The 124,045-nt window shown below is 41.9% G+C and overlaps 1 protein-coding gene across 1 annotated transcript; it reads right to left on the bottom strand.

The window, feature by feature from the left end:
- Window positions 1-10,748: 10,748 nt before the first annotated feature.
- gabrb2 (gamma-aminobutyric acid type A receptor subunit beta2) lies at window positions 10,749-109,550 on the bottom strand. The gene is made up of 9 exons (XM_033029239.1): window positions 108,761-109,550; window positions 108,546-108,637; window positions 107,181-107,248; window positions 45,216-45,436; window positions 23,398-23,480; window positions 18,027-18,164; window positions 16,203-16,355; window positions 14,700-14,941; window positions 10,749-12,658 (listed from the first exon to the last, which is right to left on the bottom strand). The coding sequence occupies exons 1-9, from the start codon at window positions 108,826-108,828 to the stop codon at window positions 12,311-12,313; spliced, it is 1,413 nt and encodes a 470-aa protein (XP_032885130.1). The 5' UTR covers window positions 108,829-109,550; the 3' UTR covers window positions 10,749-12,310.
- Window positions 109,551-124,045: the final 14,495 nt, after the last annotated feature.

The raw sequence follows: 124,045 nt of genomic DNA, 5'->3' as shown, positions 1-124,045 counted from the left end.
GGTCTATCTATGCTTCCTCCTCATGTTGTTAGATAAATGTTAAACTTAATACTCTACTCAAAATCATTGGCGCTGACCCCCTGAGCACAAACTTGAGAAGTCGTTCCTAGATGCCGATTTACTTCCAGTTCCAGTAGTGAATCTCTGGAAATCTCTGCCACAAAGGCTGCTGATCATTATATATATATATATATATATATTTACAGTGGAGATGGAGAAGTCGAGGGATGGAGCAACTGGCACAGAAGAGGAATTGAGGCTGCCTATTAACCATCTTTTTTAAGTGATGACCATGAGGATTGACAATGAGTGTGTAAGAAGGAACTGCAGATGCTGGTTTACACCAAAGAAAGACACAAAATGCTGGAGTAACTCGGCGGGCCAGTTACTCCAGCATTATGTGTCGAGGATGACAACAGCTCAGGTATAGACACTGTCCACCTGGACTTTATCAAGACCTTTGACAAAGTCCTGCATCATAGGCTGACACATGGTATCCAGGGTAAACTAGCCAACAGGATACATCACTCCAGATTTTGTTCTAAACTGTGCTGGGATATTTCAGAATCGATTAGGTGTAATGATTGCAATTTCCTTTTAAATACCCAACCAAAACAGATACATATTTTGCATTGCACTCAATTTACCTGGTTAGTTAAGACACCTGGACATATTATATCAGTGGAGCGGTTGTGTTAAATTCATGGAGGTAAATAGGGTGCCAAAAGATAGATCAGCCATGATTGAATGGCGGAGTAGATGTGATGGGCTGAATGGCCGAATTCTGTTTTTATAACATGAACTTCCCCTTGACAGCTTACTTTATTCCTCCAATGCATTGGGAGCATAATATTCAAATCACAGAGAACTATTAAGAGGACTGAAGGAAATTGATAAGTGGAATGCATTAAAAAAAGCTCAGATATGTTCAAAGTTGTGAACACAACCAAGAGTTCACAGGTTGTCTAAAAATATGATAGATTTTCCACAGGGTTAAAAAAAGATATACAAGACTTTTTGATCATGGCATAATCTAAACAGATAGACACAAAAAGCTGGAGTAATTCAGCGGGACAGGCAGCATCTCTGGATAGAAGGAATGGGTGACGTTTCGGGTCAACACCCTTCTCCAGAAGAAGTTACTCCAGCATTTTGTGTCTATCTTCAATGTAAACCAGCATCTGCAGTTCCTTCCTACACCATCCTGGCCACACACTCATCTCCCTGCTACCTTCAGGTAGAAGGTACAGGAGCCTGAAGACTGCAACAACCAGGTTCAGGAATAGCTACTTCCCCTCAGCCATCAGGCTATTAAACCTGGCTCGGACAAAACTCTTGATTATTAGCAACCACTTTCTGTTATTTGCACTACCAGTTTATTTATTCATGTGTGTATATATTTATATCATGGTATATGGACACATTTATCTGTTTTGTAGTAAATGCCTACTATTTTCTGTGTGCTTAAGCAAAGCAAGAATTTCATTATCCTATACAGGGACACATGACAATAAACTCACTTGAACTTGAACTTGAACCTAAACTGTACTGTTTTGATCAGAAAGTGGAAACTAAGGGCATAATGAGAATAATTCTGAATTTTGGTTACCACTGCAGAAAAGTGGGTCAGTCTACACAGATTTAATATTTATAATTAATATATATTTAGCAGCTGCGTACAAAAGCAATGCTTGGCAACATACTTAAAGGGGGACAGGCCCTTAGAGACTTTGGCTGGATCTCATTACGAAGAATGATTTTTGAAATATCGCTGGAAACATGGGCAAATATAGTTCAAGTCAGGCAAGATATTTGCAATGGAAAACTGAAAAATCTTTTGAATATTTCCCATTCTTTTACCCTTTCAAGGCAGTATCTGGGTAACATTGTCAATGATGGAACATGGATTTTAGCAGCCTGTTAATAGTAGTTGTCTTCAGGGAATTACTTGCCTCTTAGGGAGTTAGATGTGGCCCTTGTGGCTAAAGGGATCAGGGGGTATGGAGAGAAGGCAGGTACAGGATACTGAGTTGGATGATCAGCCATGATCATATTGAATGGTGGTGCAAGCTCGAAGGGCCGAATGGCCTACTCCTGCACCTATTTTCTATGTTTCTATGTTTTGTTTCATTTTGGTGTAGAAATGGTAGGTTAAGATGTAGACAGTACACATACTTTAGTAGTTACAATAAAATAAAGATTTTATTTGTAAAGCGGTTTTGGATAGCCTGAAATTTCATCTGTTTAATCTCGACAGATGTTAAAATACATAACTCATCTATATGTAGATCAATAATCAGTTAGCAACCTAAATATACGTTTCTTGATTTCTCCAGATATAAAAGCCATTATACCTGTGAATCAGGGAAATTTACTAACATTGGCAAATGGTCTGCATAAATAAAGCAAGTTTTAAATCACACCAGGTCCCTCAGTGAAGATAATTAAAACATTAATGGGAAGATTCACTGTAGATAACATGCTCTTCTTCAGGTACTAGTTTACTTTTTCTTTCAACGCTTCTGATTAAAAAAATAACAAGAATTAGTCTTAATGTGAAATGTATCGATTTTTTTCCATTGATAAATATAATTACCCAAGGTTCCAACTAATATTGAAGCTTGCTTTCAATGAGTTAAACATTTGATTATTGTCAACACAACTTAAAATCTTGCACCTCTGCATTATTCTATTTATTTTAAATAATATATTTAATACCTATATATTCATTAATATAGGTATCAAATTTAAGAAAAATACCACATTGTGTAAATTATTCTTCCTCATTCCTTTGTCAAGCATTGCTTATAGTATTTAGTTAATGGAAAATGTTTTTCATTGTTTAACAAAACCTATGATCATGCACAACTATCAAATGTCCCTTTAATCTCATTCCTAAAATCATAAGTGATCGAAGAAGTAGGCTATTCAGCCCATCAAGTCTACTCGACCATTCAATCATGGCTGATCCAGCTCTCCCTCCTAACACCATTCTCCTGCCATAACTCCGGACACTCGTACTAATCAGAATCTATCGATCTCTGCCTTAAAAACATCCATTGACGACCTCCATTTGTCCCAGTTAGAATCGTCTCAGGTTCCCAAATATATAAATGATCAAAGCTATACAAAGGTTGAACATACCTCTCTGCCTCGGTACTCAGTATCTATATTTATGAAGCTCATCATCTCACATGCTTTGAAAATCAACATCTCCATACATCCTGGCACTTTTAAAGATTTATACACACAAATTCCTCTGGTTTCTCTGTTGGTGTACTCTTGAAAACTCTGTAATAAATCTTCCTAATCCTACTAACAAACCACAAATTCTCACACTTCTCTGTAAACTCCTCCTTTACTTAATCTAAATCTGCATGTTGGCAGACACAGTAACATTTCATGTGAAACATGTGGGGCAGAAAGCTTTCAAATATCCTGTTTTCATATATTCGCTGCATTACCAACAGAAGTAATACTATCAGTTTGCGAGAGCACAATCATAAATGTTAATTCCTTCTTGATTACAGCAACAAAATATCCTTAATTTTTACTTTAATCAGCCTATTTGTCCTTAAGATTAGAGCTATATGCATTTACCCACCCACACATCTTAGAGATTTATATGTACTTTCTGCTTAATTTTTTATTATTTGCATCTATTAATTTTGGCGCAAAAAAATGTCCACCTTGTATCAAAATGTTTTTTCCATGAATTGCAATCTGAGCCAGAAGGGTATTAAGAGTCTGTCAGAGAGCATGGAATCAGACCCCCTCGGCTCAGCTTTCCCACGCTGACCAATATGGTCCATCTACACTTGTCCCATCTGCCTGTGTTTTGCCTATATCTCTCTAAACCTATCTTATCCATGTACCTGTCCAAACGTCCAAATTTGCAATAACTATTTTCTAAAACAAATCTTACCTATCAATAATTTTAACCTGTGTTCTATTGCCACATTTTTAGTATGGTTTTATCTTTTATGGTGACTTACCATTTTTACGAGAAACTTCTAAATTCTCAATAAGTACTTTCAGTAAGCACTCTCACTAACTTAACTTGACAATTCTATATTCATATGTTCTTGTTTCATGATCTTTGGCTAGTATATTTATTTGAATTTGAATGTGTGGTGCATGGCATTAAACAAATACCCATATTGTGTTGCCTTTCCTCCATTGAATACGTTCAATTATCTGATGGTGTTGCTAACTTATTGTTTGCTCTCTAGAATAAATCCACAACCACAATAAATTATATTGAATGAAGAAACCTTCCAGAATAAGTATAGAATCCATATTTTGTCCTTTTAAAATTTTCTTTATTTATATTGCATTAATTCTGCTGTGAAGAATTACACACTAGTCAACAGTTGTTAATATTTACATGCAGAAATTTGCTGCAGAAAAATTTTGTCATGAAAATATTCCTTATGGCCCAAATCATTTATAATTAATATATCAACATCCCTCAATTAGTTTTTCTTATTCAAACATTAATAATCTTCAAAATAGTGGTCATGAAATATTGATATGATGGTGTCCACTCATCCTATGGAAAATGTGCATATTGCAAAGACAGAAAAGGCTTTTCTTTTTCAACTTATAGTAAGGCTGATGTAAACTACTGCAAGAAATAAAATACTCCCCATCCCACCCAGAAAAAAAAGTCTATTAATAGCTATCTTAGTAATTGTTCTAACGTAATAAAACAAAAGTTATTCTCCCATCAAGTGTGAATTGTATACTTCTGTTAATATTTACATAATTATTTAAACACTTTAGCTTTACCATGAAGCTGATTTAGCATTCGCATTACATTAAAATACAAATTAGAAGTTAAAAATGTTTTAAGAAATCTACTTATATTTACAAGAGTTCATCCTCAAGTGATGATCAGTGACAAGATTAATACTATATACATTCGGTGAAGTGTCATAAAATATGAAATCCTAAGCTGTAAAAATGTAGCGATCATAACCTTTAAGAATTTCTGCAAGTCACCTTTTGCTGTAAAGTAATGCCAGAAGATGCTATCTCTTCCATAGATGTTAGCAATTTTAAATTATATTAATTACAAGAACTTTGAATGTTGATATATGTTAGAGGAAAGCATATGGATTATGTCCATTGGCTTTCACGAAGTAAGTACAGTTGATCTATTTTGCAAACAAATTTGAAGTCACACAAAGCAAGTCCTTATGAGGTTTTGCTTTCTGCAGAGAACAAGGTAAAACGTCGCAATTTCAATTCCTGCGATTTGACACCAACTACAAAATGTGATCCCCAAAGATGGACAGTGTTTGCTATAGGCAGAATTTGCATTTCATGAAATTCAACCTACAGTGCCCCAGAAAGGAGATCTTCAACTGCTGATTATTTTTCAGCTGAAAACAGTTGCTGACAATGAACACAATTGAACACTTTGGGGGTGGAGCGGTGACAAGTATTTTATGATTAAAGAACTTCTCCTACAAGAATATCCTTCCTTGAATTCATTCCTGCCTTGTAATTTGTAACCTTTCTTCATATAATTGGCCAGTTTTGATATGTTTGCAATGATTTGTAAACAAAATCTTTGATTCCAAAGATACACATTAAAAGAAATAAAATGTTGTAAGAGATCCAGCTAAAGCTTTTGAAATAAGTTGTGTTTTTAGATAGAACAAAGTGTTGGATGGTCTGATTATCATAATCTGAATACTTTCAACCAGTGTAATCTAGTTATAATCTCTGTTAAAATAATGTGATTTTATATTTGGGCACTGAAGAATATGATTCAAAATCAATATTTGTGCAGTTTCTGATACTCAGAGCGGAAAGAAATGCTCATCCCAGCAGTAAATGAGACTGCAAGTATGGTAAGTTTGATATTGAGAATGGTAGGACAATGAAACTGAATGGAAAACATCAATGTAGATGCATAGATGCTAATGGTAGCAAAACAATTGCTTTGAAACCACATATTTGACGAATTCTATGATAATCCCTCCATACATGTAATATCTTGACTTTAGTCATTTGTCATATCTCTATTAAAACTAGTAAACTATTTTATGATTTCAAAAAGGTTTAGTCACTATGACCTAGTAATGGGAGTGGAGAAGGGTTCTTCTAAATGTGACACAAATTAAGTATTAGTTAAATTATTAGTCTTGAAGGAACAGGGAAGAGATCCAAAGTCAAATCCCATGATGGCAGTTGTGGAATTTAAATTTGGATAAGAACATGGAATTAAAAAGAAAAAAAGAGTCATTTGTAATCTTCACCATTAAAAAAGCCAACCAGTTCAAAATGTCCTTTGGGGAGAAAATATACCAGCCCGACCTGATGGCTAGAATTAGGATTGTACTAACAGTTTATTTAAATGCTCTTTGAAATGATGTAACAAAGAGTGTACAACCAGATGTTCTCAGGCACTGAATGTTACAATGTTGCTCATAGAACCGTTGACTTTGCAAAACAAACAGCTGGAGACGAGTGTCTAAATTTGGGGAGCTGTCAAGCACATCTTAACTTGGTCAGACAAACTATGCAACACTCCCCCATTACAATCTATGGCCATGTCCTGTCACATTGATCCACCAGAGGGAGCAGTACAGTGACATCCATGTACCAAAGGCACCTGAGCAAGATAACTACTTGATTAATATGTATTGCACACTTTCACCTTACGAATCTGCCATGTTTTGTGCTGCCTTCCCTCGCTCCCAGATTTCTCCCCCTACCCACCCTACAATCAGTCTGAAGAAAGCTCCCAACCTGAAACGTCACCTATCCATGTTCTCCAGAGATGCTGCCTGACCCACTGAGTTAATCCAATACTTTGTGTACTTATTCAGCTAATGAATCATGGCTCCTCTGTGTTCCCAATCTATGTGCTTCCTTGTTATAGAGTCATAGAACGATACAGTGTAGAAACAGACCCTTCGGCCCAACTTGCACACACTGGCCAACATGTCCTAGCTACACTAGTCCCACCTGCCCACGTTTGGCTCATATCCCTCCAAACCTGTCCTATACATGTATCTAATTGTTTCTTAAACGTTGGGATAGTCCCTGCCTCAACTCTGGCAGCTTGTGAACGACCTATCAAATAGTAGCAGAAATGTACATTACAATCTGTTGTCCCACAAATCATGAAAATCTCTCACTTCACTCATGCTAACTGATCAGGGGATCAGTCCTGATTCCATAATTGTAGAATTATGCTGGAAGCAGTACCAGGTGATGGAATCTGGTAAAGATGAACACAGGACTACTCATGCTAAACAGAACAAAGATTATTCAACAGACGGAGCACATCTTCATCCAAAGCCTTTCCACTATCCACTTGCCTGCTTGAGAGCATTTTCTATGACACTCAAGAAGCTCAACACTATCCAAGACAAAGCAGTCTACTTAATTGGTACCTCATCCTGTACGCTACATGTCCATTCCCTGCTCCACTAGAGGGCACAGCAGTTGCAAAGTGTACCATCTGCAAACTGCCAATACTCACCTTACTCCAACAACACCTCCCAAAGCCCTGCCTTCGACCACATGGAGAGCAAAGCATTCAGGAACACATGAACACCACCACTTGTTACTCCATCCTGACATGGAAACATATTCCTTCAGCAACACTGAAATCATCATCAAATCCTGAACTCTGCTTCCAGAAGGTCTGCAGCAGTTCAAGGCAGTGCCTTCTCACCATTTTCTCAACGACAATTTTGAAGGGGCAATAACTTCCGGATTTGATGTTGATAATCCAAACAAATGAAGGGATTCAAAATTAGGGTGTATATTTCCGATAGAATAGGATTTTAATTATTTAATATTATACATGTAAAATCAGGGTGAGCTGTCTTTTAGCACTATGCACCACAGAAGGTATTGAATTAATGGACCTGCCACTGAACATTAGGTCTTATAGAACAACTGTATATGTAATAGCCAGATGTACAGTCATCTGTTGAACCAGTTCAGTTAGGAAGAAATTTGATTTGGAAGAAACTCAATTCAGTGTGTTTCTCCTAACATTGGGGGTACAGTTTTGATGTTGTGAAACTGAAGTTGAGATTTCTGGGGAAAGAATTTCTGAGGGTAAAGGATGAAAGGACTGTTGAATAATGTAGATTTCTACCAACGTTCAAGTATATAAAAAGGTTCTTTAAAAAAACCTATAAGTACAATCCATAGAGCACTATATTGACATTATTTTCACACTTCTTGATCTATGGGTTCTGAAAAAAGGCGCTACTTCACTTTAGATAAAAACTGTCCTGGAATTGTAGTTATTTTGTTATTTGATAGTAAATCATGATTGGGGTTAAGAATACATTCTGGCTAACCATATTTAGCCACATTCAATTTAAAAAAAATTAGTATACCATGTGTTACATAAGTAATCAAATCAATTCTCAACTATACATTTGCCAATTAATATTAAAGGAAACAAAATATCCACTGCATTAGTAAAAAAAAGTTAAGTAGCAAATATCTAATTCATTTAAATTTTTTTTAATTATCATAAAAAAAATTTTTGCTGCTACTTACCATTTTCTTAATGCTAGATCTATTCATTCAGAACTGTTTATTTGATGAAAACATATTCAAGGTCATGATGAACTTGTTTAAGGGTGATGATGGATTAGAATTTTTACTAGATGCCTGTAAAATTATGTAAGAGAAGTGAGCCATCCGGTTCCATTCTTTAGAGAATGTAGATACCTCAAACGAGGTCCAGGCCCATGACACCTGTTTTCTTCTTTCTACCTAAGTTATATCATCATCCAGAGACCAGCACAATAAGTCGTCAGAACTATGGCATCTGTGATACTGCATTGTTCCAACAATATTTTGTTGGTGAAAATGTGTTCAGATTATTGTTGTTGACAATCTCTATGATGCCTAACTCCAGCTGTGCTGGCTTGTGGACAATGTCGAAATGCATAATATTCACACACAATATGGAAAAAAAAATCAATTATATCAATTATAAGAAGGACATTTTCTACTTTTAACTTTAAGCGATGTGAGTTCAGTAGATTTGTCTCACGAAAGAAAATCTAAACAAAACTGTAGATGGTGGAAATCTGAAATAAAAACAAAACACTGTAAACAATCAACAAGTCAAGCAGCTTCTATGGAAAGCAAAACAGTTAGTGTTTCATGTTGAACGACTAAACGAAGAGTCTTCTGAACTGAAATATTAATGTCTGTTTCCCTTTCTGCAGGCGTGGACTGATTTGCTGAGTATTACCAACATTCTTTGTCTTGCTGATTTCATTATCTCAGTCAATTATTTAGTACATTCACTCCTTCCAACAACATTGCAAATTAACTATGTGCAAACTGATGGTGTAACTGCATTTGGCAGTTTCTAACACCAGGAACAAAACCTACCAATCTGTTAATACTATGAAGATAAATATCACAAATCAGACAATCTATCTGTATAATCAAAGTGACCTTCTAGAAATGCAAAAAAAGTGCTAGCAACTGTTGGTGTTAAATTGCCAAACTATTCTTCAGTCTTCTTTAGTTTTCCTTTTGTTAACCAAAACTGCAACATGGAACATTTTGGTATATTGTGTATCGGGAGAGATTGATTAGTTTGTGAAATGTTTGTAGAGAATTGATGCTTTCATTTGTTTACAAATAGACTGAGGTTATGTTAAGTAATGCATGGAATCCATAAAAATCTTTTACATTGGTACTTGCTCGAAGCATTTTTGCTGCTCAATTTTGGGTGAACAACTTTAGGTGCTGAAGTTTCCTTCATTTTCTATCCAAGATCTAAGGTTATGTGGGTGCAAGAATCAGATCCGAGTTGCATGAACAACTCTTCGGAACACAGTTCAAGAACATATTGGCATGCACTCTAAATCCCTGGCTCTGTCAATGTACCCAAATGTTTCATCTTTATTTTGTGCCTACAATTATCTTCATATGCTTGAAGAGATTTTAAGAGTTACCCATTTCCAATCTATTTATAATTCTGAAGAAAAACACAGAGCGTTGCTTATGTAAACATTTGTAAAGCATTGAAACTAAATTAAAATAATGGATGAATAACTAGAAAATATACTCCCTGTCCACAAATTATTAATATTTACAGATAGCTGTGAATCACATTACAATTGGTGTAATTATATTAATGTGTTTTCAAGCTCTTAAAACACATAACGCCTGAATAGCTGGCTCCATGTGAAAAAAGGAGGCTGATGCGAATGCAAAATTAATGCAGTCAGAAAGAGTGTCTGCTTTATGGATTTGGACGAGTAAGGAATTTGATAGACTAATGCTTGTGAAAGATCACTAAAACTTGTCTCTCAGCAAAAGGACTTGATTTTTTCCACCACACTAAAGCTACACTCACTTACCAAAAGGCATACTGTAGAATGTGCTTAGCTACACCATTCAGATGACCCTGAAATTCAGATATAGTTATCTTTAAAGTCACTGGATTCTAATTCAGATAATGAGAGAATAATGTGAACATTCTGGTCCCCACAACAGCACAGCTTTTCATTCTCTACTTATCTACACTGGATCTTAACTCAGGCGTAGATGATCCTTGAGTGTACAAAATAATCTTAACTATAAAAATAGTTTCTGCACTTGGTAATGCCTCCTTGAATATCAATTACCTGCCTAATTTACATTACCGATGTTACACCTATATAACAATGGACTAATTACATTCTGTTTGCTGGTTAACAGATTAATATGGTTTACAGACGTGACGTTTTGACACATTACAAAATCAACACATTCTTTTATAAAAGCTTACATGAAACTTATTTTTACAATACATGAAACTGAACTGAAAATCCTCTATAAATGTTCCGTGATGATAGATTTATATGAACTTAAGTAGAATGCATTTAACTCTAAGCAATTTAAAGTCATTTCACGCTGACCTTAGTCATAAATGTATTTTCTGCAAGGCCATAATTTCTTCTGTAATTATATTTGACACATTACATGGGACTATGTAGAAGGAAAATAGAATTGGTGGATTAGAAACCACCTACAGTTCATTAAAATAAAAATATATGTTCTAATAAATTATGGAACATTATTATGCTGCGGTATATTAAAAATATTAAAACACAAGGTTGATATTATTTTATGAGTGCATTGTTTCTGGCAGCGGTAGAGAAAAGTGTTGGACCATCATTGACTCTCACTGGTAAATATTCCATTACAAAGTCAAAATGTGCTTTTTTATTTCCGATTATGATGGGCACCCACAGATCAACCTATTTTCAACAAATCTCACAAATAGATGGATGAAACAGTTCCTCCCTCGGATTTCCCTAGCTAAAGATCAGTGAAAGATTTCACCTTCCTTTCTACATTGAGCAAAGAACAGGCCAGCTATTAATTATCAAGACCTAGATTTCTTTGTGGTGGGTTAGCAAATTATCACTTAGTCGTAATAAGTCTGCAACCTTTATAACTTAACGACTGACCATCTTTTGTAACTTGGGAATTTACTATTGAATTGGACCTTCAGTGTACATGAGGTGTTTATTATGTTTTCACCTTTTCAATAGTCAATGGGGTCAATTATTTCCATATTAACTTGAATGTATTAATGACAATAATTTTAAAAAAAAAGCAATGTACACATTATTTGACACGATCAACATTTTCAGTTGAAATGCTTTGTAGTGTGTATACAAATGAGATCTTTTCAGGATTTGGATTAAATGTAATTTCATAATTCTGTAAAAGGCAGACTCGAGTTCTAACATTATTTTGAAGGTCCACTCTAAACTTTGTGTCCTAATGTCTTCAGTTTGAACAGTTATTTTGTTTTCATTTAAATGAATAGCAGCTCTTAGTCACCTTGCATGCATCGTTGTCTCTCAGCCTTTAACAAGGCTGCTTTGACAAACTAGCACTGTGTTGAACGTGCTTAAATGATAGAAAACGTTGTTAAAGTTACTGCTTAATCATAACTAAAAATTCAGAGAGAGGTTCTTGCTCGTAAATGAAAAATTATAGCTATGTTATCGTTTTTAAATAAACACATTTTGATGTGATAGGTATATGGACTGATCTGAGGCAGATATATTATTAAAAAAAGGAAAATATTACTCTATAACTTAATTGTGATAAGTAGAATCACAGACACAGCTAAATGTTTCAATTCTCAGAACTTAATCAATGAAGAGTTCGATAGAGCCAGCCATTTAGGAGTTAAAGTGCATGCAAATTTTGTTCTGAACAACCTCATATTCAAAACGATGGTTCCACCTTGTTGCAAAACAAATAAAATGTGGAAAGATACTGTCTGTGCACATTCTTCATCTTAATTCACATAATACAGCCAGTAGACTACATTGAAAAATCCAAAAACAAGGGGAAATATCACCCGTGACCACTTGTCAATGGCATTCACATCAGTCAAATCCGGGATATTAATTTTCAACTGAGAAGCACGTCTCCGTAGCCTGCTCTTCTTTTGGGCTACGTGTCTTTCCAAGGCGCTCCTTCCAAAATTGTGCCTGGACAATCCTGCCTTCCTGTATTGAATACCAGAGGTGTCATATGGCATCATGGTACTTCTGGGATCACCGATGCACATTGTGATCTCAGCAGCACTCATTTCATTCTTAATCTCAAGTGTGCTTAGGAGAATATTTTCATGTGGATCCATCTGAAGGTTAAAAAAACCCCAATATTAGATAAAGAAACACTTTTCATCAAATTATTTTCCTGAAAATTCAAATGACTGGACATATTACGGTTTCAACAAGATCACAAATAACGTCATGTTATTAGAAAACCCCTCATTTAGATCATTTAGGACCTTGAATTTTTCCCTTGGGTTATTAACATACATCTATTTCTCTCCTTAACCTAGCAATCAGATGATTTCCACCAATAGCTGATCAGATATTCTTTGTCCTAGCCATTCCTCACTCCCTCAAACTTGCTACAATTGAAAATCTCTGATCCCAATTCTAATATTGTCTTCAAACTAAAGCATTGATTTTCATTTTGTTCCCACATATGTTATTTGACCTGCCGAGTGTTTCAAGCATTGTCTGATTTTATTTTTAGGCTGGGATAGATAAGTATTTAAAGATATATTCGGTAATTTCTGCCTTGTGGGTGCCAATGATGGGGCAGATGATTATAAACTATTGTACTGGTTTTAAATATATATCTTTGCTATCTTCAGGCACAAAGAACTGCAGATGCTGGAAACTTGAGACAAGCACAACATGCTGGAAAACTCAGCTGGTCAGGCAGCATCTTAGCAGGGAATGGATGGGTGATGTTGAGTTTTGCTGGGATATATAAGCAGTTCATACATTCACTGGCTCAACAACTGATGGTAGTGGAAATAAAACTATCATATTTCCCACTTTTTCCTTACAACAACAAAAAAAATAACGCTGGGCCTTTACAGTAGAGCTTCTTAATAATTTTCTGCCAGAGCCAAAAGCAATGGTTCATTGACTTTACAAGCCCCATCCGATATTTCACAATGCGATGGCTTCCTATTCCTGGTAAGCCAATAGATTTATAGTTAGTTGTTCACAGTTTACTTGTTCCAGTTATATGATTAATTATTACTATTTAGCTACTTTCAACATTTTAATTACTGGTGCTAATTCCACTGAAGATTAAATGTTAAATGTCAGAAGTCCATCTGCATGAAAACCTACAGGTGTAGCCGATGAGAAAGAAGACTGGGTAACCGTCGATTATGAAAATATAGAAAACAAATGTTAGACTGGGAGATCTCTGGTCTCAGGGTGATGTTACACATATTTCTGTGTGCGTTCACACTGTGACCACACCCTCTTCCACAGCATCCCCTTCTCTAACCCTCTCGTCTTGGGAGTGGCACAGTAGTGGAGCTGCTGCCTTACAATGTCAGAGACCTGGGTTCAATCCTAATTACGGGTGCTGCTGTGCAGTTTGTATGTTCTCCCTGTGACTGCGTGGGTTTTCTCCGGGTGCTCCGGTTTCCTCCCACATTCCAAGAAGTACAGGTTTGTAGGTTAATTGGCTTTGGTAAAATGATGTGTAGGATAATGCTAGTGTTTGGGGTGATCGCTGTTCGGCGTGGACTCAGTGGGCCGAAAGGCCTGTTTCCGCGCTGTATCTCTAAAGACTGTTATCCATTCCTATAACCCTGTCCATCCATCAGTCCCCCTTCCCCAAACCCTGCCCTCAGACGCACTCCTCTTTCCCATTTCAACTTGTGCTCTCCCATTCCTCCAAATTTTTCATCACTCTCTAGCCACCCACACTCACCTGGTCTGAGTCATTCCCTGACTGCCACTTGCTCTCACTCTAGTCCCAGCAACTGTACCACCCAATGTCTGAAATTGAGTGTGAACTCATTTCCGCCTCCCTCACGTTTCCCCACATAAAGAGCTTCTGGGACCTCTGGCTGCTCGCCGAGTGTCACCTGGTTTGGAATGGCACTTTCATTTAATGCATTGCAAACATGGTAAGAAACAATGATCAAGATGGCAGCAGCTGGTGAGGTAAGTGGTGCACGCAGAATGAGTCTATCCCCATCTGTTCGAATAGACTGCTACCCATCAAAGGGTGCTTGTGATATTAGTCGCTGAGATCCATTGATTTAAGGACTATTCATTTTAAGCATTCACATCCAATAGCATTAATTATATGCACCCTTGAAATGCTTCAATCTGACTCTCCCCACTAGATAATACCTTGTCTCCTGATCTTATCTTCTCATTGTTGGCTTTAGCTGCTTTCTCTGCAATCTTCTTTTGCCGTTGTGGTCCTCTTCCGAAAAAGATGTAGTTAACCAGTGCATACTCCAAAAGGGCCAAAAAAACAAACACAAAGCAGCACATCAGGTACATATCAATAGCTTTTACATAGGGGATCTTTGGAAGGGTTTCCCGGAGATGGGTGTTGATTGTAGTCATAGTAAGTACCGTGGTAATACCTGTAAAGTATTACGTAATAATCCTGAATGTATAGTTATCAACATTTAAACTTGCTTTCTCCTATCAGATAGCACTACACATCATACTGAAAAACAAATTAAATCACTGAAGCAGTCTTAGAAAACAGACTCAAAACATTATAAACAATATATGTTTGGAAAGAGTGAAAAGAAGTTTGCTCATGCATAAATAATTTAATAAACAAAAATATTTCTATGGCATTCATTCCACTACAAATTGTTCTAAACAGTGCAATTTTTTCCAATGGGTTACTGAACCAACGAAACTCTTCATTATGTTAGTACTTTTCAAATACATTTCACATGGATATATCAAGATCCAATAAAAATGTGTATGACAAATTCTTGGAAAAACAGTACCTTTCTACCCCATGTGCAAAATAGTTAATTAACTAGATTTTAAAAAAGGTTAAATGTTCTGAATGCATGAACATAATTAAAAAATTAAAATGCTCCACTGACAGGTTGTTATTACTGAATTTGGTTCTAGAGATCTAGCTGAGGCAATGATTTTACAAAAAGGTCTGGCCTCCAGGTGCACATGGTGAAACATTGCAAATGCTCATCAGTTCATGTTTTAGGAGCAGGATTAGGCCATTCAGCCCATCAAGTCTACTCCACATTCTATTATGGCTGATCTATCTTTCCCTCTCAACCCCATTCTCCTGCTGTCTCCTAAAACCCCTTGGCACCCTCACTAGGGGATGCTGTATTGCTTTGATAGAAGTATATTACATTATGAGGAGCATAGATGGAATAGACAATCAGAACTTTTGAGGGGGCAGCACGGTGGCGCAGCGGTAGAGTTGCTGCATTACAGAGCCAGAGACCCACGTTCCATCCAGACTACGGGTGCTTGTCTCTGAGTTCAAGGAGTTTGTACGTTCTCCCCGTGACCTGCGTTGGTTTTCTCCGGGATTTCCTTCCACACTCCAAAGACCTACAGGATTGTAGATTGATTGGCTTGGTATAATTGTAAATTGTCCCTAGTTTGTGTAGGACAGCGTTAGTGCACGGGGATCGCTGGTCGTCGCGGACCTGGTGGGCTGAAGGGCCTGTTTCCGCGCTGTATTCCTAAACTAAATTAATCAAGTCATTTGTGTGATGAGGGAGCTTAATGATTGCTTTTCAAAACTATTTTCTAAATGAATTCCTCGTACTAATTCAGCATTCAGTAATGCAGGAAGAAAGGAATAAATAACAGTAGCTGTTCTAAACTGCAAGTACTTAAACAACATACCTAAAGCAACTCGTGCAGCAGACGCATCATAATTAATCCAGAAAGACACCCAAGAAAGGATGGTGATCAAGATGGAGGGCATATATGTTTGCAGAATGAAGTAACCAATGTTTCTTTTCAGCTTGAAACTGAGGGAAAGCCTGGGGTAAGCACCTGAAAAATATATAAATACTTACAACTTTGACCATGACCAAAATATTAAATCTGTATTAAGTATAGGTAATTTTATTTCCCAACAAGCAAACCAAAGAAAACCCATTAAATCCCATTTGTCATCATCTATTCCTAAAGTTATGGAAAAAGGTGAAATGAAAAACAAATAAGCCATTGTTATTTCATACGAATGTTCTCTGCCTTTCAGAGCTCATTGTTGATTGAGACCAAATGTTATTAATCCACCTTTACCTCGTATCCCTTACTATCTTTGGTTAATAAAAATATATCTGCCTCAGATTAAATATCAATAATTATTCCACTACCAACTAAATGTATAAAATTACTATCAATTTTGTATTCAGAATTATTCTCTCAATATCACTCCTGAAAGGCTTATCTCTAGTTTGTAGATTAAGCCTCCCTGTGTTAAATTCTTCCACCAATTTAAAATTTCTCTGTATCTATGTTAATATAAACATAATCAAATCATGCATTAACTCTCTGGATTCCAGTGAACATAACTCAACTTATTATAATTTCTCCAAGTAAGTTAACCCCTGTATTCCATGTGTTTTTCTGATCAATCTACCCCTAAGGTTCCTAAGCAATGATGCCAGGAACTGGTTACAGTACTTCAAGTATAATCTAACTAGTACATTTTAATTTAGCTGCTAACTACTTGTATCAGAATTCCCTTAATCATATTGGTTATCTTCGGTACTTCTCCATGACATTTTAATGACCTACCGGTATATTGTATATAAAACTGCTCAAATCACTTTATATCTTTACTGCTTCATGCATTTCACAATTTAGAAAGCCACTCTGTTTTATCCTTATAAGGACACACATTTTTTGATAGGAAAGGAAATACATTTATTTGGTGGATTCAACATTGACGTAGGGTGCTTTTCAGAAGCATTATCACACCAAATTCTCACCAAGTCGTGCAAGGAGATGTTAGGACATTTGATGAAAAGCTTGGACATAAGCTAGCTTTTAAGGAGCATATTAAAGGAGGAGAAAGAATGTTCAGGGAAGAAATTCCACTGAATTCAGCCATGTAAGTTGATTAAACCATTGGTTCAGCAAATACAATCCACAAATAAACAAGAGCCCAGATGGAGAGGCATAGTTATCCTTATGGGATGTTGTTTGGCAGAGATTAGAGTGGGAAGGAGAGATACATTTACAAAACTATGATCAAGAATTTTTTTATTAAATTGAGAGTTCAGATATGAAGGGTAAACAGAACTTGTTTGAATTAAGATATTGGAAACAGCTTTTTTATGAATTTAAGTTTGCATTTGATGAAAATTGTAGTGGAAGGCATTGAGATGGTAACATCTAGGATGAAGAAGGCACAGATGAGGGTTTCAAAAATCGTTCATATAATATATCAAACATATTCCTTCAAAAATTCTGGAAACAAAGGAAAATGTGCAAACAGCACACAGACAGCATCCAAGGTCAGGACTGAATCTGCTGAAATGTACTTCAGGTTTGGTTGCCTGCTTGTGATATGGTAGTTTTGCATACATTTATTAGCACTCATACAGAACGAGCTTTTCTTTTACACCATGTATTAACTTGGTCTGATAGCTTCTATTTACATTTTCTAAAATAATTCCATTGCTCACATATTTATGGGTATTCAGTGTAAAATACCTGTAGAGAAAACAACGTTCTTGGAAAGTAGATTATAATCGACAATAGAAAACTGTGGTAACTCAATCTTTTCCACTCCGGTCACAGCTCTCTCACCTCCACGCCAATAGAATTCAATGTCATCCGTAGTGTACCCATCTGAAATGAAAATAACCCAAGGTCAAGCATCATCACAACTGATCTATGTTTAGCAAATTGTGCTGTTTACCCCTTTGCAGACAGCAAGGACCTACCATTGTCTGAAGGCAATTCTGCATCTCACAAGATATTACCTTCTATTTTTATTTTAACTAAATGTTCACATATTTGCTCTTGCCTGACTAGTCAGAACTAGTGCTGTCTGAAGAAGGGTTCTGACCCAAAACATTGCCTATCCATGTCCTCCAGGGTTGCCTGACCCACTGAGTTACTCCAGCATTTTGTCTATCTTTAGTCTGAACTAGTGTTTTAATAATATTTTGTTTTTAGACTCATGCAATTAATTCACATTGCAAAACAATAAAAATTAGAACCAATCACTACTGTACTACTTTCAAGGAATTCCACATATACAATTAAATCTGTAGGAATAAATTTTAGAAGTTCCCACAGCACATTGCCACGACCACCCTGAGGCCAGATATCCTCCTCAGAGGCGACCAAAAACATCGTCTTGTTGGAACTGACAGTGCCGTGGGAGGACCGTCTGGAGGAGGCCCACGAGAGGAAGATGGCCAAATATGAAGAACTGGTCATAGACTGCCGCAAGCAGGGCTGGAAGGCAAGGTGTATGCCCATCTAGGTTGGCTGCAGAGGTTTTGCAGGGCGGTCGCTCTACAAAGCCTTGAGTGCACTGGGCATCAACGGAGTGGCAAGGAGAAGGGCCATCGAGAACACCACAGAGGCAGCGGAGAAGGCCTCGAGATGGCTCTGGATCAGGAGAGGAGGTCCATGGGGAGGAGCGAATGCCACCTGAACACAAGTCGTGGTCTGATCAACCACAGCTGGGTCGCCTGGGTGAGGGTGTCTGATGTTGAAAGACCCGAAACACCCAATGACCCCAGGTTACATCACTGATGATGTGTTCAGGAGCATCTATCGATGTATTTGTATCAATCTATTAAATAGTGATGACCTTGGTGAAATATTTAATCTGTCAATTTGGAGAAATTTGAAAGTGTGAGAAATTTATTTAATTGGGTATCTTAATCCTAAATTGTGTCAATAACGAACTATAAATATGGTTTAATTGTCATAATCTTTGACACATGCTTTCCCTCAAATAAACCTCTCATTTACCTCTCTCTTCCACATAATTAATTGACCCCCTCCCGACGGCTCTGTCCCCAATCCCCACAATTCCCCTTCTATTCAGTGCTTCAGCACTCTGCAGTAATTACTCGCCTCCAGCTACAGCTTTGTAATGTAGCTTGTAATGTAGCTAAAGTAATGCAGCTTTGTAACAGAGATGTAATGCTGAGGCTCTATAAGGCACATTTGGAGCACTATGAGCAGATTTGGGCCCCATATCTGAGGAAGGATGTGTTGGCTCTGGAGAGGGTCCAGAGGAGGTTTACAAGAATAATTCCAGGAATGAATGGGTAAGCATATGATGAGCGTTTGACAGCACTGGGCCTCTACTCGCTGGAGTTTAGAAGGTTGAGGGGGGACCTCATTGAAACTTACAGAATAATGAAAAGCATAGAGTGAATGTGGAAATTATGTTTCCACTGGTGGGAGAGTCTAGGACCAGAGGTCATTGCCTCAGAATTAAAGGGCTCTCTTTTAGAAAGGAGGTGAGGAGTAACCTGTTAAGTCAGAGGGTAGTTAATCTACGGAACTCATTGCCACATAGGGCTTTGGAAGCCAAGTCAGTGGATATTTTTAAGGCTGAGATAGACCCATTCTTGATTAGAACAAGTCTCAAAGGTTATGGGAAGAAGGCAAGAAAATGGGTTTGGGAGGCCAAGATCAGCCATGATCAGGCAGAGTGGACTCGATGGGCCAAATGGCCTAATTCTACTCCTATAACTTGTGAACTTGTGCAGCTTTGCAGCACAAGCTTTTCATCAAACAATAACCAATCTTCAATCTCATTGAATTAACCTGCTTATGAAAACTTGTTTGCATTAATAAATGCAGCATGTTACCCCAACATAAAGCCAAACATTATTTTAATTAGTTTATTAAATTGATGCACAGCATAGCAATGTCCCTAAATAAAGAATATTTTAACATCACCTAGTGGGCAACTGGAAAATCCTCAGTGTGACTGAGGGACTAAACTCCTGGCATCTTCTCAGTCAAGAATGGAGCAGTTTGTGTCACTGAATCACAGAATTAATCTTACTCATTGAAAATACAGATAACCACATTTTTATTTTTTCGCAAGATCGTTGCAACCTATTTGTAGTTGTGCTTTCAAAATGTATTTAGATATGTTAAAAAAAAACATTTCTATCCTGTCCATTTTGATGCAAACATCCTGATTTAAAAAAGGCTTAATGACAAAATGGGTATTAAAATGTTATAGATTATATATAAATTATTGTTCTAATTAATCTATAATGATAAATTAAACAATTGATCCTGCTGGGAACTATATAATTATAACATAATACAGCACAGGAACAGGCCCTTTGGCCCACAATTGATGCCAAGACCATCTCTTATCCACCTGTACATAATCAATATCCCTCCATTGCCTGCATATCCATATGCCTCTCCAAATTGTATTCATGAAGTACACATTTAAAACAAAAATGTATATCACATAATAACTGAAGATTCAATTTTACTAACAATCATTTAATACTTATTTAACATTGATCTTGAGAATTGTAAATAATTGATGCTCTATGGATTCCAATTGGATTATAAATAAGGTGATTTGTTCTTAGTAACTATCAGAAAATGAATGTGATGGTACCACATAGTCATGGCACCACTGAGATGAGAACCACTGGATTTCATTTTGCTTAACAATTGGAGAGTTGGAGCATCACTTTCCAGAACAGATGAATCCACATGACAATCTGGAACTACCAGATGGTCAGATCGTGCAACAGAAAGACAGTTTTAAACCATGCAGATGGGATAAGTAATTGGAAGGCATTCAACTTATTACAAAAAAACCACAAATGATGTTTCATGTTGCCATTCAAAAAGCTAAGATATTCCACTTCAGTATTAATGCTATGAACACAACTGCTTGATCTTGATTCATTTTATTCATTTTCCATTACAGAAATAGAAGCTGACCCACCATTAAAATACATAGAAATTTAACTGCTGAGGGTGTAATGTTGATATGTGAAAGTGTTGTTATAAAACTGATGACACATATGTTAACATACATTAAGATATGTTAATTTGTGTCCAGAAGTTCAAGATATTGTTTAAAATGTTTTGTGAATGGAGCAAGAATGGAGCATACTTTCTCAACACACATACACAGATGTATATGTCTGTGTGTGCATATATAAATGTTGCATGATGCTCCCAGCACAGGTATATGTGTCCAGTGGCATCAAACAGTGTGTACTGAACATCTGACTGCTTGAACAACTGTCCACTATTCACACAGAACCAAGTCTTCTCCACAAACGAGGCTTACTTTGGTAATGGTGAAGGGGAATTTGCCCAAGCAGTTCCCATCTAGCACTGAGAGGTAAATGTGTTGACACCCGATAAATTAAAATCCTACCTCTCACTGTAAATTGCCCTACGCTTTTCATCAAATCCCCACTCGATCACTGCACCAACTGTCCCATTGTGATTCAAACAACAACCCTCTGCCCACTCACAACTATACACAGGTGATTACAGTACTTTTCATGCCCCATCGGATTTCAAGATTCAGATTACCCTTGACAGATTCAGATTACCTTTAAATTCCTTAATCCCATCATCCAAATTCTCTACCATAACTTTTTTCCACACTGACTTGTACTACTTATTCTTCTATGAGCACAGGAAAGACGTTAGTGCCTATTAACCTTGCATAGTCTATTCTATTGCATATGAAACATTGGACTTTTTGCACAACAGAATTTTGTAGCAGAAAATCTCAGCATAAATGTGTTTACTGCAGCACATATGTTTATCATGGCTTTCTTGACACAAAGATTTCTCAACGTAACTATTCAATAGTTACAAACCAACAGTAGAGACGTCTTGTTTTAGTTAGATCTAATTGTCAGGGTTACTCAGGATTGAACCAGGGTCTCTGGAGCTGTGAGGCAGCAGCTCTACTGCTGCACCACTGTGCCACAGCAGTACAGACAGTTGTAACTACAGAGTGGGAGAGTCTGCAATCAAAAAATTAAGCCAAGTAAGAAACAAAAAAAGCAGCTGCACTGTTGATGCTTTACAAAAGCACCATCAGAAGGAGATAGAGAAGAAAATATTAGACAGTAATGATTGTCAATTTAAGCTATCCTAATATGACCGGGACAGTATAATTAGTAAGTCCGAAAGCTGGTGATTTTTCACTTTGGATTCAAAACTACCTTTTAAATTAATATGTAATAAGCTCAACAAAGAGGAACGTTCTGGATATGGTTTTCGGAGGTGGAAAGGGTATGAGTGGAAGAACCATTATGTGATCAAAGTTCTATGAGATTTATAAAGTAAGATTTATAAAGGTGACTAAATGTTGTCAGCTGAGCCAAGGTATTTTTATGAGGTTTGAATATGATTTAACAAAAGTGAACTGCAAACAACTAATTGAAGATAAATCAGGGTCAGAACAGTTTTGTCTGGAATACCCAGTATCTTCATTGCATTTATTGCTCAACTTTAGCTGTTTAGTAAATAAATGAATGGATTTCTACAGACACAATGGCTTCTTAAATAAATGCTCTGTTTTGAGCAATCTCGGGCATTTCACAATGAATCCAAAGATCCTGCTACGTTCACAGTTGTTAAACATTGCTTGGCTTTCCTTCTGGAAAAGTAAACAATAAATTTCCTACAGTGAAATACAATTATGTTTATCACACAAAGGATTGCTTGTGCATTTGCACTACTTTGACCTTCTGTCAGCATGGTGCTATTCATTGTTTGAAGCATTACAGTTTGCAGTTTGTTCTGGTGTCTGGTCTATTTTGAGCAGTTTAACAGCAACCTTGGGAAGGCAAGGAAGGTGACAGTTTTTTGTACATGTTTGTATGTTGAAGAAATTCAGCTACTTTAGTAGCGATAATTCAGGAATATATAATTCCAATTGGTGCTGTCAATCCTGTTTCTTATATTTTGTTTAAATATATTCTATTTCTTTTGGCTCCATTCTAGAAATATATATCTGAACACCTGGAAACATAGAGGTAATTGTCATAAAATTATAGCAATTCTAGCACATTTAAATGATATTAATGACCCAAATACTTACAGCTCTCTATTTCAAGAGTACAGTTCTGCTCATCAAGTGGGTATCTTCTCAAATCCATCATGCAAGCAGCTGTTGTGGTAATTCTGTGAAGAAAATGATGACTCAATAAGCAGTTGTACCATAAATGTTTCATTGGAAATTCTTAAGAATTGTTAAATATTTTAAGATTTTTTTTAGTGGGCAATAAATTCGTAAAGCTTTTTTTGTTCTTAGACCTTTATATTCAGTTACGTGAACAAATTATCAAAGCAGTGGGGCATCATTTTTCAGTTTAAATATCCACTGGTAAAGATGATTATTTTTTCATTGAATCTGTACGATTACCTAATATTGTTCATTTGCAGAGCTACTCAATTTTGAATTAGAAGACATTAACTTCAAGATTCAAGAGAGTTTATTGTCATGTGTCCCAGATAGGACAATGAAATTCTTGCTTTGCTTTAGAAAAACAGAATATAGTAGGCATAAATAAATACAGAATAGATCAGTGTGACCATATACTATTGAATATATATACACACACACATAAATAATCAGCTAAAATGTGCAATGGGGTATTAATGTTCAGAGTTTTGTTTGAGTTGAATTTAATAGCCTGATGGCTGTGGGGAAGCAGCTGTTCCTGAACTTGGATGTTGCAGATTTCAGGTTCCTGTACCTTCTACCTGAAGGTAGCGGGGAGATGAGTGAGTGGCCAGGATGGTGCGGATCCTTGATGATGCTGGCAGCCTTTTTGAGGCAGTGACTGCGATAGATCCCCTCGATGGTAGGGAGGTCAGAGCTGATGATGGACTGGGCAGTGTTTACAACTTTTTGCAGTCTTTTCCGCTCCAGGGCGCTCAAGTTGCCGAACCAAGCCACGATGCAACCGGTCAGGATGCTCTCTACTGTGCACCTGTAGAAGTTCGAGAGAGTCCTCCTTGACATACCGACTCTCCGTAATCCTCTCAGGAAGTAGAGGCGCTGATGTGCTTTCTTTATAATTGCATCAGTGTTCTCGGACCAGGAGAGATCTTCAGAGATATGCACGCCCAGGTATTGGAAGCTCTTGATCCTCTCCACCATCGACCCAATTATATATAAAGGGGACTATGGGTCCCCATCCTACCCCTTCCAAAGTCCACAATCAGTTCCTTGGTTTTGCTGCTGTTGAGAGCCAGGTTATTGTGCTGGCACCATTTGGTCAAACAGTCGATCTCACTTCTATACTCTGACTAGTCTCCATCTGTGATACGTCCCACAAGTGGTGTCGTCAGCAAACTTGTTGATGGAGTTCGCATTATGACCGGCTTCGCAGTCATAAGCATAGAGTGAGTACAGCAGGGGGCTGAGCATGCCTTGAGGTGCTCCCGTGCTAATTGTTATCGAGGCTGACACATTTCCACCAATACGGACAGACTGTGGTCTGTGAATGAGGAAGTCGAGTATCCAATTGCAGAGGAATGCGCAGAGACCCAGTTCTGAGAGTTTGGTAACCAGCTTGGAGGGGATGATTGGATTAAATGCCGAGCTATAGTCAATGAATAACAGCCTGACATATGAGTTTTTGTTGTCTAAGTGGTCCAGAGCAGAGTGCAGAGCCAGCGAGATCGCATCCACCGTTGATCTGTTGCGGCGGTAAACGAACTGCAGTGGGTCCAAGTTTTTGGCGAGGTAGGAGTTGATTTGCACCATGATCAACCTCTCAATGCACTTCATCACCACCGACGTTAGTGCCACTGATCGATAGTAATTGAGGCACGTCACCTTGCTCTTCTTGGGCACTGGTATAATTGATGCCCTTTTAAAGCAGATGGGAACCTCAGACCTCAGAAGTGAGAGGTTGAAAATGTCCGTAAAATACTCCAGCCAGTTGGTCCGCACAGGTTTTTAGAACACGACCGGGTATGCCATCAGGTCCAGGTGCTTTCCGAGGGTTCACCCCTCTGAAGGATTTTCTGATGTCGACCTCTGTGACCATGACCGAAATACCATCACAGCGAATGGGGGCTCGAGAAGGCACATCAGTGTTCTCCCTATCAAAGCGTGCGTAAAACGCATTGAGTTCGTCAGGGAGTGATGTTTTGCTGACGTGTGCTGCCTCCTGATTTCGCCTTGTACGAGGTGTTGCATTCAGGCCCCGCCACAGCTGCCGAACATCCGTCTCATCCTCCTGCTTGGAGCAGAGCTTATACTTCTAAGTATAATTCCTGACTTCTAAGTATAAACACCATTTAGAATTGCCCTCTTGAAGTACAACTCTTGAAGTTTGAATTTCCCCAGCACAATTCATGAACAATCGGGGACATTTGTTTCATGTTCTAGCTAACTATTGTTCTTCATTTCATTGCCTTGCTGTGCTGTCCAGAGAATTTGACTGCAATGTTTCCTGAAGCAGTAACGACACTTCAAGATTGGAAGGTTCTGGTGTCATGAAAGGCATTATTTATTTCTTCTTGGCACAATGGAAAACTTGCAAAACAAGGAGGCCAATCACTTCTTTGCATAGACTGGTGATCATACTCAACACTAATGGCGATTCACCAATTCATGCTACTCCTTCTCAGTTACCTGCTGGAAGCTTAATAACAGACATTTATGAGCAACACACAGATTAACTCAGGCAGCATCTGTGAAGCGAGTGTACAGGCGTGTTTTGGGTCAGGACCCTTCATCAGTCGGATTGCACTAGGAAGAAGAAGCTGGAAAGAAGAGAGTTGGGGGAAGGACGAAGTCTGGCAAGTGATAGGTGGGTAAACCCCTCCTCACCTATATCCACCTGTCACTTGCGAATCCTGAAGGTTGTCTGCCTGCCTGGGACCAGAGTTAAGGACCAGAGTCTTTTCTGGGCTGGGGAAAGAGAGTGGGAGAGGGAGGATCCAGTCGGCATTGAGAGTAACAGTAATAGTTGGACCAGAAATAAGGTGCTGTTGAGGGATTGTGAGCAGTTAGGGGGATTATTACCTGAAGTGCACACTTATTAGCAGAGGACAAATATATTTAGAAATGAAAAAGTATCACACCTTTTCAGGTGAGAAGATTGGTATGGGCGAAATGGGTTCCAATTCATGGGCACCGGCACGAGTACAGGGGAAGAAGGTTGGTTTCTTCTTGACTGTGCTGAAGTCAGTGTTGTGGAAAATTGTATAAATAGGTTGCAGACAGTGCTTTAGAATTATTGAGGGGAGATGGAGGGAGAGAGTTCTGTGAATGGAAGTTCAATAAATCAAAAGGAAAAGAGAGAAGTGGTATAGGATAGTGAGGAGGGGTGAAAATCAAGATATGAAAGAAAGGTGAAGAAAACATAAGCAAAATGTGCAGTAGAAAATGAATCCAAGGTAAATAAAAATTGTTAAATGTCAAAGCTTAAGCCTCTTTTTCTGAATTCATGTGACATTTGCTACTAGACACGCTGACAGGACAAATAGTGTCATAACTATAATCTAATAGCTTTTACAAAGATGCGGTTACAGGTTGACCAGAATTGATAATTCAATATCTCATATTATTCAATGCCTAAAAGATCAAGCAAAAGAGATAAATTACATATAGCAGTGTGGTCCATCAGGGCAGGCATCAGAGCAGTGTTGACATGTGATATAGATGCAGTGGATAATTATGTGGATTCAGTTTCACATAATAATTACTGGGGAAAGAATACACTAGAGGGAGATATCAAAAGGTATACTTGATGGCATATTGATTGATCAAACTAAAATGGCAAGGTGACCAGAGAAGAGGAATTTGTGGAGTGCGTCAGTGTTTTTTTTAGAATAATATGTTGCAGAAACACAGAGAAACAGGTTAGTTTACATTTGATTATGTGTAATAAGTTGGGAGTTTTAGAGATCTTGTAGTGAACTATCCCCTAGGAAATAGTAACCAATCTGTTCACAACAGTTTGAGGATGAACATTGTGGGTCTAAAAACCAGTAATTTCAGCTTAAATAAGGATGATTACAAATGTATGGAGATACTGTTGTCTAACTGAACTAGGTCGGCAAATGAGCAATGTCATATATACAAACAGTTTCATAATGCTCAGCAGAAATTCATCCAAAATAGACTTTGGTAAATATATCAAAGGCAGCTGCAAATAGCATGGAGGGACTTGTAACAAGCCTGATTACAAACAACAAAGTATTAGAACAAATATTGGGGCTAAAGGAAGACAAATCAGCAGGACCCTGTGATCTGCACCCAAATGTTTTAAAGGAAGGCACTGTGGAGATAGTGGAACCTCTTGTTGGAATACTTCAAAAAGCATCAAACTCCAAGAGGGAGGCATTAGAAACCATGGGATTGTTGAAAATTGAACACATCGGTTTCCAAATACTGTCCAGGAAAGAACACTGCTTCTTATCTGCCTTCTAACCCACCAATTTAGTTGATTCTAATGTTTCAATTCTGGCACAATATAGGGAAGTATAATGAATGCTGGCAATGCCAATGTCTTTCGTAACTCATAATAGTAATAAAAAAGTCACCTGATTAAATTATTGCCACGCAGTATCTGACAGTAAATCATCTATTTGATAAATTTTATGAGTGGTTAAATAGGAAATTCAAATTCTAATATTATGTCCACGATCCTGATTCCAAAATTATAAACACAAATTAAGAGATAGCTCATTTGAAAGGTATCATGCAACCTAACCAGTGATACTTTAAAGTTACCACTGTAGAGTGCACAAACAAAAACAAAATATGTGGGATACTACTTAAGATGCAGATATTCCCTCTGACTGTGTCCCAAATGAAATTTTGGCATCTTCTTAGCAAATGTGCTTTCCAAATCAATTAATTTTGGGATCTAGTTAAATCAGAGACGAACAGCAGCTTTTATAACAGCATGCTATTTCAGAGCAAAACACTTGTCACCTAGCTTACTATTCAGAATCTGTTTTTGCAGAAGGCTCCGCATTTACCTCTTACTCATCTGATGGACTGTAGAAAATAAACGTATATGATGCATACACCAAATCTGGCACGGCAATACTCATGAAGAAAAATATTATAGCACGAGATATCACCCCAGCCAAGATCTGATCATTATAAAACCACACAACACTACCATATCTGTACAATTTTTATCAGTTCAATAAGCCACAGTTGGCAAAACATCATACAAAAATCAATTAAGTTAACAAATAAAACTGCTAATCCTGAACACAAAGGTTTCTGTCCATCCGGCTTGTGTCCTCTGTTCTCTTCTTGATGACTGTGAATTGATTTGAATTGAATACTTTATTGTCACAGTGAAATTCTTTGCTTGCATACCCAAGGTATGCAAATAGTCGCCACGTAAAGGGCTCTTACAAAGTTACTATGTATCCCGTGCCAGGTCCTCCTTTGTTCTCCCCCCTCCACCCCTTATGGCGGTCCCCCCCACCCCAGGTCCTCCTTTGTTCCCGGCGGCACGTCCTCCGGCTCCCACGTAGCCCGTCTTCGACCGGCAGCACCCTCATCGACCGCCGCTCCAACCTCCTCCACGATCGCTGCCAGGTCCCCTCCTGACGCATCTGCAGCGCTGACCCAGGCCCCAGCTGCGGGGCTCCGTCAACCCAGGCTCTTTCGGCCATGGGCTTAGTCGATCGGCGAGGCTCTGGCCCGTGAGGCTTGGGCACCGACTCGCAGACCAAACTGTTTCCACTTTAAATAACTCAACCCTAAATGTTGCTTATTCGGGAAATTCAGTATCTTTCTATGGGAAATTCAGTATCTTTTACACCATCACTCTAGAGAAGAAGAAGCCACCTTAAGCCGGCTGCAGTAACTGCAGAATGCTACCAGAGAGCCCAGAGTACAGATTCCTGAAATGCCAGGAAGCATAAAAGATATGCTACATCTGCTGTGTCTAGGGCTTTGGAATAGCAGAAGGGATGCAAAAGCATTGTCTGTCTTATTTTCTGGAATGATTGAGTCTCGATCTCTGTCTCAACCCGAAATACTCCTATCTGAGTGGCGTCAAGGGCAATTAAAGACTCAGTTATTTGCTGTTACCTGCATCATCCAAATGAATACTATAAACAATTTGTTCCAGTTATTAATTGTACAATAACAAAAAAAAGTGAACATATTGATTGGACCATAATCATATTATAATAAATTAGTGTTTTGCAACATTGTGCTACACAGTCCATCATTTCCCCTATTACTACCGCTCAGCTTGTGCATGGTGTCCATAAGGCAGTGTTTTCAAGAGAAACTCCAGACAGTACGATGTCCCTGATAGCACTCCAGAAATAGACTTCTCTTCTACCAGCAAATATCGCTCTATCTACTATCTCAATTTCTCCTTCCAGGTGAAAGCCCACAGGCATAGGTAGGCCCTGCAGTTAGTGAAGTTGTGGAGCATGGAGCTAATGAAGAAATTGTATTTAATCCTCTGAGTAAGGTAATAGTGGTTGACCCTGGAACAGTGCAGATATAGGTCCTCCTCAGGTTATGGCACTGTTGTGTTTGTAACACACTGGTCTGCCAAATGCTCCTTCGTACGTACGAGCTGTACCTAAGTAGAATATTCAATATTAGGAAGGACCTGCATGTGCCTGTGGATATTTGGCAATCAAATAGCATGCTCCAACAAGTGTCAAATCATTTGCAATATTATAAAAGCATTCTGCTGCATTAGCTCAAGTAGGAAGAGGTCAAATACCATGGGGGTGATAACTCACAGCAAGCAAAGTTAAATGTAGAGTTTATGTGGTGAAGTAATCAAAACACTGTCATTTACACAAGCTATCAAATAATATAAAATCCTTGAGCTCCCCAAATGTTTGGCAATGAGCGACTGGATTTCTCTCTCATTGTAATAAGCCAGTTAGACATTCACAGTGTAAACCTCTCCCTGGTCCCGTCCGGTTGAAGGTATAGAAGCTTGAAAGCGCAAAGCGCCTAACTCAGGAACAGCATCCATAGATGCTGCTGCACCCGCTGAGTTTCCCCAGCAATTTTGTGTACCTTCGATATTCCAGCATCTGCAGTTCCCTTTTGAACACAACAGCTTCTTTCTCCCTGTTATCAGGGTTCTGAACGGCCCTTGCATAAGTTAGGGTACTTCTAATTCCTGCTATCAAGATTCTGAACAATCCTTCCATAAGTTAGGTTACTATCCGATTCACCTAAGACATTGGACTTTGTCTATGTAAATGATGCATTGCAATGCTGAGAACTATATTCTCAATGGCAAATAGCAAATAACAATGGCAAAGATTTAAAGATCACATGGATGAACTCCAAAAGATGTTCATCTCTGTCTGGCGATAAAATATAACGGGGAAGGCGGCTCAACCGTGGCTAACGAGGGAAATTAAGGATAGTGTTAAATCCAAGCAAGAGGCATATAAATTGGCCAGAGGAAGCAGCAAACTGGAGGACTGGGAGAAATTTAGAATTCAACAGAGGAGGATAAAGGGGTTAATTAAGAGGGGAAAAAAGAGCATGAAAGAAGGCTTGCAGGGAATATAAAAACTGACTGTAAAAGTTTCTTTAGATATGTAAAAAGGAAAAGATTAATGAAGACAAATGTAGGTCCCTTACAATCAGAGACAGGTGAATTTCTAATGGGAAACAAGGAAATGACAGAACAGTTAAACAAGTACTTTAGTTCTGTATTCACTAAGGAACACACAAACAATCTCCCAGAAATACTAGGGGACCGAGGATCTAGTGGGAGGGAGGAACTGAAGGGAATCCACATTAGTCAGGAAATGCTGTTCGGTAAACTGTTGGAACTGAACGCAGATAAATCCCTAGGGCCTGATGGTCTGCATCCCAGAGTACTCAAGAAGATGGCCCTAGAAATCGTGGATGCATTGGTGATAAATTTCCAATATTCTATAAAATCTGAATCAGTTCCTGTGGACTGGAGGGTAGCTAATGTAACTACACTTTTTAAGAGAAGGAGAGAGAAAACGGGGAATTATAGACCAGTTATCCTTACTTCGGTAGTGTGGAAGATGCTTGAGTCGATTATTAAAGATGTCATAGCAGCGCATTTGGAAAGCAGTGACAGGATCAGTCAAAGTCAACATGGATTTATGAAGGGGAAATCATGCTTGACTAATCTTCGTAATTTTTTGAGGATGTAACAAGTAGAATGGATAAGGGAGAGCCAGTGGATTGTAGTGTATCTGGACTTTTAAAAAATCTTTGACAAGGTCCCACACAAGAAATTAGTGTGCAAAATTTGAACGCATGGTATTGGCGGTAGAGTATCAACATGGATAGAGAACTGGTTGGCAGACAGGAAGCAAAGAGTAGGAATTTGCGGGTTCTTTTCAGAATGGCAGGCAGTGACTAGAGGGGTGCCGCAAGGCTCGGTGCCGGGACCCCAGTTATTTACAATATATATTAACGATTTAGACGAGGGAATTAAACATAACATCTCCAAGTTTGCAGATGACACAAAGCTGGGTGGCAGTGTGAGCTGTGAGGAGGATGCTATGAGGCTGCAGGGTGACTTGGATAGGTTGGGTCAGTGGGCTGATGCATGGCAGATGCAGTTTAATGTGGATAAATGTGAGGTTATCCACTTTAGTGGCAAGAACAGGAAGGCAGATTATTATCTGAATGGTGTCAGGTTAGGAAAAGGGGAGGTACAACGAGACCTGGGTGTGCTTGTACATCAGTCACTGAAAGTAAGCAAGCAGGTACAGCAGGCAGTGAAAGGTAATGGCATGTTGGCCTTCATTGCGAGATGATTTGAGTTCAGGAGCAAGAGGGTCCTACTGCAGTTGTACGGGGCCCTTTTGAGTCCGCATCTTGTGTGCAATTTTGGTCTCCTAATTTAAGGACTTTATTGCTATTGATGAAGTGCAGCGTAGGTTCACCAGGTTAATTCGCAGGATGGCGGGACTGACATATGATCAAAGATGGGTCAACTGGGTTTGTATTCACTGGAATTTAGAAGGATGAGAGGGAATCTTATAGAAACAAATATAACTCTTCAATGATTGGACAGGCTAGATGCACGAAAAATATTCCCGATGTTGGGTGAGTCCAGAACCAGGAGTTACAGTTTAAGAATAAGGGGTAAGCCATTTAGGACTGAGATGAGGAAAAACATTTTCACCCAGAGAGTTGTGAATCTGTGGAATTATCTGTCACAGAAGGCAGTGGAGGCCAATTCACTGGATGTTTTCAAGAGAGTTAGATTTAGCTGTTGGGGCTAAAGGGATCAAAGGATGTGGGGAAAAAGCAGGAACGGGGTACTGATTTTAGATGATCAGCCATGGTTATGGTGAATGGCGGTGCTGGCTCGAAGGGCCGAATGGCCTACTCCTGCACCTATTTTTCTATGTTTCTATTCTGCACTCTGTATCTTCCCCCTTTGCTCTACCTATTGTACTCGAGTTTGACTTGATTGTATTCATATATAGTATATCTGATATGACCTAAAGTGGATGAATGTGACCTAATTCCAGCTACTAACTCTCCAAATGGGAATTGCCAAAAAGCATCTGTGCTCATTCTTTGTCTAATATCATACTATATCCAGGTCATTTTATTTAAAAAATGGGCAATTTATGCAAAATGGCACATATTACATCTAAAATTCAATTCTAGCTGTAAAATCACAGCAATACATGACTCGATTACCTGCCTATACTTTTTTTGAGTCACTAGTGGTTCCCATGACAACTGCTTAAAGCCAGGATGAGTATCTTGTGTGCACGTTGTCCTCTAATTGAACAACTGTAGTGGCTGGGTAGAATTTAAATAATGATTGACATGAAGTGCTCCTCACTCCCTAGAATAAATCATGTAAACAGGTAAGTTATAAGATCAAAAAAAATCACAGGTGAGGTAAAGAAACAAATGTTGCCAGCTACAAAGACCAAGATGTTTTGTACCACCGTGTCTGATCTGAGGCTGGTAAACCATTTCACCCCTCAAACGTCACATGTCCATCCTGTTTAATTACAATAAACAACTTGTTTCCCTTCAGTTTTATAAAGAATTGGAGACCCATAACATTGTTGAATGTAGACTACAAGATCCTGTCTAAGGCCATCGCCAACCGGGTCAAGTCTGCTCTGGGACGGGTGATCCACCCGGACCAAACCTGTGCTGTACCTGGCAGGAAAATCTCAGACAGCCTAGCGCTGCTGAGAGATACCATCGCCTACGTGCAGGACAGACGGGTGGATGCCTGCCTAGTCAGCTTGGACCAGGAGAAGGCCTTCGACAGGATATCGCACACGTACATGAGGGACGTGCTCTCCAAAATGGGTTTTGGGGAGGGAATCCGAAATTGGATCAAACTGCTCTACACCAATATCCGTAGTGCAGTCCAAATCAATGGGTGGGAATCAGACAGTTTCCCTGTAAGGTCTGGAGTCAGGCAGGGTTGCCCTCTTTCTCCTGTCTTGTTTGTCTGCTGTATTGAACCTTTTGCCGAGTCCATCAGGAAGGATGCGAGCATAAGAGGAGTGACATTGCCAGGCAGTGGGGGCATTCAGGTCAAGACCTCCCTGTACATGGACGATGTCGCCGTCTTCTGCTCGGATCCAAGGTCGGTCCGCAGATTGATCAGCATCTGTGACCAGTTTGAGTCGGCCACGGGAGCCAGGGTGAACCGCAGGAAGAGCGAGGCCATGCTCTTTGGCAACTGGCCCGACCGATCTTCCATCCCCTTCACCATCAAGCCTGACTTCTTGAAGGTGCTGGGGATCTGGTTCGGGGGGGCTGAGTCGAGTAACAAAAATTGGCTGGAGCGGATAGCCAAGGTGGGGAGGAAGCTGGAGCTGTGGAAGCAACGCTCCCTCTCCATAACCGGGAAAAATTTGGTCATCAGGTGTGAGGTGCTCTCGGGTCTGCTGTACTTGGCACAAGTGTGGCCTGTCCCTCCCTCCTACGCCACGGGGATCACCCGGGCCGTCTTCCAGTTCATCTGGGGGTCGAGGATGGACCGGGTACGACGGGTCACCATGTACAAGTCGGCAGACAACGGGGGTAAAAGCGTGCCCAACGTCGCCCTCATCCTGATGGCCACCTTTGTGTGTGGCTGCATCAGGCGGAGTGTAGAGCCAAGGCACGTGGGCACTAAGTGCCACTACCTGCTGAGGTTCTACCTGTCCCCGGTGTTGCGAAGGATGGGCCTGGCGCAGATGCCACGCAATGTACCAGTCAGCTGGACATTGCCGCCCCATCTGACGTCTGTTGACAGGTTCTTCCGGACCAACACCTTTGACCACAAGTCCATCGGGCAGTGGTCAGCACGGAATGTCCTGCAGGCACTGCAGGGAAAGGACTCGATGGATCCGGTGGCGTGGTTCCCAGAGCAGACTGCCCAGCTTGTCTGGCAAAATGCCTCATCGCCAGAACTGACCAACAAGCACCAAGACCTGGCTTGGCTGGCGGTGAGGGGAGCCCTCTCAGTTAGATCCTTCCTGCACCGTCGGAACCTCACTACCAGCACACGCTGCCCCCGGGACGGTTGCTATGGAGAGGAGACGGTTGCCCACCTCTTTGCAGAGTGTGGATTTGCAAAACGAGTCTGGAGAGGTATGAAAGGGTCCCTGGAACGATTTATCCCGAACAGCTCCGTCACAGAGGACTCTGTGATTTACGGACTGTTCCCAGGGACACATTCAGAGACTGACATCGAGTGCTGCTGGAGGGTCATCAACTCGGTGAAAGACGCTCTTTGGTCTGCCCGAGCGTTGCTCACCACCCAGCAGAGCGAGATGTCCGTCAGGGAATGTTGCCGACTGGCCCACTGCAGACTGCAAGAGTACGTGCTAAGGGACTCGCTGAAGCTTGGTGCAGCCAACGCCAAGGCTCGGTGGGGGAGGGCCACAGTCTAGGGTCCTTCCGCTGCTGGACATGGGGGGCACAGTATGGTGGAGACGCCCCTCAAATTAAATTAAGGGAAGGTATCCCACACCAGAGGGCCACATGAGTGGCACGGGTGGGGGACATTTTTTGTGGAACTTGAAATGTCAGATGGAAATTTTCGCACTGTGTACACATTGTATATATTTATTACTTGAACAGGGGCCACAGAGTGGCACTGGTGGGGGACTGTTTGGTGAAATTTGACAAATGTAAAAAAATTGTACTGGAAAAAGTTTGTATAGTCTCCGAAAATGTCGGATGAATTTTGTTTGAATGGTTCAGAAATTGTATATATTTACCAATTGAATAAAGTATATTTTGAAATTTAAAAAAAAAAAAAAAAAAAAAAAAAAAAAAAAATTTTTTTGTTATTCCATGATCTTTGAAAAATATTAAAATCTTATATGTGAATAGACTAAGTGAAGATAGACACAAAAAGCTGGGGTAACGGGTCAGGCAGCATCTCTGGAGGAAAGGGACAAGTGATGTTTTGGGTCGAGAAATGTCACCTATTCCTTTTCTCCAGAGATGCTGCCTGATCTGCTGAATTACTCCAGCTTTTGTGTCTATCTTCGGTTTAAATCAGCATCTCCAGTTTCTTCCTGTACAAACTAAGTCCTTGTTATCAGACGACGACTTCCTTTCTACAGACTTGTACTTGCAAGGACACCCATCTACTAGTGTGGTGTTTGGCAAATCTCATTTGTCATGGGAAAGATTATACTTGATGTCTTGTGTTGACAGGTCGTGAAATATTAATTGCAGTGCACAGTCGGAGCTGGGATCCACAGTTCTTGTCTGCTTCAGCTTGTTGCAGCTATAAAAAAGTTGACTGGTTTATGTCATTACAGCCTCAGTCGCATTGTCAGAACACCTAGTGGTAGGTGGACTTTTTGTTATCCATGGGAATTATATCCCACATCAATTATAAGGTCTTAGCATACTGCAAATATTACTCAAGGTCAAGTTAGTATTGTGTAGTATAATATCTTTAACCTATACAGCTCTATGTGGTTACCCCTTTCTCTCCCATTTAGATGTCAAAGACCTGGAATTATTCATTTTAAAAAGTATATATTTTGGACTTATAATGAACATACTGTATCAATTGACATATATCCCATGGAATAGGTCATTTCTACATAGTTTGTATGATAGTGGGACTCACGAGCTAGTTAGCCAATACTGCTGGCTATTTGTTATCTTGTACCAAAATGAAAAGCAACAATGCTGAAGTTCTCAAATCCCATGATTTAATTTCTTTGCATCCCAAAATGATGATATTATTATTAGCAGATATCTCTTACCAGTATCAATAGAGATAGGCATAGCAACCTTAAAGACTTAAAAAAAGACAAGGAAATGCAGATGTTGGAATCTTGAGCAAAGCACAAAGTGCTGGAGTACTCAGTACAAAGTATTCAGGCAGCATCTCTGGAGGGAATGGATAGGCGGTGTTTCAAGTCAGGACACTTCTTCAGACAAAAGGTCCCAACCTGAAGTGCTGACTTTAAATAAACACTGCCAGAGTTAAAACAATAGACAATAGACAATAGGTGCAGGAGTAGGCCATTCGGCCCTTCGAGCCAGCATCGCCATTCAATGTGATCATGGCTGATCATCCCCAATCAGTACTCCGTTCCTGCCTTCTCCCCATATCCCTTGACTCTGCTATCTTTAAGAGCCCTATCTAGCTCTCTCTTGAAAGTATCCAGAGAACCGGCCTCCACCGCCCTCTGAGGCAGAGAATTCCACAGACTCACAACTTTCTGTGAGAAAAAGTGTTTCCTCGTCTCCGTTCTAAATGGCTTACCCCTTATTCTTAAACTGTGGCCCCTGGTTCTGGACTCCTCCAAATGTATTTTTTTGGCTTTCCAAAGGTTTGGCATACATGAGAGCAGTAAGACTGTGGGAATATTGTTGCTCAAACTGAGTTTTTGATGACTATATGAGGAGTTAATCAAAGATGTTTGAAATTTTATTATGAGATTGACAGCAATACAGGAGAAACACGTATAAATGTGATGCACTTAAAACAATGTTACATGTTCAAAGAATGATGTCAGAAAACTCTCAGTCAGAATGTGCTTCAGCAAGGTAAAATTAGGGGTATTGTGGCAGCTACTGTGATCAAGAATATCAGAGTGGACAGCTTTGCCTGAGGCTCTGAAAATTATCACCATACTTATCTTTTATTCTGCAGGTTTCAATTTCATGCATTTACAGAGGACCTGTTAAATATTACACAAGGTGCTGTCTGAGCATGAATTCATCAGGTATTTGATACTTTTCAGCAGAGGAAGATCATTTAAATTGGCACCACATCAAAGCAGCATGGCAAAAGCGCAAACCAGTTTTATCACATTGCCGAGCTTCTGAAACAGAAACAGTTTCTACCACCACCTCATTTATTAATGGGGCTCTGTATCTAATTATACACAATTTTAACTTTCAAAGTCTTTCGATGAATTAAATAAAGATTCTGTAGCCTAGTCTCATCCACATAAACTAATGATGGGTAATTAAATAACAGGATGGCATCCTCTTTGAAAATCCCAGTTTTCATTGGCAACAGAGCCTAAACTGTGAGTGTAAAAGCATTTTTCCGTCAAAGTGCAGCCAGTCCCACCTCAAACTGCTCCTGAGGTCACCAAACATCAGAAAATTCAGTTTTCGGATAATTCTATGCACTGCACATGATATCATGAAAACTGACTGCACTGATTAAGATAAAACTTGTGGCCCCTTATAATATAGCAGTGCTGAACAGCCATGCTCCATAACGAACAACACCTCATGCTAAATAATCTTAGCATATAAGCACCAAACAATATGGAAAAAGACACAGGTAAACCTGTCTATAAAAATATCTAATACCACCAATCAATTTCCAATTTGCAAATTGATGGGAAATGTTTACAGTAGTTCACATGGGCATTTTAACCAATGCAAATCAAAGCAGAAGCTGGAAATGTAAATGGGACTTACTTTGCTCTGGATACTCCTTCCAGCGGAAACATATTAACAATGTCAATGTTGTGAAATCCTCTCAGAATCTTGTATTTCAGTAAGACCAACTCTTATTCTTATGCACTCATGGGTATATAGATTCAATTACCATAACATTTCCTCAAGGGACAACCCTTTTCTTCCAAAAACAAATCTAAAGAACCTTCTCTATAATAGTTCCACAGTAAGCATCTCCTTCCCAATTATGGAAGACCAAAACTGTACTATGACCTTGACTCAAAACTGCCAAGTGGACCGACCATCTGTTTCCTCTTGAGATTTCCATCATCACATGCATCATCACATTCACTCTTCATATCTAGAGACGGGGTGGAGAACTGGATTTCACAAAGATGAAGAGATTAGAAAACATCTTAAGAGTCAATCCGAAGACGACTTCCGGCTGGGTTGCACCTCAAACCAGGTCATTCTATTCCGACACAATAACAATGGAATGTTCTCAGCATACAGACAAATTGTCCAGGTATGATCTGGCCACATAACAGATAAATGTCATCTGGCTAATTTCCATCTCAATCTCAATCATCAGTATTGTCAACTTAGATATTAAGCTAGACGTACCTGTCAATAAGATGATCACATTGCCCAGTGATTATTAAGGAGCACCAAGGGTGAAACCACTCGAATGGATGGAGTCACAAGTTGTATGAAAAAGTTAATTAAGTTTGATGGTTGTTGGAGGTTAATCACCTCAGTCCTCGACATCAAAGCAGGGGGATCTTCAAGACAGAGTCCTAACCTAAAACGTCCACATCAATTGCAACAAAAATCTTCCTACCAAGGTCAGAAGAGTTGAGAGTTTCATTTGCAATTCCTCAGAAAAGTACATAGCCAGTGCCTCCATTCAGAAAAATCAGGAAGACATTAAGGTATTCTCTGATAATTTACAACAAACATTCATGCCACAAAAACAATGATCATCACCAACATGAGTTTCTAATGACCTACCCTTGACATTCAATGGTATCACTGAACCATCACCATCAACATTCCTGGGAACACCTCTGATCTGAAACACAACTGGTTGAGCAGCTACATAAAAAGTGTGGGTACAAGAGCAGGGCAGAGGCTGGGAATGCTGCAACGAGTGGCTCACTTCCTGACATCTGAAAGCCTTTCCACTATCTACATGACACAAAGTAAGAAGATGATGAAACACTCTCCACTTGCCTGGATAGTTGCAGCTCTTTGAGCATGCATGAAGCTCGGTACTATCCAGAACTAATGAGCTAATGTGATTTGAACCCCATCCAGCACTCCAAAGATTAATTCCTGTTACTCACTACAAACTGGCACTGGTTCAATGCATGCGTGTACCTTGTACAAAATGCACTGAGGTTACTTCCCTCAGCTACTCTGAGAACATTATCTTATTAATTCAAGGGATGTGGGTTTTGCAGGCTGAGCCAGCATTTAATTGCCCTCTGAAGAAGGGCCCCAACCTATCCATCGCCTATCCATGTCCTCTGGAGATATTACCTGACCCACTGAGTTAATTAATCAATTAATCAATCAGATTTATTCATCACATACACAATAAAGTGCAGTGAAATTACTTGCCAGCAGCGGTACAATAAAAAAGAACACACAATATACAATAAAAGATTTACCACAGACATCCACCATTCTTCACTGTGGTGGAGGGCACAAAGTACAGTCAGTCCTCCTCCGTTGTTCCCCCTTGGTCGGGGCCATAAACCTCCGCAGTCGCCGCTGCGGGCGGCCAGATGTACAGGCCCTCTCGTCGGGACGGTAAGTCCCGAATCGGTGCTTCCCTACCGTGGACTGCGTCTTCAGGATGATGTAGGCTGCAGGCCAGCGGTCAGAGCTCTTATCCAGGGATCCCCGGCGAGGGATCCTGCTCCAGATGGTAAGTCCCCGCTGCGCCCGCGGCTAGAAGCTCCGCAGACCGTGGCTTCAAGATGATGTAGGCAGCGGGCCGGCGGTCGGAGCTCTTCTCCTCCGGGGATTCCCAACGATGGATCCCAGGCTCCGGACGCCATGCCTGCTGCTAGAAGCTCCGCAGACCGCGGCTTCAGGCTGTAACAGTCCGCGGGCCAGCAGGGCTACCTTCTGGCGACTCCGGCAAGGGTCTGCTCGCTCCGTGATGAAAAAAGTTCACCCTGTGCCCGCTGCTGAAGCTCTGGGCTCAACTCCGTGGAGGAGACGACCGAAAGCGGTTCCCCCCTTACCCCCCTTCACCACTCCCCACACAAGACATACCGAGAGACACTAAAACAAACATTTGGACATACTAAAATACCCCCCAAAAAGTAGAAATGACTAACACGCTGCTGGAGGGCAGCCTTCTTGCAGCGCCCCCCACCGACCCTTTACTCCGGCACTTTGTATTTTGCTCAAGATTCCAGCATCAACTGTTCCTTGCGTCTCCATTTAATTGCTCATCCCTAATTAGCCTTGAGAAAGTGGTGATGAGCAGACTTCCTTGAATGATGTGCTACCTCTGATGAGCCACCCAGGAATAAGTTAAGAACATTTGAAAAGGGATCTGCATGTCTAATAGATATATGAATTACATTGCATGATAAGATTTATAATTTAGGCAATTTAGATGTGAACATATGCAGTGGTCTCATTTGCTTTTGTCTCACAAAGTCTTAAAATTGTTCCTTGGGAGAAGGGCTTGTCACGGGATAATTGAATCACTGTAAAATCATGATCTAGAAAATCAATGCAATAAATGCCATTTTTGATTTTTTACAGAACTAGGTCATTTTGCATGACTTCTGTAATTCCACGCAGTACTTCCAGTCATGGGTCACTCTTGTGCCTTGGACATCATTTCAATGTCAGGTGCACAGAATGAAATTATTCTCTAGGCAATACTCATTTTGGAACATTGTAGGGGAACTTAGAACTTTTTGTAAGACCCATATTAAAACTCCCATGACAATGGAAAACTCAATTGAACCTTAAAGAATTGTACATGGTACAATGTACAATCTTTTTATGTACATTGAAGTGTAATATAGATCATGGATTAAAAATCTATCCGATCAATAATTAAGTTAAAACATCGTGGAATCAAATTCATTCATGAAAATAGCCCTATATTTTATAATACATTGTGGTTTATGCTCACCAACAATTTCAGTGCTAGAAAGTAGAACAAGTTCTACATGTAGTCAACACAGAGTAAACCAAGAGGAACACGGAATGAATTAAAAAGTAATAAAAAAATAATTATGGTTCATTACTTTAAAATTCCTTCACTGTCAGAAATTACAGAAATTAGATAATATAGTGTTCCCTGTGAACTAAAAATTAAATCAAAATGTATGTACATCTGGCTTCTTTTGTCATTATCCCAAAATAAAAAGCAGTGCAATCTGGATATAATTAGTTCTTATATTTGATTATGCTTGGTTAGCTAGAATTGCCTTTTTTTCCGTAATGATATGCCAAGTTGGGTCTCCCCAAAGAGGTTGTGATATTGACTGCAAATGAGTGTGCAACAGTTCTAATGTGGTTTCCACCACAAACAATTGTATTAAATTACTACATGTGCTCCCCAAGGGAAGAGTAATGAATTCTGCTGCTGTCAGTTTAACTGCACAACAATCACAACCCTTAAAGGCAGGCTTCTGATGGCAACATTGGGAGGATGGAGAGACTGCAAGGTAGAGAGAGAAAAACTAATACATAAACATAAAACATAAACATAATGACAAGAGATAGCCTACGAGGACCACCATACGAGAGAAAGCTGCCTTCCTGGATTGACTTCTAAGTACAATGGAGTATTGCCACATCATGTATAGCCATTAAAAAGACTGCAGTCATAGTATCATAGAGAATGGAAATAGGCCACTCTGCCCACTAGATCCACACTTTACAGTTCCAGTTTTATCTTCCAATTTGAAGGACGTGGAGAACAAAATAAAACCAGCATTTACATAAATTCAATTTTTTTATTTCTCCCATAATTCCATTCAAGTTCTTTCTCATTCCACCATCACCAGGGACGATTTATTACAGCCAATTAACCTACCAAGCTGCACATCTTTGGGATGTGAGAGCCTCCTGAGAAACCCACAAGTTTATAGAAGATCCTTCATTACAGTGTTTGACTTTTCACTTCTCTGACATGATGCTGTTCTGCAGTTGAGCACTCAGCTCCATGACTCCGAACCAAAACCTTTCAAGCAACATATGTTTGCCATGGATGTAATAGCAAACCGGAGCTTCCTCGTGCCACAGCAACGACCTTGTTTTTCTTCCCATCTTTACTATATGAATGAACTGCTTATTGATTATGTACTACTAGTTATCCTATATTGGTGTTACATTATCACCAGTTACAGTCATAGAATCATGGAGTCATACAGCGTGGAAGCAGGCCCTTCGGCCCAACTTGCCCACACTGACCAACATGTCCCATCTTCACTAGTCCCACCTGCCTGCGTTTGGCCCAAATACCTCTAAACCTGTCCTATCCATGTGCCAGTCCAATTGTTTCTTAAACGATGCGATAGTCCCTGCTTCAACTATCTCTTCTGACAGTTCTATACTATTTTAAACATTAGAGTTTATAGACTTTAAACACATCACTCACAAAATAGCTGATGTCTTTCCCCAACTCCCTGCACTCTGCTGACAACTGCATTCATCTTCATTGATTGCTTATTAAATTGAAATTTGTCAGCAAAATAGTCTCCAATCAGTAACCTGACTTGCACTAACATCACACTTTCAAACTGATGACAATGTTGAGCTTTTCCTACAGCCATCCTCTTATTTACCAAAACCCACAACTCTAAAAGACACATTATCCATGTTTTATGATCCTCTTGATTTAAACACCCCAGCTAAATCAACTGCAAGATGATTTCGTTTTCATGAAGTAGTCTTCAACTGACTACTATCCAAGAATAAAAGGCTTCCCCAATTACAGTAAGGAGATCCCTCTCACTTGCTTGTTTACCACTTCCACTCTTATCTACAGGAAAACATTTTAACAAAACACACACTGCTTGAGTAACTCAGCAAGTCAGGCAGCATGTATGTGACATTACACTAATTTAAATTATTTAAAATAATATTAATATATTCAGCAAAGCATGACTAAACACAAATGACACTGGACTAACAGTAGATACATCAATTGGCAAATAACACAGTTCAGATCACTGCTGCAACATTAGACCTAGAGACACAGCAAATAAACTGTTTGGCAATGAATGGAAAAGCAGGCCCTAGTGGAAGGAATTATATTTGCTTGATCATAAGGTAAAGCAACAAAAAATAACTGCATTGTTGGTCTGGTGTCCAGTGCAGAAGATAATACAGGATTTAACTTCAACATACTGATGGACCAGATTTCACAGTACTTTTGTAGATGTGGTGTACATTTTACAGGAGATGACTCTGAGTGCTTTGAACTTCACCCTAAGTGCCTACCTCTGTTGACACTGCAATGTCAGAAAAAGCTAGCTACCTGCTCCTGTATCTATTCCAGCGTTCTCCACATTGGTCACAGTCACCCCAATATATCCAGCACCAACTCTGAGGGAAAGTCACAATCTTAACACCTCAGGTGAATAAGCTTTTGCTTCAATGCTAAATGCCCACAAATCTTGCATGCATAAAAGCACACTGTGTCCATGGATGAAAGTGGCAGAGCCTCATGCAGCACCAGTTTTATACGTACAGTTCTCGCTGAGAAAACTGTAGCATAGTAGGGTCAGAAAACCAATCTTGACTCCATTTCAGTGACTACTGATCATAAAGAAAATCTTATCTCGCCTTAATTTATTCCATAATTAATCAATTGTTGAGTAAAATAATCCTAGACTAAATTATCGACACGGTAAAATTACCATGTACCATCAATATAATGTCACTAGAAGAGTAGCAGAGGATCCCAAAATTGCAGCAACCTGCAGTATACTTTTGACTTCACTGTGGTGCACGGATGGCCTGTTTGATTGGTTTCAAATATGGTCTGAGGTTACGGATGCTAAGTTTCAGTCAGGCATAATAACTTCCAAAGAGACTAAGAACATTTCCAATGAGCTACTTGATGTCGTTAATATTGCATCATTGGATTGTTTGCATGATTTCACAGTAAGATAACTAATCAGTCTGTTGATTAACCAAAAAGTATAACTAACTTTCTTGAATTTTGGAAAAAGTAAAAATTATCATAGCTAAAAATTGAATAATACATGGCACTGTGAATCAATGTCAAACATTCCTAATCTAGATATCGTTGAGTTAGGCATATATTAAAAGACCTTGTTACTCATTTCTACCTAAATGGTAGTTATATTCCCATTCAAATAAACAGGAAAAAAAGACATGCGAGCTTCAATAATAGTGATGCTCCCTTCACAATGTCATAAGGTGGTATGACTTAAAATCTCAGAAACTTCACTGTACTCCGTTGCCATTTTAATCATCCTTATGATGAGACAAGGATTGACAATTTAATGCTGACTCGTTCCAAACTATGAGCAGTTTTAATTTATGGACTCATCATTAAGAATTTGAATGTGATGAGTTTCCTTCGGGCACTTTTTTATCAGCAAACTAAAATGAATTCCAGCTTCAGGTAACAGATGAAATTAGTGCTTTGAATTAAGCAATCCCGTAGGGATTTGAATTATCAGAGCTGAATTGCATTGAATAAATTGATAATATTCCACAAAAATGAATATGAAAATGATTAGAGAATACCATGCCCCACAACAGAAGTATCATGGCATATTATCCTTTCTGGGGAACTTAGTGTACATTGATATCTGTAGATGAAAACCATAGCTATATTTATTGGCTTAAAATCTGATATTCAGGACATAGAGGTGCCATATCATCAAGCAATCCAATATTGACAGTCTTAAAATATGTATCCAGCAGGCTCTTTAATATCATTACTGCAATTGAAACAAGGAATATAATCCCAATTCTGTTTAGTTCCATAAATTGGAAAAACTGGTACTAACCTGAGACCATATAAAACCGTGCCATCTGGGTGCAAACGTATCATTCGATTCTTTACAGTGACACCATGCACAAAAGACTTTTTATCATTTAGAAAATATGTGTCAGGAACCCAGAGTTGATCAGCCACTCTGTTGTCCAACGTGAGATTCAAGGGTATTTCTGAATAGGAAAGTCGCTTGTCCCGCCAAGCCTGTTGGAAGTACATCGTCAAAGTATAATCCTAAAAAAATGAAAAATGGAAATTATGGTTGGTTAGAAGTACAAAAATCCTTTTTATTGGACTTGAAAATCTATTCCAAAATATCAAAAAGTTATCTGTTATTTGATTGATCAGAAAGTGCTGCTGCATATTTTTTTAAATATATTTTGATTAAAATAAGAATGCTGCAGAGAAAGTCCACTATGTGGAAAACGATATCAGCAACTAAGCAAAAACATTTAGACATGCAATGGCACATCAGTAATTCTTTTTCATTAATAGTTGATTGTCTTCCATGAAATAAATAATGTATTTAACTCTTTTGTTTGCTATCATTGTATTTGACATTTTAAAATGTGTTTTAATATCATGTTGCAACAACCTGAATTTTTTACTTTCACACAATTGTTTGACGTGTAAGATGAGCGATCAGGCACAGGAAATAGTTCGAAGCTCATCATTATCTAAGCTTGTGATGAAGGGAAATCAAAATTCCATCATAAAATCCAAAGAGATTGTGATAATTATTTCATCAACGTAGATGTAATGATCTGCACTTTTGAAATTTGGATGTCCAAGATGTTCTAAAGATGAACAGTCCATCAGTAATATTATAGCAGATGAGAAAATGGGGATAAGAGTAGGCCATTTGAACCGTTGAGGCTGTTTTGTCATTCTATAATATTTTTGAATACTTTGATCTCCAATCCATTTTCTCGGCCAATATAGATTCAAAGGGGCAGTAAATGATCTTGCAAACACAAAGTAGTGAATTGAATCAAGAATTATTATACCCAGTTTGATATGGTCTTTTTTGCTGATATCTAGATTCTCGGTCTTTAGGTTAGTGCTTTTATTCCAGCATTACAATTGGAATCAAATAATTTACCAGCAGGAATTCCTCTGTGAATGTTTGGAAGAAGATAAACAACCCTCACTTTGGCAGATAATAAGCAAGTACATATTTTTAATTATTGATACGGTGGATTGAATGAGAACATGAAGATTTCAAAATACTTTCAAAATCATATTGCTGGCTATATTTCAATCACAGTGCATCATGTATGAAAAGAATTGTTTTGAGGATGTAACTAGGAAAATGGATAAGGGAGACCCAGTGGATGTAGTGTATCTGGACTTTCAGAAAGCCTTGGATAAGGTCCCACATAGGAGATGAGTGGGCAAAATTAGAGCACATGGTATTGGGGGTAGGGTACTAACATGGACAGAAAATTGGTTGGCAGACAGGAATCAAAGAGTAGGAATTAACGGGTTTCTTTCAGAATGGCAGGCAGTGACTAGTGGGGTAACGCAAGGCTCGGTGCTGGGACCTCAGCTATTTGCAATATACATTAATGATTAAAATGAAGGGATTAAAAGTAACTTTAGCAAATTTGCAGATGACAAAGCTGGGTGGCAGTGTGAACTGTGAGAAGGATGCTAGGATGCTATGAGGATGCAGGGTGATTTGGACAGGTTGCGAGAGTGGGCAGATGCATGGCAGGTGCAGTTTAATGTGGATAAATGTGAGTTTATCTACTTAGATGGCAAGAACAGGAAGGCAGATTATTATCTGAATGGTGTCAAGTTAGGAAAAGGGGAAGTACAACGAGTTCTGGGTGTCCTTGTACATTAGTCACTGAAAGTAAGCATGTAGGTACAGCAGGCAGTGAAGAAAGCTAATGGCATGTTGGCCTTCATAACAAGAGGAGGTGAGTATAGGGGCAAAGAGGACCTTCTGCAGTTGTACAGGGCTCTGGTGCGAACACACATGGAGTATTGTGTGCAGTTTTGATCTCCAAATTTGAGGAAGGACATTCTTGCTATTGAAGGAGTGCAGTGTAGGTTCACGAGATTAATTCCCAGGATGGCGGGACTGTCATATGTTGAAAGAATGGAGCGATTGCGGTTGTATACACTGGAATTTAGAAGGAAGAAGGGGATCTTATTGAAACATATAAAATTATTAAGAGATTGGAGACGCCAGAGGCAGGAAACATATTCCCGATGTTGGAGGAGTCCAGAACCAGGACACAGTTTAAGAATAAGGGGTAGGCCATTTAGGTCGGAGATGAGGAAATACTTTTTCACCCAGAGAGTAGTGAATCTGCGGAATTCTCTGCCTCAGAAGACAGTGGAGGCCGATTCTCTGAATGCTTTCAAGAGAGAGTTAGATAGAGCTCTTAAAGATAGCAGAGTCATGGGATATGGGGAGAAGGCAGGAACGGTGTACTGATTGTGGATGATCAGCCATGAATACAGTGAATGGCGGTGCTGGCTCGAAGGGCCGAATGGTCAGCTCCTACACCTATTGTCCATTGAAAAACAACAAGTGATTAATAGCAGTGATTGACTGATAGATTTTGGCCACCAAATTGTGATCAAAAATACCTCCAGACCCCTTTGACTTAGCCTTCTTCAAAAAAGACAATTACTGGCTTGTCAGGTGCTGCATATTTAATATGCTTTTCTGGAACTTAAAGAATTTGCAAGCCATGTATAACTGGCTTTACGGGGACCACGTTCTCAGTTCTTCCAATACAATTATTATATCTGTTATAAGGTCATCACAAAGTCTTAAGTAACAAATCCAATGACAACTGTATCCTGAACGTACATTTACCATCCGGCATTGTGCTGGTGAGCTGTACCCACTTCACAAGGATTTCTTGTAGCGTATCCGACAATATGTTAGCCTCTAAATGGATGATGAGTTACCCTACACTCTATTTCTTCATCTGACTTAACTCTTTTTTCAGATGGTAGTTAGTTAATCTTATCCACTTCCTCTTTACCCTTGATAAAAAGGTATTAATATCTTAACTTTATTAAATACTCGTTAAATTGCAGATTACTTTCTCTGAAATGCTTTAATTTTCATGTCTCACTATGTGCAATCTCTGCATAAAATTTGTGACTGAAACTATTTTTATGATAATGGCTTGCAAACAACTTGTTTGAATCTATCTGTAATTCACCCAATGGCATTTATTTTAAATATGTTCCAGTAACAAAACCTAAACTGATGAATGCATGATTTTGTCTATTTTAAAGAACCAAGTCAGGTTATGTGCATATGCAAAAGGGGAAGAAAACAATGTCATACAGTAAATCGCCCAGATGATGCGTGCTTTTTAATGAACACCTCACAATGACATTGTCAAAAATTCACAACTGGTGCCTTTCTTCTTTGTTATGGGGTCGTATCTAAGACATTCTTAATCCATAATGGAGGAAATAATTGACATAATTGGAGGTTGAAAATTACATTTCAGAATAACCACAACCTATGCAGATGTGAAAAGTAAATTTAAAGTTATTTAGTCCGTCAAATGAATAAAATGTTCACACTAAGATATTAATAAAAATATTCATCAGTTATATGTGTGCATTATTGATTGTAACAGCACAATTTTTGAAATGTGAAAAGTCCTATCTTCTTTACAAAAGAAATATATAACCACGTTTCACAATGGATGTATTAGTGTCATTTTCTCTTAAAGTAAATGAATAGGAAAGTATAACTACATACATAATATTAATTGAAACAAAATTGATATTAATTCTGTAGTCAAGGTCATATCTAGGCTGCTTCTTATACTTACGGCTGCACACTAAGACATGCAGAGCGTTAAACTGGATAATGTCCAAAACAGCCACAGTGATTTCCATGATGCAGTCAGTACATCAAATTAACGCTCCTGGTGTTTTGAGTGATTGCCGAATGTAGTCAGCATTTCCCACGCTGTTCACTGACATCATATAACAGAACGAGTTCAGTATACTATTCTTAAAAGCAGCCTGCATCTGTTTTCTCATATGCTGCATGACCTGCTGAGAGTTTCCAGCATTTTGTCTTAATTTAGATTTCCAGCATCTGAAAGCTTTTATTTTTTAAGCATTGTTCAATTCATAATACATCCTTCAATTATCGGCCATCAACGAAACCAGATCTCTACCATGCTACTTATTTGTTTTCACCTCATCATCACCTATTACTGTTGCCAGCTTCACACCCATAACTCACAGCTTGCACACACTGGCAGTAATTCATCTATCACAACCACAGCCTACATATTTCTTGCAAAGGTAAGTGGCACAAAACGGAACACAATAAAAAATACCTGGAGCATATCTGTGTGTTGGAACCTCCATGGAAGAACCAACACTGAATATTGTGTAAAGGAACATTGTTAAGGCAGCTGCCTTTACCACCACTTAATATAGGTATTCCTCTTTCTCATTCTTCAATTCCCTCTGAGTAGCTGTAGAAGGTAAGAAAAAACACTTCATATTTTTTTCTACCTTCACACCTCAAAACCCCAAATCACTTTTTTAGCAGAGGAAAGTGAATACATTAAGAAAGGTAAATACACCTTATCACTGAAATTGAACTTTTCATTTAACTGCACATCCCGTATGTGTATGTGACGAATAAACTTGACTTGACTTGAAATGTAGATTGAACTGTAGATGTTGTATTTTAGAGGATTCAAAAATAAAAGGGAATTACATTTGGTAAAACACCAGGTATAAATTACAGAAGTGGAAAGAAAGCATACGTGTCAGCTCACTGAACAGCAAGATCACACACTACATTTGAGGACTCTGGTGAGAACCTTGAGCAAAACTAATGGGGGTGCAGACCTAAGTAACAGAAGCACTGGAAAACATTGAATATGAAAAGATTCAGCATTAGCTTGACAAGGAACTGTGGATATAGCTTGAAATTCCTTCTTTCCGATAAGGAATGGATATTTGATATTCCACAGCAAATGACAGACAATGTCTCATCTCCTATTCTAGCACAAGTAGGTTCTAAATCTAAAGGTTCAAGTGCTGCAGTGGAGGCACAGGCTCCAACTATGCAATATGAAATAGACATCATCATGACTCTAGGTATTAGCGTTCAAAGTGCTTCAGGGCATCAAAGTGGTCCATCAATCTGTTCACCAAATGGCTGCTGTATTTACTGAGTTTAAGTTACAGTGCATGGGGAAGAACACTATATAATCTGTGACCTCGGGAATGTTTGCCAGCCAATGCAGATTCCTGCAACCCAGGCCAGAATGCTGCAACATGAAGGTGGGACATCTGGGCCCAAAGTCACCTTCACAGTCCATTTGTAATCTCCTTGATTGAAAATCAGCAGCCTTCCACCCCTCATGTTACAGCAATCAGGAAAGCATTCCATAACAAAAGCAGAAAAGCAGACAGCTGATTTTAAATGTATTTGATTTAAAAATATGGAGTGAACATAGAATAATACAGCACAGGAACAGGCTCTTCAGCCCACAATGTCTGCGCCAAACATGATACCAAGCTCAACTAATCTGCTCTGACTGCACATGATCCATATCCCTCCATTCTCTGCATTGCCATATGCCAATCCAAAAGCTTCTTAAATGCCACTATCGCATCCAAATTGGTCCAACCTCTCCTTAACCTCACCCTCAAGCAACACATCCGCCATCTGGACAGCAGTAGAGGACTCTTGCAGATTTATGATAAAATGATGCATGATACACTATCTAATTGCTAAGACCAATACCACAGTTTGTATGTCATTCTGGACCAGATGGAAGATGGAGACCAACTGTGTTACAACCTGCTGCAAAATGTATGGGGATGCTTATCTTTTCAACAGTGTGGAAGGAGGATAGACAAAAATTAACAGCTACAATCATCTCGACTGCCCCAGGCAACACAATTGTTACCATGTATAAGGTTTGTAGTTGTGATTGCAGCAGTTGGCTGATTTCACAAATGATCATTTTATTGAAGCAAAGCCATTTCAAGCACTAGCTGTCACTGGAGATGAGAAAATTGTTCCCCAAAAAGCCTTTGCAGAAATAACCACTTATCATGGCCCATTTAATCACATTCCTGGCCTCTTGTTCATCTCTGCCTGCCTTCTGTCCCTTTTCACAGTCATGGTTAGTTCCATGCCCAGCCACCAAAGTACTTCAACACCTTAAATTAAACAAAACAAGGAACAGGAATATTCCTAGGCTGTAGAACTGTCAGTTGAAATAATCTAGGAACCAATCTACAAAATAATTAAGCAATGTTGGCTATTAGTGTTTAGCTGCACATGAGGCATAAATGTTTAGAAATGCTAATATCAGTATCAAAACAGTATATAACGCAGAATAAAGTCATAATTTGCCAAACACCCGTCTATTCAGGGGCAGAGGTGACCCATACAAGGACATGTCGCACTGGAACTGGAGGGGGACCAATATCCTGGTGGGCAGATTGCTAGTCCTTCTCAGGAAGGTTTAAACTAGATTTGGCAAGGGTGCGGGATCCAAGGCACCAGTGAAGGAGTTGAGAGGCTGGAAATTGATACTGAGGTCAACTACAGGGAGTTCAGTTGATAAGCAGGCAGGGCTGTTACGTCTATGAGCTACCAGAGGAAGTGGTTGAGGTAAGTAAAATGCCAATGATTAAAAGACATTTTGGACAGGTACACGGATAGGAAGCATTTGGAAGAACAAAAAAAGGAACTGTAGATGCTAGTTTACCTAGGAAAGAAACAAAATGCTGGCGTAACTCAGCAGCATCACTGGAGAACATGGATAGGTTATGTTTCGGGTCGGGGCCCTTTCTCACACTGGCTTTCCAAGGTTTAGAAGGATATGGGTGAAACACAGGCAAATGATGGGCGTCTTGATTGACATGGATGAGGTACTAAAAGTCTGTTCCTGTATGATGATTCTATGACCCAAAGGGGTTTTGCCTGACTTTGTGCATGTATTATGGTCAAAATGCATCTGTGAACAGGATCGCATATTCTGGCATCTGATACGTGGATTTCCGCAGTTTAACTTTTATTTTCTTCTGAGTTTTTATTGTCAATAATACTGCAGTTGCGCAAAATCTGAAGTAAGGGCAGAAAAAAGTTATTTCTTGACGAAACAAATTAACTTTGGCTCTGGCTCCATGGATAATGTTTCAGTTTGAATACTTCATCAGAATTAGGAAATGTTATTAGAGGTTTTAAGATGGAGGGAAAAGCAGGGACAATAAAGAAAGGGCTGTCAAAGGCTGGAAGACAGGATACATTAACAATGAGAAATGGAACGATAATGCATGGTGATAAAAGCCTGGAGGAGGCAAAAATACAAGAATATTACCAAATTACTTAAGAAATTTGGAAGACATGCTAGAAAGCTGGAATAAAAATCAAGAGAAATTGTTCAATTCAATATCAAGTCAAAAGGCTTGTAATGTGCTTTGTCAGAAGGTAAGATGCAATGCCTTAAATTCAGTGAGTTTCATTGGAATAGTGTAGGAGGATGACAACAGAGATTAGAGTGGATAGAAAATTATTCAGCTAGATTCTGGTGGGCCACATTTGCCGATTGGCAGATTTTCCAAAAACTGTTATTCAATATTCACTTAATTTCTTCATGGCAGAATCTACATTGGAAACAGATAATACAAGATATTAATTTGTACAATATAAATCAGTGCTTCAAATAGTATAGATAGGCACTTGATGTCTGGCATGGGCAAAGTGAACTGTGCGCCTTTGACTTTAAGGAAGACTGTTTGGGGTCCTCAACAATGGGAAAGGAACAGATAACAAACCAGGTGGCATTACATCTATGGCTGTACAGGAAAGTGTAATGGAAAGAGGAGTTACTGTTGGTAGAAATAGATGTAGGAAATGGAGTATCCCAAAGAAGTAGACTTCAAACCACCCCTTCCCACACACTAACCACCCCACACACACACACACTAACCACCCCCCTTGATATTATATTAATATTATTCATTGGCTCCTTTTACCCCATCCCTGCCCTATCTCGAGGGGCAGAGAGAGTGGGTGAGAGAAAGAGAGAGGGGGGGAGAAAGAGAGAGAGGGAGAGGGGGGGAGCGGGGATGAGAGGGGGTGAAGAGGAGGGGGGGGGAGAGGAGGGGGGAGAGGAGAGGGGGAGAGGAGAGGGGGAGAGGAGACGAGAGGGGGAGAGGAGAGGGGAGAGGGGGAGGAAGAGAGGAGGGAGGGAGAGGGGAGAGAGGGGGGAGGGCGAGGGTGGAGAGGGGGGAGAGAGAGTGGAGGGGGTGCTGGAGGGGGAAGAGGGGGGAAGGGGGAGGGAGAGACGGCAGGAGGGAGAGACAGGAGGAGGGAGAGACGGGAGGAGGGAGAGAGGGGAGGAGGGAGAGAGGGGGGAGAGAGGAGGGGGGAGTGGGGGAGAGGAGGGGGGGAGGAGGGGGAAAGGAGGGGGGGAGGGGGGAGTGAGGGAGGAGAGGAGGGGGAGGGGGGGAGAGAGAGGGAGAAGGTGGGCTTGAACTCGGCGAGCGGACGGGGCCGACTGCGAGCGGACGACAGGCCTCGGCAGCTTTCGGGATCTCTGCTGGGCTGCGGGCGGTGCGGGGCAGTGAAGAATGTTCTGGAAATTAAAGCTCTCTCTTTGCGATGTCATCACTCGGGTGCTCCTCGGCATCCCTAGGGTTCTCTTGGGAGACCCGAGCCGAGGCGCGAGCGTACTGCATTTTCAGTGGCTTCAATCCAGAGCCCTGGGGTCGGAGGGCTGCTGGGCGGCTGGGCTGTGGGCGAGGCGGTGCGCTACTCTGCGGACGGCCTGCCGAGTGCGAGTCGACTGTGAGTCGGGAGGCGACAAAATGTCTGTGAGTCGGGGAGGGGGGGTTGTTAACATAACTCGTTATCAGCTTCAATCCAGAGCCCGGGGGGAGGGGGGGCGGGGGGGAGGGCGGCTGGGCCTCTGGCGGAGCGGAGCGCTGCAGACGCCCGGCCGGTCGACTGTGATCGAGAGAAGCCATGTGATGTCATCAGCTCGTTAGATTTTAGAAATAATCAAATTTTCAGATGAGGCGATTTTTGACATCATGAGGTAAATTATACCGGAATATGTAAAAATGTCACCGTTAGCGCGTCGGGTTTTCGAGGAGACGTGAATCAAAGAAAAAGAGAATCAAACACAAAGGCAAATTAACAAGCAAACAAACAAATACATAAACATCCAAGATCAGAGTTTTATAATAATACTAGACTAAGTGGGACCCGTTGGATCCTATGTTCACACGGGAGGGGGGAGAGAGGGGGAGGGAGGAGAGGAGGGGGAGGGAGGGGGGAGAGAGGAGGGGGGGAGAGAGGGGGAGCGGAGGAGAGAGAGGGGGAGCGGTGAGAGAGGGGGAGGAGAGGGGAGAGGGGGGGGGGGGAGAGGAGGAGGGGGAGGAATGGAGGAGGAGGGGAGCAGGACGGACGAACGGGCTGCGGGGCCCACAGCGAGCGGGTGGCGGAGACTCGAGGGAGGCAGCGGGGCGGACGCGATCTGAGGACGGTCAAAAGCAGCGGCTTCAATCCAGAGCCCTGGGGGGGAGAGGGCTGCTGGGCAGCGGGCGGGACGGGGCGGGGAGGGGCGCTACGGCTGGCCGCACTCGGGGGCACCTCGGCATCTCTCGGGTTTCTCGGGAAACCCGAGCCGAAGCACGAGCGTACTGTGTTTTTTCAGCGGCTTCAATCCAGAGCCCTGGGGGCGGAGGGCTGCTGGGCTGTGGGCGGGGCTGGGCACTGCGGACGGCCGAGTGCTTGTCGACTGGGAGTCAGGAAGCGACAAAATGACTGTGAGTCGGTGGGGGGGGGGGGAGTTAATGTAACTCGTCATAGGCTTCAATCCAGAGCCCTTGGGGGGGGGGGGGGAGGGGCAGCTGGGCCTCGGGCGGGGCGGAGCACTGCGGACAGCAGGCCGGTCGACTGTGAGCGAGAGGAGCCATTGTGACGTCATCGGCTCGTTAGTTTTTTAAAAAATCTCAGATTGGTGAAGAATTTGAAGAAATAACTCGGGAAATAATGAATCAAATTTTCAGATGAGGCAATTTTTGACATCATGAGGTAAATCTCTACCGGAATATGTAAAAATCAAAGAAAAATACACGGAAAAAGACACAAGTAAACAAACAAACAAATAAATAAGTAAAATCCAAGATCAGAGTTTTATAATATAACTATACCAAGTGCAGACCCGTTGGGTCTGTTCCCCCAACGCGCGGTTGCGCGGGGAAGCGGCGGTCTGCGGCGTCACACACACACTAACCAACCTCTCACACACACACACTAACCCCCCCATCACACACACACACCACCCCCATTGATATTATATTAATATTATTAATTCACTCCTTTTACCCCATGCCCCGCCCTATCCACTCACACATAGCCCCCAATTCACAGACACGGAGGGGTAGATGGAGGCACAGAGAGGGAGACGGAGGCACAGAGAGGGACATGGAGGCAAAGAGAGGGACATGGAGGCACAGAGAGGGACACGGAGGAACAGAGAGGGAGACGGAGGCACAGAGAGGGAGACGGAAGCACAGAGAGGAAGACAGAGGCACAGAGAGGGACATGGAGGAACAGAGAGGGAAATGCGGAGGCACAGAGAGAGACACGGAGGCACCGAGAGGGACACGGAGGCACAGAGAGGGACACGGAGGCACAGAGAGGGACACATAGAAACATAGAAAATAGGTGCAGGAGTAGGCCATTCGGCCCTTCGAGCCTGCACCGCCATTCAATATGATCATGGCTGATCATCCAACTCAGTATCCTGTACCTGCCTTCTCTCCATACCCCCTGATCCCTTTAGGCACAAGGGCCACATCTAACTCCCTCTTAAATATAGCCAACGAACTGGCCTCAACTACCTTCTGTGGCAGAGAATTCCAGAGATGTGTGAAAAAAAGTTTCCTCATCTCGGTCCTAAAAGATTTCCTCCTTATCCTTAAACTGTGACCCCTTGTTCTGGACTTCCCCAACATCGGAAACAATCTTCCTGCATCTAGCCTGTCCAACCCCTTAAGAATTTTGTAAGTTTCTATAAGATCCCCCATCAATCTCCTAAATTCTAGCGAGTACAAACCGAGTCTATCCAGTCTTTCTTCATATGAAAGTCCTGACATCCCAGCAATCAGTCTGGTGAACCTTCTCTGTACTCCCTCTATGGCAGGAAGACAGAGGCACAGAGAGGGACACGGAGGAACAGAGAGGGAGATACGGAGGCACAGAGAGGGACACGGAGGCACCGAGAGGGACACGGAGGCACAGAGAGGGACACGGAGGCACAGAGAGGGACACGGAGGCACAGAGAGGGAGACACGGAGGCACAGAGAGGGACACGGAGGCACAGAGAGGGAGATACGGAGGCACAGAGAGGGACACGGAGGCACAGAGAGGGACACGGAGGCACAGAGAGGGAGATACGGAGGCACAGAGAGGGACACGGAGGCACAGAGAGCGACACGGAGGCACAGAGAGCGACACGGAGGCACAGAGAGGGAGATACGGAGGCACAGAGAGGGAGATACGGAGGCACAGAGAGGGAGACACGGAGGCACAGAGAGGGAGATACGGAGGCACAGAGAGGGAGATACGGAGGCACAGAGAGGGAGACACGGAGGCACAGAGAGGGAGACACGGAGGCACAGAGAGGGAGACACGGAGGTACAGAGAGGGAGATATGGAGGCACAGAGAGGGAGACGGAGGCAGAGAGGGACACGGAGGCACAGAGAGGGAGATATGGAGGCACAGAGAGAGACACGGAGGCACAGAGAGGGACACGGAGGCACAGAGAGGGACACGGAGGCACAGAGAGGGACACGGAGGCACAGAGAGGGACACGGAGGCACAGAGAGGGACACGGAGGCACAGAGAGGGAGACACGGAGGCACAGAGAGGGACACGGAGGCACAGAGAGTGAGATACGGAGGCACAGAGAGGGAGACACGGAGGCACAGAGAGGGACACGGAGGCACAGAGAGGGACACGGAGGCACAGAGAGGGACACGGAGGCACAGAGAGTGAGATACGGAGGCACAGAGAGGGAGACACGGAGGCACAGAGAGAGACACGGAGGCACAGAGAGGGAGACACGGAGGCACAGAGAGGAAGACGGAGGCACACAGAGAGGGAGACACGGGGAGCCATTGTGACGTCATCCAGCTCGCTTCAGCAGTTAGATTTTTTAAATATGTCAGATTGGTGAACAATTTTAGTAAAAAACTCGGGAAATAATGAATCAAATTTACAGATGAGGGACTTTTCGAAATCATGAGGTAAATCTCTACCGGAATATATAAAAATTTCACCGTTACCGCGTCAGCTTTTCGAGGAGATGTGAATCACATTTGAAAAGACACCCACACACACACAATCAAGATCAGAGTTTTATAAGTTACTAGACCAAGTGCAGACCCGTTGGGTCTGTTCCTCCAACGCGTGGTTGCGGGGGGGGGGGGGGCTGGAAGGGGGGCGGCATGCGGTGTCACATACACTAACCACCCCCACACACACACTAACTACCGCCCCCCCCCCGTACGCAGGTTAACTACCCCCCTTGATATTATATTTATATTATTAATTTGCTCTTTTTACCCCATAACCGCCCTATCCACTGACGCATAGCCCCCAACTCTCAGGCGCGTCTAGAGAGGGGGGGGGGGGGTAGAGAGTGAGGGCAGAGAGAGAATGGGGAGACAGAGAGAGAGGGGCAGAGACAGAAGGAGAGGGGAGTATAGGGAGGAGGAGAGGGGGGGTGGGTGAGGAGGGGAGAGAGAGAGATGGGAGGAGAGAGAGGGGAGGAGAGAGAGGGGAGGAGAGAGCGGGAGAGGGGGGCTGAGAGGGGGGGAAGGGGATAGGGGCGGGGTGCAGGGGAGAAGGGGGTTTAGGAGAGGGAGGGCATGGGGGTGATGGAGAGAGAGGGGGAGAGAGAGAGAGAGAGGAGAGAGAGAGGGGAAGAGAGAGAGAGAGAGAGGGGCGAGAGAGGGGGGAGAGAGAGAGAGGGGGAGAGAGAGGGAAGAGAGAGAGGATAGAGAGAGAGAGAGGGAGAGAGAGAGGGGGGAGAGAGAGAGGGAGAGGAGGGAGAGAGAGAGGGAGAGGGGGGAGAGAGAGAGAGAGAGAGAGTGAGAGAGAGAAAGAGGAGTGGGGCGGGGCGGCAGGTCGTGGATGCCCCGAACGAACCCGGAGCGATCCGAGGACCAAAGATCCTATAGCGAGCTACAGGCTCTTTGCTGAGGACTGCCAAAAGCTTCCGCCAGCGTTACAGAGGATCAGGCCGCGGACACTGTCGTGGAGAGGTCGTCCCCTGTGACGGGTAGAGAGGAGAGGGGGGAGAGGGAGGGAGTAGGTGAGAAGGGGGGGGGAATGGGGAGCCGGGCGAGTGAGTGGGCTGCGAACAGCGTAGAGAAACAGCACCGGCTTGACTCTCTTGAAACCGGCAGCTGAGTGAGCGGGCGGGCAGGATTTCACGAGCTGCGCCGACAATGAGGAGAAGCTTCTTCAGCGAGCGTGAGTGATCTGCAGATCAAAGATCCAATAGCGGAGCAGAGCTGTAGGGTCTTTGCAGCAGAACTTTCTCGATCTTTCTCTGCCTTTTGAAGAACGGGGGGGTGAGTGGGCTAACGTACCTCGTTGAAAACTGCACATGCGCGTTGACAGCAGCTACATTAATCCAGAGCGGCGGGGGGGGGGAGGGGGCACGAGGAAAGGCATTGTGAGGTCAACAGCTGAGCAACCTTCATATTTTTTTAAAATCTCAGTTTGGTTATATATTTTGGTAAATATCTTGGGAAATAATTGACCAAATTTAGAGAGAACTGGATTTTTGAAATCATAAGGAAAATTTCTCCCAGAAGATGTTAAAATTTCACTGTAATTGTAACGTCAGCAGCTGGGCAGCGGTTAGATTTAAAAAAAAGATCAGATTGGTCAACAAATTTAATAAAAAAGTCAGGAAAATGTGCCAAGTGTACAGAGGATTTGTAAAATCACAAGTAAAATCTCTACTGAAATATGTTAAAATTTCCCCTTCGACGTCTGGTTTTCGAAGAGATAATTCGCAGGCAAAAACACAAACACACATAGAAACATATAGAAACATAGAAAATAGGTGCAGGAGTAGGCCATTCGGCCCTTCGAGCCTGCACCGCCATTCAATATGATCATGGCTGATCATCCAACTCAGTATCCTGTACCTGCCTTCTCTCCATACCCCCTGATCCCTTTAGCCACAAGGGCCACATCTAACTCCCTCTTAAATATAGCCAATGAACTGGCCTCAACTACCTTCTGTGGCAGAGAATTCCAGAGATTCACCACTCTCTGTGTGAAAAATGATTTTCTCATCTCGGTTCTAAAAGACTTCCCCCTTATCCTTAAACTGTGACCCCTTGTTTTGGACTTCCCCAACATCGGGAACACACACAACACACACACAAACAGTTTTAATGTATACTAGACCAAGTGCAGACCCTTTGGGTCTGTTCCCCCAACGTGCGGTTGCGGGGGGGGGGGGGGGGGGGAGCATGTGGCGTCACACACACTAACTACCATCCCGCACACACGCTAACTACCCCCCTTGATATTATATTAATATTATTAATTTGCTCCTTTTACCCCATAACCGCCCTATCCACTGACGCATAGCCCCCAACTCGCAGGCGCGTCTGGGGGGGGGGGGGGGGGAGATAGTGAGGGCAGAGAGAGAATGTGGAGAGACAGAGATAGGGGCAGAGACAGAAGAGCAAGAGACCCGAGAATAAAGGGAGAGGAGGGGGGAGGGGAGGAGGGGGGAGGGGAGGAGGAGAGGATGGGTGGGTGAGGGTGGGGGAGGAAGGGAGAGGGCGATGGGGAGAGAGTGGGGAGGGGGAGATGGGGAGAGAGTGGGGAGGAGAGGAGAGGGGGGGAGGGAGAGAGAGGGGGATGAGGATGGGGGGAGAGGAGGAGAGCGGGGGGGGTGAACGGGGAGACAGGGGAAGGGGGTGGGGAGGGGGGGGAACGGTGGTTGTGGGGGGTAGAGAGGGGTGGGGGAAGGGGAGGGGAGAGGAGAGGGGAAGAGGGTGATGTGAGAGGAGAGGGAACGGGCGGGAGTCGAGCTGCCGGAAGCGTGGCGCGAGCGTACTTGGCATGAGAAGTGACTTTTGACTCTGTAAACCACCAGCTGGAATGAGCGTGCAAGGCTTCACGAGCTGCGCCAACAGTGATGATAAGATTCAGCGCGTGAGGAGTCACTGCCCCGAGATGTGTAGAACAAAGAAGCTACAGCGGAACGGAGCTGTAGAATGTTCTGCAGAAGTTTCTCGATCTCTCTGCGCCTGTAATCCACAGCGGCGGGGGGGCGGGGCCTGGAGGCAGGTGGGCCTGGATTGGTCGGCATGTGGCATTGTGACGTCAGCAGCTCGTGTGTCCTGTTTAGATTTTAAAATGAGTGAGTGGGGGGGGGGGGAGGATTTTATTAAAAAATGTGTACATAAAAATGTCTTAATGTAATGAGGAGTGGATTAGCGAATGTAAAAGTGAAATCGCTAGCGAGATGGAAAAAATCTCAGAGTTTCTGCGTATGGTTTTGGCGGACCAAGGAATCAAAGGCCAAAAATCTAATCTGAAAAAATATCTGAAAATCGAATCTGACATACACCCACAAACACACACACACACACACACACAGTTTAGATAGATAGATAGATAGATAGATAGATAGATAGATAGATAGATAGATAGATAGATAGATAGATAGATAGATAGATATGATTCTTTGACATCGTCTGGAATTACATTCCGTCTCAGTTGTCAATATATGCAACTGGACACCTCCAGAGTGTAGGGCTCTTAAGAAGGCCTGGTTGTGAAGCATGCAGCGCACAAAGTTATCCATGGGCTGCATATGGGCTCTCATTCCGAATACCAAGATAACATCCTATCCTAGTCTCTTGATCGTTTAATGGCTCTATGTTGGTGCTCACCTGCACTATTTGGAGCATGGAGAGAGACAAGGAGAAAGGAAGGGTCAATGTGTACCGTATTGCGACAATCGAAAGGTACAGAAAACCATCGACTACTCCAGAATCAATTGGTCACACCAGCTCCCAAGAAACAGAAGGATTCAGCACGAGAAATTTTATTTCAGATCACAGACCAACTAGACATTCAGAAAATGATAAATGTTGAAAATTCAATCTCAGTGGTACAATCCATCATGCCCTGATCCTTCAGGATTTAGTAATCCTAATAAAGCTATGTGCATATATGACTAACGAGATGCAGTTTCGTGTTCTGAAAAATGGCAATGAAAATCAGCAGCCTGCCACATACTATGATATTTTAAATAAATAAGCCATTCCTGTTACCTGCCATGATGCAGTTTTGGTGACTGACCTTTATGTCTATAGATGGAGCAGTCTAACTAATGATGGGTGTCTGAACGTTTTCTTACATTTGAAAAGTCTCTGGATATATTGCTCCACAGAAAGCAGAAGCATGGATCGCTAACTATCTTGACCTGTCCTGACCCAGCACATAGATATACCTTGTTATTTGTTGAACTGTGCTTTAGATTACTATACCACGCTAGAAATCCTTTATAAAATGAACTTCTATCATACATGAAGTAAATTATAATATAAATGGCTATGGTTTCAAACACAACCCTTTTAAATGTCAATTACTGAGAAGACATTGGGTACTGGATTAATGCAAGCATCTCTAAACTAAACTAAACTAAATCCCACTTTTATTCTCTGGTCTTTATTTAATTCACCACTCGGAATTGTATCCAAGTCAGTAAATTATTAATTCAGGAAAACTCCACATGATCGATCTTAATCAAAAGCTACTTGCATTTATATAACAAATGTAATAACATGTCCCAGGGCATCTTTTAGAGCATTAATAAATACAAAATTTTCACCAAGCTACCTAAGGGAACGAGGACTGATGAGGTGTCCAGAAGCTTGGTCAATGAAAGATTTTAAGCGGCATCTCAAAGGAGACATGGAATTTAAGGATTCAGCAGTCAAATACATCATAATCATTAACACTATGAGGTGGCACAGCAGTAGAGCCACTGCCTTACAGTGCCAGACACCCGAGATCGATCCTGACAACAGGTGCTGTCCGTACGGTTTACACATTCTCTCTGTCTCCCTGTGACCATGTGGGTTTTTTCCCGGTTTCTATGTTAATTGGCTTCTGTAAATTGTCTCTAGTGTGTAGGAAAGAACTGGTAGGAAAGTATTTCTAAACTAAACTAAAACTGGGTCTCGACCCGAAAAATCACCTATTCCTTCGCTCCATAGATGCTGCCTCACCCGCTGCAAGAATACATGTAAAACCTGATGGAGAATAAATTGGATCAGTGTGAAAAATTAATATTGATATGCTATTAACCAATGATTGCTCAAACTGGGTATAAAACTTGTACTGCCTGATTATCTTAATTATTTTAGCATTCAGCCAGCATGAAGAATTGATTGCCTTAGAATCGTTTTAAATCAACTGATATGATAAAGCCAGCCGGCAACTCCTGAGAAGAAGAAACATTATGATTACAGCAGATGGTGTAAGTAACTGTAGCCTTCTCTCTAGTCTCTAATGTCAAATGGGCATCGCTGGGCCCGTACATAAAAAAACATGAAAAAGATGGATGAGGCATTAGCTGAATGGGTTCATCAAACCTAATGCTACTGACCCTTCTATCTTACATTGAGAATGGAATACATCTGCATACTTGCATATTTTTAACTGCCACTAATTTCACGGTGTTTGGTTGTGTGGTGGTGTTTATTTCACCGACCAGGAGAAAGCAGTCTGCTTGACTGACTCGCCATCAACTAAGCCGATTCATTCTCTTCACCTCCAGTACACAATGGCAGTAGTGTGTATTATCTGCAAAATGCCCTGCCATTATTCCTCTGCAACTATTCCGACAGCACCTCCTAAACCTGAGAAATCTACCACCAAAATAGACAAGGCCAATAGAGCATGGGAACAATTAGAAATAATACTCTGCCCTACCTAGATAGCAATCCTTTTTCATCCAGCCTTATATCATCAGTCATTGATCACCCCTCGGTATAAATTCTGGAACTCCCTACCCAGCTGTCCTATGTGAGTACTTTCATCAGAAGGAATGCAGCTGTTCAAAGTGATGGCAAACCACCACCTTCCTTGCCAACCTCGCTTAAATCAAGAAACCCAGCTATGCCTGCCTCTTTGTAGGGTAAGTCGAACAATCCTTGTTCGAGGCGTACCGTGGCCCTATCCCCGAACTCTACCTTGGCTACAACGATGACTGCATTGGTGCTACCTCCTGCACCCATACAGAAGTCACTGACTTCCATCCATTTCACCACTAACTTCCATCCGGCATTCAAATTCACCTGGACCATTTCCGACATCTCCTTACTGTTTCTAGACCTCACTATCTCCATCGCAGGTAACAGACTACTGACCGACATCTACTATAAACCCACTGACTCCCATGGCTATCTGGACTACACTTCTTCCCACCCTTCTTCCTGTAAGGACTTCATCCCCTACTCCAATTCCTCCGTTTACGCCGCATCTGCACCCAGGATGACGTGTTCCAAACCAGGCAGGGCTCGAAATTAACAGTTGCCCGGTAGCCAATGGCCACCTAAAGTCCCACCGGGCAACCTAAAAGCCGTGTCATTTTGACCAGCTTGGCAAGCGAAGGCACTTGGCTGATGTGGACAGCAGATGGCCTGATGCAAACTGTGTCAGAGAGCTCCTGCTTTATCCTTGTTCCCTGCCTTGCCCTGTGGAGTTGCTGCTTGTTTGTGAACCAGCGGCTCAGGCAGCGGATTGGCGCTCGACACCGCTGCACATTATTGTTGCTGTTGTTCCCTTAAAGGGCCTGTCCCACTTTGCAATTTTTTCAACGACTGCGGAGCGTCAGTGACTGACGCCGTTTAAAACCGTCAAGTTGCACGACATACACTCTGACGTATGCTCTCCTGCAAGTGACGCCCGGTTAGAGGTTTGATAGGGTTAGGGTTAGGGACCACAGATGGGCTGTAAAATATTCTTCCTTCAATGCCATGATTTTAAACATTAAGATATTAAAATTAATACAATAAAATCAATTGTGCAAATGAAAAGATGTCTGAGTCGTTCAGTTTTACAGATGTATTGGTCCGCTTCCAGATCCAATCACCGTCTCTAACTTTTCACAGGGATGGATTCAGTGAATGTAGACTCCACTCTCCCCTCCACCCCCCTCCTGCCCCCATCCCTCCTTCTCCACCCCCCCACCCTTCTCCCCTCCCCTCTCCCCCCTTCTTCCCTTCCCCCCTCTTCCTCCCTTCGCCCCGCTCCACTCTTCTTCCTCTTCTCCACTCACCCTCCCCCTCCCCTCACATCCCCTTCACCCCCTCTCCCTCCCATCTCCAACCCCCCCCCCCTTTCCCCGACGCCCCCCATTTGTGGATCCAGTCTGCGACCAGCGATCCCCCGCACACTATCCCACACACTAGGGACAATTTATATAAACCTGTGCGTCTTTGGAGTGCGGGAGATAACCCTAACCCTAACTCTAGGTCGATAGGCTTGGTTTTTAAGTATAAATTGTCCCTAGCGTGTGTGGGATAGTGTGCTAGTCGGTGAGGACTTGGTGGGCATACGTCAGCGGGCTTTTCATCTGGGTACAGGCAATGTTGTCAATGTAGCAGTGCCACCCACCTGCTCCGGCCACTGTCTAAATACCCACCACCCATTTTGAAGCAAGGCGAGGGGGCGGAGGGGGGTGTTTCAAAAGTCTGCATTTATCCCATAGTCAATGTTACTAAAACAGATGATGTGGAGTAGACTTTGTGCAGTACTATTAGTGGGATCTAGCTGTCACAGGCTGGGTCAACAAATGGGGGGCGTCGGGAAAAGTGGGAGGGAGGGGAGGTTGGAAAATGGGAGTAGGGAGGGGAAAAGGGGATGTGAGGGGAGCGGGGGGAGGAGTGGAGAAGGGGAAGATGAGTGGAGCGGAGAGGAGGAAGAGAGGGGAAGGGAGAAAGGTAGGGGGAGGAGTGGAGAAAGAGGGATGGGGGCGGGAGGGGGTAAGAAGGGGGTGGAGGGGAGAGGGGTGTTCAGTCTACACTCACTGAATCCATCCCTGTGAAAAGTTAGAGACGGTGATTGGATCTGGAAGTGGACCAATACAAAATAAAACTGAACGATTCAGACATTTTTTCATTTGCACAATTGATTTTATTGTATTAATTTTAATATATTAATGTTTAAAATCCATGCATTGAAGGAAGAATATTTTATAACCCATCTGTGGTCCCTAACCCCAAGCCTAACCCTAACCGGGAGTCACGCGCAGGACAGCAGAGCCGGCCTTAAGCCGATTTGACCGATTGCTCCCAATTGGGCCCCACGCCTAAGCGGGGCCCCGCACTAATGTTCCGTATTTCGTATGGAAATACGAATTCTCTTTGTTAAATAAAGATTTTTTTTAATTCGCCATCCGGATTTTTTTTAAACGAACATGTATAACAACCGCTGCATGGCCATCAGACACAAACGATTTGTTAACTAGTACTGTTAGCACTTCTTAACAAGCAAGTAGTTAACACTTTGTTATGCAATGTCATCAATCTGCATCCATCCGCATTCCTCAGTAAATGTTATTGTGTTTTGAACAAGTATTAATGACGCCGTGTTCCTTTGAATAAAATTCACGCGGCGTCATTAATACTTGTTTAAAACACAATTACATTTACTGAGGAATGTAGATCGATGACACGTTGAGAATATCATTAAACTCACCATCATGAGTGAGGGCCCCGGACCGTGAGAAGGGGCTTCTTCCTGGTGTGCAGGTTAGTCATTCACCTACCGACCCACGTTGTGTCTCTCTGTCTTTTGCTCTCTCCCTCCCTCCCTCTTTCTCTCGCGCGCTCTCTCCCGCTCCCCATCTCATCTCTCTCTAGCTCTCCCACTCCCTCTCTATCACCTCAACATTCCCGGAATCATTGACGTTTTGCGGTAGACAAAAATGCTGGAGACACCCAGCGGGTGAGGCAGCCGCCTGGCCCGCTGAGTTCCTCCAGCACTCTGTGTTTTTTGTTTGGCTCTGAAGTTGAAGGTGGCTCAGCGGGACGGGCAGCGGCTCTGGGGAGAGGGTTGCGTTTCTGGTCGAGACCCTTCTTCAGACAATCACAAGTACTCTCACCGACGCGAGTTCAGTTCAGTCTGAAGAAGTCTGAAGAAGGGTCTTCTCTCCAGAGTCGCTGCGCTGCCTGTCCTGCTGAGTTACTCCAGCTTTATGTCTATCTTCAATTTCAGAGAATTACAATTTCTCACGGGGGACTTATAACATCTCTAAACCCCTCTGGGACCCCCTGAACACCTCTAAACCCCCCTCTAGCCCCCCTATTCCCCTCTATTCCCCTCTAAACACACCTGAACCCATCTGAAGGTACACAAAATTGCTGGAGGAACTCAGCGGGTGCAGCAGCATCTATGGAGCGAAGGAAATAGGCGACGTTTCGGGCCGAAACGTCTGAAGAAGGGTTTCGGCCCGAAACGTCGCCTATTTCCTTCGCTCCATAGATGCTGCTGCACCCGCTGAGTTCCTCCAGCAATTTTGTGTACCTTCGATATTCCAGCATCTGCAGTTCCCTTTTGAACCCATCTGAAGCCCTCTAAACATCTCTAAACCGTTTAAACCCCTCTAAACTAGGACGCTGCAAGGGGACTTAGATAGGCTAGGTGAGTGGGCAAATGCATAGCAGATGTGGATAAATGTGAGGTTATCCACTTTGGTGGCAAAAACAGGAAAGTAGACTATTATCTGAATTGTGGCCGATTAGGAAAAGGGGAGATGCAACGAGACCTGGGTGTCATGGTTCACCAGTCATTGAAAGTAGGCACGCAGGTGCAGCAGGCAGTGAAGAATGCGAATGGTATGTTAGCATTCATAGCAAAAGGATTTGAGTATAGGAGCAGGGAGGTTCTACTGCAGTTGTACAGGGTCTTGGTGAGACCACACCTGGAGTATTGGTACAGTATTGGGCTCCTAATCTTGCCATAGAGGGAGTACAGAGAAGGTTCACCAGACTGATTCCTGGGATGTCAGGACTTTCATATGAAGACTGGATAGACTCGGCTTGTACTCGCTAGAATTTAGAAGATTGAGGGGGGATCTTATAGAAACTTACAAAATTCTTAAGGGGTTGGACAGGCTAGATGCAGGAAGATTGGTCCCGATGTTGGGGAAGTCCAGAACAAGGGGTCACAGTTTAAGGATAAAGGGGAAATCTTTTAGGACTGAGATGAGAAAAACGCTTTTTACACAGAGAGCGGTGAATCTGTGGAATTCTCTGCCACAGAAGGTAGTTGAGGCCAGTTCATTGGCTATATTTAAGAGGGAGTTGGATGTGGCCCTTGTGGCTAAAGGGATCAGGGGGTATGAAGAGAAGGCAGGTACAGGATACTGAGTTGGATGATCAGCCATGATCATATTGAATGGCTGTGCAAGCTCGAAGGGCCGAATGGCCTCTACTCCCGCACCTATTGTCTATGGTTCTATGACTGCGTCCAACTGCTGTCTGGTTCGTTGATCGGTTTGCTAGATATGAACTGTTTTGGGCGAGAAAAATGCTCACGGCAGACCAAATGTGTTAAACAGAAATTGGTCAGATATTGAGCTTTACACGGTGAGAAATCATGCGAAATAATCACTGAATTTAATTTTAAATGACTGCACCTGCATGTTATACTGTTTAGTTTGGAGATACAACCAGATAGTCCATTGAGTTCGCACCGGCCAGCGATTTTTGTTACAGATTTGACAATTTTATTTGGCGGCCAATCAAACGCTGTCTCTAAGGGGGTTGCATCCAATCACCAACCAACTTGCCTTAAAAATCCCGTCCAATCAACAAATAGGTCTCCTCCCGTCCAATCAGCCGCTGTCTCCAAGGACATTGTGTCCAATCACATAATTAGCAGCTACGGTAAAGGTTGCAAGCCAGCGGAGCTACTGACAGGCAAACGGGAGGGAGCAGGACAGATTCACACAGTGTATAATCCATAGCACCTAGTGTACAATTTCATAATATATACTAAATAACTGGGCTGACAGACCTTGGCTGGGAATCTGAAGTTCACCAAAATTGTTCCCAATTGGGCCCCGCACCCCCTAAGGCCGGCCCTGCAGGACAGCATACGTCAACGTGTGACAGGGCGCACGACATGATGAGACACCCAAATGTCGCCCCTGGATTTTGAACATTCCAAAACCCTGGGACGGCAGGGAGACACCGCGTGTCACCCGCAAGTCACTACATGCGTCACCATGTGTCACGACACGACAACCTCTTTTCAGGCTGTCGCCGAAAATGTCACCCAAGTGCGACAGGCTCTTAACTAACTAACTGTCTGGTTTAAATCAAAAGTAGTCACAAAATGCTGGAGTAACTAGTGATTAACAATGGTATGAACATTGACTTCTCTAACTTCAAGTAGCCCTTGTTTTCCCTCCCTCTCCATCCCTCCCCCTTCCCAGTTCTCCCACCAGTTTTACTGTCTCCGACTACATTCTATCTCTGTCCCAACCACTCCCCTGACATCAGTCTGAAGAAGGGTCTCGACCCGAAACGTCACCCTTTCCTCTCCAGAGATGCTGCCTGTCCCACTGAGTTACTCCAGCAGTTTGTGTCTACCTAACTAATTGTCTATCTCTGTCTCATAGAGTCATAGAATCATAGAGTGATACAGTGTGGAAACAGGCCCTTCGGCCCAATTTGCCCACACCGGCCAACATGTCCCAGCTTCACCAGCCCCACCTGCCCGCGTTTGGTCTATATCCCTCCAAACCTGTCCTATCCATGTACCTGTCTCTGTCTCTGTCTTTCTATCTGTCTCTCTCTGTCTCCATCTCTGCCTCTGCTCTTTCTGTCTCTCTCTGTCTCTCGCTTACCAGTCCTCCCCAAATTTTTCACAGGAAACACACCCCAAAATTTGGGCATTGAAGCTCCCCCTAATGTTCCAGTGTAGTGCCAAGTAACAGCCATGTTGCTGAAAGGGTTGTTGTGATATATCATGGTGTTCCTGAAGTCCCACACCAGAAGAGCTACCCAACATCTGCACTCTCCTTGACCTCGTCCTTACCATATCGGCAAGTTCAGCTGAGGCTGAGCGAGGCTTCAGCCGGCTGAAGCAGCTGAAGACCACCATCAGAAGTTCCCTCCAGGACCTTGCCCAGAGTTGTCCCAGTGCTCGGGCAAGGCAACTCTCCGGGGCAGTTTTGACTGGGATGGTTTTACATTGTGAAGTTCACTGTGCCTGAGTCATTGATCAGAGTTAACACACGCTCCTGTGGACACGTCTCACTGTGGAGTCTGTCACAGATGGATTCCACCGCCTGTTGGTCAATAGTTAGATCGATCTCCTGAACCAGTGGCTGCGAATCTACCGGCGTGTGTTCTTTTAGAACTGAGCTCATTGTGGAATGAATCCATTAACAGAGCCACTCTAAGTTGTCCCTGCCTTCCCTCTGGAAACCTCCTCGTCCCCATCTGATGCCGAGTTCCCAGAGCCCTGGTTAAACGTGGCAGGTCACGGTTAAGTCTGTGAAACTGGCCCCCATCAGAGACTGCGGGCAGGATTAACGAAAGAAAGGACCGGGGGGCAGTGTTAGCTGTGAGGAGGATGCTAGGAGGCTGCAAGGTGACTTGGATAGGTTGGGTGAGTGGGCAAATGCATGGCAGATGCACTATAATGTGGATAAATGTGAGGTTATTCACTTTGGTGGCAAAAACAGGAAAGTAGACTATTATCTGAATGGTGGCCGATTAGGAAAAGGGGAAATGCAACGAGACCTGGGTGTCATGGTACACCAGTCATTGAAAGTAGGAATGCAGGTGCAGCAGGCAGTGAAGAAAGCAAATGGTATGTTGGCATTCATAGCAAAAGGATACGAGTATATGAGCAGGGAGGTTCTACTGCAGTTGTACAGGGTCTTGGTGAGACCACACCTGGAGTATTGCGTACAGTTTTGGTCTCCTAATCTGAGGAAAGACATTCTTGCCATAGAGGGAGTACAGAGAAGGTTCACCAGACTGATTTTTGGGATGGCAGGACTTTCATATGAAGAAAGACTGGATAGACTCGGCTTGTACACGCTAGAATTTAGAAGATTGAGGGGGGATCTTATAGAAACTTACAAAATTCTTAAGGGGTTGGACAGGCTAGATGCAGGAAGATTATTCCTGATGTTGGGGAAGTCCAGAACTAGGGGTCACAGTTTAAGGATAAGAGGGAAGTCTTTCAGGACCGAGATGAGAAAATAATTTTTTACACAGAGAGTGGTGAATCTGTGGAATTCTCTGCCACAGAAGGTAGTTGAGGGAAGTTCATTGACTATATATAAGAGGGAGTTAGATGTGGCCCTTGTGCCTAAAGGGATCAGGGGGTATGGAGAGAAAGCAGGGATGGGATACTGAGTTGGATGATCAGCCATGATCATATTGAATGGCGGTGCAGGCTCGAAGGGCCGAATGGCCTACTCCTGCACCTATTTTCTATGGTTCTATGTTTCTATTCCACCTACTGTAGCGGGTGGCTGTTCATGAGGAGTGTGAGAGAGAGAGAGTGGAGGAATGCGGGGTGAGATTTAATTTCCAGGGGCATGTAAATGATGGACCTACAAGGGTTGACACTGCAACGGCAGTAGCGAGAGTGAGAATCAGTTTCAACGGGGTTTTTTTTCAGCTGAGTTAAAAAAAAACACAAAACGACCTGAATGATCACTGCACTTACTGCCGATGTCCTACATACTGCCATTGATAAAGTCACTTACTATATCGCAAGGAGTGAACAAATCGCAATATATCACAGAAAACTGTAAAAGTTATTTTGCCGAAGTTCTTACCAGGCACACCAATAACTGCAATGAGTGTATAGTTGTTGTGCCAGTGTCTCAAACTAACTGCTATGTTCAGTAGACATAATATTGCTTAAAGCAGTTAGTTTGAGACACTGGTTTAACAGTTATATGTTCTGAAGCATAAAGCAATAAAACACCGAAGCATAAAGCAATAAAACCAACAAAATCTTCGCAGTTTTGTACAAATGAACCATATATACACCTAGTTAATAGTTTTGAAAGCAGTACTTTCTTACCTCGAAGAAGCAAAACTCGAAGAACTCGAAGAAGCAAAACAGAAATACGGATGAAACGCAGGTCTGTATGCACAATGACCTATGACCTGGGCATGCGCAGTTGAAAAACGAAACTCACTTATTACTCTGCCTATTCTCTGCCAAATCCTGCTCCCTCCCAAAAGATGTTGATAGTCACAAGCAGCACTAAAATAAAGACCCAAACCAGAATAAATTTGATCAATGAAAGAATTGGAAGTTACATAAAATAAACAACAATATCAAGTTTAAAGAAATCCTGACATGAAACATCATCTGTCCATTTCCTTCCATGGATGCTGCCTGGCCTATTGAGTTCCTCCAGCAGTTTGTTTTTTGCTCGAGATTTCAGTATCTGCAATCTATTGTGTCTCAATAATCCAATATTTCATGATTCGAATTTCGATAACAAAATATTTAACTTGGCTTTTAAAAGTTATAATATTATTGAAGTAGTAAATCAAAATTACTGCCAAGTGTTTAATCTTGTGGGTAAGTGTGAATCTCTGGATAATGGCAAAGGCCTCTAAATAAATTAACTTCTACCTCCATTTGAAAGGCACTTCAGAATTAAAAAATTAACATAGGTGAGTCATGGTAAACTGAAATTGCAACAATTTATATTCTTTGTATTCAACTCTAATCTTCGTGGAGGTGTAAAGTGTTACCAATAATTCAAATAATGGAAATTATATTACCGATGGACAAATCCACTCCAGGAATACATTATGGCTGGTTTCTAAGTAAGTATGGAAAATGTGGAATAAATTTTGATATATGAATGTTTTCCACGCCTTGGGAGAATTCATGATATTTATGGTGTCATTGGAGAACAATCCAATCTGGGATATGTCATCACCCACTGAGAATCCCAAATTGAATACATTTCGGATGCTCAGACTACGCTTCCAGTTGGACTACCTTTACAGCATTAAAACATTTGAAACTGTATTAATGAGGAGTGTAAAAGGATACACCAGGAATACTATCAGGATCTAAAAGTTACGTCCCAATCAGGAGAGATTGCAAAACAGGAGGACATGTGTGATAAACAGCACAAATAACATGCCATAGATTAAGATAACATACTCCATTCCAATAGATCAGATCAACAGTTTCCAGTCATGTCACACGATTCATGAGTAGGTGATGAACACTTAAATAATAAATTAGAAAAGCAGATCCAACAATATTCCCGTTTTCAATGATTGCATAGCCCAATATTTGCAGTATGCTTCAGTCAAAAGTGATGAGTTAATGATGGTACGTTTCCACCACTGTAGAGAACAGTCTGCAGCTGATTTAACATTTTAACATGACACCAAGAAAAAGCTAAGAACAGAATGCAAAGGTTATGAGCTGAGACAACAACCCTGCTGTGGCACTGATGCCAAGCACTACAGAATTAGCCATGCCACCTGCCAAGTTATTCCAGTACAGATACAACACTGGTGTCTATGTGACAATGTGGAAAGCTGTTCAGGTATATCACTTCATAAAGAGCAGGACAAATCTAATCCAGTTGATTATTGCCTCATCATTCTATTCTCTAATATCAGCAAAGTGATGGATTTTATTATTGACAGTGCAATCAAGTAGAGGGTACTCACCAATAATGTGCTCAATGATGTTCATTTTTGATTTAATGAATGAGAATTCAGCAACTCCAGACTAGATCGCAACCTCAATCCAAGTATGCACAAAATGAAGATTAAAACTATAGGTGAGGCTTTATAATAGCAAGGCATCATTTAATTTTGTGAGGTATTAAGGTAGCCTGCAAAAACTTAAGGCCATTAGGAATTGAAAAACAAAATTCTCCACTGCCTGGTCACATCTCACATAGACAATCAGCTGTGGAGGTTAATTCTCCCAATTACAGGACATTACTGCAGAAGATTTTCAAGAAAGTACCAAACATATTCAACTCCTTCATCAATCTCCTTTCTCTTCTCCCCCCCCCCCCCCCCCCCCCCCCCCCCCCCCCCTCCCCCTTTCCACTGCCACGTTAGAACTGAAAAAAGATTGCTGGGTGTTGTGTTTAATTCCATTCACAATTCTTCAGAACATATATAATTGTAAATGCCAATAAGCCATAAGGCCTAGCCATCATTAAGGCATGACTATGACAATTAATGACATTACCATGACTAACAACTTAGCCGTTACAATTTTATCTACAGCGGTCATATAAATACTGTGGCATGCAAAATAAAAGTATTAAAGCCTAGGTATCTTGCTAAGAGTGACTCAATCCCCACTATTCCAAAATGTTTCACCTCTACAAGGTTGCATGAACTCTCCACTCATCTTCAACAATATTCAATACCATCCAGGCCAGCATAGCTTGATTAACATCCCACCCACCAACCTAAATACCTCAAGTCATAGCCATACAGCATTGAAACAGGCCCTTTGGCCCAGCATATCCATATCACCCTTACCAAACACTGTCACAATGTGGCTGTGTTGTTCACCAAGTACACAATGCACCAGATTCACTTGCCTACACTTCTCCAATCTACCAAAGTCATGACATCTACCAGTTCTAAGGTCAAGGGTAGTAGTCACTCAGATACATCACTTACACGGTTCCCTCCAACTTAAAGACTGTCCTCATTTAGAAATACATCAGCATTATTTCATTGCCTCTAGATTTAAATCCTGGAACTCCCCATCCAATAACAGAGTGGGAGTACCTTCATCAGAAGGACTACAGTGATTCAAGGCAGCAGCTCACCCCCACCACCTTCTCAATGACAATTACGATGGGCAATAAATGCTGGCCTCGCCAGTGATATCCACATCCTGAAAATGCATAAATAATTAAAAAAAAAACAACAAACATCAGCGAAAAATGTGTAATCTCCCTCAAAGAAACCAATGGCCAATAAGAGAAAAAAAAATCATTTTACATGAATGATGATTCAATCTATTTCTCTCTGTTTCTTTCTACTGCCCGCTATGGTTTAGAATAGTCCTTTATGTCATCTGAAAAACAACAAATGTGCATATCTCTTCAACAGAATATTTTAATTCTATGCAGTAAAAGCGGAAGTGACACAATCATGGTAGTTTGCTAGTTGAAATACAATACTATTTATTTGGAATGTTATTATAACCATTGGAGGTGTTTTTGGTTGAATATCTACATTCATTGTTCCAGTAATTCTTATTTTTATTGCCATTTAAGATTAGTTATGTTTACTTAGGTTGCAATGTAAATTGATATTCATAAAAATCTATCAAAATACATTGTAGTTTAAACATTACCAAACGGCAAGAAAACTCCAAATTATTTGAAATTACAAAGCAAATGTAAATGTTGAAAACTGGTGGTTAATGAAAAACTTCAACTACAGGCCTTCAGACTTTCAAATACATGGAAAAAACAAAGCCTACAAAAATGATGCCTACTTAAGTTAAAGTGTCAACCCTGGATTTCATGCACTAGGAGTATAACGTCTGGTGGTAGAAAATTAATAAGAGCTCCAAGTTCAATATTGCCTCCTCATGCACATTGCATGAAATTGAGTTCTGATGCCACCCATTTCAAATATTTGGAAAATATAAATATTCTCAACAGATTTCAAGGAAATCTAGCATTGAGATTTTCTGGCACTTTTAATTTATGTGCCTGTTGTTTTGAAATTTTAAAAGGCAAAATTAACAATGCCCTCTTCCCTTCACTTTGAGCTTTGCAATAGCAAGTGTCCATCATGTGGTGCCATCAAGTGTGGTAGCCTCGCCAGCAGCTGTTTGTCCTTTCACCCTTTTTTGTTATTTTTAGTATGTCACTAAGTATGTTTTAAAGTTTTCTTAGTCTTTTTTATGTGGGGGAGGTGGGAGGAGAAAGGGGAAACCGTTTCCCAATCACTTACCTGGTCGAGATGCGTCTTTTCTCCGAGTAGCTTCTCCCCCCCCCCCCCCCTCCTCGCAGCCTATCAACTGGATTGGCGTGGCTTTTCCTACCAGAGACCGGCCAAAGCTTCAGCAGCGGCACAGCACTGAAGTCTATCGTGGAGCGAGACGATGTCTTACCAGGGATCGCCTGTATTGAAGCTCCAGAGTGTTGAGCCTGCTGCTTTAACATCATGGAGCTGTGGTTTGCGGAGCTTCTAGACGCGGGCAGCGCTGGGATCATTTGCCGTGGGTCGCCAGTGTTGAATCTCCGCCCAGCTCGGCCTGTGGACTTCGGAAGCCGCGGTCTCCAGTAAGAAGCGGCCGATTCGGAAACTCCAAGCCACTGAGTGTGTTCTTCCGTTCCGACGCTGGAGCTCCGATCATCCCGGCTAGAGGGCCTGAACATCGGGCCGCTGTAGCGGTGACTGCGGAGCGCTCAAAGGCCCCAACCACAGGTGAACAAGAGGAAGATGACTGAACTTTATTGCCTTCCCTCACAGTGGGAAACGTTGATTCCGCTGTATGTGGATGTTTATGTTAAATCCTATCGTGTATTGTTATTTTTATTCGTATGGCTGTATGGTAACTCAAATCTCAATGTACCAATTGGTGCATGTGATAATAAATGTAACTTGAACTTGAACTTGAAAAATAAAACAATGTACAGAGTATATACTTACACCCAAATGACTTATATAACATCTTACATATCCTCAGGATTTCTCAAAGCCTTTTGTAAGAGAAAAATTGCACATATGGTACTTTTCACAACAGAAAGAAGCACTTTTGAAGTTTACTCACTTTGAAATGTAGCAGACATGACTTCTCGATTAGAACACCCACAATTACTACCACACCCCTAATTACACATGACAAATATTTTCTGAAAATCAAGTTCTTGCTGTGGCCCTCGCGACTGTAAGGGAATATTTGATTTAATCTGCAATCCTTTCAATTCAGCAGCAATGTTACTTACACCCAAATGAGTGAGCTTCAAAATGGGAGATTGTTGTTGTCAGCAAATTGCATCAGAAGTTATATGTTGGTTATTCCTTATCATCTACACATGGTCGAGAATATGTTAAATCAGAAAACTTTTGAGCATGGGCAAATTGGTGAACAAGTCAGTCGGTGTGGGCAAGTTGGGCCAAAGAGCCGGATTACACACTGTGTGACTGTGACTCAAGGATGATTAGAGTTGATAGAAGTTCACTTCTCAATATTAGACACAAGTCCTGGAGTAACCAATCGGGTCAGGCAGCATCTGTGGGAAACATGAACTCTTAATTTGTCTTCTTTTTTGTTTGATTTACACCTTAAATTTGTCAATTCTGTTTGTGCTAACAATATTTTAGATAAATACTAGAATAATCCAAACACCTGCAAATGCAAATTTGGATTACTGATTTGTAGATTATGTGTGATTTACTCTACATTTTTTTTATTGCTTACACGTTCATCAGCATGCTACTGCTAAATTTTAATGAAATCCAGCTCACACATGGAGCTTATTATACTTTCTTTGGAATCGTTAATCTAAACAACTGTTCATACTTGGACATGATCAAAGCGCTTTAAGCAGAATGATAGGAGGGAATAATTGTTGCCTAACCATGTTGCTGATAATCAATGACATCTAAGAACTTTATCTTGAATTATGTGATAACCAGCTTTTCTTTTATGCAGTGATTTCCCATTAGCATGAAGCAGCAGATCAGTGAGCAGAACCCAGGCTGGCAGTTAGAATTCCACGATTTGTTTACCAGTACTTCAAAAAATGTACAGAGTATTAATTAATATATAAATGTATATATAATCAGCAAAACATTTGCAGAAATTTCTAAACGTCCTACTGACCTAATTTCCAATGTTGCAAATAATCAGCATTTTTCGCTGCTGACAACAAAATGGTGAGTAAAAATAATGACAAGTCATATTAGTTTTGCAATAACAATGTGATGGGATGGAGCTCAAGGACCTCCACAATATCTTTGTTAACGTGTTATGGAAAATGCATGCTCATCCTTTGACTTTTCTATCTGTATGTCAGTTTTCATTAAGGATTAAACTAGTTGTCCTTATTGCCTAATTTAACAGTTATAAAACCTCTATAAATCAGGAGAAAAATTCCGATTACTTATGAAAATGATTTGATTTATTTTTGTGGTTACAATTTTGAAGCTATTTAAAATCCTCAATTGAATTAGATCTTCAATAACATATTGCTAAGTGCAACTGCAAAGCAACATAAAGATTGACTACGGTGAATATACAAATTAAAATTAAGGATTCAAAATAAATGTGTCAGAACAAATTTTGTTTTGAGCACAGCATTAGTTTCAGAGGTGATTTCATTCTCTCGAAAAGCAATACTAGCTTATTGCAGGAATGCTTGTTCACTGATGTTTGAATTGGTATTCATTTTAAATACTTTAAGAGTATTAACAGTACAATCTGTTCCTCGGAATGGTTTTTTTTAAATCAAAGTTTTCAACTTCCCATTCAATATAATGGACTGCAGTCATACTTTCTGATGAAAACACTCTGGATAAATTTTACTCGGGGATGCTAAATAGATGATAGCTGATCACTTGTATCTATATTCTATTTTGGCACGCCAGAGTCGCCAACTAGACAACATAGTATTTAATGGAACTTCTGAAGTACCATTACATCTGCTTCCAGCGAAAGAAAAGTCTTTATGAAGGCATCTAATTCATCAGTCATTTTCAGTAGCACAATGCCAACCTAACTCAAACGACATTGATTCTTTACGTTATGCTTGGCCAGCCTTCACCTTTCCTTTTAGGCTGGCTTTCCATTGGACATTCATATCTTTTCCTCAGTGTGGATTTGCATGTATCATTGTTGCAACAATGATAAATGCACATTCCATGCAGTTGTACACCTAGAAACCTTAAAATGAAGTATTAGTTTTAGACACAGCATGGAAACAGGCCCTTCGGCCTACCAAGTCCACGCCGACCATCGATCACCCGTTCACACTAGTTCTACCACTCCCCACACATTAGAAGCAATTTACAGAGGCCAATAAACCTACAAACCCACACGTTTTGTCGCACAATGTGGGAGGAACCAGGAGCACCGTACATTGTCACAGGGAGAACATGCAAACTTCACGATAGCATGATAGCACCCAAGGTCAAAATTCAACCCGGGTCTCTGGCGCTGAGAGGCAACAGTTCTACCAGCTGTGCCACTGCGCTGTCCCTCTAACCAAAGGGGAAAATGTTCCCATATACTTAACTTAAATGTTCCCATGATTAACTTAAATGATTTAATTTCATGTCAGTGCGTTTTGAGGCTCCATTCAGATCTGTAACGCATAAGAACACCAGCATTGAGTAAATTTCAACACCGATGTTTGGGATTTGCCACATTTGCACAGCAGGCTGCAGAATTAGAAAATAATTCTCCAAAGCAGTCACTGGACAGCTTCACCAAACAAGCTGCCATTTTCAGAACTCCTGCTATTCGGCAAACAGCATCATTTTTAAGAAGCAGTGAAATCAAATTCTAACCCTCCAGCAAGATTACCATGCTTACTCCTTGCAACTCCAGCAGTTATTCCACCTGTTCACTTATGCTGCATATGGCATATAGTACATTCCTTGGTGAGAGGGTAAACAATTTTGAACTGCTGATTTTAACAAAAATAATCTAAGTGATAGATAGCTTCTACATATAACATCTTACATATCCTCAGGATTTCTCAAAGCCTTTTGTAAGAGAAAAATTGCACATATGGTACTTTTCACAACAGAAAGAAGCACTTTTGAAGTTTACTCACTTTGAAATGTAGCAGACATGACTTCTCGATTAGAACACCCACAATTACTACCACACCCCTAATTACACATGACAAATATTTTCTGAAAATCAAGTTCTTGCTGTGGCCCTTGCGACTGTAAGGGAATATTTGATTTAATCTGCAATCCTTTCAATTCAGCAGCAATGTTACTTACACCCAAATGAGTGAGCTTCAAAATGGGAGATTGTTGTTGTCAGCAAATTGCATCAGAAGTTATATGTTGGTTATTCCTTATCATCTACACATGGTCGAGAATATGTTAAATCAGAAAACTTTTGAGCATGGGCAAATTGGTGAACAAGTCAGTCGGTGTGGGCAAGTTGGGCCAAAGAGCCTGATTACACACTGTGTGACTGTGACTCAAGGATGATTAGAGTTGATAGAAGTTCACTTCTCAATATTAGACACAAGTCCTGGAGTAACCAATCGGGTCAGGCAGCATCTGTGGGAAACATGAACTCTTAATTTGTCTTCTTTTTTGTTTGATTTACACCTTAAATTTGCCAATTCTGTTTGTGCTAACAATATTTTAGATAAATACTAGAATAATCCAAACACCTGCAAATGCAAATTTGGATTACTGATTTGTAGATTATGTGTGATTTACTCTACATTTTTTTTTATTGCTTACACGTTCATCAGCATGCTACTGCTAAATTTTAATGAAATCCAGCTCACATGGAGCTTATTATACTTTCTTTGGAATCGTTAATCTAAACAACTGCTCATACTTGGACATGATCAAAGCGCTTTAAGCAGAATGATAGGAGGGAATAATTGTTGCCTAACCATGTTGCTGATAATCAATTACATCTAAGAACTTCATCTTGAATTATGTGATAACCAGCTTTTCTTTTATGCAGTGATTTCCCATTAGCATGAAGCAGATCAGTGAGCAGAACCCAGGCTGGCAGTTAGAATTCCACGATTTGTTTACCAGTACTTCAAATTAAGTCATTTATCTGCTAAAGTACACGTATAACTTAATTCAATAATAACAGGGGGCTCAATTAATCATTTTGCCAAGGGCAAATTTCTGCATTATCACCTTCAACAATGATATGAAAATTGTAATCATGCAACAGTGTCAGCAAAAAGGATTTTTTGTTTGGTTTATTATTGTTACATGTTCCGAGGTATGGTGAAAAACATTTGTTTGCAGGGTCTGCAGTCAGAGAAAAGACTATACATGAGTTGTACATGAATACAATCAAGCCATAAGCAGTCCACAGCTAACAGATAAGGAGTACAACATCACCATTGAAGTCAAATGGCCATAGAATCATCATCACACAAAAAAGAAAAGAGCCCAATTGCATCCATGCTGACCTCTTTGCTTGTCTTGAGTAATTTCATTTGCCTGCACTAGGTCCATATCCTATGCTTTGCCTTTTCAAGTGTCTGTCAAAATGTCTCTTAAACATAGTGATTATATCTGACTCCACTACCTCCTCTGGCAGCAAGGTCCAAAAAAACCCATTGCCTTCAAATCCCTTTTGAAACTTAAATTCCTTTGCAAAATATCAAGAATCAGAACACGATGGGTATAAGAATAAACAGTTATCTTAATGTGGCAGGTTATTGACTAGCAAAAGCAGCAGAACGGGATTACATGTATGCACTTTCAGGTTGCTATCTCCCCAGACATTTAATTACACCAAAACAATAATTTAAAATATCTTGAGTATAATTCATAGCTAAAACATTGTCCTGTCATCTTTTTGAGTAATTCGAGTTTCACTGTACCTTAATTGGTATACGTGACAATAAACTGACCTTTGAACCTTTGAACCCTTTTCATTTTTTCTATATGACATAAGCATTGAGATTGAATCATAAACATTTTACAATGCTATTAAATACCAATGCATAATATGTTGAGGACTAAACTGGTTGAAAATGCCAGTTTTTCAGGAAGGTATTCTCCTTTCTGAAGATACACCTCTGCCTTTCCCATCAAATATCTATTTCCTTTCACCTCTCTGCTCCAACAAATGTCCTATGACTTTCGAACTGCCAGTGGTACACTGTTAAAACTTTTGTTCTTGGGCTTTGAGAACACCCCAAGATTTGAATGTGTTCAGAACTTTTCCAAAACATAATCAAAGGGAAGATGAGAAAAAAAATTCCAAAATATAATTTCCATATCACTTTACATATCCCAATTGATGAAGATTTATTTTTCAATATATCAAAGGGCACACCAAGTCTGCTAGTTATCAGGACTCATTACAGTTAATTCTCTCCATCCTTTTTTGGCTTCAAAACACCCAGCATTTCTGAGGATTGCACCTCTTCTAAGAAAATCACAGCATTAATACTAATTTGTATGTAATTAATAGAAGTGAAAGTGTTGAGTATTTAGTTGCGATAAACCGTTCGTTAAATCTTGCATTATCAGTGGAGCAGCTCAGAGCTGTGTGCTCAGTCCTCTGTTCTCTCTGTGTGCCCATGACTGTGCTGCAACAACTCCAACACAGTTAAATTTGCCGATAATGCCTTCGTTACTGGACAAATAATGGGTAACGATGAATCCGAGTACAGGAGGGAGATTGAAAATCTGATTGAATGGTGCCAGAACAATAATCTTGTTCTCAACATTAGTATTACTGACTTCAGGAGGGGAATGCCGGAGATCCACAAACCTGTCTTCATTGACGGGATAGGGGTGGAGAAAGTCAACAGCTTCAAGTTCCTGGGTTTGCATATTTTTGAAGAACTGTCCTGGGTCCAGCACATCGACTCAATCACAAAAATAGCTCATCAACATCTCCTTAGAAGATTGAAGAGATTTGGTATGCTGACAAATACACAAATGAATTTCTACAGGTGTACGGTAGAGAGCATACTGACTGGTTGCATCATGCCTTGGTTTGGCAATTTAAACGCACAGGAACGGAGACTACAGAAAATGTTAGACATTGCCCGGTCCATCACAGGTACCGACCTCCCCAACAAAGGATCTACGGGAGGCCGTATCCGAAAAAGACAGGCAATATCAAATACTCACACCACCCTGGCCATGCTCTCATTTCACTATTACCATAAGGAAGAAGGTACAGAAGCCAGAAAACCATGATAACCGGGTTCAGAGCAGCTTCTTCCCAACAACCATCCGGCTCTTGAACACGACACTACACTAACCTCAACAACTATGATTTTCTATGGACTGTCTTTAATTGCACTATAGACTTCGGTTTTATGACTATTATGGTAAAGGGGGAGCCGGTGTGCTTTGTAACTTTGTCAGCGCCGTAGGTGGCTGCTATTTGTATACATTGTGTATGCAAGCAAATAATTTCACTGTGCCTAGTCATATGTGACAATAACGTATTCCTTCCTATGGTTATCTATTTTTATGGCTGTATTAATGTATATTTTAAAATTATCTGTGTGTTATTGATTTTTAGTTAGAAATTCATAGTTCCGTTGCTGATGCATAGGACAATTAAACATAAGGATTGAATTCTTAGCATTCAATCCTTATCAATGCAGGAAGGGTAAAAGTTAGTATCCAAAATGTTACCATGGGATGTGCATTGTGTGTTACAAAGGCCAGAGATATAGTGGTGGAGAGAATTGAGAAAGGGTTAATTATGCAGTTAGAACATCAGAATCCAAAGCACGTGCTGCTGAGTTTGATAAAATGGGTTGTTATACAAGGCTTGAAAGAATGTGAGGAAAGTGATGGATCTTCTGAATGGGCGGTTATGTACAAGATGGTTGGAAATTTTAAGAAATATACAAATTGTATTTGCTAGGGGACGCAGCAAGTGCATATACTGTCGCGGAAGAAAATATTCCAATAGCACTGAAACAAATCATCCTAAACAAGTGTTTAACATTAATGAGGCGCTGTTGGAAGATTTCTTCTCATACATTTATCATGAGAAATGAGAAATTGCTCCAGGCTTCAAAACAATGAAAGAATGGCTTATAATTTTCATACAGCCACAAAGACCTCAGCACAGAAACAGATCCTTCAGCCGACTACATGAATGCCAACCATCAACCACCCATCAATACTGATCCCATTTACCAGCACATGGCCCACAGCCTCATACTTCTTCATGAATCAACTACTTTGCCAGATAATTAAATGCTCTGAGAGTAGCTGCATTTCCTCGGGTAGTGACTTCCAGACTGCACCCCTTCTGGCAGAAGAAAACATTCCTCAGATCTCCTCAAACATTCTTACTTATCATCTTAAACCCATCTGGTTTTCGGTGTCTCTATTATGGGAGAAAGTTTTTCATTGTGAACGGTGTTTGACAATTAAACAACTGACTAAAGGAGCTGACTCCCCAAATATCTTCATTCGCAACGGTGGAAGAGTCCAGTACACCAGTACCAAGGAGAATGGGATGTATTTCCAAAACTCTTCATCAATGACCTTCCTTCAATGGTACGATCAGAAGTTGGGATGTTAGCTGATTATTGCATCATGTTCAGCACCATTCAGATAATGAAATAATCCACAACCAAATATCCAGGTCTGCACTGAAAGGTGGCAAGTAGCATTCCTGTCTCACATCCCAGGCAATGGTGATATCCAACAGGGAATGTCAGCTATTCTCTCCCCTTACATTAATAGCATTACTGTCACTGAATGCCACACTATCAATACCATTGATCAGAAACTGTACTGGAGTAGCCATATACACAATGTGAACAAAACAGCAATTCAGAGGCTAGGAATCCTGTGGCAAGTTAACTCTGCTCTTAACTCCCCAAACTCTACCCATCTACAAGGCTTAGTTCAGGGTGGAATGTTCTCCACTTTCCTGAATGAGTGCAGGTTGAACACTCAAGAAACTCGACACCATACAGGATATAGCAGCCCATTTGATAGGCACAAACAATCACTCCACCACCAACACATCGTAGCTTCAGTTTGTACCATCTACCTGATGCACTGTGGAAACTTACCAAGACTCTCTATACCCCACAGATCTCAAATAAAGCTTCCCAGAAATATCCAACCACCTCTGTGCAAATTGTTCTCAGCTTCAGTTGAAAGGGATTCACTGCCGATGTCAGAAAGTTGTCTAACCAACCAAACTCATTAATGAAACACCAACAGTAACACAACAGGAAGCAATTGTTTAATTAACCTACTTAACATAAAATGGGAAGTGCAGACTGTAATATACATGGTAAAAACATCTAGAAATATCATGCCAAAACCTTTTCATTCTACTAAAACCCATTCCATTAAATATTGGAAGGGATAGTTGAGGTGCCTTAATGGTGTATCTGATAAGATGTGAAAGGAAATATAGAGGTTAATGCAAATGGCAAGGTTATTAAATATGAGATTTTTAGGAAATTTTGTAGTAGGATCAGCTTCTGAGTATCTGAAATTCACATCAGTTCAAATTATTTCCTTGTATTACAGCGGAGCAGGCTGCAGTGAACCCTATAACGGTATATAACAAAGCTTTCACAAACGTTGTATGAATTACATTAGGTTCATGGAAAATGGACAGCAAACATCTACATTTTTGTCATTGTTACAACAAAGTCTAGGTCTTTACATTAATCAATACTTGCAGTTTCAAAAAATTAGACTCAAGGAATGCAAATACATTCTGGTTACAGAGTCATCACAAAATCTTTTTTCAAACTTAAAGTTACATCAGGCCAGTTGGGAAAAGGGGAAGTACAACGGGATCTGGGAGGTCCTTGTTCATCAGTCACTGAAAGTAAGCATGCAGGTACAGCAGGCAGTGAAGAAAGCGAATGGCATGTTGGCCTTCATAACAAGAGGAGTTGAGTATAGGAGCAAAGGGGTCCTTCTGCAGTTGTACAGGGTCCTAGTGAGACCACACCTGGAGTATTGTGTGCAGTTTTGGTCTCCTGATTTGAGGAAGGACATTCTTGCTATTGAGGGAGTGCAGCATAGGTTTACAAGATTAATTCCCAGGATGGCGGTACTGTCATACGCTGAGAGAATGGAGTGGCTGGGCTTGAATACTCTGGAATTTAGAAGGATGAGAGGGTATCTTATTGAAACATATAAGGTTATAAAGGGTTTGGAAACGCTAGAGGCAGGAAACATGTTCCCGATGTTGGGGGAGTCCAGAACCAGGGTCCATAGTTTAAGAATAAGGGGTAAGCCATTCAGAACGGAGATGAGGAAACACTTTTTCACACAGAGAGTTGTGAGTCTGTGGAATTATTTGCATCGGAGAACGGTGGTGGCCAGTTCTCTGGATACTTTCAAGAGAGAGCTAGATAGGCCTTAAATATAGCGGAGTCAGGGGATATGGGGAGAAGGCAGGAACGGGGTACTGATTGGGGATGATCAGCCATGATCACATTGAATGGCTATGCTGGCTCAAAGGGCTGAATGGCCTACTCCTGCACCTATTGTCTATTATCTATTGCCAAATGATTTGAATAGCAGAGCAAACAACTGCATTGGTCAAATTAGATGTTTCAAAAACTTTTGACACAACTTTTTCACCTGCAATCCCTCTGACTTTTGTGTAATGCTTCAACCACTATAATTTCCCACCATCACCCAGCTTTGAGGAATCACAAGTAGAATCACCAGGTGCACTCACCCCTAAATGGAAATTAAAATGGCCAGTTGTTAAAGGGCACTGAGATGGGGCATTCGGAAATCCTGCTCTATTAAAGATCCAGTCAATGACAATAAAGAAAAATCTATTATTTTCTTAGACTCACATCCTCCCTGATCCCAGGGTCAAGGATGTCTCTAAGTGGGTGCAAGGCATTCTGAAGGAGGAGAGAGAGCAGCCAGCGGTCATGGTTTATATTGTTATTAAGGACATAGGGAAGGAGAACAAGTGCTGCAGAGTGTACATCGGGATTTGAGCAAAATGATAAAAAGGACATCTAGGATTGTAATCTCAAGATTATTCCTGTGCCACATGCAAGTGAGCGTAGAAATAGGAGGAAAAAGTAAAATGAACAATATGGTTAAAGGGCTGGTGTTGGCAGGAGGGCGTATGTTATTTAGACTTTTCACTGTACCTATAAACATGTACATGTGACATTAAACTAAACTCAAATTCAAACTTTGGGATTTCTTCTGGGAAACAGATGACTTGCAAAAGAAGGACAGGTTGCATCTGAACATGAACGGGACCAATATCCTTGCAGGGAGATTTACTGGAGCTACTTGGGAAAGTTTAAACTTGGTCTGCCAGAGCGTTGAGACCCAAAGTAGTGATGAAAGTTAAAGGAAATATAGAGGTTTCAGCAAACAAGTTCCATAGGGAGGCAAAGATTGGAAGGCCTGAAGAGCTAAACTGCAATGACTTTAATGCATGCCTCACAGATAAGACAGATAAACTCAGGTAAGCATGAATCTTAGTTAAGATTATGATATTACAGCTATTAGAAACACAGAAACATAGAAAGTAGGTGCAGGAGTGGGCCATTCGACCCTTCGAGCCTGCACCACCATTCAATATGATCATGGCTGATCATCCAACTCAGTATCCTGTACCTGCCTTCTCTCCATACCCCCTGATCCCTTTAACCACAAGGGCCACATCTAACTCCCTCTTAAATATAGCCAATGAACTGGCCTCAACTACCTTCTGTGGCAGAGAGTTCCAGAGACTCACCACTCTCTACATGAAAAATGTTTTTCTCATCTCGGTCCTAAAGGATTTCCCCTTTATCGTTAAATTGTGACCCCTTGTCCTGGACTTCCCCAACATCGGGAACAATTTTCCTGCATCTAGCCTGTCCAACCCCTAAGAATTTTGCAAGTTTCTATAAGATCCCCCCTCAATCTTCTAAATTCTAGCGAGTACAAGCCGAGTCTATCCAGTCTTTCTTCATATGAAAGTCCTGACATCCCAGGAATCAGTCTGGTGAACCTTCTCTGTACTCCCTCTAAGGCAAGAATGTCTTTCCTCAGATTTCGAGACCAAAACTGTACACAATACTCCAGGTGTGGTCTCACCAATACCCTGTACAACTGCAGTAGAACCTCCCTGCTCCTATACTCAAATCCTTTTGCTATGAATGCTAACATACTATTTGCTTTTTTCACTGCCTGCTGCACCTACTTGCCTACTTTCAATGACTGGTGTACCATGACACCCAGGTCTCGTTGTATCTCCCCTTTTCCTAATCGGCCACCATTTAGATAATAGTCTACTTTCCTGTATTTGCCACCAAAATGGATAACCTCACATTTATCCACATTATACTGCATCTGCCATGCATTTGCCCACTCACCCAGCCTATCCAAGTCACCTTGCAGCCATATTACTGAAACATGGTTGAAGGCAAGACTACCAACTCTATGTGCTGGAGTATTGATGGGACTGCAGCATGGCAGAGGTAAAAGGGGTAGAGGGGAGTTATAGTTACAGAGTTACCTTCTCTTAGGAAATGAGGCTGGGAAAGTGATTGACGTGTCAGTACAGGAGCACTTTGGGACTAGTGAACATAATTCTTAGTTTCAAGAAAATCAAAGAAAAGTGCAGGTCCAGTTCTTAAGTTATGTCCTAAATGGGACAAAGGCCAATCGGACAGGAACTCGCAAAAAATGATTGAAAGAGGTTATTTGCAGGCTGTGAGACGTAAGGGAGGAGATTGTTGGGGCTCTGGCAGAGACGTCAAAATCCAGCCAGGTTTGCCTTGATTTGTCCAAATCACTCATGAAACACCTGAAAGACAGACTGCAGGCCCTACATATCTTAAATAACATTCTACACTGCTTATTTGTTATTATTTGTTAGCGTCAAAGTGAACACCAACAGTAACATTACACAATCTGGATACTTCAGGCAGTTCAACAGTGATCAATAAATTTTCCTTTCATTAATCTTTTTTGTGAAATCAGCCTTTGGCACAAGTAATCAGATTAATCAAAACTGCAACAAAGAGAAACATTAGGAGAGTTGAAGACCAGAAAAGGCATCCACAACTCCCATGCTTAGCAGCTCATTCAAATCTCAATCTTCTTGACTCAAGAATAACAATTCCAGCTTCTTCCATCTAATTTTACAGTTAAAATCCCTCATTCGCGGATTATTTCTGGTCAATTCTTTCCACGACCACTTTAGGACCCTTGTATCCTTCCAAAAGCTGGGCACAATGCTATGATCAATCTTCTCTGTTAACTTATTGAGAATTAAATCAGGTCACTCATACATGATTCGCTTTAACAAACCATGTTTGCTTTCATGTAGCAAAAAAGTAAATTAGAGGGGAATTTAAAAGAAAAAGGTTACGATTCAATAGCAACTTCTCGAGATGCCCATTAATATCTTCCTGATTATTGCTTGTTACAACTATCGTGTGATAGTTAACGAATAAATGATTTTTAATGAGCCAAATAAACTTCATCTATCAGTCAGCCAATATCGCTTGTTAAATTCGCATTATTTTCCCTTCAGCAAATCAGGTTGTTATGATACTCTAATGGGCCTGTCCCACTTAAGCTATTTTTAGGCAACTGTCATAGTCGTAGCAGGTCGCCGAAAAAAAAGCGACTGGACCCAATGACCCCCCGCTCATTGGCGTCAAACCCAGTCGCCGACTGTCTCCGAAAAATTTTCAACGTGTTGAAAAACCAGCGGCGACCAGAAAGACACTATGAATCTTTGGGCGACTGAGGAGACTACTCACATCCATACAGGCGACACCCCGGCGACCATGTGACGACAGCCTAGTCGCCGGCAGTCGCTTAAGTGGGACAGGCCCATAAGTGTCCTTTAATGATGGGTTCCAATATTTTCAGTCAAGCCATAACAGAACCTTGATTTCTTGTCTCATATTTTGTTCTTCTTTCTTAAATAGCAGTGTCACATTTGTTACATTCCAATCTAATAAAATTGAGAAGAATTTTGGAAAGCTATCGTTAATACATCCACTACCTCAGCAGTTCCTTTAAGGATCCCAAGCTATAGATTCGGGTCCAAAGGATTTTCCATTTTAGTTCCCTTAATTTCTCCAGCACTTAATATTTTCCAGGTTTCACTGTCATTAGACTCGAGATTCATCTTCCCTTCTGCTAACATGTCTTCTGCAGAGAAAACAAAAATGCCTCAGCCAATTTGTTGCTGCTTTTTGTTTTAAATTGCTCTTATCCTTGTCACTATTGGAGATTTATTTTTTTATATTCTCTTCCTCCTTTTATTGCTAATGAACCTTAACATGTTTCCTTTAAATTCCTATTATAATTTACTTTATCTTTTTCTGTGATTTTTTTTCTCATTGACTTGCTTCCTAAAGCTCTTCTAATTCACAGGTTTGTCACTCTTGGGCAACTTTATCAGTCTTTTTCTGTTACTCTAACAATATTAATTAACCTCTTTAGCCAAGGTGAGATTAATTTGTTGTGAAGTTTTTATTTCTCATTTAAAATAATTCAGCACAGAGAGAGGCCCTTTGGCCTAACCCATCCATGCCAATTAAGAGTTATAATTATATACTCGACTCATTTGCCTGCATTCGGCCATTGTCCTTCTAAACCTTAACGATTCTAAGCTTGTTTTAAATCTACCCACTGTACCCACCTCTACAGTTTCCCCAAACAGTTTGTTCCCTAAACACACCACCCTCTGCATGAAGAAAATGCCCCTCCCCTCCGGTCTGTTTTAAATATTTTCCTTCTCTTCTTGAACTTATCCCCTCCAGATCTGGACTGCTCTATCCTGGGAAGAAGACTGACCATTCAATTGTTCTATGCTTCATGATTTCGTATACCTCTATAAGGTTGTCTTTCAGAGGCCATGGAAAATAGTCCCAGCCCATCTGGACTCTCCTTATAACTCAAGCCCTTGAGTTCTAGTAACAATCTATCCATTTGTTGAGAATTCTGTATTTCTTTAAATGCTTGCCAATATTCATGAATCTGCTCTCAAATTGGTCTTTCTTAATAATTGCATACATAATTCTATCATGCTAAGGCACCATTTCCCAAGAGGATCCATTATCAATTAACTGTTTCATTAAGTAAAATCTATCATGCCATTCCACAATGCATTGCTCCAAATAACTGTTCCAAGTACGTTCAAAAGCCTAAATTATGTTTGCCAATTTGATTTGTCTGGTCGTTTTGAATATGAAATCCCTCATATAGTCATAACTTTTGCATACCTTCCGGCAAGCTATTCTTATTTCTTCTTTGACTCTCTCTCCAACCCTGTGCCTGTCATTGGAACCATTTGAACCACTAACAAATGTATATTTTTTGTCCCTCTGATCTTTCATCTGCACCATTAATCCCTGCTTTTCTGAGCCAAATCATTCTTCACTCCAAGTCAATTGCCTTTCTCGATATCTGTCCTTTCAAAATGATCTACCCAATACTTTCCAACCCTGCTCACCATTCCAGCAAACAATCTTTAGCAGTTACTAGGTCAACAGCAAAGCAATCTATCTCTATTTTTGCCATTAATATAATGCCCTAAGATACACAATTTTATATTCTGTTAATCTTTCTTTCTAGAATTGGTTTTATTTACTGATGCAATTGATCAAAACAGCAATCTTAGTAACAACCAATGGGTTTTGAATTTTTCCATTAAAATGTATCTTTCTCACTTAAAACATCCATAGTTTCCTGGTTTGAAGCCTTGTATGCTGCCCTAATTATCTGAATTGTCAAAGCTTTTCCACTGGGAGTCCATGCTATCAATAGCTCTTCTCTCTCGGTACGGGTTCCAGCCTATCACATCAAAACACTTTTTTATCTATTCAGTACAAAATAGGGCAATTAAAATTAGGCAGAGTTAATCACATATAACGTACAGTTAAACAATAACATCAATATTTTTGTATCATTCTACATTTTCAAATATTGATTTCCATTGCAAGCAATACAGTGCAGTTTAGTCACTTTAATATTATTGATTATAAATAGCTGATTAGCAAAATGCAAAATTCTTAACATTGTCAATTAATTGCCATTAACAGCATGATTAACACATGAAGAAGGGTTTCGACCCTAAATGTTGCCTATTTCCTTCGCTCCATAGATGCTGCCTCACCCGCTGAGTTTCTCCAGCATTTTTATCTACCTATGATTAACACAAATACAACTCTGATGATTTCTTCAATCACACTCTGCAGATTAAAAAATATATACATCACACAAATCACGTCCAGCCAACTGTGATGCCTCAAATCCCCACTTGTTCCCGCTGATTTTCAGAGCATGGGGATTTAAACATGATAAAATATGCAAGACTGAAGTTATGAGCTGTGGTTGTATACAATCATTAAAATGTTATTTTAATGTCAAAAAATGCTATTTCATTCCCTGAAAAAAAAACTGCAAAAAGTTACTACTGTCCAATCTAAACAATTTGCAGGTTTTCTTGCAGTTTATACAGTTGTTCAGTCTTTTCTTGTTTTCCTGGCTTTCAAATCACCTGGTTCTGATCTATAAATTCCTAGTTTTTGGATGCAGTTTAATAGTTTGCCTTCACTGTTACTTCATATTATTTGCTGCGCAACCTTTTCTATCTGAATCTCAGTAAAGATTTCCTGGGTGTTGCTCTTGGCTGGCCTGACGTCTCCGAAGGTACACCTCATCCCTTGTCACCAACATTTGTCGGTTGTGGGTGTGAAAGCTATAAGCATCACCTCAGCTCAAACAATCTAAAGCCAATCCCTCTTTGCCTTATTGTGATTTATCAAGGAATAATGCAAGAGAAGCAGCACCATCAAGTGGCTGAGGGAAGGGAGATGGAAGAATTTGGTTGCAGAGGTTATTGGGTTCAAGGTCAGACAAACATTTTGATAAATCCTCTAAATTGGGTTGGACTATTCCAAAGCAGCTCAGTCCTTAATCCAAGTTTGGATGCTTTGATTAGCGATATTGTATACCTACTGTGTTCTATTTGCAAGCAAATTAGTTTCAATAACGTTTAGGAAGGAACTGCAGCTGCTGGTTTACACCGAAGATAGACACAAAATGCTAGAGTGACTCAGCAGGTCAGGCAGCATCTCTGGAGAAAAGGAATATGTGATGTTTTGGGTCAAGACCCCTCTTCAGACCCTCAGAATTTCTTCTGAGAAAAATTTAATAATTTTATATCACCGCACTACTGGATTAACTACAGAAGAAAAAAAGAATTCTTGGTTGTATCGGGTTCAGATTGGCCATGGTTAGGTTACGTTGTAATGTTGTACTCAATGGATCTCTCAGTGAAAGTAAACATTAGAGAGCCTTCAGTAACCAGCTAAAGCACATCAAATATAACATCTGACAGTCAAAGACAAGCAAATAGGCTGTAGCAGAAGTTCCTGCAAGACAGGGAGGCACAGTAGCACAGCTGGTAGAGCTGCTGCCTCACAGCGCCAAATACCCGGGTTCCATCTTAACTTCAGGTGCTACCTGTATAGTTTTACACATTCTCCCTGTGACTGCATGGTTTCCTCCAGGCACTCTGGTTTCCTCCAACATTCGAAAGATGTGCAGGTTTGTAGCAGTAATGGACTCTAAAGTCCCTCTAGTGTGTAGGAAGTGGATGAGTAAGCGGGATAACATAGGATTAGTGTCAACGGGTGATTGATGGTCGACATGGACCTGTGGCCCAAGTGTCTCTTTCCATCTCTAAACTAAATTGAGGATCCAAAGTAATCAATTATTCAAATTAATATCTGAGAAGGGGAGTAGGGGACTCATTGTCCCTTGAGTAGAGCGGAAAGTAGGCTCCAGCCTTTTTGTCGTTATGTTGAGCCGTTCTTGTTCCAAACGTATATTGATACCATCCCCCAACTCTTTCTCTGCTACATCGACAACTGCACCGGGACTGCCTCCTGACATTCTCACTACCATCCACCCTGCCTTCAAATTCACTTGGATTATCTCTGGCACCTCTCTCCTGTTTCCACCTGCTGTCATGGATGGATCCCTCACCCGCGTCTCCTCTGTGTCCCATAGTTCCGCTCTTGCTCGCCCTCCCCGCAGATGGAAAAGCAAAGAGTTCCCTGGTTGTCACCTTTCACCTCACCAGCATCCACATCCAGCACATCAATTGTCGACATTTCCTTCATCTCCAATGTGATCCTACAACCAGTCGCATCTTCCTTTACCCTACCTCTTTCTGCCTTCCGCAGTCCGCTCCTTCCACAGCTCCATGGTTCACCCATCCCTTCCCACCCAATCCACTCTCTCCACTGGTACTTTCCCCTGCAACCACAGATTATGTAACATCTGTCCCTATATCTCATCCCTTACCTCCATCCAAGGACCCCAGCAATCCTTCCAGGTGAGACACAGGTTAATGTACACCTCCTCTAACATCATCTACTCAATGTGGTCTCCTGTACATCGGCAAGACCATGCACAGACTTGGTGATCAGTTCTCCAAACACATGTGCCCTGTCTGCCAATGCCTACTGATCTCCGGTTAATCTCTTCCCCTTCTCATACTGACCTTAATGAACATTGAATTCTCTCATTTTAGGTAACTGCAAAACCCTCCCCCTTCTGCCTCCCTGGATGTATCTATTTCCCCCCCCCCCCCCCCCCCCCCCCCCTCATTATTTTCCTTCCACTAGCTTCAGAATTCACATCTTTTCCATCCTTTTGTCTCATACCTTCTTTCTTATCATCTCCGGGCTTTGTTGAACCATCTGCCTATCAATTCTCCCCCTCATCTGTCTCAATCTATTACCTGCCAGGCTTTGTCGGGCCCCTCCTCTCTTCCTGCTTCCTTCACCACCCATCCCCACTACAATCAATCTGAAGAAGGATCCCGATCCGAAACGTCATCCATCCATGTTCTCCAATAATGCTGCCAGATCCGCTGAGTTACTCCAGCACTTTAGACAATAGACAAAAGACAATAAATGCAGGAGTAGGCCATTCTGCCCTTCGAGCCAGCAACGCCATTCACTGTAATCATGGCTGATCATCCACAATCAGTACCCCGTTCCTGCCTTCTCTCCATATTCCTTGACTCCGCTATCTTTAAAAGTTCTATCTAACTCTCTTTTGAAAGCATCCAGAGAATCGGCCTCCACTGCTTTCTGAGGCAGAGAATTCCACAGATTCACAACTCTGAGTGTGAAAAAGTGTTTCCTCATCTCCGTTCTAAATGGCCTACCCCTTATTCTTAAACTGTGGCCCCTGTTTCTGGACTCGCCCAACATCGGGAACATGTTTCCTACCTCTAGCGTGACCAATCCCATAATAATCTTATATGTTTCAGTAAGATCGCCTCTCATCCTTCTAAATTCCAGCGTAGACAAGCCCAGTCGCTCGATCCAATCAACATATGACAGTCCCGCCATCCCGGGAATTAACCTCGTGAACTTACGCTCTACTCCCTCAATAGCAAGAACGTCCTTCCTCAAATTAGGAGACCAAAACTGCACACAATACTCCAGGTGTGGTCTCACTAGGGCCCTGTACAACTGCAGAAGGACCTCTTTGCTCCTATACTCAACTCCTCTTGTTATGAAGGCCAACATGCCATTCACTTTCTTCACTGCCTGTTGTACCTGCATGCTTACTTTCAGTGACTGATGAACAAGGACCCCCAGATTTTGTTATACTTCCCCTTTTCCCAATTTAACACCATTCAGATAATAATCTGCCTTCCTGTTTTTGCCACCAAAGTGGATAACCTCACATTTATCCCCATTTAACTGCATCTGCCATGCATTTGCCCACTAACCCAACCTGTCCATGTCACCCTGCATCCTCATAGCATCCTCCTCACAGTTCACACTGCCACCCAGCTTTGTGACATTTGCCAAATTGCTCATGTTACTTTTAATCCCTTCATCTAAATCAATAATGTATATTGTAAATAACTGTGGTCCCAGCACCGAGCCTTGCAGTACCCCACTAGTCACTGCCTGCCATTCTGAAAGGGACCCGTTAATCCCAACTCTGTTTCCTGTCTGCCAACCAATTTTCTATCCATGTCAATACCCTAACCCCAATATCATGTGCTCTAATTTTGCCCACTAATTTTCTATGTGGGACCTTATCATCCTTTTCGTCCTTTTCTCTAAGCCAGCATCTGCAGTTCCTTGTGTGTGGTATTTTAAGCCCTGTTTCTACATCTTACTGGACAGCTGTATGGACAAGGCCAAAGAGGGATCATAAATAACTAATTTATAAAAGAGGCTTGACTTCATTAGGATCCAATGAATGACAATGAACATAGAACAGTACAGCATAGGAACAGAGCCTTTGCCTCAATGTTTGTGCCAAACATGATGCCAAGTTCAAATAATCCCTTCTGCCTGCATGAAAAACATATCCCTCCATTCCCTGCATATCAATCTACCTATCAAAAAGCCTCTTAAACACCATTATCACGTCTACTTCCACCACCACCATCCCTGGCACCCATCACTCTGCATAAAAATACTTGCCCTGCATGTCTCCTTTAAACTTTGCCCCTCTCACCTTAAAGCTCTGTCCTCTGCTTTTTGATATTTACAACCTGGGAAAACATTTCTTACTATCTATGCCAACCTCCGACACTCCAAATTGTACAATTCAAATTTGTCCAATTTCTTATAACCAATACCCTGTAATCCAGAATATATTCTGGCAAAAGTCTTCTGCACCCCTTCCAAAGCATTCATATCCTTCTTGTAAAGGGGGCGACCAAAACTGCATCAGCCTCTTTTATAAATTAGTTATTTATGATCCCTCTTTTGCCTTGTCCATACAGCAGTGAAGAAGGTGAATGGCATGTTAGCATTCATAGCAAAAGGATTTGAGTATAGGAGCAGGGAGGTTCTACTGCAGTTGTACAGGGTCTTGGTGAGACCACACCTGGAGTTTAGGTCTCCTAATCTGAGGAAAGACATTCTTGCCATAGAGGGAGTACAGAGAAGGTTCACCAGACTGATTCCTGGGATGTCAGGACTTTCATATGAAGAAAGACTGGATAGACTCGGTTTGTACTCGCTAGAGTTTAGAAGATTGAGGGGGGATCTTATAGAAATTTACAAATTCTTAAGGGGTTGGACAGGCTAGATGCAGGAAGATTGTTCCCGATCGTTCCCGATGTTGGGGAAGTCCAGAACAAGGGGTCACAGTTTAAGGATAAGGGGGAAATCTTTTAGGACCGAGATGAGGAAAACATTTTTCACACAGAGAGAGGTGAATCTCTGGAATTCTCTGCCACAGAAGGTAGTTGAGGCCAGTTCATTGGCTATATTTAAGAGGGAGTTAGATGTGGCCCTTGTGGCTAAAGGGATCAGGGGGTATGGAGAGAAGGCAGGTACAGGATACTGAGTTGGATGATCAGCCATGATCATATTGAATGGCGGTGCAGGCTCAAAGGGCCGAATGGCCTACTCCTGCACCTATTTTCTATGTTTCTATGTTGGTTGGAAGTTAGGTGATGACAGCAATGTTTAAATGACAATTTTACGGAGGATAAAATGCAAAGTGCCAGCAGGGGTGGTCAAAGTGCAGAGGCTTTGGTGAATGTTTCATCAGCCGATAAACCAAACAAGCAAGGCAGTCACTGATCTTACTGAGGGAGAAAGTCAGACAAGCAAGACAGTCACATATAGCCAAAAGGTCATTGTGAAATGAAATTTGGTACCAATATTGACACATTTAAACCTTCAATACTATTAGGAATTGGCTGAAGTTAGTGGCAGAGAAATAGAATGTGGAAGGGATGAAAGACAATAGTGACAAAAGTGGCTGTACCTATTGTATATCCTTACACTGTAATGTTCCTGCTTCACATTATTCAGTTGCATATGTAATATGCAAACTACTGTTCAAATACAGGACAGCAGTATCCTGAGAAGCTAAATGAAAAAAGTCATACAAGGTGATTTAGAATTTCATGAAACATGTTTAATGTCCAATTATTTCCTTTTTTTAATTTGTCACATTTCTCAAAATTCTGATCCAAAAAAAAAGGTGAAAATAAAGAGAATCAAGGAGTCTAAAGTATTTCTGAGTTGCCTGTCCTGATACACTGAGGTAACTCCTGATGTAATATAAGGAGTATAAGGACTGTTGGGGAAGTCCAGGACAAGGGGTCACAGCTTAAGGATAAGGGGGAAATCCTTTAAAACCGAGATGAGAAGAACTTTTTTCACACAGAGAGTGGTGAATCTCTGGAACTCCCTGCCACAGAGGGTAGTCGAGGCCAGTTAATTGGCTATATTTAAGAGGGAGTTAGATGTGGCCCTTGTGGCTAAGGGGATCAGAGGGTATGGAGATAAGGCAGGTACGGGATACTGAGTTGGATGATCAGCCATGATCATATTGAATGGCGGTGCAGGCTCGAAGGGCCGAATGGCCTACTCCTGCACCTAATTTCTATGTTTCTATGTTTCTATAAGACTGAAGCACGTTTTGGAGAATAGGGTTGGATGGGAAAAAGATGCTGTCCTACCATCCTTATATTGTTTCCCTCATTGAAGGTGCAAAAGCAGCAACTTGGTACATGGTTAAGAACAGCGGAGAGAAAAAAATTCAAAAGCATGGTATATAATGCAGAAATCAACAAAAATTCTTCGACACAATATCCACAAAACAGGCATCTTCTACCAATCTGTCCCCACTACATCAAAAGGGCCACAGAAAGACAATAGAAAACAGTCAATTTATTGTGTTGTGAATGCAAAAATCCAAGATAAAATTTATGATTGCCATCAATATGCCACTACAGCCTTTAACTGTCTCAGGAGCAATGTTTGAGGTTCAAGATTTCAAACACAGCTTTAACATTCATGATCTACTGGGCAACAATAATCCCTGCCTCCTCAATGCTTGAAACATGGTTGACTGACAGTTTCTCAAAACACTGGAGAGAAATCACCACCACTGTAATTGTTCTCGCTCAAAGTTTATAAAGACAGACCATTTTACATACCTGATTATTTACTAATGGACACACAGGAGACTGCAGATGCTGGAATCTTGAATTAAAAAAAAAACTGCTTACGCAGACTCCCAACCCAAAACACCATCTGTCCATTTCCCTCCATAGATGCTGTTGGACCTGCTGAGTTCTTCTAACAGATTGCTGATTAGTAACTAACACTGGTGCCCCTTATATGTTAACATATTTTCCAATAACACTTATTTAATTATTTACAAACCATTTCACCAATACTGCCTTCACACGGCATTTGAATACCTTCACACGGCATTTATTTTAGGTGATCCATGTCTGTACTATACTGAATTTCAAAAGTGTGGAATAGGCAAAGAAAGGTACAAAATGTACATTTCATTATCATCAAAAAATCCTAACCTTCAAGAATGAAACTCAAATCCTAACAGTAGGATTATCCAGAGAAACCAAAGATCTATGTTGGCATTGTGGAAAGCTTAAGGTGAGGTAAAGATTAACATTGTAACAACCAATTGCATATTATGTACCAGATATGTAAAGCCCAACATTTGTATCACAATAAAAAGCATACAATGCAGATCTCACCTCAGAAAAAACAAGTAATTAAACATACCAGTGCAAAATAAGCACACAGAATGTCAACCTTATACTTTTATCAGTCAAGTTTACAAAATAATCCTAAAATATTATTGTTAGAAAATTCAGATTATACTTCCTACAATTTAATCTCTAATGTCACAATAGTTTTTCTTTTGGATTAGCAGGGTTGCACATATTCTGTGGCTGCATTGACAAGAGATACACAACACCTTGTAGACCTGCACGTCTGAAGTGAATTAAAATTTCAAATAAATTACCATCAGCTACATCAAAACAATGGATTAAATCGATGGAACTGAAAAACTAAATACTCAGGACTTCTACCTGAATTCAAGAATTGCTGTCTTCCAAAATTTTAGAAATTCTGGATTTCTGTGACACAATGACATAGAATAGAATAGAATAGAATAGAATAGAATAGAATGCTATTTATTGTCATTCAAACCTGGGTTTGATCGAAATTCCATTTCTACAGTTTTTTACATTACAAACACAATCCAAGACCCACACTTAACATAGTTTACATAAACATCCATCACAGTGAGTCTCCAACATCTCCTCACTGTGATGGAAGGCAAAGTCTTTATCTCTTCCCTTTGTTCCTTCTCCCGTGGTTCAGCAGTCCAACTGCAGTGTCGAGGCGAACTGGGGCTCCGATGTTAAAGCCCCCGGCGGGCGATGGTAAGTCCTGAGGCCGTTTAAGCCACGCCGGGCGATGTTAGGCCCCGGCTCGATGTCCTTCAAACCCGCGATTCCAGCGGGAGAAGTTGCCGTTGCGGAGCTCGGAAAAGCGGTCTCCCACCAGGGACCTGCGAGCTCCCGATGTTCCCGTCCACCGGGTCTGCGGCCGGTGCCTCCGAACTCCAAAAGTCGGGTCGCAGCCGCACGCCACCACAGCTCTTCCCGCTCCGAAGTTGGCCAGCTCCGCGATGTCAGTTCCGCAGGCTCTGCAACTGGAGCCCTCAGGTTAGTCCCGGCCGGAGGTCGCCGCCGGCTCCACGATGTTAGGCCCAACGACATTCGAGACCCGACAGGGAATAGTCGGGTCTCCGCACAGGGAAGAGATTTAAAACAGTTTCCCCCACAGCCCCCCCACCACCCCCCACATATACACAGCTAAAAAATAATAATAAAAACTGACTCAAAGACATACATTTAACAAGACAAAAAATAAAAAAAGACAGACAACTGTAGTCGAGCCGCTGCCGTTAGGCGCCGCCACTCCCACATATGTAGTGCCGTATCTAAAGAGGCAAAAACTCAATTTGCTTTTGAGGCTTTACTTTTTAATTCGCAGTAAACATTGAAACGTTGAATTGCTCCGACAGTAAATTTGTATAAAATTTCTTCAGCCTTCAATATAACACTTGATGAGCAAATTACCAAGATTAGTTTGGAGTCAAATCGCACATCAAACTGATTTTTAATTTTTGAAGAATCTCTAGAATGTCATCTGGATTTCTTCACTCATGTGAAAATGTTCACTTTCAACAAAATATAAAAATCAAAATGACTATTCCTGCTAGTGACAAGCACACTGCATTATAAAATGTTTGGAAGAAAAATATCAATAGTAATTTTGATATTTGTAAGGAAAGTGTTGATTTGGTATGTAACAAAAGTGAGAAGAGTTTATGTAATATTTATAGCGATCACAGAAACTAAATGCCTTATAAATCTAGCATGCAGAATATATAGGAAGGAACTGCAGATGCTGGTTTAAACTGAAGATAGACACAAAATGCTGGAGTAACTCAGCAGGACTGGCAGCATCTCTGGAGAGAAGGAATGGGTGACTTTTCGGGTCGAAGACTCTTCTTCAGACTGAAAGTCATGGCAAAGGGAAACGAGGGATACACACGAAGATGTAGAGAGATATAGAACATATGAATGAAAGATATGCAAAAAAGAGACAATGATAAAGGAAACAGGTAATTGTTAGCTGGAGCTAGGTGAGAACGAAAAGCTGGTGTGACTTGGGAGGGGGAGGGATGGAGAATGCAGGGATTACTTGAGGTTAGATAAATCAATACTCATACCCTGGGTTGTAAGCTGCCCAAGGGAAATATGAGATGTTGTTTGCATTTAGCCTCACTCTGACACTGGAGGAGGCCTAGGACAGAAAGATCAGTGTAGGAATGGGAAGAGGAATTAAAGTGTTTAGCAACCGGGAGAACAGGTAGGTCCAGGCGGATTGAGCGATGGTGTTCAGCAAAACGATCCCCCAGTCGTTTGGTCTCACCTATGTATAAGAGTCCACATCATGAACAACAGATATAGTAGATGAGGTTGGAGGAGGTGCAAGTGAACCTCAGCCTAACCTGAAAGGAATGTCGTTGACAGTGTTGAGGGAAGAGGTATAGGCACAAGTGTTGCATCTCCTGCGATTGCAGGAGAAGGTACCTGGGGGGGGGGGGGGGGGGGGGGGGGGGGGAGTGTTTGAGTGGGAAGGGAGTAGTTAACCAAGGAGTTGCAGAGGGAACGGTCTCTGGAGAAGGCAGAAAGGTGTGGAGATGGGAAAATGCGGCTAGTGGTGGGATCCCGTTGGATGTGGCTAAAACTTTGGAGGATTATGTTTTGTATGTGACGGCTGATGGGGTAAAAGGTAAAGATTAGGGGACTCTGTCCTGGTGTGACTAGGGGGAGGGGTAGTGAGAGCAAGGGCGGAGCTGCGGGGTACTGAGAGGACACGTGTGAGGGCCTCATCTATGATGGAAGAGGGACACCCCCATTCCCTAAAGAATGAGGACATCTCCGATGTCCTGGCATGGAACACCTCATCTTGGGCACAGTTGCAGCGTAGACGGAGGAATTGGGTGTAGGCGATAGTCTTTGCAGGAAGCATGGTGGGAAGAAGTGTAGTTGAGATAATTGTGGGAGTCAGTGGGTTTGTAATGGACGTCAGTCAATCGTCTATCTCATGTGATGTAGATGGTGAGATCAGAAAAGTGGAGATGTTGGAGATGGTCCAAGTGAATTTGAGTGCAGGGGGGAAATTGGTGGTGTTAATGAAGTCAATGATGCAGATATATACCCAGTTTTTTGATGTATGAAAATATTTGAAATAGAAAATATCAAAAACATCTCACAAAATGGTGATGCTTTGTTAGGAATTAGTTCTGCTCTGGTTTGAAAAAGACATGCAGTAATTCATCTTGCTGGTGGCATGACATAGGTCCCAACAAGCTGGCAATCTATTTCACATTCTGTTCAATTTTAATTTTGAAAAAAAGTTGGCATGGTGAAAAATGGGTCACCTATTTGCCATCAGCTAAATAGCCAACTTCAAAGTCCTTTTGCTTATTTCAAGAATTGTTTTATGTTGGTATTCCTTTCTGGTCTTCAAAAAGATTGACTTCCCAAGGGCTGCTGCACTCTTGGTTTGGTAACCTAACCTACTATTTTTAACTTCCAATGATCCCGGAAGCAAGTTTTATATTACATGAAAAAATGGAAACAAAAAAGGCTTTCATTCCTGTTCTATATCAAAATAAATGTTAATATTAAATTGTATTTCCAATGGTCAGGAATCTACAAAAATCCATGTTGTAACCTTATTAACTCTTACAAACATACTAACAATTGATTTGCCGTTGATTAACAATAACATCCTACCAGCAGAGAGATAAGAGTTTATATAAAAAGCCAGACTAAAACATTGTTATAGAGCCATGCAGCACGGAATCAGGCCCTTCGGCACAATTCGTCCAAGCTGACCATAATGCCCCACCTAAGCTAGTCCCATTTCCCTGCGTTTGGCCCTTATCCCCCTAAACCTCTTCTCTTCATATACCTAACCAAATGTTTTATAAGTGCTGTTATAGTACCTCCTCTGGCATCTCATTCCATACACCCACTACCCTCTGTGTGAACATTGTTATTATATTGGAGTCCAAACAGAAAATATGAGAAATATTATTTCACTTTATGAGAAAAAAAAACTAAATTCGAGCAATCATGCACTTTTGCCTTTTTGTAAGTACACTAGGTTCACATTTGCAATACATATGTGAAATACTGCAGAATCAGTTACATTTCATATTAATGCATGATCAGTGATGTAAGATGTTATTGGAATGACATTATCTCTGTCAGAATACTCAAGAGTTATCTCCTCCCGACTGGACTATTGCAACTCACTTCTCCTTGGCATCAGCTCCACCTACATCAACCGACTCCAACTGGTCCAGAACGCAGCCGCCCGACTCATCACCCACACCAAATCCTGGCATCACATCACTCCAGTCCTCAAACAACTTCACTGGCTTCCCATCTCCCACCGGATCACCTACAAAATCCTGATCCTCACCTACAAAGCCCTCCACCATCTGGCCCCCCATATCTCACTGACCTCCTCTCCCCCTACCAACCCTCACGGTCCCTCAGATCCACATCAGCCGGTCTCCTTTCCATCCACAAGTCCAACCTCCGCAGTTTTGGGGACAGAGCCTTCTCCAGGGCAGCTCCCAGGCTCTGGAACTCCCTCCCCCAACTGATCCGCAATTCCGTGTCCCTCACCATCTTCCAGTCCCGCCTCAAGACCCATCTCTTCACCTCTGCCTATCCTTAGCCCCACGTCCCCCTCCCTTTTCATCTGTGCATTAATTGCCTCATATTGTGTTTTGAATTGTATTCTGTCTTTACTTTGTGTACTAGTCATGTCTCTACTATTTATTTCATTCCCCTTACATGTTTTTCCTCTACCTGCTAAATTTTTGTAAGGTGTCCTTGAGACTCTTGAAAGGCGCCCATAAATAAAATTTATTATTATTATTATAATCAAACTACAAGTTACAAACTAATAAACAACCAATGACAAAACTCTCATATGGTCATAAGGAATAGGAGTAGAATTAGGTCATTCTGCCCATCAAATCTAGTCCACCATACAATCATGGCTGATTTATCTCTCCCTCCAAACCCCATTCTCCCACCTTCTCCCCGTAACCTCTCACATCTGTATTAATCAACCTGTACTCTTATATCAATGAGTAAAGATTAAAATAAAATGAATATAAGGTAACAAATACCATGAAAAGGTTAGTCTTGCAACTTGGGTTTATTTTCCACTTTAATTCTTTGCAAGCTGTTTATAATCAGGGTGTTCAATGGACCTATATGTACCCTTTTATTCGTGTTAAGGGTAGTTGATTTAATTTAAGCAAGACTTGATCAGCAAATGTATTCCCAGTCATAAACTAATTGAGTATCTCAGTAATTTCTAAAAATATATAGTATTAACAAAATCATAATATTAACAAAATCAGTACGCCCACGTTATCCCCCCCACAAATGGGCAAATAATCAAACATTCCCTTTAATTGTGTTTAAGGTACAGAACTATGTGTAAGAAACACCTCAAGCAGCATGTTCATTATATATCCCATAAGAAAGTCAGCGGGACATCATACCTGGCTTCAAATGCAACCACTAAAAAAACCTCACAGGATGAATTGAGGCAGAATCATTGTAAAGGTTGATAACAAGACGTCATGTGAGTATATACTCATGTGTTCTTGTGCATCATAAGACAAATAGCACATTAACTCTTTTTTTGTTAATTATAATTCATTATGAAATTTATACAGAATGAGGTTACAAGATTTGAGGTAATCATTTTGCACCTAATGAGGCATTAACTGTTGGTGAAATAAGGTGGAAGAAAAAGTTACAAACAAAATGAAATGACAAATGGAAAATTATATCCTAGTGTAATTTTTTTTTCTCAACATATTTAAAATTCCCATATAAATCTTAAAGCAAACTAATGAATAAAGATAGAAAAAAAACACTTTAATTGTTCTTCCTGTTGACTGCCCCCATTCAACAGCTGCTGCTAATCGTATAAATACATAACACTGCAACACTAGATGGCACTGCCAGAGGTCACATTAAGTGGCCTACATAACCGTCATTTATAACTTTAAAGTTTTTCCGGAGATAATAACTTCAGCTGATGATACGTTAACAAGATTACTACTTATAATCCTTCACTGTTAATCGTGTAATTTAAAATTATACTTCAATTAACAGTAATACTCTAATTACCTATGTTGAATATGTATTCAAAGTTACAATTTACAATAAACAATGTTGTACAACTTATTTTTTACCATCTCACTTCCTAAAATTCCTTGTATGTTTTTACATACTTGGCTAATAAATTAATTACTTACTTACTTACTTAAAAGACATTTCAGGTAAGTGAATGAAATGAGTCCAATTTTTTAATGTCAGTCTACCATGAGTTAAGCACCCCCCCCCCCCCCCCCCCCCCCCCCCCCCCCTGCCGCCCCCAGCCCATTGATCCACTAAGCAATAGAGCTAAAAGGATTTAATAATACAAAGAGTCAGTTATGAAGGGAAAATAGACGTAAAAGGGAGACCTTGTCGACCTTATTGCACAAGGCAACCAAAGCATCAGTGCTAGTACCAAGTCAATGAGACAACTTCGTAGTTACATCTACACATCTGGTGACCTTAATATTGCAACGAGAGTGAAAAAATCCTCTATAATGTCACAAATATCAAATTAATTTACATTATAGAGGACACGTTTATGCACAACTAATTTCATTTTATGTTTTTGAAATCCTCAGGTCAGTCAACTGACCCCACGCCCCGATTTACAAACTTTCAATAATCCTGCCATATAACTAATTAAATCAAAATGAAATTTACAGGAGTCAAACATCGGGTGTGTTACTTTTATAGTAGTATAGAACACAAAGTGCTGGAATAATGGGGCTGTCCCACTGTACGAGTTAATTCAAGAGTTCTCCCGAGTTTCCCCTGATTCGAACTCGGAGAATTACGGTAATAGCTGCTCGTAGGTACTCGGGGCTCTCGTGGACATTTTTCAACATGTTGAAAAATCTTCACGAGTCTTCACGAGATTACCGCGTTTCCGGAGTACCTGCCGTTAGCGTTACGAGCCGCTAAGAGATGTCCCGAGCTCTGACATACCCGCTACGTACATTCTACGTGCCACAAGTTTGATTTTTTAAAACTCGGGAGAGCTCTTGAATTACCTCGTACAGTGGGACAGGCCCTTAACTCAGTGGGACAGGCCCTTAACTCAGCGGGTCAGGCAACATCTCTGGAGGTCAGGCGACATTTCGGGTTGGGACGCTTCTTCAGACTCAATTAACAGTTATAGAATACTTTAAATACCCATTTGTTAATATTTGTTCAAAGTTACGATTTACAATAGCCAATGTTTACAACTTGATTCGACCACCCTGCGTCCCATAAGTTTTTAGGTAAATAATAGATCAATTTTCTGATGTCAGTCTAAGATGAGTCAAGTTCCACCCTCTCTACTGTTAGCTGCACCCCTCAAACAAAAGCGAGAGGACACCGACGCAATTGCGTTGTACAAGTCTTTATCGATCACTATCTGAAAGTATTGATTGTGATCAAAGCTGAGAGCAGTGCGGGTAGTTGGGACAGTTACGCGGGGCTAGCTCCAGGGTTGGATTGCCTGGGAGCAAGATGCGATCCAGGGCAGTTGTGTGGATCCCAGTAGTGTCTGGTTGTGAACAGTGTGCGGGGACCTGGGCATTTGAGCGGGGCGGGGGGCAGTTGTGCGGCGAACTACAGCAGTTGTGGGGACCCAAGACCGCGAGCGGCTGGCGGAGAGCAGTGTGCGGGGAGTGGAGGCGGTGTGCGGGTCCGGGATAGTTAGTCTGGGGTCGGCTGATGGAGAACAGCGAGCTGGGAGTGGATGCAATGTGCAGGTCCGGGGCAGGCAGTGTGTGCGGGGATCTGGGGCATGGTGGCCGGGGTGGATGAGCGGGCAGTGGGGGGGAGTTGTGTGGAGAGCGGGGGCAGTTGTGCGGATCCGGGTCATGCAATGTGTGGGAGCTGGGGCAGTTGTGCGGCTCCCGGAGCGTCTGGCTGAGAAGAGTGTGCTGGGAGCCGGGCAATTGTGCGCGGCCGGGGCAACTGTGCGGGGAGCTGGGGCAAATGTACGGGTCATGGGCAGTGTGCGGATCCTGGACATTGTGCGGGGAGCTGGGACAATGTACGGGTCCTGGACAGTGTGCGGGGAGCTGGGGCAACTGTGCGGGGAGCTCGGGCAACTGTGCGGGGAGCTGGGACAATGTGCGGGTCCTGGACAGTGTGCGGGGAGCTGGGGCAATGTGCGGGTCCTGGGGCAATAGTGCGGAGCCGGGGGGCAACTGTGCGGATTCGGGGCAGGCAGTGTGCGGGTTCGGATCAATTGTGCGGGGCCGGGAGCGTCAGACTGAGAACAGTGAGCTGGACAGTTATACAGAGAGCGGTGAGCAGCAGATGGCGCTGCCGGCCGGTGACGGGGACACTCGGCCCGCACACTTTGCGGGGAGGGAGTTCGCTGGCAACCGCTCGGCCCGGGAGGGTTGCACTGCATAGCCCCCGGTCCGTAAGGCCGGTGAGGGAGGAGTGGTCCCTTGCACCCACCCCCGGCCCTGCCACACAGGGCCATGCATTGCACATCACTCGCACCACACACACACACACACACACACACACACACACACGCAGCCGATGCTGCTGCAAAAAAAATGTCAACCAATGCTTGACACGCCAGGATGCACAAAAACATAACCAGCACCGGGCGAACAACTTAATGCCGACAGCTCCACGGCCTGGGAGTTGCTGTAGGAGAGCCGAGTACTCACCATATTGACTTCAGACACCATATCTATACTGGCGATGTCTATGTTCATGCCCACCAGGACGGGATCACCTGCAGACAGACAAGACCGTCCGCAACGTTCAGCTCTTTAACCCGCTGGTAGTATAAACCCCCCTCCCCCTCCCCCCAACAACAAAAACACACACACATCCCCATTGCATTTAAAGCACATTATTCTCTTTCCTACCCTCCCCACAAATTAATCACAAACACGAAACGCACTGGTTCCCTGTAATGTAACAGTATGTGACCGGCATTTGATATCCTGCTTCTCATCCTGCCCAATGTTTTGGGATTGAATGGCCCCACCAAAAACAAAGCCCCGCTTAACAATCATATCTCAATTAAAACTATAATGTCTCACTTAACATTAATATGTATCGCTTATAAACATTAAACTTGTTCCAATTGAATACGCTGGCTGAATGTTTTTTTTTTTTACTTCCCTTCACCACCAGAGGATGTATCGGTTGTAAGTAGGAAGACAAGTTGTTTTGGGGGGGGGGTCTCGCCATCAGATGGTGGGGACACATGGGGGGCACCAAGAGTGGGATCCCGAGCAAACTGAGCACCTTGTTAAACTTTTAAATCGCCCTGGACCTGACGGGCAAGATGCAAGGTGAGAGGGGGGGGAGAGGAATCATTTTAAGACCAACGTGAACTTAACCCCAAAATATGGCCTCAGAGGGGAAAACTTCAGGAATAATATGACATTACTCCCCAAATCTAGGGGGAACACAAGGATTTATAAACACTAGCCAGATGTTATCTCCAAAATCTGACCGCATTGGGTGAAACAAAGAAATATATTTATTCACACCAGCAAGGAAATTAAACCTCAGAATCTAGCATCAGTGGAAGGAACACAGGGAAATATATTAACGTCAACAATTAAATTAACCCCCATATCAGTGGAACAATCACAGTGCAATATATTAACACCAACAATGGAATTAAACCTAAAATCTAGTCAATTGGGGGAAACAGGAGCAATGTTAACACCAACGTGATATTCACCCCAAAATCTAGCCTCACTGAGGGAAACACAAACTATATTGACACCAACATGGCACTAACACCCCCCCCCCCCCCCCCCCCTCCCCAAATCTGGCTTCAATAAGGGAAGTACAGAGAACTATTTTGACACCAACATGAGATTCACCCCAACATTTAGCTTCAATAAGGGAAGGACAGAACTATATTGACACCAACATGAGACTCACCCCCAAAATCTAGCCTCACTCTGGGATGGACAATGTTGACACCAACATGACAATAAACCCCCTCAAACCAGGCTTCAATGAGGGAAACACAAGCAACTGATAATTAACACCAACATTAAAATTACCTCCAAAATCTGGCCTCAGACGGATGTCATAGCCCTTCAGCAGTCTGTCAACCGTCTCCTTCACCAATGCCATGTTACTGGGGTCATTGACACTGGAGGGAGAGAGGGGAAAGAAGAGAAGAAACGATAAATAACATGCTCAAATATATATATATATATATATACATATGTATATATACAGCCTGAAGTATTGTGCAAAGGAAGAGGTGGCTTACCTTTGTGCACACACCATCGCCACCAGCAAGGGGAACGACAGAGCCCTAAAGTAGCCCCTTTTCAGCATCCCTAAGTTTGCAGATGATTTCGCGGGTGGGGGGGGTCTCTCTCTCTCTCTACACACAGATTGATATTTTATTTCCAAACCCCCTAGCGAAGGCAAGCGAGTGAGAGAGAGAGAGAGAGAGAGAAGATGCAACTTATTCTGACCAGTGCAGTAATTCCAAGGTGGGGGACGCCTGCGCACACTTCCCTCACTTCTTTTTTTTTTTCTCTCTCCCTCCTTCACATCGAAGATGTGTGCAGAGCAAATAATGCAAAAATAAAATTAATATAGCAGAGGGTAGGGTTGCAGAGGGGAGGGAGAGGGGGAGGGAGGGGAGGAAAGAAGTAAACAGGGAGGAGGGAGAAGAAGAAAACAAGATGTCTGTGGCTGTTCTCAACGCAGTTTTCTTCCTTTTTTTTTGTGTGTGTTTGGGTTTTTTTTTCCCTCCTTCAGCCCTTCTTCTCTTTAGATGTTGAGAGCGTCTGAGAAGCGCCGGGGAGGAAGAAGGACACGGCGTGCTTGTCTCTTGCAAAAATCTTGGCGCATGGTGCTGCTTCCAGATCGTTATCCTCGCAGCCGGCTCGTCATCCCCACGGTGGGGAGAGAGGGAGGAGGAGAAGGAGAATATAAAGGGGGGTTTGCTTCCAAAATTGTTGGGTTGGAGGATGCTGTCAGTTTACAGCGCGCACGGCTTCCTTTTTGGAAATAAAAAAACGTGTGATGGGGGGGGGGGGGGGGGGGGGGGGGGGGGGGGGAAAGCGATGTGAGGGGGAGAAACAAATACCGCGGCGATGGGAGGAGGAGGCTGGCTCCACATTAATTAATATTCGCCAGCACGCAGCCAGGCACACGCGTCCATCGCCTTCTGAGGGTGTTTTTCGATTTGTTTTTATTTTAACTCTCCGTTGCATGGGTTTCGGCGTTGCAATTTGTGTTTTTTTATGATGCATTTGCAGATGGGTGTTTGGGTTTTTTTTGGTTGCGTTTTTGCATCTGCTGCCGCTCTCCCCCCCCGAGCGCACGCGCGCGGATTGAAAAATAACGGCCGGGCTCGCGCGTCCCCCCCGTCCGGCGCGTGGTGCGGGGCTGAAGGCGGGAAAATGGGGGGGGGGGAGAGGGGGGGGGGAGAGGAATGGAGGGAAGGGGAGAGGAGGAGAATGGAGGGATGGGTAGAGGAGGAGAATGGAGGGAGGGGGAGAAGAGAAGAATGGAGGGAGGGGTGGGGGAGAGAAGAATGGAGGGGGAGAAGAAAAGAATGGAAGGGAGGCAAGAAGAATGGAGAGAGGGGAAGATGAATGGAAGGAAGGGGGAAAGGAGAAGAATGGAGAGAGATAGAAGAATGGTGGGGAGAGGAGAAGAATGGAGGGAGAGAAGAGAAGAATTGAAGGAAGGGGAAAGGAGTAGGAGAGAGAGAGAAGAATGGCGGGAAGGGGAGAGGAGGACGAGAAGAGAAGAATGGAAGGAAGGGGGAAAGGAGAAGAATGGAGAGAGAGAGAAGAATGGCGGGGAGAGGAGAATGGAGGGAGATAAGAGAAGAATGGAGGGAAGGGGAGAGGAGGAAGAGGTAGAGAAGAATTGAAGGACGGGGGAAGGAGAAGAATGAGGAGATAGGAAGAAGGAGGGGGGGTGGGGGAGAAGGAAAAGAATGGATAGGGAGGCAAGAAGAAGGAGAGCGGGGAAGAGAAGGAAGGATAGGGGAAGAGGAGAAGGAATGAGAGAAGAGTGGAGGAAGAGAAGAGAATGGAAGGAAGGGGAGAGAAGAAGAATGGAGGGAGGGAGAGAAGAATGGAGGAAGAGAAGAGAATGGAAGGAAGGGGAGAGAAGAAGAATGGAGGGATGGGGAGAGAAGAATGGTGAGGGAGAGAAAAGAAGAGTAGAGGGAGAATAGAATGGAAGGAGAGAAGAATAGAAGCATGGGGAAAGCGGGGAGAGAAAAGAATAGAGGCAAGGGGAGAGGAGAAGAGTAGAGGTAGAGGAGAAGAATGGAAAGGAGAGGGAGAGATGAATGGAGTAAGAGAATGGAGGGAGAGGGAGAGAGTATAATATGGGAAGGGGAGGAGGAGAATGGAGGAACGGGGAGAGAAGAGAAAAATAAAGGGATAGAAGGGAAGAATGGAGGGAAGGGGAGAAGAGAAGAATGGAAGATGAGAGAAGAAACGAGGGTGGGAAGAGAAGGGAGGGAGAGAAGAAGAATGGAGGGAGAGGGAAGAATGGGGAAGGGGAGAGAAGATGGAGGGATGGGGAGATAAAAGAATAAAAGGGGAGAGAAGGGAAGAATGGAGGGTGGGGACATGACCCAACTCTCGATATTTGCAAAATTCCACCAGAGTGCAGCGTCCATAGGGAAAATGAGAGAGAGATAAAATATGATAACCGCAACCTCATTCTGCAAGATCATTTGGAAGAGTGCGTCGTTTTAACGGATTCCTATCGCCCTCGCACTAGTGCCATTAATTTGGCTTCTCTTCATCTTTCTTTAAGATGGATTTGCGCTCCTCATCTCTTAAAGGGGAGAAGAATATAGTTCATGTTATTTTCTGAGTAGTTACCTGCACCCAGCAGCTCTGAGAGATTTTTCAGACTGAATTTTGTAATTCAATTACAAATCATCTGCAAGGAGATTTAAAGCTCAGAAAGCTTATACCCAAGACAGACACAAAGTGCTGGAGTAATTCAGCAGGTCAGGCAGCATCTCTGGAGAAAAAGGATGGGTGACGTTCAAAAATGCCCGACACAAAATGTCATCCTTCCTTTGTCTCCAGATAGGCTGCCTGATGCGCTGAGTTACGCCAGCACTCTGTGTCTATCTTTAGAGATTTAAACCATTACATTAAAGAACACACTAGTCTTCAGTTATGTTTTTGGGCACCCAGGTTGCAAAATGGTGCAGTGTGCAGCGTTGATGGACGTTGGAGAGCTTCATTGTCCCATTTATTCAAGATGAATGGCTAGCCACAATGCCTACAATGAGGAATCTTTGAAGCAGAACAAATTGTGCTTGTTTACGCAATTCTGTGCCTGTTTTTGGCTGTCATTTTGCTTGTTATTTCAGAAATGAGGTGCAGTTCACCAATGGGAATGGTCCGTTTTAGTTCACACCAGTTACCTCGTAGCTTTGATGAAGAGCTAAACATATCCAGATCTTGTCATTTATTCCCTACGTTGAAGCCTAATGGGCCTGTCCCACTTAAGCGACTTTTTAAGCGACTGCAGGAGACTTTGCAGTCGCCACATGGTCGCCTCATGTTTGCGGGTAGTTGCCGGGGAGTCGCCTTCATGGTCGTGAGGAATTTTCGCATTCTGGGAACTAGTCGTGGCCTCATGGTCGCCGTAAATTTTCAACATGTTGAAAAATTATCGGTGAATAGAATGAAGCCGCCATGGAGAGTAGCGAGAATTCTCGAGCCCTAGGTGTGTTGCCAGGAGATCCTAGTCGGCTGCCAGGAGGTCCTAGTGGGTTGCCAGGAGGTCCTTGTGGGTTGCCAGGAGGTCCTAGTGGGTAGCCAGGAGGTCCTAGTGGGTAGCCAGGAGGTCCTAGTGGGTAGCCAGGAAGTCCTAGTGGGTTGCCAGGAGGTCGAAGGTTCTCGGAAGTTCACGTAGGTTGGAGCCAGTGCTGACTGGTGAATTTCATTGGCTCATTGGGGGAAAAAAGGTAAGCAGTAGTTTTCAGAATTAAGGATAACCGACTGGTAATGTTAAATGTCCGCTTCGCAGCCGTGTATCTCAGGCTTCTTAAAAGTTGTCTCCACTCCTTCTCGCCTCTCTTTTAAAGGACTTACCATACACTGCTTTAGCCATCTTTTTACCGCGCCAACATCGCGGTGTGTGTCCGTATCACCTTGGCTTTGCACAGTGTGAATTTTATGCGCTGTCTAAAAAATTCACAAGGGCTGGTGAAGGAACCGATGTGTGTGTGTCTGTGTGTGTCCACTCTGACAGTCGCCATTCCAGTTCCCAGTAGGTGCAGGAGTAGGCCATTCGACCAGTTCCAGTCCTGTTGCCAAGGGAGGATTAGGGTTGTGTAGGTCAGTTCAAAAACCTGATGGGTGCTGTAAAGGTTCCTGAACATGGTGGTGTGGGATTTAAGGCTTCTACAGCTCCTGCCTGATGGTAACAGAAAGAAGGGAGCATGGGCCGGATGTTGGGGATTCTAGATGAAAGATTCCATCTATTGAGGCAGTGCCTCATGTAGATGCTTTTGATGGTGGGAAGGGCTGTGCCCATTAAGGGTTAGGCTAAATATGCAATATATTTTTATTTCAGTACCCAAGATACTACACCTGAATGTGAACAAACACATTTCTAACCACATCACAAAGATCAAAAGGGGATTAAAAAAATAAATGGGGAAGGAGAAGTTTATGGACAAATATATGGAGTTTAGCAGAAAGCAAGGCAACAATAAATTAAATTTAAGGAGGATTAATAAACTAGAATTGGAAATGCGCAATTATCCCAGGTTTATTGGAACAGAGAAGATTTTGGAAATAAGGAAAGCATTGGCCATAGAGAAATTTCAAAACGAAAATAAGAATTTTAAAATGTTACTAGACTAAGTGGGACCCATCGGGTCCCAGCATCACACGGGAGGGCTGGTCCCCCAACGCAATATTCTACCTCTCCACCAATTCCAATATTGGTGGCTAGTGGGGGGCTTTCTGGAACGCTAGTGTGGGTGTTGTGCGCTGAAGGGACTGGTTTCCTGTGGGCTAGTATGGACATTGTGGGCAGAATGGATTCTTGGGCTGGCGGCTCAGTCACTCAAGCCTGTTGTGCTGGCAGCTCACTCACTCACGGCTGGTGGGCTGGCAGTTGACTCACGGCTATCCCATGAAATTCCATTTCAAGCAGGGTGCAAGGTCACCAAATTCAAGTGCAGTTTCATACCATTTCAAGCAGGGTGCAAGGCCACTAAAGACAGCGAGTCATGGCCTTTCCCTCCCCCATCTTGCAGAGACTGAACCACGCCCACACTTCCGGGTTTTATAGTCCCTCTCCCCTCCCACCAGAAGGGGCGTGATTGACAGGTGAGAGAATCTCAACAGTTTTTAAACACTAATAACTTTTATTTTTCATGAATGGGGAACTTACTCGGCACCTAATGAGCGGAGGGGACCTCTGAGTGAGATGGCCAAAAATCACAGCCGTACGTGGTAGCGCTTTTTCTAAAATCAATATAAAGCGCAGACAGGAAGTGGTCAAGATTAAACTTAATTATATACTAGACTAAGTGGGACCGCGAGTCATGGCCTTTCCCTCCCCCATCTTGCAGAGACTGAACCACGCCCACACTTCCGGGTTTTATAGTCCCTCTCCCCTCCCACCAGAAGGGGCGTGATTGACAGGTGAGAGAATCTCAACAGTTTTTAAACACTAATAACTTTTATTTTTCATGAATGGGGAAATTCCTCGGCACCTAATGAGCGGAGGGGACCTCTGAGTAAGATGGCCAAAAATCACAGCCGTACGTGGTAGCGCTTTTTCTAAAATCAATATAAAGCGCAGACAGGAAGTGGTCAAGATTAAACTTAATTATATACTAGACTAAGTGGGACCGCGAGTCATGGCCTTTCCCTCCCCCATCTTGCAGAGACTGAACCACGCCCACACTTCCGGGTTTTATAGTCCCTCTCCCCTCCCACCAGAAGGGGCGTGATTGACAGGTGAGAGAATCTCAACAGTTTTTAAACACTAATAACTTTTATTTTTCATGAATGGGGAACTTCCTCGGCACCTAATGAGCGGAGGGGACCTCTGAGTAAGATGGCCAAAAATCACAGCCGTACGTGGTAGCGTTTTTTCTAAAATCAATATAAAGCGCAGACAGAAGTAAATGCATTTACAGTAGTGCCTTTTAACTTCAAGCCAAATCACCCAAGCCACCATTTGCAGTAAGTAGTGCCTTTCAACTTCATGCCACCATTTGCAGTAAGTGGTGTCTTTCAACTTCAAGCCACACCCAAGCTACCATTTGCAGTAAGTAGTGCCTTTCAACTTCTAGCCAAAGCAACTAAGCCACCATTCGCAGTAATAGTGCCTTTCAACTTCAAGCCAAAGCTCCCAAGCCTTCATTTGCAGTAAGTAGTGCCTTTCAACTTCAAGTCAAAGCTCCCAAGCCACCATTTGCAGTAAGTAGTGCCTTTCAACTTCATGCCATTGTTTGCAGTAAGTGGTGTCTTTCAACTGCAAGCCACACTCAAGCCATCATTTGCAGTAAGTAGTGCCTTTCAACTTCAAAGCTCCCAAGCCACCATTTGCAGTAAGTAGTGCCTTTCAACTTCAAGCCAATGCAACCAAGCCACCATTTGCAGTAAGTAGTGCTTTTCAACTTCATGCCACCATTTGCAGTAAGTGGTGTCTTTCAACTTCAAGCCACACCCAAGCCATCATTTGCAGTAAGTAGTGCCTTTCAACTTCAAGCCAAAGCAACCAAGCCACAATTTGCAGTAAGTAGTGCCTTTCAACTTCAAGCCAAAGCAACCAAGCCACCATTTGCAGTAATAGTGCCTTTCAACTTCAAGCCAAAGCTCCCAAGCCACCATTTTCAGTAAGTAGTGCCTTTCACCTTCATGCCACCATTTGCAATAAGTAGTGCCTTTCAACTTCAAGCCACACCCAAGCCACCATTTGCAGTAATAGTGCCTTTCAACTTCAAACCAAAGCTCCCAAGCCACCATTTGCAGTAAGTAGTTCTTTCAACTTCAAGCCAAAACACCCAAGCCACCATTTGCAGTAATTAGTTTATTTCATCTTCATGCCACTATTTGCAGTAAGTAGTGCCTTTCAACTTCAAGCCACAATTTGCAGTAAGTAGTGCCTTTCAACTTCTGGCCAATGCACCCACGCCCCCCATTTGCAGTAAGTAGTGCCTTTCAACTTCAAGCCACACCCAAGCCACCATTTGCAGTAAGTAGTGCCTTTCAACTTCTAGCCAAAGCAACCAATCCACCATTTGCAGTAAGTAGTGCCTTTCAACTTCATGCCACCATTTGCAGTAAGTGGTGTCTTTCAACTTCAAGCCACACCCAAGCCATCATTTGCAGTAAGTGGTGTCTTTCAACTTCAAGCCAAAGCAACCAAGCCACCATTTGCAGTAATAGTTCCTTTCAACTTCAAACCAAAGCAACCAAGCCACCATTTGCAGTAATAGTGCCTTTCAACTTCAAACCAAAGCTCCCAAGCCACCATTTGCAGTAAGTAGTGCTTTCAACTTCAAGCCAAATCACCCAAGCCACCATTTGCAGTAAGTAGTGTCTTTCAACCTCATGCCATCATTTGCAGTAAGTAGTGCCTTTCAACTTCAAGCCACAATTTGCAGTAAGTAGTGCCTTTCAACTTCAGGCCAATGCACCCACGCCCCCCATTTGCAGTAAGTAGTGCCTTTCAACTTCAAGCCACACCCAAGCCACCATTTGCAGTAAGTAGTGCCTTTCAACTTCAAGCCAAAGCAACCAATCCACCATTTGCAGTAAGTAGTGCCTTTCAACTACATGCCACCATTTGCAGTAAGTGGTGTCTTTCAACTTCAAGCCACACCCAAGCCATCATTTGCAGTAAGTAATGCCTTTCAACTTCAAAGCTCCCAAGCCACCATTTGCAGTAAGTGGTGTCTTTCAACTTCAAGCCACACCCAAGCCATCATTTGCAGTAAGTGGTGTCTTTCAACTTCATGCCACCATTTGCAGTAAGTAGTGCCTTTCAACTTCAAGCCACAATTTGCAGTAAGTAGTGCCTTTCAACTTCAAGCCAATGCAACCAAGCCACCATTTGCAGTAAGTAGTGCTTTTCAACATCATGCCACCATTTGCAGTAAATGGTGTCTTTCAACTTCAAGCCACACCCAAGCCACCATTTGCAGTAAGTAGTGCCTTTCAACTTCAAACCAAAGCTCCCAAGCCACCATTTGCAGTAAGTAGTGCTTTCAACTTCAAGCCAAAACACCCAAGCCACCATTTGCAGTAAGTGGTGTCTTTCAACTTCAAGCCACACCCAAGCCATCATTTGCAGTAAGTGGTGCCTTTCAACTTCAAGCCACACCCAAGCCACCATTTGCAGTAAGTAGTGCCTTTCAACTTCAAGCCAAAGCAACCAAGCCACCATTTGCAGTAATAGTACCTTTCAACTTCAAGCCAAACTCCCAAGCCACCATTTTCAGTAAGTAGTGCCTTTCAACTTCATGCCACCATTTGCAGTAAGTAGTGCCTTTCAATTTCAAGACACACCCAAGCCAAGCCAACCGGGGGAGGGGGGAGGCTTTCTGGAGCGCTAGTATGAATCATTTTAGAACCAATAGACATTTTGTTTTGCAAGCTTTAGAACCAATAGACATTTTTTGCAAGCTTTAGAACCAATAGACATATTTTGCAAGCTTTAGAACCAATAGACATTTTTTGCAAGCTTTAGAACCAATAGAGACACTTTTTGCAAGCTTTAGAACCAATAGACGTTTTTTTGCAAGCTTTAGAAACAATAGACACATTCTGCAAGCATTTTAGAACCACTAAGGGCACTTACATTTGAGTAGACACGTGTTCAGTGTTATTCACAGCTCAGAGAAATGTGACCCTCTGCCTTCCTCCATCTTGAAGAGTAAGTGAGGCACACCACTTCCTGGTTTTATAGTCCCTCCCCCTGCCGCCAGCGGGGGCAGCAGAGAGAATGGGGAATTTTGTAAAAACATTAATATCTCTGTCATTTTTAATCGACGGGAAAAATCCTCGGCGCACATGCGGCGTAGGGGGGCTCTGAGCAAGGTGGCCAAAAATGACGGCCGTAGGTGGCGGCATTCTCTCGGAAGTCGCAGCACAGATGGCCAAAACCGGTCAAGAACAGACTTTTAGTAATATAGATAGAAGACAAGGCAACTTTAATTAGGCAAGGCAGCTTTAATTGGGCAAGGCAGCTTTAATTAGGCACGGCAGCTTTAGCACTTTCAAACCTTAGGCAAGGCAGCTTTAGCACTTTCAAACCTTAGGCAGGGCAGCTTTAGCACTTTCAAACCTTAGGCAAGGCAGCTTTAGCACTTTCAAACCAAAGGCAACACAGCTTTTGCATTTTCAAACTAAAGGCTACACAGCTTTAGCACTTTCAAACCAAAGGCGACACAGCTTTAGCACTTTCAAACCAAAGGCAACACAGCTTTAGTGCTTTCAAACCAAAGGCAACACAGCTTTAGCACTTTCAAACTACATTTTCAAACCACATTAAGGGCACTGACAGGTCAATAAAATCACTCAGTTTAGTAGACATGTGTTTAGTGTTATTCACAGCTCAGACTGAGAATTGCGACCTCTCGCTCCCCCATCTTGCAGAGAACTGAGGCACCTCCACACTTCCGGGTTTTATAGTCCCTTCGGAACGGGCGTGGCCTTCAGGAGAGAGTATCTCAACATTGTTTAAACATCAATAACTCTTTTATTTTTCATTGATGGGAAAAATCCTCTTGTCCTACGCAGCGGAGGGGGACTCTGAGTAAGATGGCCAAAAATCCGTAAGTGGCAGCGTTTTTTCTAAAATCAATATACAGAGCAACAGGAAGTGGTCAAGATGAGACTTTTAGTAATATAGATTTAACTGAGATTTAACTTTACCTGCCAACATGCATTGGTAGGTAAAGAGTTGGGAGATGAATGATCTTTTTATGAGTTAGAACATTAACAACAGAGTTTTGATGACCTTGAGATTACCAATCAGAGTGCAAGAGAGGCCAGCCAAGATTATGTTGGAATAGTTACAGTAACTCTCAACATCACAGGGGATGAATGGAGTGTTCAACAACAAATGAGATGAGCAGGGATAATCAAACAACATAATGGTGGTGGAAATAAGTAGCATTACTGACATCATGGATGTATCATCCAAAAATGATTACACCAAAGTTAAAAATAACCTGATACAGTTACATAGGAAAAATATAGAATTGATGCCAGGATTTGTAATGGATCCAAAAGACTTTGTTTTTTTTCTTCTGAACATTTACTTTAAAAAAATGTCTGATGCTCTATTGATGGATATCAGGAAAGCAATCCCACAACATCAAAGCAGCAGGTGATCATTAGAGTCGGTAAGGTTCTTGCTAGCCCATAGATCTGGTAACTGACTGTTTTTATTGATATTGCAGAGGGAGGCAAAATAAAGGACTCAAAATGCTGGAGTAACTCAGCGGGTCAGGCAGCATCTCGGCTGAATGTGGATGATCGACGGTTTGGTTCGGTAACTTTCCAGCCCCGAAACATTACCTATCCATGTTCTCCAGAGATGCATTTGGTGAATTTTCCATTTTATTTCAGCATAGTGCTGAAACAAACAACATTGTTATTATATCTAAATTACAGACGAATACAGTCCACAAATTCCTATACACGTTATAAACTGGTTTAAGGATTGAAGTAATTGAATTATACGTTGAATTCTATATGACCGTGGTGTAGATGCTGTCATTGAATATATTCAAGCATGAAATGGATTTTTAGGCCTTCTGAAAATCAAGGTTTAAAGGGATCAGAATGAAAACTGGAGTTAAAGGTTAGAAGAGTTCAGCCATCTGCATTTTACCCATAATTGATTTGTGAGGAACTATAGTGTTACTATTTTAATTTGAACCTAATTATTTGCAAATTTCTTACCATTGAATTCTATAGTTTTATTGAAGCTCCCCAAATCATGCTCGTCCTATTCAAGTTTTGAGAAATGTCTTATGAAAGCAGTAGGGCTGTGTGTAGATAATAAATAGGATGAACCTAACATATAAGGTCATAAGTGATACGAGCAGAATTAGGCCATTCGGCCCATCAGGTCTACTCCCTCGTTCAATCATGGTTGGACTATCTCTCCCTCCTAACCCCATTTTCCATGCCTTCTCCCCATAACCCCTGACACCTGTACTAATCAAGAATCTATCTATCTCTGCCCAGCAAATATGCTCGACAAACACCCGATATATGTGGAAACTTTCAAAGAGAAATCATTGCATGCGATTGATTATATGGTACCACTGGATAGTTGAAATGCAACCAGGCAAGTATAGGCTGAACTAACAAGCCAACTGTGTAAATAGTTGGAGAACAGTGTGATCAGTAGCATCAATAAAACAATTCCTTTTAGGTGAAAATGGGAAGTAAGCATTGTTGGCTTCAAACATTAGCAAACCTGTTAAGTAGAACAGACGTTGTAGTCTATTGGTGACATATGGGTTCTATTCTTACATTTTATGTCATAATGCAAGGGATTATGAAACAAAATCAAACGATAGAGAATTATATTTTAGATTTTCTTGAGAATAGTGGCATAAAAGGAATCTTTTTTTTTGTTTAGTCGAATATTCTCTAGGTTACCCTGTACTGAGGTCCCAACTTTTGTCCATTTATACAGATTTGTTTATCCAATTTTGCAGGTCACAGTAAATTCAGAGGAGGTGCAGTTACTTTTGATCGAAGCAAATTGTAAAGAAATGTAGGTCAGGAGGCCAAAGAAAATTACAGCACAATAAGCACGATGCGGGGAATTATAATGGCATCCATTCGAATCGAAAGTCAAACCTGAAAATGTTATTTTTCCATTGGTAAGAGTCTTGGAATTATGGGATAATTTGCAGAGGTCACTAAAAGTGAAAAAATGTAATAAAAAATGCGAATGTAGAGTTTTGTTTCAAGAGAGGGTGATCACAAAAAGTGATGAGGTGACATTTAAGTTACATGGAAACTAGAGCACTGAGTTCAAACTCTAGAAGATATATTTTGGCCTTATATATTGTACATTCAGACTCATCATGAGTTCTAGATGGACACAAAATGCTGGAGTAACTCAGCGAGACAGGCAGCATCACTGGATAGAAGGAATGGGTAATGTTTTAATGTGCATTTTTAGTATATACCAGCATCTGCAGTTCCTTCCTACTCACAATGTGTTCCGTTGGCTTATTACAAGTCAAGTCAAGAGAGTTTATTGTCATGTGTCCCAGATAGGACAATGAAATTCTTGCTTGCTGCAGCATAATAGAATATTGTAGGCATAAATATAGATCAGATCAGATCAGTGCGACCATATACCATAGAATATATATATACACACATAAATATAGATAAATGTGAGGTTATCCACATTGGCGGCAAAAACAAGGGGGCAGATTATTATCTCAATGGGGTTAGGTTAGGTAAAGGGGAGGTGCAGCGAGACCTGGACGTCCTTGTACACTGAAAGTTGGCTGACAGGTACAGCAGGCAGTGAAGAAAGCTAATGGAATGTTGGCCTTCATAACAAGAGGATTTCAGTATAGGAGTAAAGAGGTTCTTCTGCAGTTGTTTAGGGCTCTGGTGAGACCACATCTGCAGTATTGTGTACAGTTTTGGTCTTCTAATTTGAGGAAGGACATCCTTGTGATTGAGGCAGTGCAGCGTAGGTTCACAAGATTGATCCCTGGGATGGCGGGACTGTCATATGAGGAAAGATTGAAAAGACTAGGCTTGTATTGACTGGAGTTTAGAAGGATGAGGGGGTATCTTATAGAAACATATAAATTTATAAAAGGACTGTACAAGCTAGATGCAGGAAAAATGTTCCCAATGTTGGGCGAGTCCAGAACCAGGGGCCACAGTCTTAGAATAAAGGGGAGGTCATTTAAGACTGAGGTGAGAAAAAACTTTTTCACCCAGAGAGTTGTGAATTTATGGAATTCCCTGCCACAGAGGGCAGTGGAGGCCAAGTCACTGGGTGGATTTAAGAGAGAGTTAGATAGAGCTCCAGGGGCTAGTGGAGTAAAGGGATATGGGGAGAAGGCAGGCACGGGTTATTGATAGGGGACGATCAGCCATGATCACAATGAATAGCGGTGCTGGCTCGAAGGACAGAATGGCCTCCTCCTGCACCTATTTTCTACGTTTCTATGTTTCTAAATAAACAGATAAAGTGCAATAGGCTGTTATAGTTCAGAGTTTACAAGAGTGAGATAATAAGAAAATAGAGCATCTTCAGCATTTAGCCCGTCAAATCTGTTTCAGCATGGACATCATTAGTCATATTTGACTCTCTCCATCTATCTACATTTGTCCAAGCTTCTTTAATGTTTTGGTGAACAAAAATACATTCATCTCATATTTAATATTAGGAACTGATTTGGTATCATATGGTTGCTTTGAATGCTATTTCAACCCTCTGCTACTATTTGTAAAGTGTCTCCTAACTTTGGAGAGTGACCTCATTGAGAATACAGAAAAAAAAGAAGAAAAAATAGGTGCAGGAATAGGTCATTCAGCCTTTCGAGCCAGCACCGCCATTCAATATGATTATGGCTGATCACCTAAAATCAGTACCCCGTTCCTGCTTTTTCCCCATATCCCTTGGTTCCTTTAGCCCTAAGAGCTAAATCTAACTCTCTCTTGAAAACATCCAGTGAATTGGCCTCCACTGCCTTCTGTGGCAGAGAATTCAACAAATTCACAACTTTCTGGGTGAAAAATTTTTTCCTCATCTCAGTCCTAAATGGCCTACCCCTTATTCTTAAACTGTGACCCCTGGTTCTGGACTCCCCCAACATCAGGAACATTTTTCCTGCATCTAGCCTGTCCAATCCTTTAAGAATTTTATATATTTCTATAAGATGCTCTCTCGTCCTTCAAAATTCCAATGAATACAAGCCCAGTCGACCCATTCTTTCATCATATGTCAGTCCCGCCCTCCCGGGAATTAATCCGGTGAATATACGCTGCACTCCCTCAATAGCAATAATGTCCTTCCTCAAATTAGAAGACCAAAATTACACACAATATTGCAGGTGTTGTCTCACTAGGGCTCTGTACAACTGCAGAAGGACCTCCTTGCTCCTAAACTCAAATCCACTCGCAACGAAGCCAACATGCCATTAGCTTTCTTCACTGCCTGCTGTACCTGCATGCTTACTTTCAGTGTTCAAGAAGGAACTGCAGATGCTGGAAGATCGAAGGAACACAAAAATGCTGGAGAAACTCAGCGGGTGCAGCAGCATCTATGGAGCGAACACAAAAATGCTGGAGAAACTCAGCGGGTGCAGCACACAAAAATGCTGGAGAAACTCAGCGGGTCAGCGCTCCATAGATGCTGCTGCACCCACTGAGTTTCTCCAGCATTTTTGTGTACCTGCTTACTTTCAGTGTCTGATGTACAAGCAACCCAGATCTCTTTGCACCGCCCCTTTTCCTAATCTGACACCAATCAGATAATCTGCTTTCCTGTTTGTGCCTCCAAAGTGGATAACCTCACATTTATCCACATTATACTGCACCTACCATGCAACTGCTCACTCGCCCAACCTATCCAAGTCACCTTGCAGCCTCATAGCATCCTCCCCGCAGCTCACACTGCCACCTGGCTTTGTGTCATCCACAAATTTACATTTAATTCCCTCGTCTAAATTGTTAATACATATTGTAAATAACTGTAGTCCCAGCACCAAACCTTGCGGCAACGCACTTGTCACTGCCCTCCGTTCTGAAAAGGACTAGTTAATTCTTACTCTTTGCTTCCTGTCTACCAACCAGTTTTCTGTCCATGTCAATACCCTACCCCCAGTACCACGTGCTCCAATTTTGCACACAAATCTCTTGGGTGGGACCTTGTCAAAGGTTTTTTGAAAGTCCAGATCACTGGCTCTCCCTTATCCATTCTACTTGTTACATCCTCAAAAGATTCCAGAAGATTAGTCAAGCATGTTTCATAAATTAATAAAGGAATTCAAAAAAGTTGGGTAAAAATGTCCTCTGTTGCAGAGTCCAGGGCAAGAGGACATACTTTTAACATGAGAGTAACTATTTGGATCCAATTCATTCAGCACTTTTTTCACACAAGGTGGGTGAAATCCTTAAGTTTGCCCTCAAAAGTATGTAGATGCTGGGTCAATTGACAATGTTTGGAAGATTTATGGCATCGAAAACATCACATACGAAGGATCGCTACTAAGAAATCCTGGCAAGCCTGAATGGTATGGTTTACCAACTTGTGAACTGCATAAGCTTGTTTTAAACGTCACTTCTAAAATATCATCTTTTTTTTTTCTGGAGATACACCATTCGTAGCCATCGTAATAAAATATCTTCGCATTTAAAAACAGAGTGAGACCAAGAACATCAACCATTTCTCTAACTTCAAGTAACCCCTGCACTCCCTTTCACTCCATCCCTCCCCCACCCAAGTTGCACCAGGTTCCGTTCTCACCTAGCAAACAGCTAGGGGCTGTCCCACTGCGGCAACCTAATTGAAGAGTTTAGGA

Source organism: Amblyraja radiata, chromosome 11 (assembly GCF_010909765.2).
Source record: "Amblyraja radiata isolate CabotCenter1 chromosome 11, sAmbRad1.1.pri, whole genome shotgun sequence".
NCBI classification, from domain to species: Eukaryota; Metazoa; Chordata; class Chondrichthyes; order Rajiformes; family Rajidae; genus Amblyraja; species Amblyraja radiata.
This window is presented reverse-complemented; position numbering and strand designations above follow the sequence as displayed.

What these genes read in the sequence shown, in the direction of transcription:
- gabrb2 (XM_033029239.1), bottom strand. Translation starts at nt 108,828, where the DNA reads ATGCTGAAAAGGGGCTACTTTAGGGCTCTGTCGTTCCCCTTGCTGGTG. An exon ending in TGGTGTCTGAAGTCAATATG is followed by an intron (nt 45,437 to 107,180) that starts GTGAGTACTCGG and finishes TCATTTTTTTAG; the next exon opens with GATTATACTTTGACGATGTA. An exon ending in TGCTGCACGAGTTGCTTTAG is followed by an intron (nt 14,942 to 16,202) that starts GTATGTTGTTTA and finishes AATACTTTACAG; the next exon opens with GTATTACCACGGTACTTACT.